Source organism: Oryza glaberrima, chromosome 7 (assembly GCF_000147395.1).
Source record: "Oryza glaberrima chromosome 7, OglaRS2, whole genome shotgun sequence".
Classification (NCBI taxonomy): Eukaryota; Viridiplantae; Streptophyta; class Magnoliopsida; order Poales; family Poaceae; genus Oryza; species Oryza glaberrima.
The window spans coordinates 18,518,502-18,638,598 of record NC_068332.1 but is presented as its reverse complement, the minus strand read 5'-3'; the positions used below and the strand labels follow the sequence as shown (position 1 = coordinate 18,638,598).

The 120,097-nt window shown below is 44.8% G+C and overlaps 7 protein-coding genes and 2 pseudogenes across 7 annotated transcripts; 2 read left to right on the top strand and 7 right to left on the bottom strand.

Annotated features, from left to right (window-relative positions):
• Positions 1–17,047: 17,047 nt before the first annotated feature.
• On the bottom strand, positions 17,048–24,676 carry LOC127780275 (WUSCHEL-related homeobox 7-like; annotated as a pseudogene).
• Positions 24,677–28,697: 4,021 nt separating this feature from the next.
• Positions 28,698–30,390, top strand: LOC127780069 (aspartic proteinase nepenthesin-1-like). The gene has a single exon (XM_052307024.1). It carries the CDS (start codon positions 28,762–28,764, stop codon positions 30,121–30,123), a length of 1,362 nt encoding a protein of 453 aa, XP_052162984.1. The 5' UTR covers positions 28,698–28,761; the 3' UTR covers positions 30,124–30,390.
• Positions 30,391–34,966: 4,576 nt separating this feature from the next.
• On the top strand, positions 34,967–37,632 carry LOC127780042 (uncharacterized). The gene is made up of 3 exons (XM_052307003.1): positions 34,967–35,709; positions 35,888–36,435; positions 36,598–37,632. Exons 1-3 carry the CDS (start codon positions 35,007–35,009, stop codon positions 37,345–37,347), a joined length of 2,001 nt encoding a protein of 666 aa, XP_052162963.1. The 5' UTR covers positions 34,967–35,006; the 3' UTR covers positions 37,348–37,632.
• Positions 37,633–58,368: 20,736 nt separating this feature from the next.
• Positions 58,369–59,875, bottom strand: LOC127780093 (aspartic proteinase nepenthesin-1-like). Its single transcript, XM_052307043.1, has one exon. The coding sequence runs from the start codon at positions 59,849–59,851 to the stop codon at positions 58,544–58,546; it is 1,308 nt and encodes a 435-aa protein (XP_052163003.1). The 5' UTR covers positions 59,852–59,875; the 3' UTR covers positions 58,369–58,543.
• A 2,129-nt stretch (positions 59,876–62,004) lies between these two features.
• LOC127780274 (protein spotted leaf 11-like) lies at positions 62,005–63,209 on the bottom strand. The gene is made up of 2 exons (XM_052307195.1): positions 63,190–63,209; positions 62,005–62,755 (listed from the first exon to the last, which is right to left on the bottom strand). The coding sequence occupies exons 1-2, from the start codon at positions 63,207–63,209 to the stop codon at positions 62,005–62,007; spliced, it is 771 nt and encodes a 256-aa protein (XP_052163155.1).
• Positions 63,210–67,719: 4,510 nt separating this feature from the next.
• Positions 67,720–70,069, bottom strand: LOC127780476 (ankyrin repeat-containing protein At5g02620-like; annotated as a pseudogene).
• Positions 70,070–73,754: 3,685 nt separating this feature from the next.
• LOC127780273 (protein ACCELERATED CELL DEATH 6-like) lies at positions 73,755–78,447 on the bottom strand. Its single transcript, XM_052307194.1, has 3 exons — positions 77,709–78,447; positions 76,497–77,044; positions 73,755–74,545 (listed from the first exon to the last, which is right to left on the bottom strand). Exons 1-3 carry the CDS (start codon positions 78,445–78,447, stop codon positions 73,787–73,789), a joined length of 2,046 nt encoding a protein of 681 aa, XP_052163154.1. The 3' UTR covers positions 73,755–73,786.
• A 3,253-nt stretch (positions 78,448–81,700) lies between these two features.
• On the bottom strand, positions 81,701–93,757 carry LOC127780272 (uncharacterized). Its single transcript, XM_052307193.1, has 2 exons — positions 93,061–93,757; positions 81,701–82,269 (listed from the first exon to the last, which is right to left on the bottom strand). Exons 1-2 carry the CDS (start codon positions 93,755–93,757, stop codon positions 81,701–81,703), a joined length of 1,266 nt encoding a protein of 421 aa, XP_052163153.1.
• A 7,929-nt stretch (positions 93,758–101,686) lies between these two features.
• Positions 101,687–111,636, bottom strand: LOC127780271 (protein ACCELERATED CELL DEATH 6-like). Its single transcript, XM_052307192.1, has 3 exons — positions 110,910–111,636; positions 106,547–107,094; positions 101,687–102,442 (listed from the first exon to the last, which is right to left on the bottom strand). The coding sequence occupies exons 1-3, from the start codon at positions 111,634–111,636 to the stop codon at positions 101,687–101,689; spliced, it is 2,031 nt and encodes a 676-aa protein (XP_052163152.1).
• Between the last annotated feature and the right edge of the window lie 8,461 nt (positions 111,637–120,097).

Here is a 120,097-nt window from a genome sequence, read left to right as displayed (position 1 = left end):
GGTCCAAGTCTTGGCTTCCGCTTTCCCTTTTGTAATGCAGTTGTGAGCTCGGGATCTGTCTGTAGCCCAACATGACTGTACTCCTACTCTATAATAAAGAGACCACTGTTGCTGTGATATTCTGTCTCCCTGTGATACCAGCACTGTTTCCTGGGACTGGTATCGATTAACAGGTTAATTTGGAGCGTCACAGGCTAGTTCCGTTCGGGGCTAGTTCGGGGCGTGACAGGCGGCTGCCCCCTCAGCTTAGGGTACCGAATTTGGAGCGAGGAGGCTGCCCCCTAACCCACGTGGCACTCCCCTAAGGGGGTGGCGCCCGGGGTGGAGTGGCGGCTGCCCCTCCTTGCTTGGGGGTCGGGCCTGTCCCGATCAAGACTAGAGGGAAGAGGCTGCCCCAGGCGCCACGTGGCCCTCCCCGAGGGGGGATCGGGCCCGAGGTAGGGCGGCGGCTGCCCCCTCTTGTGACTAGGGGTCGGGCTCCCCCGACCCCCTCTCTAGGTCGCCACATGCGATGGGTTAGGTGGCCGTCTCTAGGCGGGCCCGTCCCGATCAAGACTAGAGGGAGGAGGCTGCCCCAGGCGCCACGTGGCCCTCCCCGAGGGGGGATCGGGCCCGAGGTAGGGCAGCGGCCGCCCCCTCCTGTGACTAGGGGTTGGGCTCCCCCGAGCCCCTCTCTAGGTCGCCACGTGCGATGGGTTAGATGGCCGTCTCCAGGCGCCCACCTACCCGCTTTTATGGCGACCTGAGCGGTTGCGCCACGCCGCATTTAATATGGCGTGCAGTGCACTCAACCGATCTGTGACCGATCTGTGACAGGTCCGTGACCGGTCGAATGACTGATGGGACGGCGGCTGTGTACCCCCATCCTGTCAGTATGCCAGGCGGCGTGCGGCATGCTCCGTCCCATCCCATCATAATAATGAGGGGCTTCACAGCCTCTTACCTCGGTCAGAGCTGATCCAACCACTCTGAACTGACCCGAGTTCCCGTTTCCTGGTGCGAACGGGAACTCGGAAATCCTCATCCATTGAATGGCGAATGACAAGGGCGCCCTGCATGATTTGATGGGCCCCGCGCAGCAGCTGACGTGCAGATAGCTTCTGAGCTAAGGCACAAGACATGTAATTAATATAGAGAATATTTTCCCTTCTCCATAGGTAGCACTCGCAGCACATGTGGTAACCCCTTGAGGTATAAAAGGAGGTCCAGACCTAGTGGTGGAGGGGAGGGGGAACTTCCGATCGAACTCTGGATCCCCGAGCCAAAGCTTCTCTAACCCTTGCTTGTATATTGGAGATTCAGAGGCTTTGCAAGCACAGAAGAATCATCATACACACAAGAGTAGGGTATTACACTTCATAGCGGCCCGAACCTATATAATTTGATTACGTGCAAGCTAGCTAGGAGCCCCAGGGACAGATTCGTGATTTCTAGAGGCGAACTTCTTCCCCCGGCCGAACTCACGAAAGGGGGGTCTCACGACCTCCCGCTATTGAGGGAGATCCAGAGGCTTTGCAAGCACAGAAGAATCATCATACACACAGGAGTAGGGTATTACGCTTCATAGTGGCCCGAACCTGTATAAATCCCTTGTGTCTCCTTTGTCTCGAAAACCTCGGATCTCATCCGCTGCCTCCGGCCGAACTTAAAAAAGGGGGTCTCACGATCTCCCGCTAGAGAGGATTACTCCTCGACAGTCTTTTATGCATTATAAAAACATTACTATCCCCCCCCCCCCCCCCCCCAAAGCACAATTTCTCTTTGCCAAGTCATCTTTTGTTAGGATTTCTTTTTTCAAGGAATCGTATAAGACCTTTATTTTTTAGTGGTAGTACCTTTTAACTCAAAAAAAAAACCTCTTACAAATTCTTACATTGAAGTTCATGCTCGCATTGTATATGGATTTAATCAAAAATTAAATATTTTTATGTAGAAACTAGATAAATGGTCTTTTTATCTGTCAGGGTATATTAACTAGTCGGTAAATCAAATTATTTCACTCAACTAGCTTATGTCCTACATTTGATCGTCCAAAAGTTATATTCATCGGTGTTGTACTCATGCATAATCTCTTCCACGTAAGAATGTTTCTTTTGAGTCCCATCATAAAGAGAAGGTATCGATATTGTGTTTCAACGGTAAAGAAGAATGTTCCAACGGTGTTGTACTCATCCTCTCTATAATCCAGTTTGATATTCTGTCCTGATCGATGACGTTCTAATTGCCGTGTCCCTTGATTGAGGTTGACTATTCTCTCGATTGACTTTCAGCTCTAAGTTCTAATTGAACAAGTTGTATGAAAAGAATTAATGGAAGGAGTAAGGATCGGTCTTTTTCATTGGCCTGGCTAGGAAAGAATGAGTGCACGTTACCATCTCAGGGACATGTATAGCACAGAAAATGCATGTCAGTTTACAACAATCCTCTTATGACTTCTCCACTACATGGCTACCCGTGCTGGCAAATGCGTTACGACATACGGTGATGTGGCCTACATTTTTATATGAAAATATTCCCTAACCTTCTCTTTAAAAAAAGACATTTAATATAAGTTTTGATATATCAAACTTTCAGAACCACAACCATCGATAATTTCTCATTTTTGTTAGGCCAAAATTTTAGTGTGGGTGGCCCAGGTCTTGAACTCTTGATCCATTTCTAGGTCCGCTCCTACGTCTGCCTAATTGTGCTACCGATTTTATCTACTACTACCTCTGTCCCATAAAAATTGAATTTCTAGGGAATCAAGAACATATTAGGATGATAGATAAATGACTACAATAACCCTATTTAATGAACACAGTACATGCACACATTCCATATATAAACTTGATTAAAATGAATATTGAGATAATGGGTTAGAGATGGGATGGAAGGAAAGAAGATTACAAGGAAATGTAATCAGTTTAATGGGTTCCACATAAGTAGAAATACAATTTTTATCGGACAAAGGTTTAAAGGTAAAAATTCATTTCTTATGGGATAGAGGTAGTACCACTTGGCAAGATTAAGAACATACCTAGTGTTACCAAGAAACTTGGTAACATTGGGCCCAATGGTTTCTACCGTGATTTTTGTTGGCGCGGGCGGATGGCATATGCTCTGCAGTCCCTACTCTCATCGCCTCACTTTTCCCCTCTCCAGGCGGCCACTGAGCGCGACCGTGTCTCTCTCTGGCTTCATCCCAACACACATCCCAGGTGACGTCCGACGAGCGCGGCTGCAATGTCCTCGGTTTTCTCAGGACTGGTCTCTGATTGCGTTAAAGCGTTAAAGATTAAAACTGTACCTCGAAAGAATTCATAAAAATCACACCTATGTAGAATCTACAATTTTTTAATCAAAACAATATCATTTCTGTTTAACCATACAAGGACGACGACTAAAGCAAAGAAGGGGCATCGATTACAATTTGTTTTGGTATATCCATGTCGATTCCCCATCAATTGATACCTAATGTGTCGTTTGCTTGTGTAGTGGTGCACATTTGTGTCCTCTATATAACTAACTAAAAAAATGCTAGTGCAAATTATACTTAAAGAAGAAGCTACATAAATAGAAGTCAAGAAAGAAGAGCAGAGGTCATTCCAAAGAAAAGATACACGAGACAGATACAAACAACTTGAACACCAGATAGAGTTTGCAAATTGCAATTAAAAAATTAAAAAAAAAGATATTGAAATTGTACGTGCAAAAATAAGACGTCACTATTTTAGCAAAACTGATAGAATATATAAACATCTACATCTATCTCAGTTGAATGGATTATTACCCATCAATCAAATCTAATGTGGTTTGCTTCTGTACGGTGCATGCACATATTTGTTTCTCCATATAATCGAAAATATACTACTTCAAATCAATAGTTTAAGAAAAATAGTATAGAAATACTCCCTTTGTTTCATATTATAAATTATTTTGACTGTTTTTCTATTCAAGCATTTCTACGTTTAACTAAGTTTATAGAAAAATATAGTAGCATTTTTAATATAAAACAAACATATTATCAAAATATATTCAATGCTAGATTTAATGAAACTAATTTGGTGTTTAAAATATTGCTAATTTTTTAATAAACTTAGTCAAACTTAACAAAGTAAAAAAGTTGAAGTGACTTATAATATGAAACAGGGGGAGTAAAAGTCAAGAAAAGAGAACAGAGTTACAGACAAACCCGAATTTTTATCTATAATAATTAAGAGTGTATTGCACTTTGGACCTATATTTATTACCTAAGTTGCATATTGGACTAGGTGATATTAAATCTTTTCATTTTAGACCATATCTTGTTACCAAGCTTTGCACCTTGGACTAGTGGGCCCACACCCCAGTGACATAGTCCTTGTGTCTTCTTCTTCCTCTAGTCCTTGTAGCTGATTCAAGGTTGCTCCTGTCAGCCCCTTCACAGGTCAATGAGCTTATGTTCTCTTGGCGTTGGTGAGATCTTCCAAAATCCCCTGGTGAATGAGCAAAAGCCCCCGGGTTAATGAGCAAAGCACAAATATATCTCCTTTTCCAGTTTTTGCTTCCAGCCTACAGTGAACAAGCAAGGACAGAGACATCTCCTTTTCCATTTTTGTTTCCAGGCTTCCAGCTAGTAATGAGCTCGATTTGCTCTGTGTCACGGTCACCCTGCTTAGATCATCTGCTGGCTCTTGGAGAAAAAGATACGAGAGCTGGTCCGAAACCAAAACGTTTTGCAAAGATAACTAGTCTAAAGTGAAAATTAAAGTTTAATCCTAATCCAATATGCAACATTGGTAATAAAAACTAGCCCAACATGCAATTCACTCAGGGAGTACCTATGCATCTTTCGAAAGATTTTTATGATCGTATCACACAGATTTTAATAGACACAGTAAAAGGCAAAAAGCAACTAAGAAGCACTATAATGGACACTAAATTACCATATCTTCAAGAAAAAGACCAAATCTAATGCAAATTTCAAAACTTACATACGAAGATTCAAAAATTACACTTAACTTACAAAAGTTACAATGTAAGTTTCATAAATTACACTGTAAGTTACAAGAAAATGCAATGTAAATTTAAGTGAGAAAATCGAGTGAGAGATAAGAAAAAATCTTTCGAGTGAGATATAGCAAAATCGATAATTAATTATCCCAAAATTAAATATTTAGTAAATCAGGTCCGGATGCTAGAGCGAACATCGTCCAGATGTGGACGCTGCAATGAACGGCGTCCAGTGCAAGTCTGGCCCAACGTGATCAGGCTGGAGCATCCAGCCCTAGTCTGGACTCCATGAGTTTAGGTTAACCCCTCCACAGATCGAAGCACTGAAACTAGAGTTCACAAGCTCGGGATCGAGGAGGAGGTCCCCCTTCCCCCACAGTGAGCAGCGCCGGCAGCGAGCCGGCGAGCCTCGCCGCAACGATCGAGGCAGCATATGATAGAGATTGAGAGAAATGAGGGTGGCGGCTGCTAGTGCATTAGTCTGATCGAGTAAACCTAGACAGTTAGACTTGGGTTGGAGCTTGGCCGCACCACTGCGATGGACACCGTTGGGTGCAGCTAGGGGTGAAAACGGATCGGATTCGAACGGATAGTAGTCATACCATATTCTATACCATATTTTTTAATTGGATTCGGAGGCGGCGCGGATAATGTGCGGATGCGGATGCGGAGCGGATTATTTCAGATATCAGAAATGGTGCGGAGTCGGTGCGGACTCGGCTCGACAAAGAGTGTCCCACAGCTAAAACCACGAAATCGTAGTGTCTTGTAGCAAAATTTGCCCTAATGTTAATAGCATTGTTGCCAGAGAAAGTATCGATGGTTTACAGTTCTAATGTATGGTTAAATTATTAAATTACAGTAAAAAAATATAAATGCTACAAGTCGATTATATGGGTATGGGTACCCGTTACTCGCACAGGTGTGGATACGGTGATGATTTTGTACCCGCAACGGGTGTGGGTATTTAAGTAAGAATATTTAGCCATCGGATGTGACATGTATATACATCGATACAACATCTGATCATCTGTACAATGAGCAACAATGAGGTACGAATATCACAATTTACATGACTCATGAAAGCACCGATCACATCATAATATAATATCAAGATGTTAACGATTGACTTGTCTTCTGTCCAAAAGCATGTAATCGACACATATAGTATTGACATCACGATATATCGCATTCACATAACACGTAAGACATAGAAGTTCCACAAATGTTAGAAAAAAACAGTATCACATGACATAGGTGATAGAACATTGGAGGTCCACAAATGATGTCCAATTCTCATACAAATGATGTCCGGGCTGGAGATGGTAGGGCACGGCGCTGGGTGGAGAAGTCAGGCGGCGGCGTGGGAGGACTGGAAGAAGAGAAGTCTCGATGAAAAAATTGGTTGACGCGACGCCGATGGAGTTACGGACTGAACTCCTGGATAGATTGATGGATAAGGTGGACCTGGATGGGCCTGAACCTTTACACGATGAAAATACTCATGTCAAATGGGCCAAATTGAGTGGTTATATGGGCTGTGAAATTCGGATTATCCAGCAAAACGTTTATCGGATAATCTGCTAAAAATAGCGGATAATCTGTATCCGCCGGATATTACCGATACCATATCCGCATCCGCATCCGCATGTAACTATCCACATCCGCATCCGCATACGGCCGGATATCTAAAAACCCTTACCATATCCTCACTTCAGACAGATTCGGAGCGGATCGGATCGGATAATATCCACTCCGTTTTCACCCCTAGCTGCAGCGTCCAGAGCCAGACGCGTTTCATCCGAGCGTCCACACCTGACGCTCTTGCTAGCAGCGTCCTTCCTATTTTTATATGTACCGCTACTGATTTACTGGTTATTTAATTTTAGAATAATTAATTATCTATTATATACTAAAAGTCCATTAAACTTCCTATAAACACTCCCTAACCGTCATGCGGCAGTCTACAAACGCTCCTACGCCGCCACGTGGTGATATAATAAATAGAGAAAATCATATAAATTCTAAGAAAAAAAGCAAAACATCTAACCATCGATTTTCATTTAAAATGGTGGACCCGTTAATAAAGGTTTTATAATTGAAAGAAGGTTTTATATCAAAACCAAATCACGAAACTCCCTAAGATAGATTGTAAATGAAAATCACAAAAGAAATTAAACAGAAGAGAGTTTTATGCGAGTTAGTTTTTAGGGGGTCCCTCTAATTATAATTTCCTAGGTTTACGAGGGTTAATAAGAATATAAGAGCTGGCATGATGCAAGATTAGAAAATGGTTAATTTTCAGGATGTTACAGAGTATCTAAATTATTTAATAAGGGGAAGAGAGCATAGTTAATAAGGGGAAGAGAGCATAGTAAGGTAAATGTTGGACAGATAATCCATTTATATCGTGGTTGGTAGCAGTGTACAGTCTTCAATCTTGTTCAGTTCGGACTTGATCAAAATTCCTGCTAAGTCCTGTCGAAATGTTTTCATATCCTTATAAATAAAGTAAAGGGAGTGCATTTTAAATGGTTTTCATAATGGGAAGCATTGGTGCAAAATATGAATAGAGGTCGTTGTAGTTGCCTGTATTTGAATTTCTGAGAGATAAGATCCGCTCCAATGCTCCATGAACTTAAGGGTGTATAGTCCACACGAGACGCTACAAGAATTGAGTCGTTAGGCTAACAAGTTACCATAATTGAAAAATGTGAATATCATGTGGAAGAGTTTATGAGTCACCCACCCGTCTCCTTGCTTTGGCAATTTTTGGACTTTATTGTATTCCCATTTGGTAATATTGAAATCAGGCCAATCATGTTTTAGCGGTGTCTGGCTAATCATTTTTTCTTTTCTTTTGACCTCATAAGGCGTTCTTTGGTGGGCTTTTGTGTATGTTTTTTGGGTAAGATCTTCCTTCTCGATGTACACTAGAAAATGGTAAGTGAAATTAGTAACACACAAACATAGAATAGAAGTAATAAAATTAAGGATGATGTAGAGAGTTCATACATTCAGATATTTCATTCGGTGTTTGAGTAATAAAATTAAGGATGATGTAGAGAGTTCATACATTCAGATATTTCATTCAGTGTTTGGTTGTATATCGGTGTTTGGTTGTTTTGTTTCCTCTTCTTTTCACCCAGTAATTCGTCTGTGTCTGGCATGATAACTTCTTTATTCGTTTGTGCTTGAAAAGGAGGAAAGTTAGTACCATTCACATGAGCATATGTCACAATGAAATAGCATAGTACCTATTGTTTTTTTTGTTGGTGTTTGGGTTCTCCTTTTTACCCTTTATTTCGTAGATGAAGTCAGTCCGATTTGTTGGTTTATATGTTCTTCCTGTAGGACCTGTAAGCCTCTTGCTGCTTTGATTGCACTGCTCACTGTTGTCCTGTTAGGTAATAATGTTCACGTTAGTATTATGATAAGCTGTAGTAACGTTAGCAAGAGAATTAAAATTCACTTTACCTTCGTTTCACAAGTCATATTTACATTTGGGTTTATATAGACCTCATCGTGATGATTTGATACAGGCTCATGGGATCAATTTGTTCTTGTTCAACATCTTGCAATAGCGTCAACCTTTTTTTAGCGGTGTTACATAAGATACTAAAAGTCCATTAAACTTTCTATAAACACTCCCAAACCGTCATGCGGTACTCTACAAACGCTCCTACGCCGCCACGTGGCGATCTAATAAATATAGAAAATCATATAAATTCTTTCAAAAAAAAGCAAAACATCCAATTATAGATTTTCATTTAAAATGATGGACCCGTTAATAAAGGTTTTATATTTGAAAGAAGGTTTTAAATCAAAACCAAATCAAGAAACTCCTAAAGATAGATTGCAAATGAAAATCACAAAAGAAATCAAACATAAGAGAGCTTTCTGCGAGTTAGTTTTTAGGGGGTCCCTCTAATTATAATCTCCTAGGTTTACGAGGGTTAATAAGAATATAAGAACCGGCATGATGCAAGATTAGAAAAAGGTTAATTTTCAGGATGTTACAGAGTATCTAAATGTTGGACAGATAATCCATTTATATCGTGGTTGGTAGCAGTGTACAGTCTTTAATCTTGTTCAGTCCGGACTTGATCAAAATTCCTGCTAAGGCCTATCAAAATGTTTTCATATCCCTCCGCATAATTTAAAGGGAGTGCATTTTAAATGGTTTTCATAATGGGAAGCATTGGTGCAAAATATGAATAGAGGTTGTTGCAGTTGCCTGTATTTGAATTTCTGGAGATAAGATCCGCTCCAATGCTCCATGAACTTAAGGGTGTATAGGCCACACGAGACGCTACAAGAATTGAGTCGTTAGGCTAACAAGTTACCGTAACAAGTTTTTGACGTAATTTTTGGACTTTGTTGTATTCCCATTTGGTAATATTGAAATCAGGCCAATCATGTTTTAACGGTGTCTGGCTAATCATTTTTCTTTTCTTTCGACCTCGTAAGGCGTTCTTTGGTGGGCTTTTATGTACGTTTTTTTTGGGTAAGATCTTCCTTCTTGATGTACACTAGAAAAGGGTAAGTCAAATCAGTAACAAACAAACATAGAATATAAGTAATAAAATTAAGGATGATGTAGAGAGTTCATACATTCAGATATTTCATTCGGTGTTTGGTTGTTTTATTTCCTGTTCTTTTGACCCCGTAATTCGTCTATGTCTGGCATGATAACTTCTTTATTCGTTTGTGCTTGAAAAGGAGGAAAGTTGGTACCATTCACATGAGCATATGTCACGATGAAATAGCATAGTACCTATTGTTTTTTTTTTGGTGTTTGGGTTCTGATTATGTCCTTTTTACCCCTTATTTCGTAGATGATGTCAGTCCGATTTGTTGGTTTATATGATCTTCCTGTAGGACCTGTAAGCCTCTTGCTGCTTTGATTGAACTGGTTACTGCTATCCTGTTAGGTAATGATGTTCACGTTAGTATTATGATAAGTTGTAGTAACGTTAGCGAGAGAATTAAAATTCACTTTACGTTCGTTTCACAAGTCATGTTTACATTTGGGTTTATATAGGCCTCTTCGTGATGATTTGATATAGGGTCCTGGGATCAATTTGTTCTTGTTCAACATCTTGCAATAGCGTCAACCTTTTTTTAGCGGTGTTACATAAGTAATATTGATTTACAGTCTACTTTATGATCTTTACCTCAAACACATGCGTAGTATCTTTTCAATTTGGGCATTTTGAATCATTTTCCATGCAATCTAGTATCAATGATCGCATACGTGGCCAAAAATCCATTGTGAAACCGTTGAAATTATTCTCTAAAGTTTGGATCCTTTCTTGTAGCCTTTCTTGTAAAGTGATATCGGCTGATTGTTCAGTGGATGTTATAGAGTGTACCTGAATAGCACAAGTGAGAAAAGGATGTCAAACATATTTTGTTAAATAGAGGTCATAATAAAACCCCATAATATATACCTCTTCAAAAGTGCACTGAAAATCTTGATTGCTATGTGTATCCGAGTCTATGTCCTGCTCTTTTTCATTGAGGATTTCATTGCAATCTATAGTTCCCCTAATGTCGTCGACAACCTATGTTTTAGTCAAAATGTGTATTAGAGATTTTACAAACAATTGATAACATAGTATTAAAAATGAGATAATTACCTTCCCTTCACCAAAAAGGTAAGAAATTCGGTCTTTTTCATTTTTTTTGTCCCAGTACTGAATTAGTGGCTTTTGACGGCCAGAATAATATATTGTCACAGCCAATTTATCTAATCGCACTTTTTCCCAATACCAAATCTACAAGCATTTGTACATGAGATAATCAATATCATAATAAAAAAATAACAGAGTTATATGTGCATGCCATTTTTTTTTAAACAAACACAATTTGTTCTGTGTTTTGTAACAAACCTGTAAGAGGCATACGTTCCCCTTAATGTTTGTTGTCTTCTCTCTAAATTTTAATATGCCTTTCGTTAACTGATTGAGGGTTAGACTTGACCCGTTTAGTTCACTCATTTTGTCCACGTCGTCAACGAGATTGAGATATTCTGAGCGCACATATCTTTGAGTTGTAGGACATATGAAGCATCCAATTGAGAAAAGAATAAATCTTCATATGAAGTGGTCATCATAGCTAGAAGAGTTGATTATTGCTTCCTGTAATGCTTGTAAAGTAATTGTTATTTGTCCTTCCTTTTTGTACAGGTTGAACAATTTAGGTTTGTTGATTTTTGGTGCCTCAAATATCTTCTCTCCTTTTGATGTCAGTCCAAGCAAACAATAGACATCATCGAGTGTCATTGTTATGAAGGTACCATTTATATTGAAGGCTTTCTTCTCCTTGTCGTAGCTTCTTGCAATCTTATTGCACAAGTTTCGGTCAATATGAATTTTGTTAATCTTTAGCAAGTTGCCTAAATCCTCGATAGCTTGCTTTTGACGTGGACTTAGTTGGAGTCTTAGCTCATACATGGCGTATGGGGAGCATACTAGAGTTCCCTGATTAACAGAAAAGAAAACTAAGAGTTTAGGCCAATCTTCGTACATAACCTTCACAAGAATACCCAATCAAATCATATCAGTGCATATCAATGCATCATGGAGTTCCTTTAGATTCAGGCTAGTATTATGCTCAACATGTTCTTATGAAACAGTAGTTGTATAATTGTTTTTGTGTTCTAGTTGTGAAAAATTAGTAATATGAACTGATGTATGGTTCCAAACTTTCAGATCCAGAACTATGATTATTGGATTGCTAGATAGATGCAGCAGCGGCACAGCTTTGGAAACCAACAGTGTGGCAGACTGGCAGTGAAATGCTTGAAGGTTTTAGTATGGCATGCAGTCTTGAACATTTTCATTTGAAAAGATGGGTATGATTTTGTGTTTCTGCTTCGACACTTAGCTAACCAGACATTCCCACAGAGCAGAACAGATTTGAACAGCAGCACAGCAGAGCAGAACAGAACATAGATCAAGTTTTGCATGTTTTGAGGCTATATAATAAGTCATGTTATATTCGCTCTAGATTTAAGTCATCTTATATTCACTGTTATATGTCCTCGCTTTATTGACCTATAAATCAGCATCTTATATTATCTCTGGTGCAGGAGAAACCCATCTTGCTAACAAGATTATGGCAACGCAAAATATTGGAAAAGAGAAGTTTGTGGTTCTGAAAGTGTCGATTTCTGTATATCATAGCTTTCGTGGTTGAATGTATATTACTTGTAATTGCAATTATAAAGTCATCGTTGGATTAGAGTGTTTTGATTGAAATTTGGCATTGCAGTTGTAAAAGGATCTGTAAAAGACGTACCCGTTTTTTCTTCCGTTGGCTTGTGCCTGTCATCGCTGTAAGCTGGATTACAGTGATTTCGTTTGCTCGTCTTTAAGGGCTCGTAATTTGGTCTCATGTTGTATTTTCGTATTTTGATGCCCACAATCTGAAGAAAACGAAAATAATGATTGTGCCTGGAATAATGAATGCGATTTTCTCGGCCTAGCTCGGTACGGAAAAATAGGGGATCGATACGGGAAAAATAGAAAATAGATTAAAAACTCTACCAAGATCGGTAGTATTAAAAAAAAAATAAACCTTGTCTCCAAGTACGTGATAACAGGGGATCAGAACGGAATAATATGGGATATATTGTCTCTAAGTACGGGATAAAAAATGGGATATATTCCAACAAGAATTTACACCCGACATCGGACAGCCATGAGTGTCTTTTTAAAAAATGACCCGTCCAGACTTAATTTTGTATTTTTCCAAAATAAACAGTTCCGCTATATTCTAGGAACGATCGACCGGAAAACCACAGTTTTTTAAAATCGACCCGGTCCAGACGGTCGCGGACTTAATTTTTTATTTGTCCAAAATAAACCGTTCCGCTATATTGTATGAGTGATCGACCGGAAAACAATGGTTTTTTAAAATCGACCCGGTTCGGACGGTCACGGACTTAATTTTTTATTTGTCCAGAATAAACCACTCCGCTATATTCTACGAGCGATCGACCATAAAACCATGGTTTTTAAAATTCACCGGTCCAGACGGTCCTGGACTTAATTTTTTATTTGTCCAAAATAAACCGTTCCGCTATATTAGCGATCGACCGGAAGACAATGGATTTTTAAAATCTACCCGGTCCGGACGGTCCCGGACTTAATTTTTTATTTGTCCAAAATAAACGTTCCGCTATATTCTAGGAGCAATCGACCGAAAACCATGGTTTTTAAAAATCGACCGGTCCGGACTGTCCCGAACTTAATTTCTTATTTGTCCAAAATAAACCGTTCCTCTATATTCTATGAGCGATCGACCGGAACAAAGGTTTTTTTTAAAATTGACCCGGTCCGGTCGTGGACTTAATATTTTATTTGTCCAAAATAAACCGTTCGCTGTATTCTATGAGCGATCGACCGGAAAACCATGGTTTTTTAAAATCGACCCGGTCCGGACTATCCTGGATTCCATATGGATTTTTTTTCCTGAAATTAACATAAAAAAGATAAAAATGCATCGCTCCTGGTCGGGTTTGCGGCTGATAGGAGCGGAAGCCGCGGCGGTCGCGTAGCACCCTAGGTTTGCGGCGGATAGGGGCGGATGCAGCCGAGGTCTCGTACCTCCCGTGGATCTCGGCGAATAGGAGCGGATGCGGCTGCAGTCCCATACCTCCCGCGGTCTCGGTGAATAGGAGCGGATGCACTACCACCAGCGGCTTGCAGGGAGTTCGTTAGCTACGCCCGAATCATGCGGAGGTTTGACAGATAAAAAGGATGGACCAGGTAACCGATATGATTTTCATTTATCAATAATCTCACTTCTTTCTCCACGAATCTCAACTTCCTATTTCTTGCAGGTCCGAACCTCCGTTGTGTGCAAGATGTCTGATTCCGCTGTTTAGGTCCATAGCTATCCTGAAGTCCATGACGATCCAGCAGAGGTGAGTGCAAGTTTTCTTTAATACTTATTGTATTGTGCCGCTACTGTAGACATGCCTTGTTATTTTGTTTGGTATGGCTTCCATGTTTGTGCTGAGCCATGTAGAATACTACCCTCCGTTGGATCTACCTATATACTTCCTCCGTTTTATATTATAAAACTTTCTAGCATTGCCCATATTTATATATATGTTAATGAATCTAGACATATATGTGCGCCTAGATTCATTAACATCTATATGAATGTGGGCAATGCTAGAAAGTCTTATAACCTGAAACGGAGGTAGTAATTATTACTCAATATATACTAGTTTATAAGCAATAGTATAAGTGACTACAGTGGTAAGAATACTTAGCAAATGAAAATGTGAATAACAGGATTGTCAAAGGCACAATAGATAATTGGTATTGTCAAAATATATCACCAAGCTGTCGATCTCAGGATCTCATTAGCCTAAAACAGATGTTTTCCTATAATATATTTTTCTGATTCACTAAAAAGAACATATGTTTTCCTTAAGATCATATATTAATTTTTCTCTGCGCTATAATATTCATACATTGTCAATCACTTATCTAGGCTCCCAGGTTCTTGTGAACCCCCTATATCAACTAGGCTCCACCACTGTTAAGTACAATTGCCTTTCTTCAAACCAAGAGAAGTTCAGAAAGCAGTTTCTACTTTCCAATGCATGTATTGCCTATTGATTTCAGTGACTGATAATTGGCACAAGCAGACAATTCACCATGTGGTTTATATGATGATCAAGTCACATAGCGAGGGCAACAAAGCCGTTTTTACACACAATATTTTGTGTACTGCCTATTGATTTCAGTTTGCATCTTGCTTCAACTAAGCCGTGTTTTTTTTCTTGTTGAAGTGCAGCTTGATTTATCATTTGCCAATGAAAACATGTCAGTCATGTTTAATGTGCTGAAAAAGAAAAAAATCTGCAAGGCTTGAAAACCTTGTGTTGGATAGAAATTCATTTCCCCAGATGGTACATAACATATACACTATGTCATTCCTAGTTTATGCTGGAAGGGTAGAAATAACTGTGAATGAACGGGGCCGTCATATTGTATGTAAGTGTCTCATTACTTGTTCTATATTTCTGTTGCTACGAATCTGTGTCCTCTATAGCTTAACTTGATGCAATTATATTTGTTGGTATAGACCTAAGGAATCAACCTGAGGAAGATATAGCCTATGGAAATGTAAAATATAGCCAGTTTGTATTCAGGTTGGATTTCAAGGATTGGCAGGTATGTAGTCATTCATACCATTTCTGACCTTCATCTATCAGATTTTGGTTGCTATAGTTTTTTAATATTGTTAATGTTCTCATGTTCGATTTGTATCAAGAGCAACTGGTTATCCATATTACAATGCAATATGTTTTAATCTTGTTTCACATTTGTAGGTAGATGATGAAAGACGTGGTGGTGGACGGCGAAGAGCTGATGCATAGTCCTTGACTACACATGGCAACAATGCCAGCAATACACCACCAAATCCAAGTCGTGCAGGATGTGGAGGCGGCAGCCACCACCACGTGTGAGGAAATGGAGGAGAAGAGGATGGACATAGATCCACGGGAGGCTCGGTTCAAGTTGAACCGCAGTCTCTTCCAAGACGTTTGTAAGAGAGGTCTTGGAAGAGACTACGGTCTTGGAAGAGACAATGGTTCAACTTGAGCCGAGCCTCCCGCGAATCCATGTCCATTCTCTTCTCCTCCATTTCCTCATACACGGTGGTGGCCGCCGCCTCCACATCCTGCATGACTTGGATTGGTGGCGTATTGCTGGCATTGGTGCCATGTGTGGTCAGCTGAGGACTATCCATCAGCTCTTCGCCGTCCACAACCACGTCTTTCATCATCTACCCACAAATGTGACATAAGATTAAAACATATTGCATTGTAATATGGACAACCAGTTGCTCTTGATACAAATCGAATAGGAGAACATTAACAATATTAAAAAACTATAGCAACCAAAATCTGATAGATGAAGGTCAGAAATGTTATGAATGACTATATACCTGCAATCATTGAAATCCAACCTGAATACACACTGGATGTATTTTACATTTCCACATGATGTGTCTTCTGCCGCAGGTACATTCCTTGGGTCTATACCAGCAAATATAATACCATCAAGTTAAGCTAGAGTATCTCTATTTCTGTTGCTGCAAATCTGTGTACAAGTAATGAGGCACTTACATACAATATAACGACCCCCATCATTCACAGTTATTTCTACCCTTCCAGCATAAACAAGGAATGACAAAGTATATATGTTCTGTACCGTTTGGGGAAATGAATTTCTATCCAACACTAGGTTTTCAAGCCTTACAGATTTTTTCTTGTTCAGCACATTAAACATGGCTGACATGTTTTCATCGGCACATGATAAATCAACAAGCTGCACTTCAAGAAGAAAAAAAATCAAGGGCTTCAAGGGCTTAGTTGAAGCAAGATGCAAATTGAAATCAGTAGGCAGTACACAAAATAGTGTGTAAAAACAACTTTGTTGCCCTCGCCAGTGGCGAATCTAGGACAAAAATTGAGGATAGGCTGGACTGAAAGTCTAAGTCTAAATTGATAATGCTAAAATAAGGCACATACCATTATCAAGTCAAATGTATCACTTACATAATTAAATACAAAAACATACTTATAAAAGACGTACCTTGACTTTTGACTAACCAGTAAAATGCTAATTTTCTTAGACCTTAGCAAAGAATAATGTGAGAAGCCACCTGAATATATAAATGAGCAAAATTAGTAATGCATAAATGGTAGAAGTAAACAAATGTTAACTAAAAGAAGTAACATACCAGCATCCTTTTCCACACTATGTTCCAAGCAATCAAATTTATCGAACCAATTCTGTTGAAAGGATCTCCAAATCTTACCATCTAATGTCCTAGGAAAAACATGTCCGAGTGCTCTATTTGGACCATTCAACAAATATGCCCTTCTCACTTCATCTCTAACTAGTAATTTTCCCGTGCTAACGCTACGGCTATATTTAACAATACAGATCAAATATATGATTCAGACAATCAAAAGAATGGAATCATATATTGCTAATTATATAACCATGTACAAATACATGTTTCCCACAATATATATTGCTTCAAGCTAACATTTTGCATATTCTATACACAAGGCAAATCATTTGCATGTACAGAAGAATAAATAATCAAGCTTCATTGAAATTGTAATTCAAACCAGAATAGAAACAAAAGTAAACACTTCAGCATCGCTCATCTTGCTGGTGTTGATGCTTCCAACAGCTGCATCACATCACTGAACTCTGAACAAAGCTAAATCTAAAGCAGCAAAGATGGCAATTACCCAAGGCCCCCTTTTGTCCAGGTTCTTCCTGAGATCATCCAGCATGCTCGTCCAGTTGATGGTTCCGATATCTACATCACATTAAGACAATGTCAGGTGCAAACTAATGTGCAAAGTTACAGATGGATCGGTCATCTTCAGCTAGCTTTATGTCAGATGGTCAGATGCAGTGTTTTTCAGAATTCAAACACAGAGGTAAGAACCTACTTCTTGACTTCAGCTCAATAACTTTTTATCATGACAATTATCACAGGCATTTTGCAATGCCATCTACCTTAAAACCTTGGTTCAGCAAACATTTAAAGACTATAAATTAGTTGAAATTTGATTTTAATTTTAATTCAGTTGTACATATCAAAGACAAATTAGGAGATAGATAGTATTACCTCCTAAAACTGTCTCAACTCTTATTGAAGCTATGGAGATATTTTCACCCTGCGGCTATCAATATCAAATATCTATGGTACAACAAGCAATGCCAACATCGAATTGTTGCCCTCAGAAACGATTATATGCTACTGAAGCAGAACATGGAAGCAACTCATTTACCTAGTGACCCTAGAAATAAGGGGATCAGGTGACCTGGTCGAAGAGCTTGCGGCCATGGACGAAGAGGAAGAACATGGCGACAAATCCTACATGGTGCCCCATCATCAGTCATTTAGAATAAAAAGAATATACAAGGCCTGTTGCTTTTGACAGATTACATTCTCACCAGGAAACAAAATCAGTCCACTGACAAAAAAATTGGAGGCATAAAAGCAGAAAAAAATGAAGCCCAGAGGCATTATAGCATCTTGCATCTGGAAAAATGAGTAGGCTAACATTATAGGGTAGATTACAATCTTGTTGGTTCCTGTTGTTAATCATCTGGCCTATTATACAACAAAAACCCTTCAATCCTCACCAATCTAGTTGGCTGAGATGCAGTAGTACTCGTGGCCACCCTGATGGAGATACCCTCTATGAATCAAGGTTATTCATCTGAACATGGCAAAAATATATTAACAATCTCATTTGTAAAAGGGAGTAATCTGGATTGCATGTAGCTAATCCAATTTTCATCGGTATGAAATTAAAATTGAATAAATACCCCAGATACATTAGACAAGATAATGAGTACTGATAAGTCACTCTATCCATTTAAAAAATATTGATTATATAATAAGTGTATCACTTTATCACCGGTTGTAATACAATGAGAAATACTTGACATGCATTAATATCAGACACTCCCTCCGTCCTAAAAAGAATCAACCTAGGAGAGGATGCGACCCCTCTTTGAACAATGTATCTGGACATACTCATGAAATTATGAAATTAGTTTTTTCATTCGTGTCCGAAAACCCCTTCCGATATCCGGTCAAATGTCTGATGTGACACCCCAACATTTTGTTTTCGCAAACTAAACACACCCTAAGCAAGAAAGATTGCAACGCTGTCATCCTTGTGTCATTAGTAGAAAAATGTTAATGGCACCAATCAACAGTACTGGTCACCGAGGAAAATGGTTAAGTAATCAAAGTGATGAAAAAACTTGATAGTAGCCATTACTTCCCTTTTGTGTAGTTTTAGTGCTATTGAGCATGTTAGACAGGTACTATGACATGGTTGAGTTAGATGCTCATAAGAATTTACTGTTTGATACGCATTTTAATCAAAACACTGAAGGGCTCAAAAAAAAATGAACCGGTGAGTATAACACCATATCGTGCTATCACCATTTTCAGATAAGGTGCTGTATTATTCACCAATTGTTCCACCAAACATCAAAAACATATGGAAAACACAATAGAAAAATGCCTCATATCAAACATAAAACTGAGACGATACACTGAAAAAGTGAGTAGCTAGCACCCTGAAACCTGGCCTGCGTGGAGTTGATGCGAGCTGGCGCCGAGAAATCGGGGGAGCGACGACTTGACAGCGTGGCGACAGTACGGTCATTTTGTCATTTTGTAGTTAAATCCAAACGAAACTGAAATGGAGGGCAACACTACAAGAGAAGTTATTGACTCCCCCCAATTGACACTTCTAATTAATCCATTTAAACATGAGCGTATGAATATGATGCATGCATGTGATACTGAACAAAGGGGGAAAAAATGCCAACAAATAATCTACCTAAATGGTGGTGATTCACGATTTGATCAGTTAATTAAATTGTTCATATCAAAGAACAAAAAGAGTACCTTGCAACTGATTGTTAGCGACGGCGCCAGTGCCCAGTAGATATAGCACTTGCAGGAAAATCAGGCAGGCTAGCGGTGATAGCCACGCTCGCAACGGTGACGGCGGCGTCCGGTAGCGACGGTGAGGACGGAATAGGAGGCAGAACGCCAGCAGCGGAGGAGGTAACGTCCACGTGCACGGCCAGCGTGGTGATGCCAAAGCCATGCTGTAGCAGACCGAGCTTCGTGGCATCGACGTCGTGCGCCTCCTCCGGCCTAGACATGGCGCTGCTCTTGTCGAGGCCGAGCTGATCGGCGGAGCGGCGAGAGCAGGTCCATGGCCGCCGTCACGGACATTGCCTGCGTCGACGTAGCCCTCGCGGGCTTGCTGGACCCGGACGAGCGGTCGGAGGACGAAGACGACAACGAGGTGGGCGCCGCCACCGGCGAGACAAGCTGCTGCTGCGGCTGCACCGGCTGGGGCGGGAGGATCGGTGGCAGCGTGAACGACGGCGCCACGGCCTCCCGGTGCGCCGTCGCCGCCGCTGCCGGAGCGGAGGCCCGATTACCACCGAGCCCGAGCCCCGCGTGGCCTGTCCCGCCGGACCGCAGCTTGTTCTTGGAGCGGGACTTGCGGTTCTGGAACCAGTAGAAGACGTTGGCGTCGCCGACCTGGCCGTAATCCTGCAGCTGCATGCGGATGCGCGGGATCTCGTCGCGCGGCGGGTTGACCATGCCGGAGTTGAAGATAGCCTCCAGGATCCGGATCTGCTCCGGCCGCGGGTTCCGCCGCGGCTTCGGGTCCGGAACCCTCACCTCGCCCACTGCAAAAACCACAAAATCCCAAATCAATTCCCTCCTACCGATCGATCTCGATCCCCTCTAACCTCGCAAAACGAAACCCTAGGGAGTAGCCGCCGCCGCCGCCGGTCCGGTGGCCGTGACGACGAGGCAGCGTTGGGTAGGGAGGATCGCGGGGGCGATGGTGAGGGATCGTCGGCGACTTGTCGATGGAAACCGTCCGGCGGCGCCGACGGCGCCGGCGACTTGAGGGCGAGGTGGAGGGGATCCGGTGGGTGGCAGCGTTTAGGGCTGGGAGACGCGTTTTTTTTGGCAGAATATATAGCGAGTGCATGATTTCTTTTTTCTTTTCTGAAATCGCCGCGAGTGCGTGATTTTAGGAGAGATCCGCGGCATGCGTGCAGGTGGGAGAGGCATGCACGCGCAGGTGGGAGGAATCAGTTGGCGGAGATATGCGTGGGGAGGTGGGATAAATCTGAGACGTTGGATCTTAGCTAGACGATTTGGACCGTTCCATGAGGAATGAAAGAATGAGGGATGAGTAGGGAGTGGGTGTTAGGTCAGACCGAAAAATATGGTCTTTGAAAACTCAGGACTGAATTTCATCCAAAAAATCTCAGGACCGGCAAATTCGGTCTCGGTCTGACCGAAATTTTTCAGGAGCGCTAGCGCGGTGGAGGACGGCGGCATCGCCGGCGTGGTGGAGGGAGGAGGCAGCGGCCATGGCACGGTGGAGGGTGCAGGCGTCGCCGGCGCGGTGGAGGACGGGGGTGTTGGCCGCGGCGCGGTGGAGGGCGGAGGCGCGGTGAAGGGCGGGGGAGTCGGCCGCGGCGCGTGGAGGGCGGAGGCGCGGTGAAGGGCGGGGGCGTCGGCCGCGGCGCGGTGGAGGGCGGAGGCGGCAGCCGTGCGGTGGAGGGCGAAGGCGCAGCGGAGGCTGGAGGCGGCGTGGTGGAGCCGAAGGCGGCGCGGTGGAGGCGGTCATACGGAGGCCGCGCGGTGGGAGACGAGTGCGGCAGTGGTAGGGTAGTTCTAGGGTTTGTTTGTTTTAGTGGGCTTATTGGGCTTCCTAGGCCTATTGGGCCAAAATTTCGGTTAATTCAGTTAACTGAGCCCAATAACTAAAATGACCGAAATAAATTCGGTCTTTTGAGGGCTGGGACCGAACAGATAATCGAATTTCTCAGTTTCGGTCTTTTCGGTTCAGTTCTTCGGTTCGGTCTAAATATACCCACCCCTAGTGATGAGTGAAACCATTTGTTGAACTATAAAGTGATAATTTTAGAATCATAATCATCTATTGGTATTCGTTTTACTGGATCGGCAAAAATTTCAATAGGATCAAATTCCACTCGATGCCTACTTGGTCTGTTTGTGCTCTCATCAGTTGCAGGTGTATCACTTAAATGGCTTGTATAGTAATTAAGCAATGTTGTTTTCTTCTCCATTACGAATCTACCAACAAATCAAAATACTAGGAAATGTAAATGATAACAAGTAACAAATAACAATGAAGAAGTAAAAAAACAGTATAGCTCACTGCCTCACTCACACTGTCACGTAGAGACTCCGGCGGCCAGGGCCCTACGGCCTGCACGGCTGCGCCCACGGCGCTGCGTGCAGCCCCCTTCGCCTTGCCAGCTTGCCGCCTCGCTCCGGTGCATGGTGGTCGCCTGTGTTGCGCCGCTCGGCAACCGCTCGTCGCTGCAATCGCACGCCGTCGCAACACCATGAAAAATCCCCACAGGGCAAGGCCAGCAGCCACAGGTCTCCAAACCCTAAGCCAATGGATAAAACAGACACAATGGGCCAAGTGGGCTTTGCTAAAGTTATAAGTGGACCATTTTATGCGTACCGGTTCAGCTACATAACCTCCATTGCTCCTGTTCTTCTTCGCGCCGCCAGAGACAGAGTTCCTAGCCTCTTCTCTTCTCCCTGCCTTCTCCAGCTGCTGCCATGGGAGAGATGCTATATACATAATTTTTTTTTTTGCAAAAATCAGAGGGTAGGCTAGAGCCTGATGAAGCCTACCCCTTGGATCTGCCCCTGACTCTCTTAATTATTGACCGAATCTGATTCGTATCCCTTAACCAAAATACCGGATATTTAAACCCCCAACTACTAAACCGTGTAATTTAACTCCCTCGACAGTTTTTGAGGGCGGTTTCGCTGACGTGGCGCCTACGTGGCGGTGTTGACTCGGTCTTTGTTCCACGTCAACTCGGTCTTCGGTGTAAATTCTAATGCACATCAGCACCACGTCAACTCCACGTGGAATGAAGACCGAGTCAACACCGCCATGTAGGCACCATGTCAGCGAAACCGCTCTCCAAAACCGCTGAAGGAGTCAAATTGTAACGGTTTTAATAGTTAGGGGTCAAAATATCTGGTATGGTTGTTCAGGGATACGAATTAGATTCGGTCACTAACTAAGGGAATCAAAGTGAACTTAGAGCATCTCCAACAGTCTTGCTATCTCACTCTCCAAGCCAAAATTTGGCAAGTTTGGTTCAAAATTGCACTCCAACAGACTTGCTATCGGGATGGCCAAGCCATCCGGCTGGCCAAATCGGCTCCCTGGCTAGCCAAATTTGGCCAACCAAAGCCAGCTTGCCATCCGTGTGACCCACGCCTGATTCCCCACTCTCTCTCCGCACGATCTCCATCCGAGGCACGTAGCAGCATCCCGGCGTCGTCGCCGTCCTGTCGCCCAGTGCCGACGTCGTTGTTGTCTTAGCACCCAATGCCGACGCCGCCGCCGTCGTCGTCGTCCTCATGGCGCCAAGGATGGCCACCTTCCGCTCAGCGGCCGCGGTGGCGGAGGAGTAGTCGTGGCGGGGGCAGCGGTTGCGGCGGAGCGCCTGCGATCTGCAGCGACGGCCTCATCTCGGCGTTGGATTCGGACTCACCTCCCCCCTCTCTCTCTGTGTGCTCAAGTGTGCGTGCGTGTGTCATGGCGGTGAGTAGGAGTGCTTGACCTCGGCGGGGTCGGGGTTGGGTTGGAGGTGGAGCACGGCGATAGGATCGGGGTGGCCGGAGGGGAGCCTCCGCCCGCCCCGCCACCGCAGTTGCCGGCCTCCGCTCACTGAGCCGCCACCCGTCACCCCGCCGCCTTGCCTCCGCCCGTCGCCCCGCCTCCGCCCGTCGCCCCGCCTCCGCCCGTCCCGCCGCCACAGCTGCCGGCCTCCACTCGCTGCAGCCCACCGCATCCGCTCGTCGCAGCCACGGCCTCCGCTCGTTGCAGCCGCGGCCTCTGCTCGCCGCAGCCGTCGCCCCGCCGCCCGTCGCCCCGCCACCTCGCCTCCGCCCGCGAGATGGGAGATGAGGCGGCAGTGGGGCCGGCTTCTCCCCTTTCGCCGGTAAGAAGATCGGTGATACTAGCTCGGGAGAAAGAGGAAGGAGGGGAGAGGAGGAAGAAGCAGCAGCTACTGATACTTGGGGACCCAGTGTCATAGACTTAAAATAGAGTGGGTAGATGGAGAGACTGTTGAAGCAAGTAACTAGTTTGACTAGCCAAATCGGATGGAGAGTTAGTTATATGGGTGTTTGGAGAGTCCGATTTAGAGAGGCTGTTGGAGATGCTCTTATCCCTAGCTGCTCCTCCAGCCGCATGCTGGCCCAACTTCCAAAGGCCTTGCTACTGCTTGCTTCCCGCACAAGCTAGCTTGAGGCCTTGCGGGGCTTGGTTGGCCCAAGGACCAAAGAAAACCAGTCCAACCTCAACATGGCCCAATTCCCTCTCATTCTTCCTTTGATATTCTTCCAAGGAGAAAGTACGCCGAATGTCCCCTCAACTTGTCATCGAGTTACAAAATCATCCCCCAACTATAAAACCAGATATCCAGCGTCCCTTAACTAACCATAACCAGTCACAAAGGTCCTTTGGTGGTTTTGACCCTGGTTTTGTCTTACGTAGAGGCTGAGTCAGCGTGGGACCCACGTGGGCCCCACATGTCAGGCTGCCACATCAGCCTCCTCTCCCTCTTCAATGTTCTCTCCCTTCCTCATCTCTCTCTCCCTTCTCTAAGTCAGCCGGCGGGAGGAGGAGTGCGTTGGTGGCCAGCGGCCGGCGACGGGCGACGCGGCGGCGGTGATGGCAGCGACGGGGAGGGGTGGCGTCTGCATCACGCCTGGCGCGGGTAACAAACCTTTCATCCGATCAAAACCACAGCACACACACAGTTCATGGCTCCAAATCCTCAAGTACGTTTTGCATGGACGCAGGGCTAGTGCACACATGGTTAGCGATGCTGATGGGCACGTTCGCCGGCAGCGTCCTGTGGTTCACGATGATGATCCTGCACAAGAAATCCACCTTCCTCATGAAGGTCGACGACACCCTCGCCGTCTTCCACACCCACGCCGTCGCCGGCATCCTCACGGGCCTCCTCGCCACGCCGGAGCTCTGCGCTCCCGACTGCCCGATCCCGAACATGCGCGGCGTCTTCTACGGCAGCGGCATCGCCAGCTTGGCAAGCAGCTCGGCGGCGCGCTGTTCATCACCGTCTGGAACCTCATCGTCACCAGCGCCATTCTCCTCTGCATCAGACTCTTCATCCCGCTCCGCATGTCCGATGACCAGCTCAAGATCGGCGATGACGCGGCGCACGGGGACGAGGCCTACGCTCTGTGGGTGTGGGGGGACGGTGAGAAGTTCGACGTGACGCGGCCGGAGACAACGAGGACGGGAGGTGCAGGCAGCGCGGGCCCTGAGGACACCATGGAGCAGAGGCTGACCAACATGGGAGCAAGGGGTGTCACCATTCAGTTGTAGAAGACGGGAAGGGTGTGCTTGCTCGTCGGCGGGGATGGAGGGGCCACCCAACTCCACTTCGCCGGCTGCCGCTCCTCTCCCCCGGCCACCACTCCGCTGCCTTGAGAAACTGCGCCGCGCCCTGCTCGTCGAACACCAGGTGGCTGAAGCAGATACGGACCGTGAATCCGCCGCAGGTGAACTTGGTCACCTGCGAAGCAAAAAGATCTCAAATTAATCAGCACCAAAAATTCTCTCGCTGGATTCAACCATCAATCGATCGAGCAGTTGAATCATTCGGATTTGGGAATTGGGGGGAGATGGTGTGAACCTGAGCCATGAGGATGAGGTCCTCGAGCTTCTCCTTGGGCGGAGGGCGAGGGAGGAGGTGCTCCTTGGCGATGAGTAGCAGGCGCTCGAGGTTGTTCACGTCGGTGAGCGCGCAGCTCGCTGTGGCCTCCACGAACCACACACCCTCGCCGGTGCAGTCCACCACCTCTTCCCCGCCCTCGTGGGCGGCGGCCGGCGGGGGAGCCTGCGCGCCGCTCCCCACCCGCCCGCCCGCTGCTCCTCGCCGCCCGCGCGCCGCCCCTTCCCCCGCCGCCCACCCGCGCGTTTCTCCTCGCCGCCGGCAGCTCCTACCCCCACCGCTGCCACGTCGCCCATCGCCGACCGCCGACGCCCTCGTCCTCCCGCCAGCTGAGTCAGAGAAGGGAGAGAGAGACGAGGAAAGGAGAGAAGATGGGAAATGAGAGAGAGAAGGTTGATGTGGCAGCCTGACATGTGGGGCCGATGTGGGTCCCATGCTGACTCAGCTGCCACGTAGGATAAAACCAGGGTCAAAACCACCCAAGGATCTATTGTGATCGGTTTTCGTTAGTTAAGGGACGTTGGATACCTGGTTTTGCGGTTAGGGAACAATTTTGCAACTCGATGACAAGTTGAGGGACCTTCGGTGTACTTTTTCCTTCTTCCAATTATTTCCAGTCCAACCTCAACATGGCCCAATTCCCTCTCATTCTTCCTTTTATATTGTTCTAATTATTTCCAGCCGTCACAATTTTAAACCGAATAAGTTTCATAAAAAAGAAAAACAGCTACTCCCTCCGTTTCAGATTATATGACGTTTTGACTTTGGGTCAAAGTCAAACTGTTTCAAGTTTAACTAAATTTATGGACAAATATAGTAATATTTATAATACTAAATTAGTAACATTAAATCAATAATTGAATATAATTTCATAATAAATTTGTCTTGGGTTAAAAATGTTACTATTTTTTTTCTATAAACTAGGTCAATCTTAAAGCTATTTGACTTTGACAAAAGTCAAAACGTCTTATAACCTAAAACGGATGGAGTATTAACTTTCTACTTAGAGAAAACCATGCATGAGATTTTGACATATGGTAGCTCACAGTTTCCTATAAGAGTTGTAACCATGAAAGTTATATTCTTTTCCCTTTTGGAAAAAGTACGAATGTCCAAAGTACGAATGTCCCCCCCCCCCCCCCCCCCCCGAAATTATCATGGTCAACCGAATTACTCTCTTGAATCCGAAAACCAGACATTGCTCACCCTGAGCTTTTAATACCGAATGAAGTACCCTCCTCGACCCAATCCAAAGCGGTTTTGTCCTACGTGGCAATCCAATCATCATTTTTTTCTAAAAAAAAAAATTGGTGGGACCCAACTGTCTTCCTCTCCTCTTCACCTCTTCCTAATCTCTCTCTCTCTCTCGCAGGTGCGCACGGCGACGCGGGGGCGGCCGCTGCAGCAGCAGTAGCGGGAAGAGGATGTAGCTAGGGAGAAGGGGCTGCAGCCAGCGCATGGGCCATCTCTGAGCGGAGCTCGTTGCGAAAGGCCGAGCACTCGTCGTACCGTCGCAACCCCATGGCGGATCACTCCCCAGTCTTCTCTCCTCCGACCCCTCCACGCCTGCCACCCCCGTGGACAATGACGGCAGGGCACTGCTCCTTGAGCCACCGCCGCCGCCGCCGAACACGGTCACCGCCAAAAGTGTCATCGTCGCGTAGCGGGCCGGACACGTAGGCGCGCGAGGGAGGCGGTGGTACGCCCAAGGCCGCCATCGTGGTCGCCTCTGCCGCCGCCGTCGCGGTCCTCGTGCTGCTTGCTCTGCCACGACAGCTCCAGTGGGCTGACCGCACCGCTGCTAAGCTGCTCCACCTGGTCGCTGTTGTTGGACTGCGACGTCGTCCATGTATGGTCGGTGGAATCGACGGAATTGGGCTCCCACGAGGGCGTCCACGCGTTGCCGGCAAAGCTGTTGCTCCCGCCGGATTACTGCGGCTCCGCCTCGCCGTGGATGTCACGCACGAAGACGTAGTTGTGCAGGCTCGGCTCCATCAGGTCATCCTTCACAACAACCTCTGTCAACCTCCGACTCAACGATGAGTGTGCCACCGCCGGCGACCTTGCCGTCACCGTACCTCCCGTTTGCCAAGCACTTGTCGTTGGCCGACCGGTCCAGCTTGAAGCTCTTGTTTTCCGACGACGACGAGTTGAGGTCCGCGACCATTGTTGTCGTCGAGCTCCGCCATGGGGTTGCGATGGTATGGCTAGTGCTTAGCCTTCCGCGGCGAGCTCCGGCTCAGAGACGGCCCCGTGCGCCGGCTGCAGCCCCTTCTCCCTGGCTGCAGCCACTTCCTGGACGCAGTCGGCACGGGCGACGGCGCACGCCCCTTTTCCCTGGTCAGGACCGACACCATCTTCCCCAGCTGCTGCTGCGGCCGCCCCCGCGTCGTGCGCACCTGCGCGCGAGAGAGAGATTAGGAAGAGGCGAAGAGGAGAGAAAGATAGGTGGGTCCCATCATTTTTTTTTAAAAAAAATGCTGACTAGATTGCAATGCGTACACCACGTAAAATGAAACCGCTCTGGATTCGGTCGAGAGGGATAATTTGTCTAGCATTGAAAGTTCAAGGTGAGCAATTCTGGTTTTTGGGTTAAGGGGGTAATTCGGTCGACCGCGATAGTTCGGGGCGGTGTGTGTGTGGGGGGATGGTAATTCGTACTTTTTCTTATTCTTTTATGCCAATAGCTAGCAAGTCGGATTATTAACACTTCGGTTGTGTGGAATTATATAATCATATACTCCATCGATTTCATAATATAAGGGATTTGGGTGGATATGACACATCCTATCACAATGAATCCGTACAGATGTCATATCCACCCAAAATCCTTTATATATATTATGGGACGGATAGAGTATGTATATATAATAATACCTACGATATGCTTCATATGTCATATGATTTTTTGTAAGTTAAACCACAATACCCAAATTCATATGAAATTATACTGAATTTGAATTATACCGGTACTTTATTCGTGGAGAATATACATATAAATTAAACAATCTGAAATTTAAATGGGAAACAGTTGTACGGCTCACTGTCACTGGTGCGGGTGCCTGAGAAAGACCGGAGGCATCGGCATGGGAGATCACTATTGGCATAGATCATCACTGGTTGGAAAATCAACCATTAGGATACAAATAGTCACTATATAAGTACAATTGATCATGATTGACAATGATTTTAATCGTATATAGTCCGTGGTGCTTGGAAGTTGATTGGACCGAATAGACGGCTGCTCATCAAAGAAATTCTTTTCATCGCTTTGCCAAGTTTAAATGCAACTAGGGCCATCTACGAGCTGTTGAAATGGTGGTGCTTATAAGATGAACTACCATCATCATCATATATACTTAACCAACACAACGAAAAAAACAGAAAAGAAAGAAATATGGAAGCCACCGCTGCAGCTATGCTAGCCCTCGTCCTCCTCTCGCCGACCACTCTCGCCACCGACGTTCATGGCTTCCGCGCCACTCTCACTCGCATCCACCAGCTCTCCCCCGGCAAATACTCCGCGGCCGTACGCTGCGACAGCCACCGCCTCGCGTTCCTCTCCCACGCCGCCGCTGCAGCCGGCAGCAAGGCCACCACCACCACCACCACCAACTCGTCGGTGAGCTTCCAGACGCTGCTCGACAACAGCGCGGGAGCGTACAACATGGACCTGTCCATCGGCACGCCGCCGGTCACCTTCTCCGTCCTGGCCGACACCGGCAGCAGCCTCATCTGGACGCAGTGCGCGCCGTGCACCGAGTGCGCCGCGCGGCCGGCGCCGCCGTTCCAGCCGGCGAGCTCCTCCACCTTCTCCAAGCTCCCGTGCGCCAGCTCGTTCTGCCAGTTCCTCACGAGCCCCTACCACACGTGCAACGCCACCGGTTGTGTCTACTACTACCCCTACGGAATGGGCTTCACCGCCGGCTACCTCGCCACCGAGACGCTCCACGTCGGCGGCGCCTCGTTCCCCGGCGTCGCGTTCGGGTGCAGCACGGAGAACGGCGTCGGCAACTCGTCGTCGGGCATCGTGGGGCTCGGCCGCAGCCCGCTGTCCCTCGTCTCGCAGGTCGGCGTCGGCCGGTTCTCGTACTGCCTCCGCTCCGACGCCGACGCCGACGCCGACGCCGGCGACAGCCCGATACTGTTCGGCTCCCTCGCCAAGGTCACCGGCGGGAACGTCCAGTCCACGCCGCTCCTCGAGAACCCCGAGATGCCAAGCTCCTCGTACTACTACGTCAACCTCACCGGCATCACCGTCGGCGCGACGGACCTCCCGGTGACGAGCACCACGTTCGGCTTCACGCGCGGCACCGGCGCCGGCCTCGGCGGCGGCACGATCGTGGACTCCGGCACGACGCTCACGTACCTCGTCAAGGAAGGCTACGCGATGGTGAAGCGGGCGTTCCTGTCGCAGATGGCGATGGCCAACCTGACGACGGTGAACGGCACGCGCTTCGGCTTCGACCTGTGCTTCGACGCCACCGCCGCCGGCGGCGGCAGCGGTGTGCCCGTGCCGACGCTGGTGCTGCGGTTCGCGGGTGGAGCTGAGTACGCCGTGCGGCGGCGGAGCTACGTCGGCGTGGTGGCGGTGGACTCGCAGGGCCGCGCGGCGGTGGAGTGCTTGCTCGTGCTCCCGGCGAGCGAGAAACTGTCGATCTCCATCATAGGCAACGTCATGCAGATGGACTTGCACGTGCTCTACGACCTCGACGGCGGGATGTTCTCTTTCGCGCCAGCGGATTGCGCCAATGTGTGATGGAGTAATTACCGTTCGTTAAGTACAGTATAAACCCAATAACTACGGAGTAGAAGTACTATATTGTACGCATGTGGGGATCATATACAGTTTTGGTCTAGCTTGCTGTTCATCATAGGACAAATAAGGCTTAATATCTCTTGTGCCGTCATTCTCTGTTTGAGATTGTGTCCTAACTGACGACGTTCTATTTTGCCGTGTCTGGTACGTATTCTGGTGTCACCTGATTGACTATGCTCTGATGATTTTCAGCACTAATTAAACAAGTTTGAATATAATGGAAGGAGTAGGTTTTGGTTTTCGACTCTTTCGTTTGGCCTACGGAAGAATCAATTAATGAATACTCTCTCACACACATTATGCTTCAGTAGGATTATTAAAAAAAAACAACTGTTGTACGTTTTCAAGTGAAAAACTTTCGAAGCTAATAGTAACTACACTATAACTAAAATATACTATTTGTATATAATTTCACCATAACTATACTATAGCTAATATAATTTTGAGGCTAATATAAATTCACCGTAACTATACTATAACTAAAATATACTTGTATATAAATATTAAAAAAATAGGAAGGAAACCCGCACAATTTATTTATTATTTATAAAAAGAATAATATTCACTATAAGATCCATAAATTACCTTATAATCGTAAAGAAAAAAATATTTATACCATGAAATAGACGATAGACTTTGATATACAAAATGATAATATCTATCATATTCAAATAAAAATTACTTTTGTCTTGGTTATATATAAACTAGGCTATCACCATCCTCCACAAGCATAATATGGGTTTTTATTTTTTTTTATTTTTATTATACATCTAATTTACCTATGCATGTTGATGGGTAATATACAAACGAATAATCTATGTTATTAAAATTATTTATGCTAATTGACAATGCTATCTATTAACTTATTAAAGGAATAGAAAAAGGAGCATCCACGTTCGCTCTCATGGTCTAGAAATTCTCATATTAATCGGAGAAAAAGAAAAACAGAGCCCATATAGAAATAAATTTAGAAATAATTGAAATTCCGAATTAAAAAATAAGGAATATAGGAAGATGAGACTAGAGTCCATATAGAAATATATTTATAAATAACTGAAATTTGAAATTAAAAATAAGAAATATTAGAAGTAGAGTATAGAGTCTATATAGAAATACAATTAAAAAATAATAGAAATTCGGAATTGAAAATAAGGAATATTAGAAGTAGAGTATAGAGTCAATATAGAAATACAATTAAGAAATAATAGAAATTCGGAATTGAAAAGAAGGAATATTAGAAGAAGAGTATAGAGTCCATATAGGAATTTAAAACTAACTAAAATTCAGAATAAAATTAAAAGTAGAGTTTAGAGTTCGTATAAAAATACAATTTACAAATAACTAAAATTCAATTTTTTTTAAAAAAAACATGGGAAGAAGAGTCTAAAGTCAATATAGGAATATAATTTAGAGGTAAGTGAAATTCGAAATTAAAAATTAAAGAATATTGAAAGATTAGTTTAGAGTCCACATAGAAATACAATTAGAAATAATAAAAATTCAGAATTAAAAATAAATAATATTGAAAGAAGAGCCTAGAGTCTATATAGAAATACAATTTACGGATAACAAAAATTTTGAATTAAAAAAAGAAATATTGAAAAAATAGTCTAGAGTCCATATAGGAATATAATTTACAAATAAAAATTTGATATTAAAAATAATTAATAACTAACACGTATATAAATTAGTTAGTTTCGTAAAGTTAGTATAAAATTTAAAATTATGTTGTCATTTTAATATATTTGAATAATACATTGAGAAAGCATATATGCTATTATATGAGAGAAAATATAATGATATTAGCCGCGCAATCTGCGCGGACCACCATGCTAATTTACATGAGAACCACGTAATAAAGAGGGATATAAGAGACATAATAAAAAGGGATATAAGAGACAGTGGATTACATTATAATGGTAACTAAAAACAGAACAAAAAATATCTTTACCGTGAAATAATCCCTTGTTCCGCACCGCCGTCTTGAAGCTCCTTGACCCGTCGCCCCAATTTGTGTCGTTGAGGTTGAGCGGAAGCCAACAGGGAAGGGGAGGAGTAGGCGATGGAGTCGAAGAAGATGCTGGATTGGGGCCCGTCTCCGTCTCATCGCTACCCTTCTCGGTTTCTCCATCGGACAAGGTCGACGGCGGGGCTAATGGATCTGAAGCTTGTTGGGCCGCTGGTGTGCCCTTGTCACCCGTCCCGATTTGCACCGAAGAAACTCGCCGGCTCGAGTATGGAGGCCGTAGGAGGTAGAGGAGTGGGGGCGCCGATGCCACCAGATCCATCCTGAGCTTGTCGCCCTCCACGCACCACGCAGTGTCAAGCTCACCGCCCCATCTGACGGTGGTGGAGGAAGGGGAGGAAGGCGGTGGCCATGGGGACGTCACAACGGTGAGGAAGGAGTGAGCGGCCATGGGCAGCTCCCCTGACGGGATCGATGGAGCTAGCGCTGGACGCTGGTAGGCCGCTCAACCCGCTGTGAGCCGTTCGACGGGAGTGGGCGTCGCTGGATCGAATGATAGGGAGGGCCGGAGGGGAGATTTTTAAGGGAAGAGTGGGGAAAAGTTAGGGGAGGGGGAGATTATATATTTGTTTATGATTTTTAGGATGTTGAGTGTAAAATGTTGGATTACTCTATAAATTAAAAAAATGTGAGGATTGAAGCAAAAAATTTTAAGAGTTGACATGAAAAATGGAATTCACCCCTTGAGTCACTTCGCATTGTGGGATAAATAGATTAGAGAAATATGATCTTGTCCTATGTGTCACTCTAATACCCTCTTCGAGTGCCCTTAGGCCATTCCTAGTGGAGTTTTATTTTGTGGTTTTCAAGAGTGCCATATAATCTAAATTTTCGTGGTTTTATATTCTCCTAATATCATTTAATTATTGAATGGTGTTATATATGAAACTATTTAGTCACAATGGGGTTTTATTTCAGTTTCCAAGGCATAGGATGAAATGATTCAGTCCCAGTGGGGTTTCATTCTATTTTCAAAACATAGGTAAGTGTGTAAACCAAGTTTCATCTAGATGAAACTTAGTTCTTCTATATAAATAGCGGGTTGTCTCTATAGGGTCTCGTGGGTTACCTCAAACCGATATGGCCGCAGAGGTGGCGCTGGAGCCCGGCACTCTTGACTCCTTTTGGACGGCCACGGCAAACAACGAGTTCTCGGTTCCCCGCAAAAAAAAAAAAAAACAACGAATTCTCGGTTAAGTCGGACTATCTGATGCTTTGCTCTGGGTGATCAACTGGGCAATGCAGGGAGCTTGCCTCACCTCTGACAACCTGCAACGTCACTGTTGGCACTGGGTGAGCTGCTGCTTTCTCTGCGGTAGTATTTAACGCAGGTTTGGGTGCGGGAGCGAAGTCGTCTTGGCTTCCCCTGCCCGTTTGGTGGACCAAGATTCGGAAGGATCAATGCTAGTTCCAACCATTTCATAGTCTTTAAAATTGAAATAGTGTACACCTAGCTAGTTTCATCAAGATAAAACTCTTTTCCTCTCTCTTCATAATTATGTTATCATGTCACCGTATTTGCTTACATAACATCTTATTTACTGAGAATTAAACTCCAATAAGATTAGAACTCTTATTAGATTGATCTTAATTTATGTGACATCTTGATGAGTTTAAAACTCCTACCAAACCTGCACAGGAAACCGGCGTAGACTGATTAGATTTAGCGATTCTTTTTATTTATGCCACTGAAGTGTGGTAGTATTTCAATAGGGGCATTTAACTTTATACCACTTTTAAGATGTAGCAATTAAGAATTTGCACTTGTAGTCTATGATATGTGGGCTCTTATGTATTTATGAAATATGGGCAATCCTTAATTGCCACTTGCAAAAGTAGCAAATAGTTAAATATCTCTATTTCGATATCATTGAAATTTCTCAGAGTCACTTTTCTAGGAACTGTTTTATGGATAAGGATCCTTTGCAGTCGAAGTCACGTGACTTTATTAATGGTATATGGGCCCAATGATCCTTGGGGCCTATACCTCAGTGACAAAAGCACAATGCATTTGACTGTAGACAATCTCAATCCCTGTTTTACCATCTATTCATAGTAGTACTCTATACTCCCAAGTCCCAAGACGCGCTCCCCGTGAGAGCATCGTTTATGCCTAGCGTGGCAGCGCCTCTCTCCACTCCCTGTGCCGTCGATGGCGCCCATTTCCGCAGTCCACAGCCCGCACCTCCAGGCTTTGGCCCACCGCGGTCCTAATCGACGGTGCTTCTGCGGAGGCGCCCATCTCCACCCCGGGTCCACGGCAGGCTCAGCCCTCTCCCATATGGTGCCCCCATCGGCGCCGCTCCTCCCAGCCGTAGGCGCGTGCAGCGTGACTCACCTAGGCTGGGTTTACCTTTTCGGTTTAGCCAATTTGATCGGAAGTCACCAATATACTGAAGTTTCAGAAATTTTGAACAAAATTTACTTAAATTTGAATAAATATTACTAAAATTCACGAAAAATTTTAAAATTAAAAAAATTCGGCCGAAATAATATCGTACTGGAGGGGCCGAAATTTCCAACCTTGCAACCAGGCACTCTCAGTTGCCTGCCTTGCGGTGCGGCCGGCCACCTCACCTATATGTTGCTTTGGCGATGTATGTCTAGTCGCTGGATGGGGATTTTGCTGAGTGCTGACTAGTCGTAGTCTTCCTGTCGGCGGCTAAATTAAGTGATGATGGGATAGCGCGAAATGGATTTATCAGTCTCCTGTTTTGACCAAGCAAAAGTGAAATTAATGTTGCAATCATAGACTCAGGTTGCAACCGCACAGCAGCTTCCCGCGATCAGACCAGCCATGGCCGAAGCTCAGGGTCACGGTGCGGCCATGGAATTCGGGCCTTGCAAGGAGACGCTCGACACTGAACTGCTACACGTGCTGGCCTCCGGCGACGAGGCACGGATGGCGGACCTGTTGAGCAGAGACGAAGGCCGTGGCCACGGCCACTCCCAGGTGGCAATAAGCGTCGACGGCACGACGGGAGCGAGCAGCCTTCTCGGCGTGACGACCAACGGCAACACGGCGCTGCATGTGGCCGCTACCCGCGGGCACGCCGCGCTGGCGGCGCTGATCTGCGCGAGGGCGCCCGCGCTGGCGGCCACGCGCAACAGGTTCCTCGACACGCCTCTGCACTGCGCGGCCAAGTCCGGGCACCGCGAGGTGGCGGCCTGCCTCCTGTCCAAGATGCGAGCCGGCGGATCGGCGGCGGCGGCGGCGCTGCGGGCGACGAACTGCCTGGGCGCCACCGCCTTGTACGAAGCCGTCCGGAGTGGCCACGCTGGGATGGTGGGTCTCCTCATGGCAGAGGCTCCCGAGCTGGCCTGCGTGTGCGTGGCCAACGACGGTGGTGTCTCGCCGCTGTACTTGGCGGCGACGATTGGTTCCGTGGACATTGTCCGGGCGCTGCTGCGCCCGTTGCCAGATGGAACGCCCTCGCCGGCGTCGGCCGCTGGGCCGGACGGACGGACTGCTTTGCATTCTGCGGCCACAACAAGCAAAGGTATGACAAATACGCGAGCATCGTGCCTCCAAACTTCAATGTTGTTTTATTTCCCCAAAAGGTTTTTCCGATTTGTAACCTGTCAATATTTTCACTATGTTTTGAATGATGTACATCCAAATATCCGATTCAATTTGTGTGTTGTAAATTGGCTTATCCTCTGGCAATTTTTAATCAGAAATCGCTCAAGAAATACTGGGGTGGAAGCCAGAGGGTCCAACTCTGCTAACCAAAGTGGATTCGTCCGGGAGAACACCTCTTCACTTCGCTGTATTACACAGTGAGCGCTTTGACGTGGTTCAGCTATTCTTAAATGCAGAACCCTCCCTAGCTCTGGTTTGTGATAACCAAGGATCATTTCCTTTGCATGTTGCTGCTGTGATGGGGAGCGTTAGGATCGTCGCTGAGCTCATACAGAAATGCCCCAACAACTACTGCGATTTGGTCGATGATCGAGGAAGAAACTTTCTGCATTGTGCTATTGAACATAACCAGGAAAGCATAGTTCGCTACATTTGCCGAGATGACAGATTTGGCATCCTGCTGAATGCAATGGACAGCGAAGGAAATACTCCCCTCCATTTGGCCGCGGAGTATGGGCACCCAAGGATGGTCAGTTTACTCTTGGAGACAATGAGCGTCGACGTAGCCATTACAAACAGGGATGGTCTAACTGCAGCTGACCTTGCTTACCGCCATCTACAACCTGGTTTGCACTATTTTCTGGTAATAAACACCGTTCTGTTCATCACTATTGTCTATTGGTTGTCAGACCTCATACTGACACGGTGACACCCACGCAGCAGCAGAGAATCGTTTCATGTGCTGTACCACTGTTCACATGACCAGTTAATTTGTTTGTTTTCTTTTTCTAATTTTTATGCACAGAATCCTCGAGCTGTGGTAAAGAATTGTTTCTACTGGACCAGATCACCTGTTACCTTGGAAGGGGATCATACTAGGACTGGCATCCCATCGACCATGGAGGATGATCTCAAGGACATAGGTGGTGGCATGACATCCACTGGAACAATCGCATCCGTGTTGATCGCCACGGTGACGTTCGCGGCCGCGTTCACCGTTCCGGGAGGTTACGTCGCCGACGACCGCCCGAACGCCGGGACAGCGGTGATGGCCATGCGGTTTGCTTTCAGGGCGTTCGTGGTGTCGGACACCATGGCGTTCCTCTGCTCCATTGTGGGCACCTGCCTCCTCGTCGTCGGCGGGGCGAGGGAGGTCCAGCCGAGCCACCGCCGGTTCTACCAGTGGTCGGCGTGGGCGCTCGTGCCGGCCGGGGCGCAGTTCATGGTCGCCGCGTTTGCCTTTGGTCTCCACGTCGTGCTCGGCGCGGCCAACCGGTGGCTGGTGGTGTTCGTCTACGCGCTGTGCTTGGCTTCGGTGCTGCTCTGCTTCCCGGGCATCTGGGCTCCGTTCTATGTCGGGAAGGCGATCTGGAGGCGCGCCGGATGGCGAGGTCTCACGAATCTTCACCGGCGTCCCTCCAGTTTGGAAGAGCTCTTCTGGTGTTTCGTCACAAGCTTCTTAGCCAAAAATCTCTTGCGGACATTCCTCCCGGTGCTTGCCTCGGTCACCTTCGTCGTTGCCATCGTGCTAAATTTTGCAATGCCCAACTACTGAGTCGCCAGGAATTTGAGGAAGTCCTTAGTAAGAGTGTATAGCCTCTTGGCGTATATGTCCCTACCCTTTTGGTGCCGGTTGCCAACCCCAGATAGGTGTCGGATTTGGCAACCGGCACCTTGCAGGCGGCACTTTTGAGTTCTTTCAAAGGTGTCGGCTTCAAGAACCGGCACCATTGAGGTGTATGGATCCGAAGAAAAAAAATATGGCTCAGAGCCGATGCCTCCAAGCCAAGAAAGAAATTCGAAAAATCTAAAAAAACCTTAGTTCTTGTTCATCACAAATAAAAATCATCAACAAACAAAAATCCACCGCAATCACAACCACAAACAAAAATCACAAAAATCATGAACAATCAAAATACGTCGCCGTCAACGGGAGACCACCACTGATGCCGTCCCGCTAGCCGCCGACGCTGGATCCACCATGGGAGCCCTGCCGATGCCGGATTCATCGCAGGAACGGGCGCCGATGCCGGATCCAGCCGCCCCGCCCGCCACCGACGCCGGATCCAGCGCGCCGCCTACCGCCGACCCTGCCGACACCTTTCCTCCCACCGGATCTGGCGGAGGGGAGCGCGTGGCCGCCGCTGCTGCCTTCGCTGGGTGTCACGCCCCGAACTAGCCCCAAGCGGAACTAGCCCGTGACGCTCCAAATTAACCTATTAATCGATACCAGTCCTAGGAAACAGTGCTGGATCACAGGAAGATAGTATATCACAGCAACAGAGGTCTCTTTATTATAGAGTAGGAGTACAGTCATGCTGAGCTGCGAACAGATCCCGAGCTCACAACTGCATTACAAAAGGGAAAGCGGAAGCCAAGACTTGGACCAAACATCACAGGCGCGACTTGGGAACTAGGCCGAGACCCTAAAACTCATCGTAGCCGACTTGCTCCTGGAAGAACTCCTCGTCAGCGGGATCCACATCATCTTCTTCAGCGCATGGGGGGGGGGAATTATTTATATAGAGCAAGCGTGAGTACGGGAGTACTCAGCAAGCCATGGGAATTAAGTGTTTAATGCAGGCTTCAAGGAAAGGCTGTTATTTTTACAATTGATTTTATTTAAACTCCTTTTTGAATAACTAAGTGTGTGCGCTTCTCAAACGACACGGATGGGACAGTGCGTCTCGTCCGGGGTCGGAGTATGTGCAATGTATCCGTCTTTGAATTGATTCAAGGTTGGCACTCGGCCAACAACCTTAAAACGGCCACCCGGGCCTGGCTGATCCCATCAGCCGCGGATTTACCAAACATCGAACCCATTCCACAACAGCAATTTCACAAAGCAGTAGTCAAACAAAACTACGCTAGGAATCACCTCACATCCGCCTATGACCGTGGGCACGGCTGTTCGAACAGTTTGTTAACATCTGCAGAGGGGGTACACTTTACCCACACGACATTATTAACCCGGATCATCCAGCCCGTGCAGAACGGCCACGTCTAGAGACCTTAAGGCTTTCATGACAAGGCATTTCGAAAGCCGACACAGGTTCACCATATGCCAACCAGAGGGGTCCCAGACCAACACCAGATTAGGTCCCAGACCATACTGTGCCAGGAAGCCCGGGGGTTCTCCCCGACACCACCCCGTTGAATCCACATGTCTCTTGGCATCAAGGCTCCCCCGATTAGCAATTTACTCAGCCAGCGGTGTCCCATTTCACCCATGTGGTCGCACTTGTCTAATGTTCGGATGAAAATCCAAGGAAACGGTCCTTAAGTGCAAGAGCAGGAAACCGTACACCCGGTACGTTCCCCGGTCCGCGATTTTGGAAATTCATTTAGTTCGCAAGCACCGACCCAGGTGTCGGGTTTTCCAAGTCTTTTGTAAAACCCAAGTTTTACCCATCGTTGGATATTTTATATTTTGAGGGGGGGGGGGGTGTTCCGATGCGCGTACCCGAAGGCCCGTGCATCGAAGCACAACAGTTGACAAAGGAGGTTTAAGTGTTCAATAATTCAAGGAGGGTAATTGCAACAATTAGGATTGGGGGCCGGCAGGCTATCTCGCAAGCCGCGGCCGAATTAATTGTGTAAATCCTATCCATGCAATATTTGTGAAAAAGAAATACTTAGATTTAAATTATAGGTGCAAGATGATCAAAGGTGACTTGCCTTGCTCGAGACCTTGAGCTTGATCCTCGAAATGCTCGCACTGCGGGTCTTCGGGCTCCGAAACTACACGCGAAATGGGACAACTCAACAAACGGCGAAGATAAAGCCCTATTATTGACCACTAAGCGTACCATTAGATAGATCTCGAGATTTGAGGAATTTTGGAAGTTGAATGGAGTCAAACGGACATACAGCTGATAAGATATTGAATTTCTAAGATTATTGGATTTTTGATCTAAACGAAAAGGATTTATTTAAATCCTTTTTGAGAAAAGAAAAGAAAATAAAGAGGGAGGGGAATTAGACTTCCCTCGGGCGGCTAGGGCACGGCCCGGGAGAAAGGGGCGGCTCGGCCGAACTTAACGGGCCGGCCAGCCCGAGAAGGCGGCCCAAGGTGCGCGTGCGGGCGGGAACGAGAGAGGGAGCCGGTGGGCCGGGTCCATCTCGCGTGGTCCCGAGTGGGACACGCTTGTTGGTGGCTCGGCTCACCGTGCGGAGGGAGCACGTGGCGTGCGCTAGGGTTCGGGGACAGAGACGCGGTGCACGCGCGCGGTTCGCGGAGGACGCGGATGCGGCGGGCCCACGCGCAGCCTCACGGCTCGCGGTGGATCGCGCGTGCGAGCGGGTCGGAGGGAGCGGCTGACCGGGGTCGGCTCGACCCGGTCGCGGCCGAGGTGGCACCGTCATGGTGCCTTCGTGGCAGCCACGCGGGCCGGCGAGAGGAAGACGAAGGCGCCGGCCGCGAATGGACGGCGGGCGGCGGCGGTTTCTTCGGGACGCCGTGCGACGACGAGGGGCGACGGGGTGTACACCGGAATGACGAGGGAGAACGAGAGGGAGCGAGCCAACGGCTTGGATTCGCCGGAGGGAGTTCGTCGGCGGCGGATTGCGGTGGCGGCAACCGGCGGCGAGAAAAGGGGGAAACGGCGACGAGGTCACGAGGGGCTGATTCCCGGCGGTGAGAGCATCTACACGGCTAAGGTAATGCATTCCTAGCACCGGATTAGGAGGAAACACGCCGTGGGAGGCCGGTGACGAGAGGTGGCTACCGGACTCGAGCGGCGTCGGTGCCGAGCCCACTGCGAGCGACGGCAGCAATCGGGGCGGTGCCAGTTTGCTACGGGGAGGCTACTCATGCTACTAACCGAGTCTAAGGGGAGGAGATGGATCGAGGAGGGAGAACGGGGAGTTAAACTACCGTGCGGGACGGGGCGCAGTGACGATGGGCCGACGGCACGGGAGTGATCTCTCCGGCCTCGGGCCGGGGAAGCGGAGGAAGACGATGCGCCCGAAGTCCCCTTCACGCGTCCTTTGCACGCACCGGCTCTCCCGGTGCTTGGCGATGAACGGCGGAGGCGAGACAGAGGGGCGGCAATGGCGCGGTGGTGGCGAGCGAAACGGGAGGAGGAATCGATAGGAGGGCGCCTTGGTTAAATAGGAGGCGATGTCGGTTTGGGAACCGACCTAGGGCGGTCAAGGGAGCGAGCTAGCGCTCGGCGGTCGCGACCAAAACAGCGACAAGGGGGGGGGAGGGTGACGCCGGCGGAAGAGAAAAGGGAAAAGGAGGAGAGAAAAGGGGGGCTTGCCCCTTGCCACTTTGGGAAAAGGAGGAGGGAGAAAGGGCGATGTGGCAGAGGGAGGAGGAGCTCTACCTCCATCCCTTGGAAGCTAGCGCGCGGAGTGGCGGGGCCGGGTCGTGACGACGGCGATGACGGTGGGGGCGGTGTGGAGCCGAGCGGTGACACGGGCGGCAGGCGCTGGCAGGCGCGGCAGATGCTGACGGCGGCGGCGACCAGGCGGTCGGCCACCACGGCCCGCGCACGCGGGAAGCAACGGCGCGCGGCGATTTGAGCAGCGCGGCTCGGGCACGCGTGCTAGCTCGCGGGGCCGAGCGGCTGCGCGGCTACAGGCGCGGCAGGGCAGCGGGGCCGGGCGGCGCAGACGGCGCAGGTGCAGCACGGGCAGCGACCACACGGGCGTGCGCGCGAGGCAACGGTGCGTGGGGGCTGATTTCGCGGGCGGGGAGCTCGCCGGGGATGGAGGCAGGGAGAGGGAGAGCGAGGGGGAGGCGCTCGGTGCGGCTCTCGCGCACGCGCACGCGCGGGCAGAGCGAGGGAGAGAGGGGGAGAGAGAGAGAGAGAGAGAAAGAGAAAGATGGGCCGAGAGGGAATCGGCCCACCGAACCCGAGGGAAGCAAAATAGACTTTTGCGGAGGAATTCGATTTGGGAAGGAATTGGATTCGGGATTTGAATTCGACGATGGATCGGGGATTCGAGATCCGGAATGGCACCGAGACTAACTGCAAGCGAAGAAATAATTTTCGCAATTAGGGTTTTTAGAATTTAAATTTTCCCGCTAGGCGCCATGACAGAACGGGCGCTACAGACCAACCGCCCTGACAAGATTCTCGACCCCGAGATTTAGCACCTAAGGGAGCAGCTCCGGAAACTCGGCGCGGAGATGATCTTCTCATTCCCAGGTTGCCTCATCTTCAGAATGGTTGCTCCATTGGACCATATAGAACTTGATGGTCTTTCTTCGCGTTTGTCGTTCTGCCTCTTCAAGAACCTTGATCGGTCTTTTCTTGTAGGTCAGATTCTTTTCCAGCTCGATATTACCCAGGGGAACTTGTTCTTCTGGAACACGGAGACACTTCTTCAACTGAGACACGTGAAACACGTTGTGCACATCTGCGAGACCTTCAGGTAAATCAAGCTAATAAGCCACCTCGCCACGTCTAGTAGTTATGAGGTAGGGGCCGATGTAGCGGGGTACTAACTTGCCGGACATCCCAAACCTCCTCATACCACGGAGGGGTGATACCCGCAGGTACACATGATCTCCTTTTTCGAACTCAAGGTCACGCCTCCGATTGTCAGCGTAATTCTTCTAACGGTTCTGAGCTATCTTTAAACGTTCTCGGATCAGCTTAACTTGTTCTTCTGTTGCCTTGAGTATGTCAGGACCGAACACCAGTGCTTCGCCAACCTCATTCCAGCACAAGGGAGTGTGGCACTTTCTTCCGAACATTGCCTCATTCGGCGACATCTGAATGCTGGCCTGATAACTGTTGTTGTATGAGAACTCAGCATACGGCAAACAACAATCCCAAGTGCCTTCGAAATCTAGAGCACACGCACGGAGCATGTCTTCTAGGATCTGATTTACTCTTTCTGTCTGACCATCGGTCTGCGGATGGTAAGCTGTACTAAAATTTAGATCGGTTCCGAGAGCTTCATGCAACTGCTTCCAAAACCTTGAGGTGAACTGAGTGCCTCGATCTGACACAATCTTGTTGGGGCAGCCAAATCTACATACGACATGGGTCATGTAGAGTTCTGCTAGTTTCTTTCCATCAAAGAGGGTTTTCACTGGCACGAAATGAGCTGATTTTGTGAGTCGATCCACGATTACCCAGATGGAGTCGTACTCGCTAGCGGTTCTTGGCAAACCGGTGATGAAATCTATTCCGATTTCTTCCCATTTCCACTCGGGAATCGGTAGGGGTTGCAGCAAACCAGCTGGCCTCTGATGCTCTGCCTTGACTCTCTGGCAAATGTCACAAAGGGCTACGTATTCTGCGACATCTCGCTTCATTCCAGCCCACCAGAAGTATGCCTTGATATCCTGATACATCTTCGTACTTCCTGGATGAATGGACTAGGCGGACTCATGAGCTTCTTTTAGAATGAGGTCTCTTAACTCCTTCTTGGCTGGTACATAGATGCGTGGACCGCACCAAACTGTGCCTTGATCGTTTATGGAGAAATCGGTGTCCTTCTTCTCCTGTATTCTTTTTATTAATTCTTTTATCCCTTCATCATCTTTCTGAGCTTCCCGGATTTGCGATTCTAGGGTAGGCTGCACTGTTAAGCTGGCAGGGACACCTGACTATACCACGGTCAGCCTTAACTTCTCCAATTCTCTGCACAGGCGATCTTGGTCTGGCCATATTTGAGCTGCATTGCAATAGGTCTTGCGACTTAGCGCATCAGCGACCACATTAGCTTTACCGGGATGGTAATGAATTCCAAGATCGTAATCCTTGATTAGTTCCAACCATCTTCTCTGCCTCATATTTAACTCGGTCTGAGTGAAGATATACTTAATACTTTTGTGATCGGTGTATACTTCACATCTGTTCCCGATTAAATAGTGCCTCCAGATCTTAAGAGCATGAACCACGGCTGCCAACTCGAGATCATGGGTGGGATAGTTGACTTCATGAGGCCTAAGCTGCCTAGATGCATAGGCCACAACCTTTTGTTCTTGCATTAGAACACATCCTAAGCCTTGTCTTGATGCATCACAGAAGATTTCGAAATCCCTTCGGATATCTGGCAGGGTGAGGACTGGGGCAGTGGTCAACCTTTTCTTCATTTCTTGAAAGCTGTCTTCACAGGCTGCTGACCATTCAAACTTCTTTTCCTTCTTTAACAGCTCGGTCATAGGTCTGGCTAGCTTAGAGAATCCTTCGATGAATCTTCGATAGTAACCAGCTAGGCCAAGAAAACTGCGGATCTCCGACACATTCTTGGGCGGATTCCAAGCAAGTACAGCTTCAACCTTGCTGGGATCTACTTCGACACCGTTGGAGGAGATCACGTGTCCAAGAAATGCTACTCGGTCCAACCAGAATTCGCATTTTGAGAACTTAGTGAATAGTTGATGATCCCTGAGCTTTTCCATTATCAGCCTCAGGTGTTCAGCATGTTCTTCCTCATTCTTGGAGTATATCAGGATGTCATCGATGAATACCACGACAAACCGGTCCAGGTATTCCATGAAGATTTTGTTCATCAGGTTCACGAAGAATGCTGGAGCATTGGTGAGTCCGAAGGACATCACTATGAACTCATACAGACCATAACGCGTTGAGAAAGCGGTCTTTGGGATATCTTCAGATCTGATTTTCAACTGGTGGTAACCTGATCTTAAGTCAATTTTAGAGAAAACTTTTGCTCCTTTAAGTTGATCGAACAGATCGTCAATCCGTGGCAACGGGTACTTGTTCTTTATGGTTACTTCATTCAGGGCTCTATAGTCAATTACCATTCTCTCAGAGCCATCCTTTTTCTTAACCAGAAGCACTGGGGCTCCCCAAGGGGACGAGTTAGGTCGCACATAACCTTTACTCTCCAATTCTTCGATCTGCCTTTTGACTTCTGCTAATTCATTAGCTGCCATTCGATATGGTCTTTTTGCAATTGGCGCGGTGCCTGGTGCCAGTTCTATGGTGAACTCAATCTCTCGGTCTGGTGGCATACCCGTTAATTCTTCTGGAAATACGTCGGGATATTCACAAACTATGGGCACTGATTCGAAGGGAATGGCTTGCAAACTGGTTAGGATAGATCGACTTGCAGTAAGGGTGTTAGGGGTGAAGCGAACTTGCTTTCCCCCAGGTTCTTGCAAAGTGATGGACCTTTCGGCACAATCTATCTGCCCTTTGTGCTTAGCCAACCAATCCATCCCTAGGATGACGTCCAAGCTCTGCGAGTCTAGGACTATCGGTTTGGCTAGGAAGTCAACTTCCTCAATTCTAAGGTTAACTTCCGGGCATATTTTAGTTGCCCTTATATCCCTTCTAGGGGAATGTACTATCATTGGTACTCGCAGTTTTTGGGTTTTCCAACCATTTCTTTTCACAAAAGCTTGCGATATGAAAGAATGGGATGCTCCTGAATCAAACAGAACTATTGCGGGTACGGAGTTGACAGAGAACATACCCATCACGACGTCTGGAGCATCCTGAGCGGTCTCAGCTTGAATGTGGTTCACCCGGCCTCGACCAAAGTTGTTGGAAGCACGAGAACCTTGTCCACTTGCCTGAGAGCTAGGACGAGACGGAGCTGCCGCTGGAGTAGGAATTCTGGCAGTGCTGCCATTAGCATGCCCTGACTTGGTGTTGGTAGGATTCTGAGGGCACTGTCTGGCATAGTAACCCATCTGGTTGCACCGGAAACACTGAACTGCGGATAGTCCTGGTGGTGACTTGAAAGATGTTACACTGTTTGGCGCAGTATTGCCACTTGGGGCATGCTGCTGTGGCTGAGGTGCCGGACGGTTCATCTGAAGACGAGGGGCATAGCCTGGCTAGCGGTTAACCTGAGTGACTGACTGGTGATATTGCATGGGTTGACCAAAGCGAGGGCGAGGTGCGCCTCGGGAAGAATTCCCCTGATGGTTAGACTTGCGTTTCTTATATTCTTCGGTGGCCTCTTTTCTGGCATCCTCAAGTAGAAGTGCCTTGTTGATCATATGCTAAAAAGTGGGGAAATCATGAGCAAGCAACTGGAGTCTCATTCCAACTACGACTCCTTTCAAGAACTTCCTGATCTTCTTCTTGTCTGTGTCCACTTCCTCGGGGGCATACCGAGCCAACTTGTTGAACTGACTTAGGTACTCATTGATACTACTATTGCCTTGCTTAAGCCTGTTAAATTCCTCTTTCTTCATATCAATGGTGCTTTCAGGCACATGAGCTGCACGGAAAGCCGTAGCAAACTCATCCCAAGCAATGTTAGTGGGTTCAGGGTGTGCATTGCAGTAATTCTCCCACCAATCTGCAGCAGGTCCTCTTAGCTGGTGAGAGGCATAGAGCGTCTTCTCAACAGGAGTACACTGCACTAAGTTGAGTTTTCTATCAACATCTTTCAGCCAATCGTCAGCCTCAACGGGCTCGACGGTCTGAGAGAACTCTGGCGGACGAGACCTCAGAAAGTCTGTCAGCTTGGATCTATTGTTGCCCATGTGAGGGTGGCCATTTCCATGCGCATTATGCTGAAAGCCAGCTATGGCTGCGGCTAATCCTTGCAGGATTTGTGTCTGAACTGCCATCAAGTACTGCATGTTGTTTTCCACATGAGGTGGGGAAGGGATGCGTTCTTCTCCAGAATTGTGACTGGCAGCGCGGTGAGAGCGGTGAGACTGTTCCACTTCTGCAGTACGGGAAACTGTGCGATGCGAGCGGTTGCTACGGTGGGTTGCTCTACTTCTGCATTGCGGGACGCAGTACGGTGCGAGCGGTTGCTGCGGTGAGACTGCTCATTAGCTGGCTCGTGGTTTGGTTCTGGCTCGACTCTACCTTCCTCGAAACCGAAACGGGCTGGTGCACGAGCAGCACGGCGGGGACGGCTAGCCATCTAAACTCCCAGAAGAGGGCGAGGTAAGGATCAAATAAGCACTTAGGAAGGCAAGAAGCAAAGTAAATAACAACTCAGATAGCACACACTAGTCATAAAACTGGATTTCTCAAATCATAAAAACACCTGATACAACGGGTGTGGACAAGTCACAGAGCTACGCCGAGCTTGACTGTACGCACACCACCTAGAAGAACCAGACTACCAAACAACACCCACATCAAACACACGCACGCACTACCTCGCCACGACTCCAAAAGAGTTGGCGGCGGAACAAAAAGGGCCTAACACACGGACGGCTGCTGAAGACTACCTCCTCTACTCCTCGTCTGCCTGGCTGCCTCCTGTAGTCGGCTCCTCAGTCGAAGAAACATCGATCGGCTGACGTGAAGAGACCGGCAGAACCTGTCGAGGGCCGGCAGCAGCACGAACCGCTGGCGATGGGGGAGCTGGGTAGTCGAAGTGGAACACAGTGGAAGAACCAACAACACGCTTCCGCGCAGTGCGGATAAAGCGTGGCCCACGGCGGGAGGAAGCAACTGGAGTGTGTCCGGGGGTGTAGGAGGGGCTAACTGGGTGTGGGTAGGGGGAGTACACTGGAGAGTACGGCGCACGCGAGCTGGGGGAGCGCGGGCCACTGGGAGTGCGAGCAGAGCCGCGAGAGCTGTGGGAAGACAGGTGGCTGGCGTGGCAGAGGCGGCCTGAGTCCCAAGAGGCAGTGTCAACTGAGGTGACACCCTCCTCGGCCAGACGGGCCTCCAGAACGGCGTAGCGGCAAGCAAGGGAGCGGTAAGCCTCAAGGAGAAGGTCGTGCTGGGTGGCCTTAGCCTCAGAAAGCTCAACCATGCGAGTCAGCACAGGCTGAGACTCGCTGTACGGACAAGGGTACCTGGTGTCTGTGTGGCCAAAAGGAAGGCGAGGGAGCTGCCGGAAGGCAGAGCCCCCGAGACGGTGATTGTAGTCGTGGGCCAAGCGACGAAGCGCAGTCCAGGAGAGGTCCTGGTACGCGATCTGGAGAGTGGGCCTGGCCACAGTGAAGTGGTGTGGGCGAAGGCCAGCTCCGTGTATACCTCCACGAGGGTAAAGGTACACCGAAAGCTCACAGTGAGGGGGAACACGGTCCACGGAGTACCCTGTGTACTCGGGACACGAGAAGCCAAGGTAGCGAGCGAGGTCACGAAGCTGAGCGATGTGGTGACCCTCACCAAAACCGTGGGAACTGAAGCTGGCGTTCACTGCCATCTACAATTTTGAAAGAGGGAGAAAAGATCAGTAACCATTTTAGCAACAAACTATTGAAAATAAAGAAACAAAAAGAAGCCTTAGCTTTTCGCAAGTAGTTTTGAACTTAGTATCCTTAGGGTCGTCCTAAACGTCGGGTTTCGCCCTAGGCCAAGCCTGTGCTCTGATACCATCTCTTGTCACGCCCCGAACTAGCCCCGAGCGGAACTAGCCCGTGACGCTCCAAATTAACTTGTTAATCGATACCAGTCCCAGGAAACAGTGCTGGTATCACAGGAAGACAGTATATCACAGCAACAGAGGTCTCTTTATTATAGAGTAGGAGTACAGTCATGTTGGGCTGCGGACATATCTCGAGCTCACAACTGCATTACAAAAGGGAAAGCGGAAGCCAAGACTTGGACCAAACATCACAGGCGCGACATAGGAACTAGGCCGAGACCCTAAAACTCATCGTAGCCGACTTGCTCCTGGAAGAACTCCTCGTCAGCGGGATCCACATCATCTTCTTCAGCGACTGGGGGAGGGAATTATTTATATAGAGCAAGGGTGAGTACGGGAGTACTCAGCAAGCCATGGGAATTAAGTGTTTAATGCAGGCTTCAAGGAAAGGTTGTTGTTTTTACAATTGATTTTATTTAAACTCCTTTTTGAATAACTAAGTGTGTGCGCTTCTCAAACGACACGGATGGGATAGTGCGTCTCGTCCGGTCGGAGTATGTGCAATGTATCCGTCTTTGAATTTATTCAAGGTTGGCACTCGGCCAACAACCTTAAAACGGCCACCCGGGCCTGGCTGATCCCCTCACAAAACTACGCTAGGAATCACCTCATATCCGCCCATGACCGTGGGCACGGCTGTTCGAACAGTTTGTTAACCTCTGCAGAGGGGGTACACTTTACCCACACGACATTACTAACCCGGATCATCCAGCCCGTGCAGAACGGCCACGTCTAGAGACCTTAAGGCTTTCATGACAAGGCATTTCGAAAGCCGACACAGGTTCACCATATGCCAACGAGAGGGGTCCCAGACCAACACCAGATTAGGTCCCAGACCATACTGTGCCAGGAAGCCCGGGGGTTCTCCCCGACACCACCCCGTTGAATCCACATGTCTCTTGGCATCAAGGCTCCCCCGATTAGCAATTTACTCAGCCAGCGGTGTCCCATTTCATCCATGTGGTCGCACTTGTCTTATGTTCGGATGAAATTCCGAGGAAACGGTCCTTAAGTGCAAGAGCGGGAAACCGTACACCCGGTACGTTCCCCGGTCCGCGATTTTGGAAATTCATTTAGTTCGCAAGCACCGACCTAGGTGTCGGGTTTTCCAAGTCTTTTGTAAAACCCAAGTTTTACCCATCGTTGGATATTTTATATTTTGAGGGGGGGTGTTCCGATGCGCGTACCCGAAGGCCCGTGCATCGAAGCACAACAGTTGACAAAGGAGGTTTAAGTGTTCAATAATTCAAGGAGGGTAATTGCAGAATTAGGATTGGGGGCCGGCAGGCTATCTCGCAAGCCGCGGCCGAATTACTTGTGTAAATCCTATCCATGCAATATTTGCGAAAAAGAAATACTTAGATTTAAATTATAGGTGCAAGATGATCAAAGGTGACTTGCCTTGCTCGAGACCTTGAGCTTGATCCTCGAAATCCTCGCACTGCGGGTCTTCGGGCTCCGAAACTACACGCGAAATGGGACAACTCAACAAACGGCGAAGATAAAGCCCTATTATTGACCACTAAGCGTACCATTAGATAGATCTCGAGATTTGAGGAATTTTGGAAGTTGAATGGAGTCAAACGGACATACAGCTGATAAGATATTGAATTCCTAAGATTATTGGATTTTTGATCTAAACGAAAAGGATTTATTTAAATCCTTTTTGAGAAAAGAAAAGAAAATAAAGAGGGAGGGGAATTAGACTTCCCTCGGGCGGCTAGGGCGCGGCCCGGGAGAAAGGGGTGGCTCGGCCGAACTTAACGGGCCGGCCGGCCCGAGAAGGCGGCCCAAGGTGCGCGTGCGGGCGGGGAGGAGAGAGGGAGCCGGTGGGCCGGGTCCATCTCGCGTGGTCCCGAGTGGGACACGCTTGTCGGTGGCTCGGCTCACCGTGCGGAGGGAGCACGCGGCGTGCGCTAGTGTTCTGGGAGAGAGACGTGGTGCACGTGCACGGTTTGTGGAGGACGCGGATGCGGCGGGCCCACGCGCAGCCTCACGGCTCGCGGTGGACCGCGCGCGCGAGCGGGTCGGAGAGAGCGGCTGACCGGGGTCGGCTCGACCCGGTCGCGGCCGAGGTGGCACCGACGTGGTGCCTTCGTGGCAGCCACGCGGGCCGGCGAGAGGAAGACGAAGGCGCCGGCCGCGAATGGACGGCGGGCGGCGGCGGTTTCTCCGGGACGCCGTGCGACGACAAGGGGCGACGGGGTGTACACCGGAATGACGAGGGAGAACGAGAGAGAGCGAGCCAACGGCTTGGATTCGCCGGAGGGAGTTCGTCGGCGGCGGATTGCGGTGGCGGCAACCGGCGGCGAGAAAAGGGGGAAACGGTGACGAGGTCACGAGGGACTGATTCCCGGCGGTGAGAGCATCTACACGGCTACGGTAATGCATTCCTAGCACCGGATTAGGAGGAAACACGCCGTGGGAGGCCGGCGACGAGAGGTGGCTACCGGACTCGTGCCGCGACGGCGGCGAGCCCACTGCGAGCGACGGCAGCAGTCGGGGCGGTGCCAGTTTGCTACGGGGAGGCTACACATGCTACTAACCGAGTCTAAGGGGAGGAGATGGATCGAGGAGGGAGAACAGGGAGATGCACTACCGTGCGGGACGGGGCGCAGTGACGATGGGCCGACGCAACGGGAGTGATCTCTCCGGCCTCGGGCCGGGGAAGCGGAGGAAGACGATGCGCCCGAAGTCCCCTTCACGCGTCCTTTGCACGCACCGGCTCTCCCGGTGCTTGGCGATGAACGGCGGAGGCGAGACAGAGGGGCGGCAATGGCGCAGTGGTGGCGAGCGAAACGGGAGGAGGAATCGATGGGAGGGCCCCTTGGTTAAATAGGAGGCGATGTCGGTTTGGGAACTGACCTAGGGCGGTCAAGGGAGCGAGCTAGCGCTCGGCGGTCGCGACCAAAACGGCAAAAGGGGGGTGACGCCGGCGGAAGAGAAAAGGGAAAAGGAGGAGAGAAAAGGGGGGCTTGCCCCTTGCCACTTTGGGAAAAGGAGGAGGGAGAGAGGGCGACGCGGCAGAGGGAGGAGGAGCTCTGCCTCCATCCCTTGGAAGCTAGCGCGCAGAGTGGCGGGGCCGGGTCGTGACGACGGCGATGACGGCGGGGGCGGTGTGGAGCGGAGCGGTGACACGGGCGGCAGGCGCGGGCAGGCGCGGCAGATGCTGACGGCGGCGGCGACCAGGCGGTCGGCCACCACGGCGCGCACGTGCAGGAAGCAACGGCGCGCGGCGATTTGAGCGGCGCGGCTCGGGCACGCATGCTGGCTCGCGGGGCCGAGCGGCTGCGCGGCTACAGGCGCGGCAGGGCAGCGGGGCCGGGCAGCGCAGACGGCGCTGGCGCGGCACGGGCGGCGACCACGCGGGCGCGCGCTCGAAGCAACGGCGCGCGGGGGCCGATTTCGCGGGCGGGGAGCTCGCCGGGGATGGAGGCGGGGAGAGGGAGAGCGAGGGGAAGGCGCTCAGCGCGGCTCTTGCGCACGCGCACGCGCGGGCAGAGCGAGGGAGAGAGGGAGAGAGAGAGAGATAGAAAGAGAAAGATGGGCCGAGAGGGAATCGGCCCACCGAACCCGAGGGAGGCAAAATAGACTTTTGCGGAGGAATTCGATTTGGGAAGGAATTGGATTCGTGATTTGAATTCGACGATGGATCGGGGATTCGAGATCCGGAATGGCACGGAGACTGACTGCAAGCGAAGAAACAATTTTCTCAATTAGGGTTTTTAGAATTTAAATTTTCCCGCTATGCGCCACGACGGAACGGGCGCTACCCTGGGCAGCTGCCGTTTGCGGGAGAGAAGGGAGGGAGAGAGATAGAGAAGGAAGGGAGAGAGACAGAGAAGGAAGGGAGCGAGAGAGAAGGGATGGAGCGAGAGAGAAGAGAGCGAGAGGGAGACTTATCTCCTCGTCGCCTCGTCGTGGTGGGGCCCACCGGTCGGCTCATCCCGACTCGGCTTAATTTCTATAGGTGTTGAATTTTCATAAAAAAACCGACACCTATAATATATTAAAGGTATCCGTTTTTTTTAAAAAAACGGCACCTATAAAATAGGTGTGGGTTTTTATTTAGAACTGGCATCTATATATTTTCACAAGTATGCCTTGACTAGACACCTCGCATATATTTTTGTAGGCATGTTTCTGTTTAGCCCGCTTGGAAAAATAAAGGGGGGTGTGCATGAAAAATCGTTTGTGGTAATGATATAACAGGCTCACGAGCCTGACAATGATGTGGCGGCCAAACTATAAAGGGTTGTGTCTTTTGTGAAAACCGGTAGATATCGCCTAGAGCGAGGTGGGGGTTAAATAGGCATTTCCAAAATTTACTTAGAATTGCAATGATTAAATACTAGTCCGAGAACTTCCTAGCATGGGCCTGGAACTTCCTAGCAACTTAAATGTCGAGCAGTGAAAGTTGTCCAGAACTTCCAATGTTCTTCCCAAGAACTTTCAGTGTTCTAGCACCTCGAGGCTAGAGTGTTGATTCTTAGGAAACCCCAAGGCTTACAGAGGTGCAGGAGATAACTAGAATCAATAGGAACTAGTAAAACGTATAGGATGAAACAAATAGCATACAAAGGGATATAAGAGATTTTTTTCCCCCTGAAGTTCGGATGACTAGAATTATATTCTTCAACGAGCTAGGTCTTGATTAACCCCTTGTCTCACCGAGCAAAAGCCTAGGAAGAAGTCTTCGGTCTTTAAGTTAACACTCGTAGGTATTTTTCTTGATTTCAAGTGACCACTAAGATCCCAACTTAAACATCAAGAGAGTAACACAAGTGTGACTTGCTCTGCCTAGACGACCTCCTAAAACCTCAACTCTGAATTTCACTTAATTTACCTCTTTTCCTTTCAGAGGCGAGGATCACCTTCACAAACCTTCCCTGGCTAATCCACAATCACTTGAATTCTCGTAGGTGACGCCTAAACGTCTAGGAGGTTGTCCTCCAAAAGTAACAAGCCCCAAGCGTCCGCCCAAGATGATCTCCAAGTGCTCAAGAACTCATAGCTGATCTCTCACCGATTCAATCCCTCACCACCATCCCTCAATTCATGAAGAGAAGTTCAAGAACAAGGTGGAGAAGGTCTAGAACCATAGGAGCTAGAAGACATATAAAGAAAAGTGGGATTTCTAGCCAAGAAAGGTAGGGGGTGGCTGGAATATATAGGGACCCCATGATATCAGCTAGCCGTTACTCACAAGCTTCAACAGAATCAGGGCCTAGAGGTTGGGCTAGGTGCTGGAAACTTCCAGCCGACACTTAGGCATAGCAAAGGAAAAAAAATAGCCACTCGGAACTTCCGGGCAAGGTGACAAGAACTCCTGGGCAGACTTCTCTGTTAGAACCTAAACCCGTACACATGTTTGTGAAAAATAGGTCTCTCTCTTACAGGATGACTTTGAACACTTGTAGACACTGGACAACATCAAGGAACCCCTTTTGATACTACGATGGCCCTAGAACTCAAGAGACAAAATAGAAAAAAAAATTAAAACAACTCTTCGAGTTTTTTCTCCACTTTTCATTCAGTTTACGGGGTCTACATGTGTTGCTTAAACTCCTGGGGACTAAAAAAAACCTACACACACTTCTTAACAAGTTAATTAGTTCCTTAATTAACCGGTTTGTTATTAAATTACCAAAACCCACTTAGAGGGCTAGATGCATCTTCAAACTCTCCCTTTTTGGTGATTGATGATAACCGGTTAAAGCTTACAAAAGGATGGATAATAATTGATTTTGAATAAAAAGAGATAAGACAAAACCCCCTTAATATATGCGTATAGGAAATACGAGTGAATCTCACATGCATATATTGAAGGGACAAGTGGAGAGTGCTTTGCCCAACACTTCTCGTTTGCTGGGTGCAAATGTGTGAGATAAAAGTGTGAACTGAATATAGAATGCATATGTCATGGTAAGCGCACACAAAAAAAAAGAGTGAAAAATAACATTACACAAGTGCCATGAATATCACATATTGCATATAGAAAAGGTAGCATAAAATAAACTTCAAAGCTAACAGTCATTATATCCCAATACATAGATAGCGGTTTACATGTCCGGATGGATTTAAGGAGAAACCGTGGAATTTCTAATAGAGGAGGCTGCCTGGAACTTCATAGCACCAGGGTTCACTCTATCGGTCCAGGTGTTTCTATCGGGGGTCACCGAAATCCTGAAATTTCGGAAATTTCGGAAATTTCGGTCCGAAATTTTGAACAAAATTTAGTTGAATTTGAACAAATATTATCCAAATTTATGAAAAAATTGAAAAATTCAAAAATTTCGGCCGAATTGATATCGTATCGGGGGTCACCGAATTTCGGAAATTTCGGTCCGAAATTTCCAACCCTGCATAGCACTAGGCCCGGAACTGCCTGGAACCGTGAAAAATGCAATGTTTAGTATGCATCCTGTAGGAGCATATCCTCAATTAGCATCCTCAAAAGACCTGCTGAGAATACCTTGAAACTGTTCAAATGAGCAATACTCCAGCAATGATGCAACTGCAATCCAAGGTATCAAGTAAACACAAGGTTCCAAAGCAAGCCAAATCCAAAAGAGCCTTCATTATCTGTGATGTTTGGTTAAAAAAGTTGATTTTCTTGGCCTTCTTTGATGACAAGGATATGCAGAATAGGATTCATTCCTAGAATTATGGATTCCTTGCGAAGTCTATGTTCCAAGTGAGGATTGTCTATGCTCCATGGCATTTTCCTCACGTTTTGGGATAACCACAGAATGGCCCTTCTGGGTGTTTGATCATGTGCGGTATTTGTGCATTATAGGTCAAAATAGGATAGACAGACCATGAGCTTATGGTGGTCACTGGTCACATCCTTTAATTCTCTCTTGTTCTTAGCTTTTTTTAGAACAACTTGTTCTTAGCTATTGCAGTTGCCATTTAGTTCGTTCTTTCACGGGAAAAAAGGAAGTGAAATCAGAGTGCATCGACAAGTTAATTATGAATTCTGCTTGGTCTTGCTTGCTATGCAGGCCTTCTGTTTTCTGCGCTGATAACCACCATTCTGACTGATGCGAAGAAGGATGGTGTTGGCCGGCCTTGCCCAAATTTCTACTGGCACTGCTTTCCTGTGAGTCCGAAGCTACCTTTGGTTTCAGGTGTGATCAGTTCTTTGGCAAGATTGTTCTCTCCGAAGACATGCATACATATGGGCATGCATTGCAACAGATTGCTGGTTTCTCTTTCAAAAGACAGCGATACATATTTTCAAACATACCTGGACAGTGGACGGTCTAACAAGTAATTAGAAATGGTATTTTGTTTTATCAAGCTTGTAAATAGATTTTGGGATTTTACATCACTTGAGTTGTTTCTGCAGGTTGCAATTCCACATGGGAGACATTTTTTTAGGAAAATACTGTATGAAGATCCTACGTGTACATTAATATACTATATAACATACATATTTATATTGGAGTCATATTCTTCTACAAGATAGCAGATTTATTTCGTATCAGATTTTAGATTTTCTTCTTGCAATCTATAAATTCAGATTGCTTTTGAATGGTCTGAAGTCTGAACATTAGGTCAGACGACCTTTAAAAGGTTATGCTACATGCAGTTTAATTCACATGAGTCTGTTGTTGTTTTTGTGTGACTGTCTTTTAGTATTTATTTTTTATTAAGATTTAAGTTTTTTGCACTGGCACTGTATCTCGGTTTATAGTGAATTATTGTTGGTTGGTCAATCATGGATTCAATCGCATTCTTGAGGACCCGTCATTGTCTATGACTTATAATAAACCATCACAACTTGTTAGTAATTAAAAAATAATTAGTGAATAAAAATTTTACTTATAAAGAACTTACAAGCTAACGTTGAAAAAAATTACATTACAAAAGCATCAAATTCAAGTTTAGAATTTAGATTTTGGCAGTGAACAATGGGGACTTTGAAAATACATTTGTTTTTTTCCGTTGAATAACTATATGTCCATATCATTTCTGAATACGTTCGTTTTAAAAAAAAGAAACTTATACATTAAAATATATAATTATATTTCAGTATGAAATGAACTATTTTTAAAACAACTGGATTTTACACGCAAACTAAATATTACCGTAGCGTTAGCACGGGCAAATTACTAGTATAATATAGTGTAATTATATATATTGTAACTTTCATGTAACTATAATGTACTACCTTTGTTTTATAATATCATATTATAAATTGTTTTGACTTTTTTTCTAGCCAAACATATTTAGGTTTGACCAAGTTTATCAAAATATATTAAATGTTATTCTAATGAAACTAATTTGATGTTGTAGATATTATTAATTTTTTCGATAAACTTGATCAAATTTAAAGAAGTTTGACTAAAAAAGTTAAAGCGACTTATAATATGAACGGAGGGAGTAACTTGTATACAACTTTCACATAATTTTTGTTGTTGCAAGAACTCAACAAGCGTATCAATATCCCTTCTGCATTCGATCTGCCCAAATGGGGGCGATATTTACATATTTATTAAGGGGGTATACAAGAGGAAATGGTTTTTGTGCCCCTAGCCCTATGGGGGATCTGAGTAGCTAGCCAGTGGACCAGCCTCGGACCTATTGGTAATATTACAATAGATGAGAAGGAAGCGCTCATCAGGAGGGGAGCAGTGCTGTTCCCGAGGGAACCCGCTATTACCCGGATAAAGGCACGCCCCGGGTAATAGCGTGCTCCGCCTGGTCGTCTTTAATGGTGTCAGATGCAGTTGGAGCGCGTAGTGCGCATTTATTCTAGTCCACTAGCGCCTGGTTCCTGACTCTGGCCAGCGGAAACTCATCGAGGCTTGAATTGCTCTGGGCGGCATCTTGAACTCTGGGAGCCTCCCGAGCTCCGGAGCCTTCTGGCAGTTACCGGAGCCCATGAGTGCTATGGCCTCCCGGAGCACTCCCGGAGCTCTTCCGCCGATCTCCGGAGCACTCCCAGGCTCCACCACTCTTGCCCTCTGCAGGATCCGATTCTCTAGGATCCCCGGAGGCCTCCGAAGCGGCCACCTCGGTCGGGGACTAGCATGGCCTCGACCCACGGTCATCTCCCTAGGAGGATGGTTCTCCGGAGCATCGCAGCCCTTCAGAGGCTAGCTTCCCTCGATCCGGAGATACTCCCCCAACAATTTTGAACCGTTAGACTGCCTTCAAAATTCTCGTAAGTGAGGTAGAGAAAAAAAAACACAGCACGCGCAGGTGAGGGGATTCGACCGGCAACCTCAGTTTTGCGAAAATATATAGCATGTTAACTCCAGATTTTGAAATTTCATAAATTTACAATGTAGTTACACTTAGACTATACTATATTTACATCTGATAAATACTTTAGAGAAAACTCGTTGACAAATGCCATAGGCAGTGCCTTTGGTAGTAGACCAAATTGGAATAGATATGATTATGCAAATGAACAATTTACCTTAATTCTACCCCTAGTAGCTAGAGATCACTGCAACAGTTGTCAAAATCAATGTATCCATTGGCCAATGCAAGTTGAGCTTGCAACTTATGCAGCGCCCCATGCCTATGAATTGATCGTAAAAATTAACCTAGTACATCCATCTGACGACATCTACTCTTTATGTTCCAAAATATAAGAATCTAGAACTAGGTGGGACGTTTTATAGTATAACGTATCTGGACAGCCCTCCGTTCCAAAATATAAGAACCTAGAACCGGATGAAATGTTTCTTAGTACAACGCATCTGGACAGACGGACATATACATTGTACTGTGAAACATCCCATCCGATCCTAAGTTCTTATATTTTAGAGGGAGTACATCCGTTTTTAAATATCAAAATTATCAATAATTTTCATCAAAAAAAACCATAAATCATTAGTAGACGAAAGAAATTATGATTTAATACATAAAAATAGTGTTAGTATATTTTTTGTGAAAACACTTTTATATTGCTATACTTTTATATTTTTTTTATAAATATATATAAGTTAAAAATGTAATGATCAGATATTTACATTCCACGTTATGTCAATGTCTAAAACGACATGTAAAAATAAAAACTAATGTAGTATACTATTTTTACATGTCATTGTCATGCTTTGAGATGCATGCTTACTAAGCTGAAGTCCTTAGTCTCTATATATTAGGGGTTTCAACGTCATTTACTCCGTCAAGGATAAGATGGAAAAGTAGCCATATTCTATCGATCTTAACTAAAAAGGCCAATACCTACTCCCATTCTTTTCAAGAATTTGTTGAATCTGGACTAATCGCTGAAAGTCACCCGAAAGCACAGTTAATTCAAAGGCACGGCACATAGAATTCATTCATATACCACATAATATTAAACCAGCAGACGGACTGACTCAGGACGATCTGTGCAAAACAAGAAGAAAGACTTGACCAACAGCAATGGCTCATATGGTAGGCACTCGTAGACTTATTACTCTCGCCGGTTAATACAGTAACCAAACGGACGGTACAAATCACACTTTGGCGCAATCCGCCGGAGCGAAGGAGAAAATCCCGCCGTCGAGATCGTAGAGCAGGTGCATGTCCATCTGCATCACGTTGCCTATGACAGACATCGGCTGGTCACCCTTCGCCGGCAGCATCATCAAGCACGCTACGGTCACACTGCCCTGCGAGTCCGTCTCCACTCCGGCGAAGTAAGTTGGCACGGCGTACTCAGCTCCGCCATCGAAGCGCAGCACCAGACTCGGCACGGCTATGCCGCCGCCGCCGCCTGTACTCTTGAAGCACAGGTCCAAGCCGCGCGTGCCGTTCACCGTGGTCACGTTAGCCGTCTGGGACAGGAAGGCCTGCTTCACCATCTCGTAGCCGTCTTTGGCGAGGTACGTGAGCGTGGTGCCGGAGTCCACGATCGTGCCGCCGCCGAGGCCGTTCTGCGTGAAGCCGAACGTGCTGGTCGTCACCGGGAGGTCCGTCTCACCGACGGTGATGCCGGTGAGGTTGACGTAGTAGTACGAGGGGTGTACCGCGGGGTTGTTGACGAACGGCGTCGACTGGACATTTCCGTCCGTAAGATTGGCCAGGGAGCCGAACAGTATCGGGCTGGCGCCGGCGGCAGAGCCGGAGCGGAGGCAGTACGAGAACCGGCCGACGCCGAGCTGCGGTATGAGGGACAGCGCGCCGCGGCCAAGACCCGCGATGCCCGACGTCGAGTTGCCCACGCCGTTCTCCGTGCTGCACCCGAACGCGACGCTGGGGAAAGAGGCGTCCCCGACTTTGAGCGTCTCGGTGGCGAGGTAGCCCGCGGTGTAGCCGCTGCCGTACTTGTAGTTGTAGACGCAGCCGGTGGCGTTGCACGTGCGGATGGAGTTGGGCAGGAACTGGCAGAAGGAGCTGGTGCACGGGAGCTTGGAGAAGGTGGAGGAGCTCGCCGGCTGGAATGGCGGCGCGGGCTGCTGGAAGCATTTGGTGCACGGCGCGCACTGCGTCCAGATGAGGTCACTGCCGGTGTCGGCCACGACCGGGAAGGTGAGTAGCGGCGTGCCGACGGAGATGTTCATGTTGTACCCTCCCACGCCGTTCTCAAGCAGTGCCTGGAAGCTGACCGACGAGTTGGTGGTGGTGGCCTTGCCGGCTGCGGTGGCGTCGGAGAGAAAAGCGATGCGGTGGCTGTCGCGGCGTACCGCTTCCGAGTATTTGCCGGGGGAGAGCTCGTGGATGCGAGTAAGAGTGGCGCGGAAGCCATGAAGATCGCCGGCGAGAGTTATCGGCGGGAGGAGGATGATGACGAGGGCTAGTATGGCAGCAGTGCTGGATGACATGTTTCCTGTGTCCCTCCTTGTCGTCTTTTTCGTGGTGTTGGTTTGATGAAGGTTACTCGATCTTATATACACTATTCAACAACTCATAGTTGATCCAAGTTGCATTTGAAATTTCCCTTAAACTGCTATTAGAAACCGCGTGCTAATAATTCAACCAACCGTTAGTTTGTGTCAAATCTAATAACTTATTAAAGGAATAAAAAAAGAGCATCCACGTTCGCTCTCACGGCCTAGAAATTCTCATATTAATCGGAGAAAAAGAAAAATAAAGTCCATATAGAAATACAATTTAAAAATAGTTGAAATTCAGAATTAAAAAATAAGTAATATTAGAAGAGGAGACTAGAGTCCATATATTAATACAATTTAGAAATAACTAACATTCGAAATTAAAAATTAAATAACATCAGAAGCAAAGTATAGAGTCCTTATCGAAATACAATTAAGAAATTAAGAAATTATAGAAATTCGGAATTAAAAATAAGGAATATTAGAAGTAGAGTATAGAGTATATATAGGAATTTAAAACTAACAAAAATTCAGAATAAACATAATAAAATTAAAAGTAGAGTTTAGAGTCCGTATAAAAATATAATTTACAAATAACTAAAATTAGAAATTAAAAAAAACAAGGGAAGAAGAGTCTAAAGACAATATAGGAATTCAATTTAGAAGTAACTAAAATTCGAAATTAAAAATTAAAGAATATTGAAAGATGAGTTTAAAGTCCATTAGAAATAATAAAAATTCAGAATTAAAAATAAATAATATTAGAAGAAGAGCATTAAAAAATAAGAAACATTCAAAGACGAGTCCAGAGTCCATATTTAAATATAATTTAGAAATAACTAAAATTTGATATTAAAAATAATTAATAACAAACACATGTATAAAATACAATATGAATATTACACACTTGTAGTTTGTAAAGTTAGTACAAAATTTAAAATTATGCTGTCATTTTAATATATTTTAATAATAAATTGAGAAAACATATATGCTATTATATGAGAGAAAATATAATGATGCTAGCCGCGAAATCTACGCGGGCCACTAAGCTAGTATATGTAAAAATAAAAGTAAAACTTAAAGTTATACTAATACGTATTAAAACTGAAAATAAAAGAAAAGTTGGTGAAGTGTGCTAGAGATGTGTCATGACTACGTCTCCATCCACTATTTTTTCTTTCGAAACCACTTATGTTAAAATAAATCTTGATGGATATGGTTTTCATCTCTTGAGGAGATGCCCCATTGTCATTTGCATTGTCATCTAAATAGTTATAACAAAACTGAAAAAAATTGACAATATAGATTAATATAAAATATATCACTCCACAAACATGCAAGCCAAATTCAACTTCTATAAGTTGCAAAAAAAAACAAAATAAACTGAAAATAGTTATTGTACATTCGTAGCTATATTTATTATTTTTTGTTACAACTTGTAAAAGTTAAATTTTAACTTGCATGCTTGTGGAGTGATATATTTCATATTATTTTTGCGACAACTTGTAAAATTTGAATTTTAACTTGCATGTTTGTGGAGTGATATATTTCATATTAATCTATCTTACCAATTTTTTTCAAAGTTTTCAGTGACTATTTAAGTGGCAAGCACAAAACGAGGGGATATTTCATCGAGGGATGAAATCACTTTCCCAATCTTTGATACTTAAATTAGAGTAAAGTACATAGCCGGTCCTTAAAGTTGGAGCGTGCTGTCACTTAAGTCCATGATCTTGGAAAATCGATATTAGGGTCCGTGATCTTGTTTAAGTGAATCATTGTGGTCCAAAATACGTCTAACTGGGTTAACTACCTTACGTGGCGGTCCAGCGTGGCAACATATTTGCAGTTTGGCCCCTGCATTATTTTGCTTCCCCCTGGTCTGATCCAGCCTCTACTTAGCATGGCGCACAACGATGTGGCCGATGGCACCGACGAACGCGCGGCGCAGAGCGTGCGGTCAATCTTGGATTAATTCAAGGACCGCGTTGCGCCGGATGCCAACGACATGAGGTGAGTGCTCTACCGGGTAAGGGTCGGTGGCTGGTTGGATTGCTCCGAGGAGATTGCGTTCTTGGAGAGCGAACTGTGTGCACAGCTGGACGGCGTGACGAGAACAGCAATGACGTTCTCGTCATGAACAGCTAAATAGTGTTTTTGTGTACTGCCGCGTCGCGTTGTTCGATGACATTCACCGACCGAGATGACGACGACGCGGCCAAGTGGGCGAAGAGGCCCGGCTGCGAGAGGATGGCCACGGCGCTCGATGGCTGCTCGGCTATCCTTGCCAGCAGCGCGATGCTGTCCCCGGCCAGGTCGTCGCGGTCGGTGGAGAGCAAGGTGGCGAGGGCTGGCACAGTGCCCGCGGCGATGGCCCTGCCCTGGTTGGCTGCTCTCTGGAGCAGCTCATACAGGCTGACCATGGTGTTCTTCTGGTCGCGGTACGCGCCGTCTAGGATGAGCTGGACCAGTGTTGGGATCACCTCCGGGATGCATCTGGGTTGTTCGACGAGAGGTAGAAGAGGATGGCCCGCTACGTTATGCTGCGCCACGGCCTTGGCAACGACGTTGATCACGTAGACAACGAGGCCGACGCCTCCGACCTCCATGATGGTCATCCGCCCGGCGGGGTGCTTCGAGAGGTTGAGCAGCGACGCCACGGCATTATCCTGTATGGCGGCGGTGGTGGAGGAGAGGAAGCATAGCAGCCAAGGCACGGCCTTGTCGTCCACGAGGCACGCCCAACAGAACACGTTGTGCTTTGACAACTTCCGTGCCTCCGATGTCACCTTCCTCCACTCCTTCGTCGACCCCCTGGAGAGCTGCGCGACGTTGTACTCGACGGCGAGCGTGCGGCGGCCGTGCCGAACGACACGGTCGTAATCGCAACGGCGCCTTGGCAGTAGCCACCGTGGGTAGAGAAGAAGATTTGGGGAAGAAGGGGGTAGGATACGCGAGGAAAGTAAAATGCGGGGGGCCAAAATGCAAATATGTTGCCAAGTTGGACCGCCACGCAAAGCAATCAACCCGGTCAGATGTGTTTTGGACCGTAATGATCACTACAACAAAACATATGTTTAGAGACATCTTATTTATAGTCTAGAGACGTTTTGAACCGTCTTTAGGCATACATAGAGTCGCTTCTGCAAAGCGTCCCAGAAGCGTCTTCGTTAGGACCATCTCAAAATTATAAAGACGCTCCATATAGCATCTCTACAAGATCTGAGACATGAAATAGCGTCCCTACGTTAGTTGAGATGCTTTTGTAAATGAGATCCAATAACGTGTCTCATGGTGCGTCCTTATGAGTAACTGAGACGTGTACGTACGATTCATTGTAGGATGCCATGCTTGGCATATTTACAGCATTCACATCTGAGCAGTATATATCGCCATCAACATATATACCAAAATGACAGTAAACAGTAAAACACTCCAATAGATGAAAGGTAATTATATTAAGGACAACTGTGATTCACAAGTCAGCTAAACAGCCATACAGAAAAAAGAGATTTGCGTCATCTCTTAGAAAAATAAATTTATAACTCTTCCTAAGATAATTCTTGTTTTATCTCCTCCCTTCTTCACAGCATGATAAAATATATCTATAACTGTTCTTAAGATAATTCTTGCTTTATCTCCTCCTCCTTCACAGCATGATGTAGCAATCCTTTACAATCTTCAGTATCTTCTAAAATGAATTGTGTAAACCAAATCAGTGTACATGATAAGATTTCTAAAAAATGTAAGAAAGCTAGCTAAGTTTACTAGGCCATAAACAGAGAATTAGACAATCCATACATGTATTGATTCATAGAAGATACACCCATCACATATTTCATAATTGTCAGGAGCTTATTCCTAGCATTGTTTACTAGCTTCAGTAAAGATTTATTGAAATCGACCCTTAATAAAGTAAAACAAAATAAAGCACTTCAATTTGTATATTTCTGAACAAAGAGACTATAGCCATACTACAGTATTAACATGAGAATATTCTCCTACAGATATCCAACAATTTACCTTAATAGCTACTTGTTCTATACTTTTTATGTGGCTAGAATTTCTCATCATCACTATAAGTAACAGGTAAAAACTTATGATGGCCATACCTTTGACACTTTAGCAGTTGCTCTCCCTCCTGCATGTAAATACTTTGGAAACTTCAGCATATAGAAAGCAAATCTCCCATTTTGGACCAGCATCTCTATTCCTTTACTCATATGCCACCGAAGGACAGTATGAAGAACCATCGCATCATTCAGAACTAGTGTCCGAGATCCAAGTTAAACAAGCATTAATACCAATATTTATTTCAAAGTGAATCGATTAGAAGATTGAGTTGAGTCAAAGCAATGCCTCTCTGTGTTTTAATGTGATTTTGTTGCTAAAACTACTTAATTAATGCTGAACTAAAGCAGGGGAAAGAACACAGCGTTATGCAATCCAATACTCCAAATAAATATTTTGCAAGCGATACCAAATTACCAAGTGATTATCCTTTTGAACAAAGTATACAACAATCCCAAAGTATCATCATCAGAATTTTTTCCTAAAAATCTGCAAAAAAAAAAAAAAGTTACCTTCAACAATACTCATCTGTATTTTTGTGCCTTCTTGAAGCTAAAATTCCAAATGTAGTCATCAGATGGAATGGAATCAGTAGCAAAAAAGAATTTATAATGAGCCCTTAATGATCGACATATTGGTATTGATTGATCCACAGAGGTTCACAAATCATCAAATTGATTATCAGATCTGCATCATGCAAGTATTGGTATTAGCATTTCGTCAAACAACTAGTACGATGGTTCATCCCTGAAGCAGAAAGAACGAAAGGTACAGATCAATATTTACTCTTTTATACTTCTGCAGGATTACGAAATAATCCGATGGGGTAGAACTCAACATAAAGTCTGGACAAATTGAATCACACAAACAAATCAAAGCACCTTTGTAGTTCCTTAAGCCTTACAGATTAGGGGATGAGAGAGCATACCTACCAAGCTACCACCGTGGAGTTGTCGCTGGGCTGGTGAAGGCAACTGAGGGAGGGACGCGTTGGCGACGGGGAGTCGCTGATTAGGCGGCAAACTGCCAGCGGTGGCTCCCATGGCGAGGATCAGAGCAGGCAGTGGTGGCGGCGGCCTGAGGAGGAGGAGGCAGATGTGGCATTGACTCGCCGAGGATGAGGCGCCGCTGGCCCCCGGTCGAGGACGAGCCGGCGGCAGGCATCGAGATGGCGACCGGTGGAAGATAGGCGGCGGCACCAAGCAGGCAGTTCAATCTAGATGGGAGTTTGTTGCAGCACGCAGAGAGGATGAGGACGTGGGTGGTTTCCAGGAGAAAAAAAAATTCAATGTATATCTTAATTTTTGAGAAATCAATGTAAAACTAGGGCGTTATTTAAAACGTCTCATAAACCGTCTTTATTGGCGGGGTAGCCCAGAAAATAGAGACGATTTAAGTCTCGTCTCCAGCCAAATGTCTTTATTTGTTGTTTTGTTGTAGTGGATTCACTTAAACAAGATCACGGACCCTAATATCGATTTTTCAACATCATAAACCTAAGTGACACCACGCTCTAACTTTAAGGACCGGCCGTGTACTTTACTCCTTATAAATACTATAGTTTAAGACAATGGCGATGGGACGCCTGCTAGGATTGTCAGCAATACTACTGATGCAGTAGAAGACACTGACGTGTGGACCTGCACCCACTTGTTAGCTGTTGCTACTACATCAGCAATATTAGAGAGGATGTGCATCCATTGGACGCTAGTGACGAGAGGGCTCCAATGGTCCACAGTGACGGAGGAGAAGAGAAGGGAGGCGGGAACCGACGAGCTCATAGTCCTACGGCTGTGGCTTGTCGTCACAGGTGGATTGCTCTTTTTTATTAGAGAAGGAAATTTTTTTTACTCAGTCTCTATGTCCAATCGGATGTATACAGCCTTCTTAAACTAGTAACTTAGCCCTTAAATAACCCAATCTTAAATTAACTTAGCCCTTAACCTTTAGGCTACATGCAGTTTGACAGGCGGCTTGCTCTTGTAAGACTCGGAGCTGTCGAGGAGCTCCGACGCCGCGGCAGGGGAGAAAGCTCGGACCGTGTCCCGATAGGCCCAGAGCCAGCCACGTGGAGGCCGAGCGGAAGCGCTGGAAGAAGCTGAACCGCCAGTTATACGACCTCCGCATTCCCGCATGGCAAGCCTCCTTTCTCGCTGATGCCGCCGCGCGCTTCGGCAACCTCCACGCCCGCGTGGCCGACTCGAGGTCGACGCAAGCCTGAATTGAAAAAAGGCTTATTTGGCTGCTCAGCCTAAGAGCAAGTTTAATAGCATAGCCCACTACTAACTGTAAATCATTTATAGCCAATGTAATAGCCAATTCATACAATAGTTGATTACTATACTATTAATACCTAGTCCCACCTGTCATATACACATTATGTCTTGGAGTCTGTGCTGCAGCTGGCTGCTCTTCTCTCTCTTCCTTTTATCTCTTTAAAATATATTTATAGCTGGCTTATAGTCTGCTATTGTATCTGCTCTAAGAATACTAGATGAATACCCCACCGCGTTGCTGCGGAAAATTAAGTTACATAATATGTACAAATAAAATGTAATTTGATTATCAAAACTAAAACAATTTGATACAATTTTAAGCCTAAAAAAATTGAGATTGAATGTTTTATGAGAGAAGAAAGAAAAGACCATTTAGACTATAGATCTATCATTCAAAGCTAAAAATAATTGAGGTGATGTGGCTTAATGAGAGAAAAGAGAAATAGCATTAAACTAAACTTAGTGGGGATGAACTATATAAGTACTACACCATCCGTCCCAAAAAAAAGTACAGTTTTGCACTGTTAACGTTCAACGTTTGACCATTCATTTTATTTAAAAAATTTTTATGTTTAGTATTTTTATTACTATTAGATGATAAAACATGAACAGTAGTTTATGTGTGACTAAATACTTTTAAAAAACTACTTTTAATTTTTTTACAAATTTTTTAAATAAAACAGACGGTCAAATATTGGGTACGGATATCCACAGCTGCACTTATTTTGGGACGGAGGTAGTATATAGGATACTTACCGATGAGGACCCCCAGCTCCAACAGCAGTGCGTATACTATCACCCGCAATGTACTCCCTCCGTACTCGTAAAGAAAGTCGTTTGGGACAATGTTTAAGTCAAACTTTGGGAATATAAATCATAAATAACTCTCAAGTTGTTGAGTTTGAAAATGTAAAAATTATATGAATAGATTTGCCTTGAAAAATATTTTCATAAAAGTCATATATCACTTTTCAATAAATATTTTTATAGAAACAAGAAGTTAAAGTTGTGTTTTGGAGACCGTGTCGCTGTGTAAAACGACTTTCTTTACGATTACGGAGGGACTACTTGGCAAGGGGAGAGAAGGGGGGTTGCTAATGCGTGCGCGCACGCCCCTCCCCCTGCGACGCCCCCTAGTCCACTGTTCACTATTGTTCCGTTATACAAGGACATGGCCCATCATTATAGTTGGGCCGTCCAGCCAGGTGCGGCCTGTTATATGGTTGGGCCCAAACGAATTTGCGAGTGACGTGTGGCCTGTAACAGGCCACCTGTTACACTTGACAGGATCGATGGTCTTCTCTTCCGCTGCCAATCACATGTCGGCGTACGGGGAGCCCTGGCTAACTGAGAATTTGGGGATCACTTCGGCACGTCATGCAGTCATGCTATAGCTCTGGCAACGGATCTGGTATGGTGTGTTGTACTGTTGTTTCGATCGATTTCAGTAGCAAACAATAGCAACACAAAATGCATCGAAAGCTTGATAGAATGGCAGGCAAATACGTCAAAACTCATTCAACACATACGCTATAATAATATACTCCAACTAGTACTAACGACTTCCGATCCTCAAATTCTTGCCGACTCAGCAGTTGGGCTTTGCAATATTTAGCACGATGGCAACGACCAAGGTGACCGTGATAAGCACCGGGAGGAATGTCCGCAAGAGAGTTTTGGCCAAGAAGCTTGTCACAAAACACCACAAGAACTCTTCCAAACTGGACGGACACCGGTGAAGATTCGTGAGCCCTCGCCATCCGGCGCGCCTCCAGATCACCTTCCCGAGGCAGAACGGCGCCCAGATGCCCGGGAAGCAGAGCAGCACCGATGCCGAGCACAGCGCGTGGACGAACACCACCAGCCACCGGCTGTCCGCGCCGCCGCCGAGCGCGACCTGGAGCCCGAACGCGAACGCGGCGACCATGAACTGCGCCCCGGCCGTCACGAGCGCCCACGCCGACCCCTGGTAGGCGCGGAGACGGCCCCTGCTCGGCCGGACCTCCCTCGCCTCGCCGACGACGAGGAGGCAGGTGCCCACGATGGAGCAGAGGAACGCCATGGTGTCCGACACCGCGAACGCCCTGAAGGCGAACCGCCCGGCCGACGCCGCCGTCCCGGCGTTCGGGTGGTCGTCGGCGACGTAGCCCCCCGGAACGGTGAGAGCCGCCGCGAACGTCACCGTGGCGATCAGCACGGACGCGACTGTTCCGGTGGATGTCACGCTACCACTGTCCTTGGGAGCATCGGCATCCTCCATGGCCGATGGGATGCCAGTCCTAGCATGATCCCCTTCTAGGGTAACCGGTGCTCTGGTGCAGTAGAAGAGATTCTTTACCACGGCTCGAGGATTCTGTACACAAAAATTATCACAAGAAAGAAGACAGATTAACTGGCCAAGTAAACAGGACAGCACATGAAACGATTCTCTGCAGCTGCGTGATAACCAATTGTGATGAACTAATGAACTGAACCGTGTTCCATTACCAGAAAATAGTGCAAACCAGGTTGCAGATGGCGATAAGCAAGGTCAGCAGCAGTTAGACCATCCCTGTTGGTAATGGCTACATCGACGCTCATCGTCTCCAAGAGTAAACTGACCATCCTTGGGTGCCCATACTCGGCGGCCAAATGGAGGGGAGTATTTCCTTCACTGTCCATTGCATTCATCAGGATACCAAACCTGTCATCTCGGCAAATGTAGCGAACTATGCTTTCCTTGTTATGTTCAACAGCACAATGCAGAAAATTTCTTCCTCGATCATCGACCAAATCGTTGTAGTTGTTGGGGCATTTCTGTATGAGCTCAACGACGATCCTAACACTGCCCATCACAGCAGCAACATGCAAAGGAAATGATCCTTGGATATCACAAACCAGAGCTAGGGAGGGCTCTGCATCTAGGAACAGCTGAAACACGTCAAACCGCTCAATTTGTGATGATATAGCAAAGTGGAGAGGTGTTCTGCCCGACGAATCAGCTTTGGTTAGCAGTGTTCGACCCTCTGGCTTCCAGTCCAGTATTTCTCGCGTGATTTCTGATTAAAGACATAAATTGACTTTGAATTTTCATGTGTCATTCACAAATTGCTCGCGTGTTTGTGATCATACCTTTGCTAGTAGTTGCCGCAGAATGCAAAGCTGTCCGTCCGTCCGGACCAGCGGCCGACGCCGGCGAGGGCGTTCTATCAGGCAACGGGCGGAGCAGCGCCCTGACAATGTCCACGGAGCCAACCGTCGCCGCCAGGTACAGCGGCGAGACGCCACCGTCGTTGGCCACGGAGGCCAGCTCGGGAGCCTCCGCCATGAGGAGAGCCACCACCCCGGCGTGGCCGTTCCGGACGGCCTCGTACAAGGCGGTGGCGCCCTGGCAGTTCGTCGCCCGCAGCAGCGGCAGCGCCACCGCCGCCGACGCTCGGCCGCCGGCTCGCAGCATCTCGGACAGGAGGCAGGCCGCCACCCGGACTTGGCCGCGCAGTGCAGAGGCGTGTCGAGGGACCTGTTGCGCGTGGCGGCCAGCGCGGGCGCCCTCGCGCAGACCAGCGCCGCGAGCGCGGCGTGCCCGCGGGTGGCGGCCACGTGCAGCGCCGTGTTGCCGTTGCCCGTCGTCACGCCAAGGAGGTGGCTCGCTCCCGCCGGCGCGCGGCCGTCGTCGTCGACGCTTATCGCCACCTGGGACTGGGAGTGGCCATGGCCACGGCGTTCTCTGCCCAGCAGGTCCGCCATGCCGACCTCGTCGCCGGAGGTCAGCGCGTGTAGCAGTTCGGTGTCGAGCGTCTCGTTGCAAGGTCCGAAATCCATGGCTTTGGCTGGTCAAGACGAGAGGGTGAAAGGTAGTAATTGATCTACACCCGGTTGAAAACATTCCATTTCATCACTTGATTTCGCTGAAACGGAGACTAGTAGTCAACAAAAAATCCCCATATAGCGACCGGCAAAAGCAACACAGGTGAGGTGGCATGCGAGGATTGGGGTCTCACGAGTGGCAGTGGCGGCAAAAAGCCGTATTCTCTCTCCTCCACTCGCGCTGCAAGTCCCCAACTGCTCAGCTTTTAAAATTGAAACAGATAAACGGAAAATATGTAGTGCAAACCTAAAAGTTACCATTAGATAAAAAAAGATGCATGGAATTTGTTAAAGTTATCGAGGCTAAAAGTTTTACTTGTAAATTTAATTATGAGTAAAAGTTTTATTGTAAGTAAATTTTTTTACTCTTAAGTCTTAATGACGTGGATAAATTTTTAAAAATTTATTTTTGGATTCAACGATAGTTTTCACTATATATTTTTCTTAAATATAAACGGTTCCTCTTTTTTCCTTCGTTTCTTGGACAACGTTGATGATGGTCTCCCAGTAAGATCAGAAGGCATGCAATGGTTCAGAAACCATCTCAGAGACACCATACAGCACCAAAAAGTAAACTGATAAAAACATCCACTAAATTATAATTTAATCAAAAGGAAATGCCCTCCAGGGGCAAAATGTTATGCAAATTAAGCATCATGAGAAGCTAAATCAGTTCTCTACAATACACACCAAACCTCAGCTAGAAACAGAGTGCAACTGACATGCCAGATCACCTGAAAAATCACAAGACCATCACACTCACGGGTGTTTAGATCCAGGGGTGTAAAATTTTAGCGTGTCATATAGGGTATTACATAGGTGTCGCATGGGGTGTTCGGACACTAATAAAAAAATTAATTACAGAATCCGTCAGTAAACCGTGAGACGAATTTATTAAGCCTAATTAATCCGTCATTAGCAAATGTTTACTGTAGCAACACATTATCGAATCATAGAGCAATCAGGCTTAAAAGATTCGTCTTGCAAATTAGTTGCAATCTGTACAATTAGTTATTTTTTAGCCTATCTTTAATACTTAATGCAGGTGCTCAAACGTTCAATGTGATATGATGAAAAATTTTAGGGTGGGATCTTAACAGAGCCTCAATTCAATTCTACAAAACCATCACACTCCAGTCAATTCTAGAGACAACGAGACAAATATCCACAAACAACAAGAAACTTCCCCTCTTTCTACCCTAGACCAAGTTGTAAAGAGAAGTTCAGGAGAGCTACTTCACGATTTTCTGTGAGCACCATTCTCGGACTACTTCCCCCGTTCCAAAATATAGCCTTTTAAAAGGGGGGCTCCTCTTATGTGCATACGCGCCAGGAACGGAGCGCGGCGCGCTTTTTGACGGCCCTGATAGCGCTTAGCGCTAACTTTTTTTATTTTTTTCCAGATAAAAAATCATCACGCGTCTTTCTTCCTTTTTTTAAGTTGACTGAAACAAACTTTTAATTCCAGATTTGAACTCAGATTTAAAAATTTCAAGTCAAGATTTGAATAGTTTCAACTTAGATTTAAAAAATTTTCAACTCAAATTTTTAAAATTTGAGTTAAAAGTTTTCAAACCTGAGTTAAGTTTTTAAATATTGACTTATTTTTTTTAAATTTGAGTTGAAAGTTTTAAATCTTCATGAAAGTTTTCGAATCCGAGTTAAAAGTTTTCAAGTCTAAATTGAAAGTTTTCAAATCGGAGTTGAAAGTTTTCAAATCGGAGTTGAAAGTTTTTAAATCCGAATTGAAAGTTTTCAAATCTGAGTTGAAAGTTTTCAAGTATGAATTGAGAGTTTTTAAATCCGAGTTGAAAGTTTTTAAATCCGAATTGAAAGTTTTCAAGTTTGAATTGAAAGTTTTCAAATATAAGTTGAAAGTTTTTAAATCTCGACTTGAAAGTTTTCAAATCTGAGCTGAAATTTTTTTAAAAAAATCTTGATTCGAAAGTTTTAAATCTTGACATCTACTTGCGAAAAAAGGGAAAGCGAAAAAATTGCGAAAAAACGAAAGAAAAAAAATCGGGCAGGGCGGACGATTAGCGCTTCTCGAATTACTGTAGTGCATGATTAACTCTAATCGCTGTAATTAACGCTAATCACCGTGATTAGTAATGGGATCAACGTGACGGATTCGCTCGGCAATCGACACGTGGCAGTGCGCGCGAGTTACTGTATTGGTGCATACGCGCGAACTAGCATTCGCGTTTTTTAAGGATGACACACGGGTATTAAGAAAGTATGTGAGAATGATTGTAGGAAGTGTGTGATTGATTGAAAAGAGAAAGTAGGTGAAGAAGAATGGTTGTGATTGGTTAAGAGGAGGAGGTAGGCGAAGAAATAGCTTTATTTTATGATAAGACACTGTACTAAAAATAGCTACATTTTAGGACGGAGGTAATACTTAAACATTACATTTTTTTCTAGGAGTTTTTTTAAATTAAATAAATCTATTTTTAAGTTTTCAATAGCTTTTACTTAATTAGTCATATTGTAATGACTTATTTTGTTTTCTGTGCTAGAAAAAGCTCACCCCAATCTAAATTTCAAACCAAGCCTTATCCATTTCCCATGCATTTTTGCGAATGCCTATCGCATAGACGCATAGTATGTCATAGCACTTGTAATCTTGTATACTCCATCTGTCCCAAAAAAAGACCAATCCTAGCATCCCAATGTAAACTTAATGGGGGAGTAAAAATGCCCCAAAATAGCCCTCATTATTAGAAAAAGTAGTAATGGTGATAGGTCGGTAAAGGATATTTAAGGGATAAAATTTCTCATTTTATATGTCTAGGGTAAGTATGATGGTAGAAGTTGGTTTTTTGTGGGATAAAATTTAAACTCCAGAAGTTAAGTTTTTTTGGGATGGAGGGAGTACGTCCTAAAAATTATTCAGCTCAGTAGTTGCGCAACGATGAAGGTAGCAGGGACGAGCACAGCAAAGACCGTCATTGTCATATTTGCAAACAAAAAGCTGTAGTTGAATCGACGGAAGAGACGCCATATTGTTCTTCCAATCCCAAGATGAAATGGCAGCCAAATACCCGGAAAGCAAAAGAGGATCAAACCTAAAGCAGTCCAGATACATAGTAATATGTCACATTCCTCTAAAATTACTTATATTATGAGACGGAGGAGTAGTTAATTAAAATAGTTTCCCGAAGGGATTGATGCGATGCGTTGGGCAGCTGGGGGAGGGATCGTTGTGATGCCTCACCGCTTGGCCTAGGGGAAGGGATCGGAGGGCATGCATGGTTCAGAAGCCATCCCAGAGATATCGTCCATACAGGAAAAAAACAGTTGTAAAAATCTCTCTTTAATTGGCCAACTGTATCTGCAAACCCATTTTATGATGGGCCAAGGGAGGAGAAATCACCCCCGTTTTATTAAAAAGTACTGATAAAAACATCCTCTGCAATAATAATTCAATCAGAAGGAAACGCCCTTCAGGGGCAGAACATTCTGCAAATTAAGTATCTGGCAGGCTGAAGCTAAATCAATTCTCTACAATACACACAAAAGCCTCAGCTAGAAACAAAATGCAAGATCACCAGAGAAATCAAAAGACCATAGCACTCGAGTCAATTACACAGACAAAGATACAAATATCCACAAATGGCAAGAAACTTCTCCTCTTTCTACCCCTTATTCATTGCCTGTGCATGTTTGCAAATGCCTATGGCATAGTAAGTCATAGCACTCGTTGCCTTGTACGTTCTAAAAATTATTCAGTTCAGTAGTTGGGCAAAGCAACATCAAGTACAATGGCAACAATGAAGGTAGCAGGGATGAGCACAGCAAAAAATGGCCTTCTTAAATTTGTGAACAAAAAGCTGTAGGTGAAACGACGGAAGATACTTCTAAGACTAGACGGCTGCTGTCTCATGTTGGTTAGTCCTCTCCATCCGGCTCGCCGCCATATTGCTTTTCCAATCCCAAGATGCAATGGCATCCAAATACCTGGGAAGCAGAAGAGGACTGAAGCCGAAGACACCAAGTACACAAATATTACAAGCCCACGATTGGTTGGGCCGAGCATGAGATGAAACCCGAAGGCGAATGCGGCGATCATGAACTGTGCTCCCAATGGCACCAGCCCGGATGCAATCAGGCCGTACCAGCGGCGATGGCCGGTTGGAATCTCTATCGCACCGGCATATATGAGAAAGCAAGTGGCGATGATGGAGGTGACAAAAGCCATGGTGTCTGACAGAACAAATGCCCGGAATGCAAATCGCCTCGCCAGCGTTGCTGTCCCTGGGTGTGGGTGGTCATCGGCGACAAGACCCCCCGGTAGGGTGAATGCTGCTGCAAATGCCACTGTGGCGATCAAAACCGATGCGATCGTTCCATTCTTCTTCATGTCATTCTGCTCATTGGGTGTTTCTTTGGTCTCGGATTTGTCCTCTGTATGGATAAGAGGAGGAACTCCTTCTTGTGTGATGGGTGCTCTCACCCAGCACAGACAATTCCACACTATAGCATGCGGATCCTGTACAAATAAAGCAACAAAATCTATGTATTACTACATTATTGTTTTTTTTGAAAATTTTTACTACATTGTTGTTGACATATTAAAAGAGGTCAAAATGAAGATATCACGTTTACTCTGAAGACCTACAAATTGCATATTAACTGGAGATAAAGAAAAAGATTCTCTACCGTTAGGTCATGAAGGGTTTATATAATGGTGTAGATTAATCAATATAGTTTTATATACACAATGTACCATTATATCTATCAAAAATTTGGAAATACAAACTGAAAATTATATTCCAAATCCATTTGAAATTTTAAAATCTATTTTATACAAAATATGATTCTACTTAGAAACATGAGACAAGAGTTATATATTAAATTCAATTTAACACTTTAAATCTAGCTCATCGGAAAATTACCCAGGATGATCAACTAGTTGAAACTATTTTTAAATGAATGCATACAACCATGCATATTTGTGGATACCAGGATTTGAACCTTGGTGAGTGGAGTCATCCACTCACGGCATCCCAATATGTGGTGCTTCCCCTAACTAGTTGAAACTAATACTACGTAGTACTAAAGTTAGGTAACTAAATAATTCCATCCAAGTAAAATGCCATCATTTTAAACTACAGATCGACCTGCGGTGCTGGAACTTGGTCACAACTTCAGATTGCAAATCCATGCCCAGCTGATTTGGAGTTTGTAATAAGTCAAACTAGAGTGGTTTAACAACTTATCTTTCATTCAAAATAGAAATAAAACAATCCATATGTTCACAGCTCTTGGTTATAATGGATTTATGGAGTTAGGAATACACAACTGTAAATTTTGAATCTTGAGGTGTGTCAAACATGAACTAATACACTGGGGTGGATTTATTCAATTCATTATCTTCATTCCAAATACAGTCAACAACTCCAAGATCCCACCACTAGTAAGCGAAATGAATAGCCCTCAGATCAGAAAAGGAAAAATAAATTCACTAATGAAGTAGCATATATTTGAAATATACCGTACTCCACAAGATCGAAGTTGTTCTAGGGCAATTATAACGGTTGAGTTTGGACTCTTAGTATACGTCATTTAGAGACCATTCCTCTGTAATAATTGAAGGCTCTAACCATTTTGATGTACCAAAATAATTCTTTATTAATTATACTTTTCCTCAACGTACTCCACCAAAAATTACCCTAGTATCTTGAGCCAAATGTCAATCCAAGAGTCATATTTACAGGGTTTCAAATTTCGGAAAGAACCGAAATTTTGGAAATTTTCAGAAATTTCAGATTTTTTTCGTATGAATTTTTTAAAAAATTTTGACTGATTTTAAATGGATTTGAATAAAATTTAACCAAACTCACAAAAATTTGCAAAAAACCGAAAGTTTTGGGCGAGATATGAGCATTTCGGTGGGGGGCGAAATTTCTGAAATTTCGATCTGAAATTTCAAACCCTGCATATTTATCTCTCCTTACTCCTCTCCTCCTTTAGTTAATAGTTTTATATTTCATCGATCTATTACCTATTATTGTACATACCATCATTAGGATACATGTAGTTAACCTCAAAATCGTAAATAACTAATGTATTCAAATGGTAAAAAAATGATATGTAAAACTAATCTGAGTAGATTCATCGCAAAACATATTTTTATTATTTCATGTTTCAATAATTTTCATAATATACTATGTAACAAGGCAATGATAAAACATAACTTGATGTCCTAAACAATAAACGACAAGAGAAAAAGGGATTAACTATAATCTTTTAGAGTACAACATATATAATATCAATTATAACTAATCAAAGGTTTAAATTGTCCTAAAAGTTTGGAGAAAAGGTGTCAGTTAATTAAGCATAAGGAATAAGAGGGCATTACAGTATCAAGTATCCTCGCAAAAGGAAAAGAAAAGGAGGACATTAGAGTGCACATCGAACAAATTAAATGATAACTTTACCAGGAAATAGCGTGACTTATTGCAAGGAGCCAATGCACGGTGAGCAAGATCTGCAGCAGTTAGACCATCCTTATTGACAATGTCTAATACCACACTCGTCGTCTGCAGCAGCAAACTGACAGCCAGTGGAAATGCATATTTGACAGCTAAATGGAGTGGTGTATTTCCTTCAGAGTCCATCGCATTCAACAGAATTGCAAACCTTCCGTCCTGGCAAATGTAGCGAACTACCGTGTCCTGAATATGCTCAATAGCATAGTGAAGAAAATTTCTTCCATTGCTGTCAACTAGTTCATAATAGTCTGGGCATCTGTGTATGAGCTCATCAATGATCCTTGTACTGCCCACGATTGCAGCAGCATGTATAGGAAATAAACCGTCATTATCAGCAATGCGAGCTATGGAAGGTTCAACATTTAGAAGTAGCTGGATGACATCTAGTTTTTGATCTAGCACTGCAAAATGAAGGGGGCTCCTCCCAGCCGAATCAACCATGGTCAGCAAGGTTGGTCCCTCTGGTTCCCATGCCAAAATTTCTTGAGCCAGCTCTACAGGATCATTGCCAGTTTGTCATCAGGCTCGGTATGGACTATGGATAACTATTTGTCAGTATTTAGGACAAAAAAATTATAAATATAAAATCCAAGTTACACATCAGCAATTCATATTTCTGCGATTTAAATTAAACTAGAGAAAGTGCTCATGTGTTGCAAGTTGCAACGGGAAACTAAAACTATGATAAATATTAGACGATTGGAGTTTAACTTTCATCATGCATGTCAGCCCCTTAAGAAAACATATTTTTTGACATGGGCTTACGAGGTAAGTTGTTAACAATAGCTTGTTTCATTTTCACAAGCTCTGATATCAACTAAGATTTTTGTAGAACGAAATTTCTCGAAAAATGAAATTGGTCTAGTATAGTGGCATAATATGTATTACCTACATATTTCCAGTCGCTCATCATTCTAACGCGAATTGTTCACCGTGACCTTTGAAACGTCGAATGCGATTGAGAAGGGAAGAAAATACGAGGGAGTACCGAGTGAGTAATTTTATAATACTTGAGGAGGTACCATTTTTTCTATCTAGATATCAAATTTTACATTAAAAATTTTAGTACCTCCTTAAGGACCGTAAATTTACTCTATTCTTATTAAAAAAGTATATGATCAAGATTGTACTCATAGACAGTTAAAAAAGGCCACATACCTTTGCTTATAGCTGCCGCAACATGCAAAGCCGTACGGCCCTCCCGACCGGCAAATGACGCCGGTGATGGCGTCCCGTCACGTGACGGACGTAGCAGCGCCGCGACCATTCGCACCGAACCAGTCGTCGCCGCCAGGTACAACGGCGAGACGCCATCGCCGGATGTTACTGCGGCCAGCTCGGGAGCTTCCGCCATGAATAGGTCCACCACCTCAGCACGGCCGTGCCGGACGGCTTCGTGCAGCGCGGTGGCGCCCAGCTGGTTCATCGCCCGCAGAGGCGCCGTCCCCTCGGCGGCGCGCATCATCGGCAAGAGACAGGCTGCTACATCCCGGTGCCCAGCCTTTGCCGCGCAGTGCAACGGCGTGTCGAGGCACTTGTTCCTCGTGGCGACCAGCGACGGCGCCATCTCGCTGATGAGCTTCGCGAGCTCGACGTGGCCGCGGCTGGCGACGAGATGCAATGCCGTGTTCCCGTTGCTCGTCACCCCAAGGAGGGAGCTCGTACCTGTCCGCGGCGCCGCTGCACGCAGGGCCGCGGCGCCGACGTTGATTGAGACCTGCAGGGCGACGTCTGTTCGACGGTAGCCACCGTCGTCGCCGCCGCAGCCTTCTCTCCCCATCAACAGCTCCTCCAGGCGGACCGCGTCGCCGGCGGTGAGCACCTGTACCAAATCCGCATCGAGCGTCATCTTTTGGTGTGGCCCGAATCCCGCGGCTGCGGCGACAGCATCCGCCATGGTTGACTGAATTTGAAGCTTTATCTGCGGCGCTTGCTTTGCTTAAATTGCTTTGTGTGGCACACACCTCACTTCGGCGATCCCTCTTATTTTTTTTAGATGCTGACACACTGCTTTGGTAGAGGTAATTAATTAGAGCAGGTACAATAGCAGACTATAAACTAACTATAAACATATTTTAAATAGATAAAAAAAGAAAGAGAAGAGCAGGGCTACAGATCTGTAGCCAACTGCAACACAGACTCCAAGACGTAACGTGTGTATGACAGGTGGGACCAGATATCAATAGTATAGTAAGCAACTATTGTATAAATTAGTTATTAGATTGGCTATATATAATTAGAAGCTTGTAGTAGACTACACTATTAAACTTGCTCTTAGGTAAAAAATATTTGTGAGGACTGCTCGAGGTCAATATAATACTCCTTTTTTTCCCCTCATGTGGGATGTGGCGGCTTGGCCTCCTTTGGATCTTGAAGCAAGCCCATCGCATCTTTTTGCCCTGATTCCTTGATTCCTTCTGCCTCCAGACCGTGAGTCGGAGCAGCTCCCTGTAAATGGCGGCGGCAGTGAACAACCCTCATTTTCTTCCGTAGCGATCGAGCACCATGGCTTCTGCTTGGCCGTTTGCGTTTCGTTGTGTTCGCGGACGCGCGCGGCAATGCCGGCGGGCGGTGACTCCAGCTGCCGTACTACTGCTGCGAGGTTCTCTCTCGGTGAACCGTGAACACGAGACTGTTTTAGTGGCCTGAAAAGTTATGTGAGGTCCGTGCGGCCCATTCCAGTTGGGTCAGAAAGGGATTCAAAGGGACATGCTAATTATGGCTTAGTAGGCCGAATTTTTTTATTTATATATTTTTTTTATTAACTAGAAAAAATGCCCGTGCGTTGCAACGGGTAAAAACATTTTTAGAATACTATACATTTTACTTTTTGGTTTTGGACCAAAAGCTCATTTCATTCCTTCTTCAAGTGGAGCTATAGGTCCCCGATCCTCCCCATCAAATCCGGTCAAATCCTCCACATCTAATCAAGTCAAATCTTTCTCAATCTTTAAGATTGGTTGAGAGTTTTTGATACACTTGTTCCCCTTTTCATTTTTATCAAAATCAGAGCGACAAAACTCGGGATAAAAACGATAATTTTTAAAAGGAGATTAAATTCAATGAATTAAAGCGGAGTTAAAAGGGAAAATCATGAGGAAAATGGTGAGGGAGTAGTGGGAAATTGATTTTTGGCAATCAATTGGAGGAGGGAACGCATGGGGAGGTAGATCAATGTGGCGGCGACATTAGTATTCGGCCGCGTGACGAAAAAAACATGGCACAAATCCTTACCGCGCGACGAAAAAAATGCAACTAAAAAAACAGCAACGAAGAAAAAACATATGAAAAAGCCTTGAAAAAAAAGGCCCAGAAAAAAAGTGAAAAAGCAGATGAAAATAAACAGAAAAAAAGACGGACAAAAAATAGAAAAAAAAAGGAAAAAAGAAAAAGGGTGAAAAAGGACGGAAAGAAAAGAAAAGCCCAATACGTGTTTTTTTCCCCGGTTTTTTCCACGCGGTTTGGATTGGTTTTCTTGCACGCGGTTTTTTCCCGGTTTTTTTCCACGCGGTTTTTTCCATCCGATCATTTTTTTTCGTCCGAGTGGTCTTTTTCGCAGCCGATTTTTTTGGCGACAGAGAAAAAAAATGAAAACTGACCGGAAAAAAAAGAAAAAATGGCGAAAAAGAAAAAAAAAGACGGACGAAATTTTTTTTACGGAAACCTTACGTATTTTTTAATTAGTTATAGACTATAGATAAAGAAATATTTAAAAAACAATTTTTTTGTTTCAAAAATTTGTAAATCTAGTCGCTTCTCGCTCTCTAGGGCGATTTTTAAAAAATCGCCCTGCCAGAGAGCGATAAGGGACCTAAATACAAATTTTTCAGCATAGCTTGTAGCTCTATGATTTTACAATTTAAAATTATATTATATAAAGTCAGATCTAATAAAACTTTATATCAAAATTGTTGAACTCGAGGAGATCTACAGCTTTGTAGTTAACAACCTTTTCATTTAAGATATTTTAGATATCCACAAAATATAAAACCTATTTTAAAAAATCTCAGATCTACATTTGAAACGACATCGGATGGAGATAAACTTTATACAAAAGTTGTAGATCTCATCGAGATCTACAACTTTGTAGTTTATCACTTTTCCATTTAAAATTATTTAGAGTGTCGAATAAGCATTATTCGTTTTTAAGCAATTAAAACGGTGAGAAGGGTTTGAACACAAATAAAAAAATTATATTTAGGTCCCTTATCGCTCTCTGTAAGGGCGATTTTTAAAAATCTCCCTTCCAAAGGATGAGAGGCGACTAGATTTGTAATATTAAAAACAAAAATTATTTTTATAAATATTTTAATAAAAAATGTAAAATAAAAAAAATCGGCCTTAAAGCACATACTCCATCCGTCCCATAAAAAATAAATCTATAATCGGATATGATATATTTTAATACTATAAATCTAAATATATGTATGTCTAGATTCGTAATATTAGACAGGAGGATTATTTCGCTAAAAAAGAAAAAAAGCGGATGGAGAACTGGTGACCTTTGCTGACGACGTCGTGGCGACAAGCAATGGCACACGCACGGGCCGGACGGACGCGTTTGTTACAGCAAACGGCCAATAGACGGTTCTTCAATCTGCTACCTTCTGTCCGGTAGAAGCAGAGGAATGAAGTAGAATGCTATCTCGGCTGTGGTGATTCGCGTGTACCGTGTATCACAGCAGCCCTGCAGCGACATTGATAATGACGGGTGTATACCGTGTATAGAAGTGATCCCTATGTAGTTTGTACAGAAGTTATCCATGGAATGGCTTTTATTTCAAAAGAGAATTGTTCTGAATATCGATACAACGCATCACACTTTCCATTAAAAAAAGATACAACGCATCACTCTTAAATTCTTAATTATATTCAAAAGCAAAACACGGAGGGTTTGTGGTAGAGATATACTCCCTCCGTTTCAAAATGTTTGACACCGTTGACTTTTTAGTACGTGTTTGACCATTCGTCTTATTCAAAACTGATTATTTATTCTTTTCATATCATTTGATTCATTGTTAAATATATTTTCATTTACACATATAGTTTTACATATTTCACAAATTTTTTTTGAATAAAACGAACGGTCAAATATGTGCTAAAAAGTCAACGGTGTCAAACATTTTAAAACGGAGGGAGTATATCTTAGCTCACTGTCTTGGCATAACAATGTCGAGTGCGATTGCGACGACGAAGGTGACGGAGATGAGTACAGGGAACAATGTCCTCCTAATATCCATCAAAGGTCCCGTGAATAGAGACTCCAAGAATTCTAGCAAGCTCGACGGTCGATCGTGTATGTTGATGAGTCCTCTCCACCCTGCTCGTCGCCATATCGTTTTCCAAAGCCCAAGACAGAATGGACCCCAGATGCCCGGGAAACAGAAGAGGACTGCAGCTGAAGACACCATATAGACGAAGATGACAAGTCCACGGTTGGCCGAGCCGAGCACAAGGTGAAACCCGAGCGCGAACGTGCCGATCAGGAACTGAGCTCCCCACGGCACCAACCCAGATGCCAGTAAGCTGTACCACCAACGATGGCCGCGTGGAATCTCCTTTGCGCTACCGTATATAAGGAAGCTGGTTGCCACGATGGAGCAGAGGAAGGCCATGGTGTCTGTCACGACAAATGCTCGGAATGCAAACCGGCTCGCCAGTATTGCTGTCCCGGCATGCGGGCGGTCGTCGGCGATGAAGCCCCCAGGGACAGTGAAAGCTGCCGCGAATGCCACTGTGGCGATCAGAACCGACCCAATCGTTCCGTTTCTTGTCATGTAATCTTCTTCGTCGTCTAAAGCGGGTGCAGGTTCGTCGACAATAATGTGAGCAGCGCGATGATTTAGAGAAAGTGGTGCTCTCACCCAGCACAGACAGTTATGCACTAATACGCGCGGATCCTATGAAAAAAAAAAGGGTAATATAGGAGCATTGTCAAATAAATTGGTACTCCCTCCGTTTTAAGTTATAAGACGTTTTAACTTTGGTCAAAGTCAAACTGCTTTAAATTTGACCAAGTTTGTAGAAAAAACTAACATTTTTAACCCAAGACAAATTTATTATGAATATATATTCAATTATTGATTTGATGAAACTAATTTAGTATTATAAATATTACTATATTTGTCTATATTTGTCTATAAACTTAGTCAAAGTCAAAACGTATTATAACCTAAAACAGAGGACTAATATATAAAAAGCACCAAATATAAGCCCAAAGGAAACAAATGACGGAGGTCGGGTAACCTATGACCAGCACCAGAAATTGGAAACCAATTAACCAGCTAGCCGCCTTCAATACTTGATACCCCACGCTTTGCTGTGGAATATATGAAAGAATGCATATTATATATTATAGAAATGATATATGTCCATGTTTAAATAATATAAAAATGATATATGAAGATAATGATTTGACATTAACTGCATATTGAGTTCTAAAAATACAATAAAATTGTAAATAATATGTCATATTTGTATTAGGGATGAAAGCAGAACGGATAGTTTCCGTCCACTCTGGAGAAAAACGAATACGGATACCTTTCGGATCGGATAATTCTCGGATAGTTCGGATACGGATACGAATACAGATATTTTCTCCCGGATACGAATACGAATATGGTATAGGGGTTTCCGTCGGATACGGATAATAATTCGGATATCCACATAAGCCTTTGACATATCCCATTTCTTTATAATTCTATAACCTTCAATATACCTTTTTAGATTTTAATAGTAGTTTATCTCTTAACACTAGTCCATACTATTAATATTATTTAAATTTTTAAAAATATTTATAAACTATACTACATTTTATATAAAATGAGCTAATTATATATGTTGATATTTGTTTCTATTAGGAGTTGAGTTGGTTTTCGTATTCGAGATACTCCGTATCTGTTTCTATATCCAGCGAAAAATCTGAAAATGAATATGGTATGTGCATCCGTCCGTATCCGCACCTTTTTCATCCCTAATTTGTATGATATTTAAGATACTCTAGATAATAATTGCTAGTGTGTGATGATTGTCGAGGAGTAATACTCGTAGACCGGATAAATTGGGTATTGGGGTATGTTGGTACGAGGATCTACGTGATACGATATCAAGCAAACGGAAGACAAGAATTATACTGGTTCAGACCCCTTGTCAGGTAATAGCCCTAGTCCAGTTTATATGGGATTAATATAGAAAAGCCACATAATACAATGGGAGTAGATGAATCTGATGATACCAACGAGATCCTAGTCGATGGACTCGATAAAATCTCCCGACGACTTGGCTCCGTATGCTCCGGCTTCATAGACTGTGGTGGATGTGTTGGCGATGAGATTCGATGCCCTTTACCCCTCCCAGGGAGTCCCTTTTATACCGTGGATCACCTTGGTCTCCAAGCAAGACCCGGAGATATCGGACCCTATACGGTACAACAGAAACTCTATCCTCTCCGAGTAGGACCGTGTTAATCACTCGACCCGTAGAGATCTTTTCTATAATTCGTGACGGATTCCTACAACGCATACGGAAACAACCCGTGTACGTGAAGGTATACCATACTCGTATATTCCATACTCACTTCTTCCCAAATTGATCATCATATAAGTTTATGTTCCAATGTTAATTTAAATCATATCAATCAAGACACCATACACACATTCTCCCACAGTGCATGCATCGATTAAAACCTAATGCCAATTACACCCTATCATGCACACATTCACCCATACTGCATTAATTGTATTCCGATGAAATCCGTGTCCATACAGTTATATAATTGTCAATTTGAGAAATTTGAGAAATTTTGGATTCTATTACATGATGATCAATTTGGGAGGATAGGAGGTATGCCTTATCCGTAACCATGAGAATGATGTACACACTTTGTATTTGATTTAAAATACCCTAGATAGTAATTGCTAGTGGATGATGATATGACACCCTTGCATGTTGAATTTTAGAAGTTAGTGAGCATCAACTTTATATTAAGATAGAGTACGTGTAGACCAAATTAAGCAATTACCTAGAGATCATTTTTTTTAAAGAAATGATCAATAACCATTAACCAATACGATCCTTGAAGTTTCGCTCTAGAGACGCGGTTTAGTTCCTAAGGCTTCAAATAATCCAAACAAATTCTCGAAATTAATTATTTAACTTAATATTGTCTTTGGTCCAAAAAAATGCCACATAAGGCATGCCCCACGTCATCCTCGAATGTAAGGGCAGTAAGGTTTTGAAATAATCATTGTTATATATATCATATAAAAATATACTATTATTATCCTATCAGTTTGATTTATCCATCTAAACGTCGATACGCGAACGGCGGCCGCATCATCGCAGCGTTGCACATACGATGATTGCTCCAGTTCACATGTGACGCCGTGGCACGGAGAAATACCAACGTACCATTTCAATGAACTTCGCTAATTTCTCTCGTGGTTGTTTTCTTTTCTCTTTTTTTATGGCATGTGAGGGTAGAATGGTTATTTCATCCCTATCATTATATGCGAGGATGATGTGGCACACCTATGAGATATTTTTGTGGGTCTAATGACTATGTTAAGCCAAACGATTAATTTTGGGAACCTTTTTCAACGATTTGAAACCCGGGGACTGAATTGATCCAGGAATAAAACTTTGTGGACTGTATTGGCTATTCACCCTTAAAGAAATACTTCCTCCGTTTCATAATGTAAGTCATTCTAGCATTTTCCATATTCATATTATTGTTAATGAATTTAGATAGATATATATGTATAGATTCACTAACATCAATATGAATATGAGAAATACTAGAATGACTTGCATTGTGAAACGGAGGTAGTAGCAAAAATACCCTTCTGTTGCTAGGAATAGTAAAATGTCCGGTCGTTACTATAGACTCAAACAACATGATTATTTTAAGTAAGGGTCAAATACCCAATACCCGGACTCAATTTAGTTCCTAACATTTCCTATTATCCAAAATAGTCCTACAAATTTAGCATACGAGTAGTTGGACCCACCGGTGCATGCCATGTCATCTCAACATGTAAGGTCAATATTTAAATGTCCAAAGCAACCCTACATTTATCATTAGAAAGAAACAATCAAAAAGGAAAAAAGAAAAAAAAGGAAAAAAAAAAAGGCCCGGCCCGGCCAGCGTTGTTTCGTCCTTATTAGTTTCATTAATTTGTTTTGTTTTTCTCTTTATTTTTCCTTAGATCTATTTTTTTTTTAGTTTTTGGGACTATCAAAAAAATTGTTGCAAGTTTTTCGAGGGAAAACTTTCAAATCTAAATATAACTTCACTATAGCTATAATATAACTTATATATAAGTATTAAAATAATATATACAACTTTATATCTAACTTATATAGAGATTACAATGTAGCTACGTACAGTGCAGTTATATTGTAGATTATAGTGTAACTATAGTGTAATTATATTGTAATTACACAACAACTATATTAGCTATAGTTACATTTGAAAGTTTTTTTTTGCCAAAAACTTGTGACATTTTTTTTAGCAATTCTTATTTTTATCTTAAATGTAATATATAAGGATAGGATAGACATTTAGCGCTTACCTTGCATGCGGGATGAGGATTACATGGCATACGAAGTGGTGCTCCCGATGAGTCCAAGGAATATATTGTGCCGCATAAAAAAATCTAGCATTACTTTGCACAATATGAAACAACAAGAATATTTATGGGACGCGCTAAGTACCATGAAAAATGACTATATATGAAATATATAGATAGTAGATTTAATTAGATCCATGCCTTTGCAAAGTCTATGGTTAATCTGAAAATCTACTGACACTATTGATTCATTTGTAACTATATATGCCATTACAATATATAAAACTAGATCCATGCCACTTTGTACATCTCGACTATGATTTGAATTGTTTTTTTGTCACCGTATTTTCATGTGGATCGAAGTGCCCATTGCCCCCAATACTGTGGGACTCACATATATGCGCGTGGCATGGTGCAGCAGCGTGCGGCAGCGAGGGTGAGGCTCCCGTCATGTGCGAGCATGACCGACGTGACAACCCCACCTGCGGTTGATGGAAGATATGGTGCAGGAAGGACGATCGGGGAGTATTCACAGTGTTAGCCCGGTTGTCGATCTCAAGGGGCATGTACAACCAAAGCCATCCTTAGAGTGCCATCACTAATTGAGGGTACTCTTTGAAAAACGTACTCATCCCTTAATGGAGGATACCCTAGGTGGGTTCTTCAAAATCTAAGGCCATTTGATGGAGATAAGTCAGCACAATGGGTGTCTTGGCCCATGGTAGCCTCAGAGTAAAAATACCATCGATACCCCTCCGCCAACCCATCCCCTTCTCTCTCTGCCCGTTCCTCCCCAGTCCTCTTCTTTTTCCGCCCGCTCGTCTCTCCATCTCGTCACCTCCGCCCGCTCCTCTCTCTGTCTCCGACCGTGGCGAAGAAGGCGATTATGGTCGCGTCGAGTGCAAGGGGTACCGCCGGCGGTTCCCGCCGCCGCCGCTCCCTCCTTGCCCTCTCCGAGTAGCCGCCGCCTCCTCACCCTCCCAGCCACCGCCGCCTCCCTCCTCGCATCTCCGGTGACGCCGTCCTCGTCGGCGCACGGATCTGGCATGCTAGCAGCCGGATCCGGTGGGCCGGCACCATCTCTATGTCACCACCGCCTGTCTCTCTTGCCACATCCTCTCTCTCTCTCTCCGGTGCCTCTCTCTCTCCTTGCCACCCGTCATCGCTGGCTCTCTCTCCTGTCGTCGCCGATGGAGAGGGGCACGCGGGGCACGGTGGCCAGGGTTGGGGCCGCCGTCAGCGACTCAACCTCCTCGCCGCCTCAGGCTCCTCACTACCGCCGTCAGCCTCCTCCCAGTGACGAGGTCGAGGGTAGAAGGGGAAATCGCAGGTGCGGTATCCGTGTCCACGGGCGCCCCAAGCTCCCAACGCGTCGCCTGGCTGCGACTCTCCACGAAAAGCTAGCGAGGCGTGGAGAGAGCCACGTCCCCCAGCAGAGGGACGCGTTCCATCGTGACGGGACGTCATGGACGAAAAAGCAAATGGCCATCAATGGAGGGCGCTAGGGATACTCTCCAGGGGCATGCATTGAACATGCCCTCAGAACCTGCCTCCTGGCCGCAGATCTAGGCCAATGAGTCTAGGATGCACGCTCCCATCTTTTTAGCGGATCCTGCCCACTATGACTCCTCCTGGCCCTCCCCAACCATAAATGGAGGCGATGATCTACTCGCTCACTATATATGGATCTACACCGTCTTTATTCCACGATAGTTGTCACACCCTGAAGTTTCCCCCCTTTTCTTGCTTTAAAAATTGGTTAAATAAATTGCCCGAAGAAATTATCTTAATTAACCTAGAGCTAAATCCCTAATTAATAAATGCAATTAATAATCAGAAATAGCGTGGTGGAATTTTTCTTGAGTTCCCCATGCTCCAATGCATTAACAAGATTTTTAGTGGAATTTTCAGAGCCTTGTAAATAATTTTAACCAATTAAAAATCACCAAAGTGCAATGTTAAATCCCAGGAAAAAAAATCCTTTCTTCTTTTTCTTTCTCTTTTCCTTCTTTTTTCTCTATTGGGCCGTCGGCCCACTCCCTCCCGCGCTTGGCCTCCTTCCTTTGGCCCGGCCCGTTCCCCTTTCCCCTCTCTCCGGGACACTGACAGGTGGGGCCCACCTGTCAGGTCGTCCCCTACCTCCGGTCGTTGGAGCCGGAGCTCCAACCGCCCGCGCCGCCGCCTTCTCCGCTCCACGTCGCGCCTCCACTCCGCGCCCACACCTCGCGCCCACGTCGCCGCCCTCTCTCCCCCCCATCTCCCGCGCGCGCGCGCCCGCAAGTGGTGGGGGATTTGAAATCCCCCAACACCCTCTCTCTCTCCTCCACCTCTCCACGTCGCCGGCCAAATAGGGGCCATCCCCGGCCGTTTCCGCCCCTCCCTCGCCCATAAAAACCCTCACTCGTGCTCTCTCTCTCGTTTCCCCCATTTGCGCACTCTCCCGTGCCGTCTACCGCCCTCGCGCCGTGCACCCGAGCTCCGCCGCCGCCGCCCATCTCCGGCCGCGTGCCGTCGCCACTAGGGCCGCCGCCGCGCCAAGCCGCCGCCGCCGCTAGCTCCGCCGTCGTGTGGGCCATCTCGGCCACCGCCTCGCGTCGCCGGAACCCCACCGAACCCCATCTCCCTCGCGAGCCGGTGAGCTATCCATTCCCCTCCGTCTCCGGCCGGCCACTTTGGTCGTCGCGGTCACCCTCTCTATCCCTAACTCCTCTCCTCCCCTCCTCTAGGTGTCGCCGCCGCTCGTCCGCCCCTCCTCTCGTCGGGTCGTCGTCGCCACCTTCGTCTTCCGCTCCGGCCGCCGTGTCGCCGGTGAGTCCTCCCTCCCCCTCCTTTCCTCACCTTCCCGCGAGCGCCGGCCACACCGCTGCTCCGGCCATGCGCCGCCGCCTTTCGGCCGTCGCCACCGCTTCCCGCACCGCCGGTCACCACCGTCGGTGGCCGTGCCTCGCCGCCGCCTCGCCTTGGTCGGCCGGTTGGCCTTGAGGCCGAGCCGAGCCCGGCCGGCGCCTCCCTCGCCTCCCCTTTGAGCCACCGCCTGGTGGGGCCCACCTGCCAGGCGCCACCTCCCTCTCTTTGGAGCCGCTGACCCGTGGGGCCCACGTGCCGGCGCCCCTCCCTTTTCGCTGACGTCAGCCCTGGGCTTTATTGCGCAATAAAATGATTAAGGCTTTTTCTTTATTAGTAAAAACACAGTTTATCTTCTAAAATTCATAAGTAATTCATCCGAGCTCCGTTTAAGTCCATTCAAGTCTTAGTAAATCAAGAAAAATGCAAAGAATCCAATAAAAATGGTTTTGTTTCCTGTTTCAGTAGTCTTATAGCATGTTTTGCTTGTGTGCTTTGTTTGTCGCGTAGAATTCGGCCGTTTCGTCGATCCGCGGTTTCTCGAAGACGTTGCTGAGGTCTCATCAGTTCGAGAGCAAGGCAAGTCATGCAATACGTTTGAACATATTGTACCCAATTTACCAGTATCCCGCATTTCTATTAAATGTTGCATTCTTTTACAATATCATGTGGGATGGGTCCTACTACTCAGCCATATATTGATTTCCTTATGCCATTGACAACTTGGGTATTAAAATGACTAGATGTTGGTTTAGGAAATGCTTAGCCACGCTTAGTTCTACTAGTACACAAAAAGGGGATCACATTAAAGCATAGACTTTGATTATTGGCAATAGCTTTGGATTGGTGCCACCGCAATGGTGTTAGTTAATTAAAATACACTTAATGGTGGGCTGTGGGTGCATGGTTTTGCTGGTCGCACCCATAGCAATTAAGGACCGGTTCACGGGAAACCCTGGGAGACTTACCGTGCTTACCACAAGCGGGAGTGGGTAACTGCTTGATCTGAAGTATAGCTCGACCCTTTCCTAGGCACCGGTGGCGAGGGTGGGCGTGATGGAGTTGGGTCGGCCGGGGTGTCCGGTTGTCCAGCTGCCGGATTCACCGCGGCGCAAGAGGGGACCGCCCACTGCCTTTTTAGGGGTGGGGGTGAAACCTTAGCGTGGTGTGGATGGTTAGGGGAGGGTTATGTGGAGGGTCTTGTCACGATTTCCCCCTTTGCAGTATCATGGTGATACTTCGGGGCATGGCGACATGTGTGGAATCGTGTCTTGTGGGTACAGTTGTACACCTCTGGCCAGAGTAAAACTATTCGAATAGCCGTGCCCGCGGTTATTGGCGATCAACCAGATTCACCGTGATTAGTCTCACCCTAGTTTAGCTTAATGAACTGGTGTAGTTCAGGTGGTTGGTTGGGCCTGTTGCAGCGTGGTGTAGCGTTGGACAGTGATTGGTTAATATTGATTAATTACTACATCTGTTTTACTGCTTCCAACTACTGCTTTGAAATGCCTGCTTTGTGCAAAAGAACCCCTAGCTTCCTTTGATTATATCCTGCATCATACCTTCTCTTCCGGTATGACTTGCTGTGTACAGTGGGTAGTACTCAGTCTTGCTCTCTTTTCCCCCACACCAGAGTTGAAGTTCTTCTCAGTTGGAGCCGTCTCAGAGAGGTTGGTTTCGTCGCTGCCGTCAAGGTTTGCCTGTGGAGTGGAGTCGCCCGCTGCTGAAGTCAAGCTTCCCGGTTTAGCTCGCTTCTATCTTTCCGCTGCATTTGTAATCTTTTATATTTTTGTAAGACGTGGGTCTGTATGTCAATAATTGTCGTTTGTGTACCCTGGCTGGTCCTGGACAGTGATTTAATGCACATTCAGCTTAGAAATTCTGGTTCGAGAATTTCTGGGTGTGACAATAGTGGACAGTGGGAGGAGTGTGTTAATATGCTTAATTTGTATAAGGTATGTGACGCATGTTTATCTCTTGTCGTTCTCCCGATATTTCTCCCGATTATGCTTCTATAAGTGTGTATGTGTATAGGATGTGTGTGCATATTTATATTGGTAAGTATGTGCATGTGTTACGTGCGTTATATTGTGTTTTGGAACAAGAAAATTCAAGCCAACTCAGTTAATATGCTAAATTTAAACTTATATACGTATGATATATAGAATTGATAAAAATAAACTTACTTTTTGGAGATTATGTTAATGATCTCTAAATGGAGGGATTAATGATCTTATATACGTATGAGAGAGAGAATAGAACAAGGGGCAGTACAAGATAATTAGATAAACTTACCAGAAAATAGCGCAATCGGCCGCGCTCTAACGTTGAGGCACAGCAAGAAATATCTCTTGCAGTATGGCCATCCTTGTTCATAATGCACATATCAACACCTCTTGTCCCCAGTAGCAGACCGAAAATCCGTGGATATCCTTGTTTCACAGCAAGGTGGAGAGGGGTATTTCCATCATAATCTGTCGCATTCAGCAGCATCGCGAACATATCATTTCCGCAAATGTGGCGAACCACCATTTCCTGCTCGCTCTCAACTGCAATATGCAGAAGATTTCTCCCTTTATCGTCAACCAGTTCATAGTAGTTGGGACATTTCTTCACGAGCTCATCAATAATCTTGGTTCTTCCGAACATAGCAGCAGCATGCACGGGATATGAACCATCGCTGTCAGAAATGCTAGTCAGCCTTGGAGAAGCAGCATCACCACCTAGGAATAGCTTAACTGTGTCAAGCCTTCCATAGATTACGGCAAAATGAAGAGGTGTCCTCCCTGACGAATCGGCTCTGGTTAGCAAAGATGGACCTTCTGGCCAGTTCAGTATCTCCTGAGCTATTTCTGGTTTACAGTTGAAATTTACTGAGTTCAATGATCGGAACTTCAATGAAAAAGATTAAAATACAGCTTGAATTTAGTTTCTACCCCGCCTGAACATTATAAACTTGGAGCACAATATACGTGAATGAATGCTGTTTTACGTCAAAAAAAATATATACGTGAATGAATTACGGATCTAGAGGAGATATCAGGAGAGTTTCTAGTGTTGATTTATGTAAATTACTTTTATCATATATATAAATTACATTTATTTTTTAAAAATTACTTCTAAGACACTCAAAATGTTGTGTTTATTGTTGTTTTCAAGTTAGTTCTATAATTTATTGATTAAATTTAATTTCTAAATAAAATCATGTTTTTACCGCACAACGTTTACTTTTAATGTCGTGATAACTTGTGTTAAGTTACTTTTTTATTATGTAAATTATTTTTGGTCTTCATTCAATTTACTTTCATAAAAGTGTCTAAAAATTAATTTGATCAAATCTGAAAAGTAATTTACATGTATGATAAAAGTAATATACATCATATATTTTTTTCATCGGAATATAATTATATGAGATCTTACTATAACTATTTTGTTTCAGTAAATACAATGGTGTAATTGGATTGTAAAGCATATAATTATTTTAGGAGAAAATGTTATAAGAAGAAAAAAATTGGCATGCATTTCTCTCCGACATGACTACCAATCAAGCGGACCATGTTGTCTCGTCTAATAAGACATATCCTCTCGTTTCATGCATGTTATCTAAATAGTTATTAACAATATTTTTTAAAAAAATGCAAGATAGATTAATATGAAATATATCACTCCACTAGTATGCAAGTTAAAATTTAAATTTTACAAATTGTAACAAAAATAATAAATATAGTTGCGAATGTATGATAACTATTTTCAGTTTAATTTGTTCTTTTTTTTTTGCAACCTGTAGAAGTTTAGTTTGGTTTCACATGTTTATGGAGTGATATATTTCATATTAATCTATGTTGTTAATTTTTTTAATAACTATTTAGATAACATGTAAATAACGAGGGGATATTCTCTCAAGGATGAAAATCCATATCCTAAACAATGGGCATGCACTACGTGACTGATACATACTGCTACTCTCTATAACTCTCGTGAACGTGCACACATAATAATTATGAAGGCAAATCCTTAATTAAAAATTCTATAAATACCCAATTAAAAATGCGCAGAAGATGGATTCTTGAGAGTTATTTATGATTCTATCATACCATTCGTCCTTTTAATAGCCGCCACATGCAAAGCTGTACATCCCTCCGGACCGGCGGCTGACGCCGGCGACGGCCCTCCGTCTTGCGACGGACGTAGCAGTGCCTGGACCATCTGTACCGAGTGGCTCACCGCCATGTACAGTGGCGAAACACCGCCGTTGGTTGTCACCGAGGCCAGCCAGGGATCCGTCGTCATCAGCAGATCAACCACCTCAACATGGCCGTGCCGAACAGCCTCGTGCAGCGCGGTGGCGCCCGTCAGGTTCCTCGACCGCGGTGTCGCCTGATCCATCACCCGCAGGAGGCAGGCCGCCACGTCGCGGTGCCCGGCCTTCGACGCGCAGTGCAGCGGCGTGTCGAGGGACCTGTTGCGCGTGGCGGCAAGCGAGGGCGCCCTCTCGCAGATGAGCGCCGCAAGCTCGGCGTGGCCGTGGCTGGCGACGACATGCAGCGCCGTGCTCCCGTTGCTCGTCACGCCGAGAAGGCGGCTTGTTCCGCGCCGCGCCGCCGGCTCACTCGTGCCATGGAAGCTTATCGCGACCTGGCCGTTTGTGCGAGCCGGGTGTGTACCGCCCTCTCCTCTCAGAAGCTCCTCCAAGAGGACCTTGTTGCCGGCGGCAAGCACTTGCAACAGCTCCTTGTCGAGCCACAGTATTTGAGGCCCGAATTCCACGGTTGCTGCTGAAGCTGCCGCCATGATTGATTATAAAGTCCACTCTGCACTCTGAACTTTGCAGTGCTATTTATACTGGTCTGGGTGAATCTTTGGGCCGCTCGCTAGTTGTCGATATACGTACCTACTACGTACTATATGCATTCGGCAGAGTCGTTCGAAATCACGTAGAACTAAATATAGAATAATAGAGTGCATGTTCCGTTTTGCCTGATTCACTCTTACTACTTTCTTTTATTCATCTTCAAACTTCAACTTTTTCGTTTTCCATTAACACGCTTTTCAAATTATTAAATGATATGTTTTCTACAAAATTTTCTATATAGAAGTCATTAAAAAATTCAAATAAATCTATTTTTAATTTTATAATTATTAATACTTAATTAATTATATGCTAATGAGTTTTTTCGTTTGCGTGTGCTAAAAACCTCTTTCAAAAAGGAGATTCAACACAGGCTAATTACTCCTTTCGGGTTGATAATAAGCATGAGGTTTAACTTCAAAATCTTTAATTATAAATAATTTCTTAAATTATTTGTCTAGAAAAAAGAAGATTATATGTATAAATTAGTCATAAAAAAATTTAAATAAAATCATATATTTATTGACATTTCTATTTATACTATAATAGAAAATAATTGTCAATTGTATAGAAATTGGAGTAGTCTTTTGAATAGAAATTTTTTGAAAAAAAAATACACCGTCTAGAAATTTAAAACGGTATGATTTTTTTAAAAAAATTCTATACAAAAGTTGTTTTAAAAAAATTATATTAATTTATTTTCAAAAAATTTAGTTAACACGTAATAATACGTATTTTGTTTTCTGTGCCGGGGAGGAGAACGCAGCCCAGGACAGCTCTTGTCACATGCTTTGGAGTTTTTCTTTAAACATGCGTTGGAGATAGCAATTATGCTTTCACGCTTATGTATAATACTTCTTCCGTTTCACAATGTAAGATATTTTGGCTTGTCTAAATCAGTTTTTTTCAAATTTAATTAAATTTATAAAACAATGATAATATTTTTAATACCATACAAATATATTCGATGATGGATATGATAAAATTAATTTGATGTTGTAGATATTACTATATTTTTCAATAAATTTTAATCAAACTTATTTAATTTTGATTTAGTAAAAAAATCAAAACATTTATATTCTGAAATGGATTGAGTACACCGGTATCGTGACAGACAGCACACCAGCTTCTTCTCCCCTGTCGCGCCTTTTCCACGCCCACAGGGCTTTGTCTCTTCAAACCATGGAACATGTTCCCTTCCTACGACCTGCCGTCTCTCAGTTATTTATGTCCGTCACAAACTTAAGACATGTGCAGGGCCGGTCCTGGGTTTTTGAGGCCCCAGGGTGAAAACTTACATGGAGGCCCCCATATATATATATATACATAAACTAATATATATATTTATAGTCTTATAAACACATAACACTTAATATTCGATGTGATAAAATTATCTATATATAACATTTTAAAACTTCAAAGAGAAATAACATAATCATAAACACTTACTTGGCACTTTCAATAATTTCTTCTAACATTTCGAGATACAAAGTTATTGATTATAATATTGATGTCGATCTCATCCAATAACCTTTTCTCGATGCATAAAGTCGCCAAACCATTTAACCTTTCTTGAGTCATTGTTGTTCTCAAATAATTCTTCAATAATTTTAACTTTGAAAAGCTTCTTTCAGCGGATGCAACGGTCATAGGCACAGTAAATAAGATTCGATAAGCAATGGAGAGATTAGGATAACAATCCACATCTCTAACATGCTTGAACATCTCCATAGCAGACAATTCACCATCTGGCAATGTAAATTTCATAATCTTTACTTCAGAAATAAGTTCATGTACCTCAACATCAGATGAACCATCATGAGAGAAAGTTTCCGCAAATTTAGTACAACACTCTTCAAGGTCAATATCATTCATTGATTTCAAGGTGCTTGAGCTCAATAAAAATCCAAATATATTTTTGAACACCATAAGATCTTCGAATCTGGTCTTCAATGAAGTGTTTGCCATATCAACCACAACATAAAAATATTTAACTTGAAAAGCCCTCTCAGCTTCTAGGATTTCTTCCTCGTTTGACGCTTCATCAAATTGCATCTTTCTGGTAGAACGGCATTTTACTGGAAATGATGCTGGTACACCCATCCCAGCTGCAATACCTTTAGCTATGATCAAGCTAGAAGGAAACCCCTCATCTCTGTACTTCTCAAAGTATTGCATTATACCATTTATTTGCTGCAAAGTAGAGTCAATACACATGGCCGGTGATTGCAGTTTCTTGCTCACTTTATTTACAGCAAATAGAATATCATGCCAGATAATCATACCAAGAATAAACTCAAAGCTGCCAAGTGCCTCAAATAAACCTTTTGCATCACTTTTATCCTTAGGGTCAACGTCAGAAGCATGTCGTAACTCTAACAAAGCTGACCTTAACTCGACAGCTTGATATCTTATTGCTGTCACACTTTTGATTCGGCTCTCCCATCAAGTATTGGACAGAGATTTCACAGTTAAGCTTGGAACATGTTTAAGTAAAACATCCCACCTTTTTGTAGAACTAGCAAATAACACATATATGCGTTGAACAATTCCAAAAAATGAAACAGCCTTTCCACAAGATTTTGCCATATCACAAAGAGTAAGATTGCGACTGTGGCAAGCACATGGCATGTACAAAGCCCTTGGATTTACATCAATTAACCATTTTTGTACCCCTTGATGTTTCCCCTTCATATTAGAACCGTTGTCATAGCCTTGACCCCTTATATCTTTAATATCTAGACCGAAGAACTCCATAGATTCAAGCAATACATTAAAAAGACCCAAACCAGATATGTCATCAACCTTCAAGAACCCCAAGAAGTACTCTTCAATATTTATCTTACCATCAGACAAATTAACACATCGGACTAATAAAGTCATCTGTTCTTGATGACTCAAATCAGGGGTACAATCTAGGATAACAGAGAAATACTTGGCCTCAAGTAATAGAAAATAATTTTAAGCTAAGAGTCATAATGCAAGTACATATACGCGACTGCGTGCACAGTAAACAACAGTCGGGAAAAAAACATTAGTTATAAAATTTAAAATGCTCAAACAAGTCGACCCTAACCGTGGGCACATCGATCACTTCAAATCTAACCGGGTAGTCCTATGGCATGCGTTCGCCTTGTGTGCTTCCCTATTGGGGATTTTTGTCTTTTCTGTATGTCTAGGTCCACAGTAAGGTGAAAGAGCGGATAAAATTATTCACAACAGGCAATGAGCACTATTCTAGCTTCCCCTTCCTGCTATTTTAGCCAGTTTCATATGTTGTTTATTACTTCAGTCTTAGCGTTCAACTCGATCAGACCCCTCGCCAGTGTAGAATTATAGATAGTTGGGTTGGCTTGAGAATCTGCTGTGCACACAGCTTCATGTCTTAGTACATGTCTTCATACGATCGATGCAAAACGCCAAAACCGTGTGCTGCAATACTTGTCTTTGTCTACCTGTCCCAGCTTCATTAAGAAAACTTCCCCATAGCTTCCCCATAGCCAAACCGTCAGCGACTTTGCCACTATACTTCTCTAAGGCTCACCTGCTGCCTCCCCTGTCATTAAGATTTTAAAATCGAACATGATTATCATTGGGGTTTATTTTATTTACATTTTAGAAATCCCGAACCTTTAAAAGTTGAACATTGTAGTTTACAGAGTTTATTGTCTCGTTGGGTTTTATTTTTATAATGTTTAGAAGTCCCGTCAAACGCTGCCACTATACGTCTTTACTATCCGTCCACTATCTCCCCTCTTTTTTACATTGATTTTAAAAATCAAACAAAATTATCATTTGGATTTCTTTTTTACTTTCTAAAAGTCCCACCAAACCACTGTACTCCACTACAGCTCGCCCGCTGTCTCCCCTCTTTACTGTCATTGAAATTCTGAAATCAAACATGATTATATTCTAGAAGTCCCGCCAACCATCGTGACAGTGTTGTTTAATGCCCTGTCTATCGTGCTCCTTTTAGTCGCCATTGGGATTATATTTGGGGTTTTCTTAATAGTTTTAAAATGTCCCATAAACCGTCACCACTCTACTTCCTTATAGGCCTGTTGCTTCTCCCATCTTTATTGTCATATGTTATCTATGTTCCAAATGATTTTTTTTGAAAATTCCATATTTTTCATTCCGATATGTTTTATTTATAAATTATATTCCTACATGAACCCTTACAATTATTTTTCTATTTCAGAATTTATTTTATTTGTCATTCAGAATTTTAATTAATCTCGTCATGTGTTCTACATGGTCTCTTCGATCTTTCAATAGTTTTTTATTTTATTACGAATTTTAGTTATTTATAAATTATATTCCTAGTTAAACACTTATTTTCTTTTTCTAATTCAGAATTTATTTTATTTTTTATTTCAAATTTAAATTAATCTCATATTGTATTCTATATGGACTATTCTGTCCAATAATATTTATTTTAATGTATTCTAGCAAGTTAGGCGACGAAGCGGAGAGGCACATGGCGCGGCGGGCGCCGCTATGGGCATTCTCGTCATTTCGAAAATTTTCTCCCCTCTTTCAACCTGAAAATTATAAAATAATGCTTCTGGCGTCCTACAGCTAATTACACAACTTTTGTTGTGTCCATCGGCAGTGTCACGTTTTTACGATGCCCTTCGGTCAATTACACGATTTTTGATTGTCCTGTAGCAAATTCTGCATTTACTTTATTTTAAATTTTAATTAGTCTCGTATTGGATTCTTATATGAACTCTTCTTTCAATATTGTTTATTTTTTAATTCCTAATTATTTTAGTTATTTCTAAATTTTATTACTACATGGACTCTCTTTTTCTTTTTCTTCAATTAATGTGGAAACCTCTAGTCTTCACAACGAACGTGGTGTCTCCTTTCAAAACTGTTTTTAATAATATAATAGATGTTATGTATCGGTAATAATAAAAATCGGGCTATACACCGGACCTAGAGCTAGAATGTTGCAAATGACAATGAGATATATAAAAGTTCAGGTAATATCCTAGTAATGTTTTGGTGGATTGCTTTTTGCCTGTGAATTGTGGGGAGTTGTATGTTGCCTAATCTAGGAACCCATATTCATCTTATATAGGCTGAGGGGTAAGGTAACCTAGCCACGTACGGCTTGCGCTGCTGCATTGAAAGGGATTCTTCTTGCAAGTTAAGGATGAGGACACATCACTCATTTTCAAAATATCAAGCATTGGAAAGTTCTCTAAATTGTAAGATTTTTAGTCATTTTATCATTTCCTTCTTAACATGTTCATCACCGTTGCCATTTTGATATGTGGCACAATTAGTACATCTATATGTTAAACAATTTAGACTTGCGATCAATTCTATCAATATATAAAGTTGTACTCAATTTTGTGTTATGTATGCTATATATTATACAATCATAAGTATGTAACTAGCTGGGTGGCCCGCGCAATTGCGCGGCTAGCACCCAAACAAAATTATATATTCTTTTAGTATGATTTTACTTAAAATTTATTAAATAGCTATCTCATTATCTTAAGACTTTGAAAGACCAAACTATATTAAAAAGTCATACCAGTTGCTACCCCTTATGTCATCTCATTCTTTATTTGCTTGCTCGATCTATCACTATTTCTATTCATTCTTCTTGGAACCTTTAAAAATTGGATTTTATAGTTTTTAGAGTTTATTGTCACGTTGGGTTTTGTTTTTATAATTTCTAGATGTCCCATCAAAAGTTGCCATTATACTTCTCTATGGCCCGTCCACTGTCTCTTCTCTTTATTGTCATTGAGATTTTAAAAATCGAACATAATTATCGTTTGGGTTCATTTTTACTTTCTAGAAGTCCCGTCAAACCGTCAACGGCTTTGCCATTGTACTCTATACGGCACGCCTGTTGCCTCCCTTCTTTATTGTCATTGAGATTTTAAAACCGAACATGATTATCATTGTCTTTTTTTACTTTTTAGAAGTTCCGAACATTTAAAAATTGGACTTGTAGTTTTATTTTTTATAATTTTTATAAGTCCCATCAAACGATGCCACTATGCTCCTCTACAGCCCATCCGCTGCCTACTCTTTATTGTCATTGTGATTCTAAAAATCGAACATAACTATTGTTGGAATTCATTTTTAATTTTCTAGAAGTCCCGTCAATCGTCGGCGGCTCTGCAACTATACTCTTTTACACCCTGCCCGCTGCTTCTCCTTTTTATTATCATTGAGATATTAAAAATCGAATATGACTATCAATAGGGTTTATTTTTTTTACTTTCTAGAAGTCCCGGCAACCGCCTTAGTTGTTTGCTTCGCGGTCTGCCTGACGTCCCTCTTTTTAATCGTAATTAAGATTCTATTTGGTGTTTTATTAACAATTTTTATATGTCGTATCAACCGCCACCACTCTACTCCTTTATAGGCCTGTTACTTAATTTATCTCGTCATGTGTTTTAGATGGTCCTTTTTTCAATAGTCTTTATTTTTATCACAAATTTTAGTTATTTATAAATTGTATTCCTAATTGAAATATTTTTTTTCTTTTTCTAATTTAAGAATTTACTTTTTTAAAAAAATTAGTTAATACCGTATTGTGTTCTTTTAATGTTTTTATTTTTTATTTTCATTTTCAGTTGTTTCAAAATTATATTCCTACTTGAACTCTCTTTTTATTTTTTATTCGAAATTTTAATTAATTTCGTATCGGGTTCTTATATGGATTCTCCTTTCAATATTGCTTATTTTAAATTCCGAATTTCACTAATTTTAAATTGTATTCCTACTTGAACTCATATTTTGTTTTCTTTTGCTAATTTCGGATTTATTTTTATTTTTATTCCAAATTTTAATTAATCTCGTATTGAGTTCTTATATGGACTCTTCTTTTAATATTCCTTATTTTTAGTTCCGAATTTCAGCTATTTTTAAATTATATTCCTACTTGAACTTTCCTTTCCTTTTCTAATTTATTTCGAATTTTGATTAATCTCATATTGGGTTATTAGATGGAAACTTCTTTCAATATTGCTTATTTTTAATTCCAAATTTTAGCTAATTTTAAATTGTATTGACTCTCCTTTCCTTTTCTAATTTTAGATTTTAGTTTATTTTTATTTTGAATTTTGATTAATCTCGTATTGGGTTCTTATATAGAAACTTCTTTCAATATTGCTTATTTTTAATTCCAAATTGCAGCTATTTTTAAATTGTATTCCTACTCGGACTCTCCTTTCCTTTTCTAATTTTGGATTTTATTTTATTTTTATTTCGAATTTTGATTAATCTCGTATTGGGTTCTTATATGGAAACTTCTTTCAATATTACTTCTTTTTAATTCCGAATTTTAGCTATATTTATATTGTACTTCTACTTGGACTCTCCTTTTCTCTTTTTTTTTCTTTTCTCCGATTAATGTGAGAATTTCTAGCCCCCACAGCGAACGTGGTGCCTCCTTTCAAAGCTGTTTTAATAATATAATAGATAGATAGATTTTTATTTTGAATTTTGATTAATCTCGTATTGGGTTTTTATATGGAAACTTCTTTCAATATTACTTATTTTTAATTCCGAATTTCAGCTATATTTAAATTGTACTTCTACTTGGACTCTCCTTTTCCCTTTTTTTTTCTTTTCTCCGATTAATGTGGGAATTTTTAGCCCCCACAGCGAACGTGGTGCCTCCTTTTAAAGCTGTTTTAATAATATAATAGATAGATAGATAGATAGATAGATAGATAGATATTATACAAGTTAATTATTAGGATTTTAGATATAAATTTTTTTAACCCCTGCTTATTTGGAATACCCAACCTCTAAATCTGGACCCACCCTTTCATACAGATATATTGGGGGCAAACATCACTATTCTTCACTCTCCAGTGGAGATGCTAGCTCGCTCAGTAGTTTGGCATAACAATGTCACGGGAGATGGCGACGACGAAGGCGGCAGTGATAAGTACAGCGAACAATATCCTTCTAATTTCGATCAGAGGACCAGTGAAGAGAAGAACGAAAAATTCTAGCAGGCTTGACGGGCGCTTGTGTATGTTGATCAAACCTTTCCATCCGGATCGCCGCCATATCGCTCTTCCAAGCTCAAGACGGAACGGAGCCCAAATGCCGGGAAAGCAGAAGAGGACCGCAACTGAAGACATCATGTAGACGAAGATCACGAGCCCACGGTTGGTCGCTCCAAGCACAAGGTGAAACCCAAGAGCAAACGAGCCGACCAGAAATTGAGCTCCCCACGGCACCAACCCAGGTGCCAGTAAGCTGTAGTAGCACCGACGATGGCTGCGTGGAATTTCTCCTGCTTTGCCGTATATGAGGAAGCCGGTGGCGACGATGGAGCAGAGGAAGGCCATGGTGTCTGTCACGACGAATGCTCTTAACACAAACCGGCTCGCCAGAACTGCTGTACCTGCACGCGGGCGATCGTCAGCGACCAAGCCCCCCGGAATGGTGAAGGCTGCCGCGAATGCTACTGTAGCAATCAGAACGGATGCAATAGTTCCGTTTCTCGTCATGTTATCCTGTTTCTTGGAGGCCTCCTCATCTGAAGCAGGTCTATGGTCAATGTGAAGAGCACGATGATCCCCAGAAAACGGTGCTCTCACCCACGACAGGCAAGCGAATACTATGATGTGCGGATCCTGTGGACCGAAAGAAAGTAATTACACGTGGATAATAAAATATAAAAGGCACTAAATAAGGGGCAAGGAAAGAGATTGGAAATAATGGAGAGTGGATTTTGATTTCTCGAGAGGATGTCCCATGAAAAAATTTGAAAACAATTAAGAAGATGTACTAATATATGATGTATCGCTCCACAAATATGCAAGTTCAAATTCAACTTTTACATCTCGCAACGAAAAAAATAAATTAAACTACAACTAGTTAGTGTATATTCACAGTCAAATTTGTTTTTTTTCATTGCAAGATGTATAAGTTAAATTTGAATTTACATGTTCGTGGAGTGATATATCACATGTTAATATATCCTCTCAAATTTTTTCATGAACATTTGAGTGGCATGCAAACAATGAGAGGACGTCCCCTCGGATCAAAATAATTTCCCGGGTAATTGTCTCTTATTAATGCTCATCCATTTGCATCGGCTTTGATGGTTTTGGCGGTGGAAGATTTGAGCTCACGGCTAATTTATATCTAAGCATCGGAGTTGTGGCTCGATGTGATTCACCAGTAGTGATATGAGCAAAATTCGATCGACGAAGGATTGGTCGCTGATTTCGAAGATTTTGTTCTATGGTGCAAGAGGACGTACACCTAGGCTTTGCTGGCTGACCAAGGGCATACTTGTGATGCGATCATAGATCATTTGATGGAACCTACTTATACCAGGAGTTCCAGTGCATCCGTCGGAAGTCCAGCTACCCTTTAGCAACACGCCTTTCATGGATTGCTGGATTGCACACATAGTGTTCCATGTATTTTACCGCGGGGCACTTTTTCTGTCAAGACCCATATGATATAGTATGTTTTATGTTTGAAGTGCTATATATAAGACATAGTCAACATAGGTCTTGAATTAATTTTTAGGTTTACTAGTAACGATAGGCTCTAACTTGGCTGTGTACTAAACAGGTTATAATCCAAAGTTATTTTGAATTTCAAAGGTTGCATGTCTTCTTATCAATCATGAAAAGAGGACAGCACAATGAAAGTGACAAAAAGAACCCCTAAACTCAATTACAACAGTCAATTCTAGAATTCAAAATTAGGTTTTGATTATAATCCAAAGCTGAGCCACGTAGGGCTTAGTTCAGTTAATTAGATCAATTAAATTAGATGTTTGTGTTAGAAGTACGAATATGTTAGTTAGAGATAAGAGTCAAATATAAATATAGAGATAAGATATATCCTAAAGATAGAATTCTAGAGATAAAATAGAGTCCTAAAAATAGAATCCTAAAGATAAATCTACTCTTACTTATACTGTATTCCAAGTCTTTATCCTCTATGTACTCCTATATATAGCCATGAGAGGGTTGATATCAGAAAACAATCAGAATACAACAATTAGATTTTTCTATAGTTGGATTTTTTTTTACTTTGGAAATTTCTAGCATGTTTCGCTTAGACTTAATTCTTTTTATTAAATAGTGAAATGTTTAAATTTGACTTCATTTGGGTTCACAAATGAGATGGCCAAATGACAGCTCCAACACACTATACTGATTCGAGGAACTATAATATCCTAAATAAATACTGGAAATTATGTTGCGAAAGTTGTCATCTCGAGTATATCGTGCTGGAGCCTTTTTTTTAAGAGTAAATTTCGTCATAAAAAAGAGTAAATTACGTCATGAGTACAAGAATTGGGTAGATGGATGCAAGTGAGTATAGCTTAAGATTAAAGATTGAAGTGTATTGGTATGGTTCTCAAAAAAAGAAGTGTATTGGTATGTCCGCTTGGCATTTTCCATGCGTTCTTAGTCAATGAGTGCCACATGTGACTTTTTTTACATGTCAGCCAGCCACGTCGGCAAGCACGCTATGTGGAACAGCCCCTTCAGGCTTCAAGCCTTCCGTAGTTTTATTTGGATTGCCCTAGACTGGCAATTCGCAAAAGAAGAAAGGGCGAGAGGTAAGTAAAATAAAAAAGAAAAAAAGGAATTAAGGTCCTTTTGCCATAACCAGCCATGTCGGCAAGTACGCTATGTGAACAGCCCTTTGAGTCCTCACTATTTTTAGGTTTGGCCTAGAATTTTGAAATTGGCAAAAGAAGAAAGGGCAAGATGTAGGTGAGTACACATAAAGGGCATTCACAATGCATCTAGGTGGCATTCAGCCCCAACCTTCCACATTAAAGATTCCATACTACATATGCTTCTCCTGTGACCAAATGAAGAATGGGGAGCCAAAATTGGTCAACCCTTCCTCGTCAGAAGTTGTCAGGGAGGGGAGAGAAAATACTTGTCCGGCGGTCGTCCCGAGCTCGCTTCCAACTCAAGAGTCGTACCTGGAGGTCGTCATCACTGCCCAATCTGCGTCGTCGACCTCTACTACGTTGCTCAGACCCTAGCCGACCATCGCCCTTGCTACTGGCAGATCCGTTGGGGAAAGGGAGGGGAGCAGCACCCGCTGCCGTTGAGCCGACGCCGCCACCGCGTCTTCTCCCAAGCGGCGCCTGCCGGCGATGGGGAAGGAGAGCGACGCCAGCGTCGATTTCCCCTTGTAGCCGCCGGCTAGCCACCAGATCCGTGCCGCCATAGAGGAGCTCGAGGTCATCCACCTCCAGATCCACGTCGACGAGTTCTGCGCTATCCCGTTCCACACCAGCCGAAGGATGAGGGGGGAAGATGTGGCGGCCAGAGGAGGAGGGGGAGGTGCGGTGGCCGGAGGAGGATGGGGAGGCGAGACAGCCGGAGGAGGAGGAGGGGGAGCGATGGAGTGCTCATGCGATTCTGAAAAAAAAAAGAAATCGATAGGAAGAAAAAACTTCTGGTGGGTCTCATTAAATAGGGAAAGTGTTTTTGGTGGATCCCATTAAATGGCAGCCTACATTGTGGAGATAGGGTCCTTGTTGTGATTCTATCCTAGTTGGCACCCTCTCTCACTTTGAGTCCACACATATGAGAGGTTTGTACTGTGAATTGCCTAAAGGAATTAAAGGTCCTTTCCCAAAATAGAGAAACAACCGAAGGGTTGTTTGATGTAGCAAGCTTGCTGATGTGGCCAAAACATCACACATGGCACTCGTTCTACCAAGAACACTCAAATATCAAGTTGTTGACAACTTGTACTCGCACCTAGGTATCGACTTGTTGACTTGTTAAGTTCTTGTATTGAAAACACAATTTACTTTTTCTCCCCTATTTCTCCATTTTCCTCTCTGAACATCGTCGCCAATCCAAGTTCCTTCGAATTTTGTTTCCAAATATCTGAAATACTACCATTTGTTGTTGGCCAAAGCCCATTCCATCGGCTCATTACCCTTTTCTCTTTTGCCCCCTCCTTTTTTTCTTCCCATCGAGTTGTCTATCTGAACGTTTTCGTTTTCCCACCCTCAATCATCTAAAATGGAAAGTACATTTTGATTCCCTCAACTATTGGCTGAATCTAACTCTCGTCTCTATCGTAAAACCGAGGGTTTATAGTCTGCTCCAAGTATTAAGATCAATGTAAAACAGCTCTTTCAGTTGTTTTGAGGGTGGTTTTGACTGACATGGTATCCACATGGCAGCCTAATCGTCAAAGAAATTAAGAAAAAATAAGGGTCACAAGTAAGTGACTACATCTCATCTTCTTCCTCCACCATATGCATATGGAATTTGAAATAAAATTAAGTTTTGGCAATCGAGAGGTTGTCACTAATATATAAAAAATTATACATTATATTATTACTAATGCATTGTATTCCATTGATTTGGTTATATTGTTTCAACTTAATTGTAATAAAAAACTGACTCCCCCGTATGAAAGGTATAACAATCTATTAGTATTGTATTACACACTACAACGAATATGAATAAAGCTTAGATTCATTCTACTATATTGTGTCTAATTCAATAGTAAATTACTATATTTTAAAATGGATGAAGTAATTGTTGCCTCAATGTAAATGGTACTCCCTCCGTCCTAAAAATGACCAATTAGGATATGATGTGACTTATCGCTAATAGAATGAACCTAAGTAAACCTGGTTCATTGTTCTAGGATAGTTGATTTTTTTTTTTACTGACGGAGGGAGTATCTACTGGTATGAGCAAATAGCGCACTCAAGATAAAATTACCAGGAAATAGCGCAGTCGTCCCGGTGGTAATGCCGAGCAAGCAAGATCGATAGCAGTATAACCATCCTTGTTGGTAATGCATAAATCCACACTTGTCCCCAGTAGCAGACCGACAATCCGTGGGTATCCTTGTTTGGCAGCTAGGTGGAGCGGGGTATTTCCATCGAAATCTGTCGCATTCAATAGAATCGCAAACATATCATTTTGACAAATGTGGCGAACGACCATTTCCCTCTCATGCTCAACAGCAACATGCAGAAGATTTCGCCCTTTATTGTCAACCAGTTCATAGTAATTGGGGCATTTCCTTATGAGCTCATCAATTATCCTGATTCTCCCAAACATAGCAGCAGCATGCAAGGGATATGAACCGTGGTTGTCAGAAATGCCAGTCAGCCTTAGAGAAGCATGACCACCAAGGAATAGCTGAACAGTACCAAGCCTTCCATAGATTGCTGCAAAATGAAGAGGTGTCCTCCCTGATGAGTCGGACCTGGTAAGCAAAGTTGGACCTTCTGGCTCCCAGTTCAGTATGGCTTCAGCTATTTCTGGTTCAAAGCAAACAGCAGGTTCAGTTCAGTTGTGTGTACAAGGTCTCAAAGACTGGTTTTTGCAAAAATATCGATCACGTAGGCCGGATCGGTAACGAGCTGGTTGCTGATCAGGTGGATGAGGTGGTCAATGACTATCTTCCGGCCGGGCTCCTTTATCTTTGTTTTACGGTTTTGTTTCCATACCCAAGTCGTCGATATTCCTGTTGATGTACGTCTATGGGATCATAACGTCTGTCACGCTCTCTGTTCCATAAGTGTTGGGTTAACACACACTCGGTTTTCAGATACGTTTCCAAGCTCCGTGGTTTAGGAACACTCGGCCGGTAAAGATGCGTGGGAATATATAACGTTGTAATTAACACTCTCCCGGGCGATTATTGTTGAGCGGGCCACTCTGTAAAGTAGCTTCCCTAGTGTTTTCTGGGTGTTCTCAGGCATTTTTGTGCACTAGGGACTGGATCCCTCTCCAGTATTGATGAGTACTCCGGCCAATCCCATTTTAAGTGGAGTTGTGGGTTTTCTTGTTCAACGTTTTACCATCTATTTTATTTGAAAATTTTTCTATGATTAGTATTTTTGTTGTTATTAGATGATAAAACATGTTACAATCCTATAATTTTCTTGGTACTTGCTTTTGTTCAATATTGTGGTTGCCCGATATCATATCCGGTACCTCCTATACCTGATCAAGTAAGTACTCCTAGTACTAGACGCAATAGTCACTCCTGAAAAACTGATCTTTGCTCGGTCGCTCCAAAACCACAATAGTCCCGGTTACAAAAAAAAAAACCAGGGACTAAAGATCGGGACTAAAGATCACCACTTTAGTCCCACTAAAGATCTCCTAAATCTTTACTCCCGGTTGGTAATACCAACCGGGACTAAAATTAAGCGTAGTATATAATCCATATTCCCTATCCTCTCCCCCACAACTAGCCTCAATCTCCTCAACAACCGGCCTCTCCTCTCCTCATATCCATCTCCATCTCCTCCTCCCCTCCTTCCCTTCCTCCTCCCATCCTGGCCCTCTCCTCCCTTACCGTCCGATGCCTAGCGAGGGCCGCCTCCTCCCCCTCCTCCCTTCCCGTGCCCAGCGGGGCCGCACGCAGCAGGCGGCCGGTGGGGCCGCACGCAGCAGGCGGTCGCGCACGGGCCGAGTAGCGAGCAGCGGCAGGTGGCGCTACCAACATCCATTCTTTTTTCTTTTTTTTTTACAATTTGTGATTCACTGAGATGTATAATTTTGTGATTTGTTGTATGGATCTGAGATGTATAATATGTGATGTATTTGGTTTGTGTGTATTTTTTTAAGATTTGTGATGTATTTGATTTGTGTGTACAAGTAACTTAATATTTGTAATGTGAATGTTTTGGGATGTTACTTTGATTTGGGGTTTGATTTGGAAATATGCACCCCACTCGATTTGGGAGAAAATACAGGGATTAAACTCTGGCTAAAAAACAATGAAAAAAAAAAGAAAATGAGACCTAATGGAACTGCCGCTGACCTCTCTTTAGTCCTGGTTGGTGTTACCGGCGGTTGGTGTTACCAACCGGCACTAAAGATGGGCATTTTAGTCCCGGATTACTAGTCCCGGTTGGAAAACCGGGACTAAAGGGGTTACCAACCGGAAGTATAAATGGTTTCTCCACCAGTGAGTGCTTAATTAAGGAATCATGTTGATATCAGTATAGTACGTAGGTATATTGTTCTCTAGTAAAAAAATTGTCAAAGCTTACAGAAAAGCAAGCAGGACTCCCCCTCCCACACACACAACTATCTCACACAAAATTTTCGGGTTGTTTTCATTTTTTTGTGAATTTGATCAATTATTCAAATTCATTCAAAATTTAAATAATTTCTCAAGTTTGAAATAGCCAAAATTTTGGTAACCCCTAAAATCTTTCAGTCTTTTACAAAATTGTAAACCCTGCAAAAGAAGAAAGTAAAAATATGGAGAAATATATATTATCCTTAGCTTGTTTCTCTTGAGAAATATAATCAAACTTGCAGGGACAATGGTGCGGGGAGGCAGGGCCTTAACTAGGGGTGCCTTCCATTACCTGACCACTCCGCGTTCGCTGGTCGCAGCCACCATACATGCTAACATCGATGCCACGGTGCCACCACGCCTCCATGCATGCCTCCGGGTGGTGCTGCCCATTGTGGCTCGGAACTACGGACCGGCCTAGTGTTAGATGAGGTGGATGGTATGTTTGATTGGGGGGTGGGGGGGGGGGGGGGGGGGATTGTTAGGACGGATGGGGATTGTTAAGTATGTTGTTTGATTGGGTGACGTGGAAGTTTCAAGACGGACTGGGAAGGGGTGTTTACTAAGAGCAGTCCTAACCCATAGTGCCCATAAGTAGTGTTTATGATGCTATGTCAATAGGACATCACAATAGAAACTACACTCCGCAACCCATGGTTTCTTAAAGTAGGCCATTAATAAATACATCATCTCTCTTCTCTACCAATCATATTTATTATTCATCTATTATGAAGACACTATTCTCTCCCACTGCAAAACTTGATAGTGTCTAGTGCATAGACTCTCGTGTTGAAGCTGTGTCTTGCATGAGACCCAGTTTCTTCCTCTCTTCACTCTCTCTTAATTAATATAGTGCCACATAAGTTAAAAGTCCTACATGGTAATGTAGTTAATGCCATAGACACCATCCTAGATGGAGGGTTGGAACTGCCCTAACTAACTCCCACATTTTCAATACCTAGTTAGGAGTGGTAATTAAAAGGGTATTCCCCTCTTAATTATGATGAGAAAATCTAAGCCATATATCATCATTTAAATTTGGAAAAGGCTGGAATTACTGACCTAAAATATTGCAACAATACGAATTACCCCGCTGAACCACAAAACCAGACATTTTACAACTTCAAAGGTGTTGGTTCCTGAAGCGGCACCGAATCGACACCTATCTTCCGGTGTCGATTGGAAAATGCGGCACCTTTGTGGGATTCCCATCCAGCACCAATTAAGATTTCTATAGTAGTGTCTCTACCCAATAAGAGGGGAATGGATAGGTGAAATTGAACAGGGGACACGCGTGAAGCCATCAACTAGTTTGACCCTGACTTATTTCTTAGCTCAGCTACCCTAAATAGGAGCCCCCACATCAAAGTTGCGCAAGAAAAAAGATGATATAATTTGTTATCGGACACTTAAAGTTTATATATGGTCTTTGCTGTAGGACACCTAAATAATGTGTATTTGTTGCAGGACATCGTAAAAATATGAAAATTAACTGCTGGACATTAGATGTATTATTTTATTATATCTGGTGTAAATGGAGAGAGAAACTTAAAAAAAGACAAGTTTACCCATGAGGTATGTTTGTTTTTTAGCCCAACCAAGTCCAGTTCAAACTGGACCCATACTAGGGGAGTGACACTGGACCAGATTAGGGAAGTGAGAATGATCTAGGTCAGGTTTGTACCGGCCAATCACCTTGCAACCTAAGGAGGCAAGGGCTCAAATTGGTATATCCATGTTGTTTCTCTCTTAGTTTGCACTGGGTATAATAAAATAATGCGTCTAGTGTCTAATAGCTAATTATTACTCTCTCCGTCAAAAAAAAAAAAGACAAACCCTATAGGTTTGAACCTGGACATGGCACATGCATCATATTCAAACCCAGGGTTTTTTTGGGATAGAGGGAGTATGTTCTTATGGTGTCTATAGTAAATATGTGTTATCTGGATGTGTCCTGAACCAAAGACCATAAATTTTAAGTGACCCGTAGCAAATTTTAAACAAAAAAAAGAGGATTTCTTTGTGATTATCTCGTACCTTTTGTACTACTAATCGCAGCGATATGCAAAGCAGTCCGTCCCTCAGGACCGGCAGCTGACGCCGGCGACGGCCCTCCGTTTTGCGACGGACGCAGAAGCACCTGGACCATCTGCACCGAGTGGTTCGCCGCTGCCATGTACAGTGCAGAGACACCGCTGTCGCTTGTTACGGAAGCCAGCCAGGGAGCCCTCGTCATCATCAGATCGATCACATCAACATGGCCATGCCGAATGGCTTCGTGCAGGGCGGTGGAGCCCCTCTGGTTCCTCGACTGCTGCAATGCCCTCCCCGCATCCGTGCCCACGGCCTGCATCGTCCGCAGGAGGCAGGCCGCCAACTCGCGGTGCCCGGCCTTCGCCGCGCAGTGCAGAGGCGTGTCGAGACACCGGTTGCGCGTGGCGGCGAGCAAGGGCGCCCTCTCGCAGATGAGCGCCGCGAGCTCGGCGTGGCCGTGGCTGGCGACAATATGCAGCGCCGTGCTCCCGTTGCTCGTCACGCCGAGGAGGCGATCCGTTCCGCTGCGCGCTGGCGCAGCCGCGGCAGGTGCTGCGCCATGGAGGTTTATCGCGACCTGGCCATCTCCCCCGCTACGGCCATCTCCTCTCAAAAGCTTCTCAAAGCGTACCTTGTTGCCGGCGATGAGCACTTGCAGCATATCTTCGTCGAGCATCAACTTGTGCGGCCCGAATTCCATGGTTGGTGGGAGTGAGAGAGCTTCCTGCATGATTGATTAGTTAGTCCAGTCTGCAATGCTGTCGTACTTGACTATGTACAGGAGTACTGCTCTATAAGTTTTTCGAAGGAAAGGCAAAAACTTTGCCCGGTATATATTAATTAATAGAGTAGGAGAAAATTATAATGAGCTATATACAGGGTTAGACAAAAAAAAATAGCCTGTAAAAGAAAAGGCAAAAAAATAATGATTAGGCGATATCTCATAAGATTCTAAACTCTTGCTTACTGCTCTATAAGTGATTCTCTGATTAGATTAGTACTAGGCCCCATATGTGTTTGGTAAGTTGTTGGCAACGTACAATGCATGTTCCGTTTTGTCTAATTCACTTCTAATCATTAAACTAGTACTCCTCTGTCCCATAATATAAGATTTTAAGTTTTTATTTATATTGTTTGACCACTTATCTTATTCAAAAAAATTTATAAAAATATAAAAAACGAAAAGTTGGGCTTAAAGTACTTGGAATAATAAAGTAAATAAAAAAATAATAATTTCAAAAATTTTTGAATAAGACGAGTGGTAAATCCCTTATATTATGAGACGGAGGGAGTACGTTATTCCCTCCATTCCATACAAAATCGGATAAGACATTTCATTGTACAGATTTGTTTTACTATAAAATATTATATTTAGTCTTAAATTACTATATTACGAGACGAGAGACGAAAGGAATAAGAGATTTGTAGATACATGAGTAGGTCCTCTTCTTTACTTTTTTTTTTCCGTGAAAGCTGCTGAGAGAGCAACTAAGGGGCTGCTGAGAGAGCAACTAAGGTGCTGAGACTACAGCTTGCTTTTCTTGTGTCCTCTCGAATTCGCCGTGCGGGTAGGGGTGGGGGTGGGGGCGCTGTTATGCGATCAACCGCGCGTCCCCGCGCGCGTGCAGGGTTAGTCGCCCCCTCTAGTCTCTACATGTATACGTATGTTATCCTACATATACACACATATATATATATTTAATGCATAAAAATATATACACATAAATAAAGTTTATATATACATATACAAAGTCTATATGTGACGTATACACAATTTATATACGTAAGTATTAAAAAAATAATAAAACTAAAAAATACACCAAGTATACCAAGTTTGTATACTCGTATATAAACTTTACATAGATGGATTTTCATAGATACCTGGGTGCAGACAGGCGAAACCTCCGTACGGAAAAATACATTTTGACCGCACAGAAAAATCTTTTTTTACTAGTGAGAGGAAGTGAGAGGGAAGAGACGGGGGCACTGGTGGAGAAATGCTCTTTACTCCCGGTTTAGAACCCTTTGTAGTCCCGGTTTTTCAACTGGGACTACGAATCCGGAACTAAAGATCGCTATCTTTAGTCCCGGTTCAAATAACCAGGACTAAAGATCGATCTTTAGTCCCGGTTAGTAACACCAGCCGGGAGTAAAGTCGGTAAAGAGGGGAATCTTTAGTACTCGGCAAAGAGGGGAATCTTTAGACCAGGACTAAAGAGGGGTAGCGGCAGTCTCTCGAGGTCCCTTTTCTTTTTTTTTCATTGTTGATTTGCTAATGGCTAGAGTTAATCCCTCTATTTTCTCCCAAATCGAGTAGGATGCACATCCCCAAATCAATATCCTAAATATTAAGTTACTTATACAAGCAGATCAAATACATCACAAATCCTAAAAAAACTATACACAAATTAAATACATCACAGAGTATACAAGATTATACATCTCAGATCCATACGATGCAATGAATCACAAATTCTAAAAAAGTATACATCCAGTGAAACACAAATTATAAAAAAAAAAGAAAAAGCAAACGAGTCGCCGCCGCTCGCCGCTGACGCCCGTGCACGGCCGCGCCACCGCCCACCGCCCGCCTCTCCGCGCGCGGCCGCGCCGCTGCTGCTCGCCGCTGCCCGCCGACTGATGGGAGGGAGCAGAGGGGAGGAGGAAGGGGAGGAGGGGGAGGAGGAGGAAGGGGAGGAGGAGAGGGGAGGGGAGGAGGAAGGGATTGGATCTGAGAAGAGGAAGAGAGGGATTGGATCTGGGACTTAACCGATCAGATGTCGGAGGGATTGGATCGATCTGAGACTTAACCGATCAGATGTGGGAGAGAAATATTTACTTCCGGTTGATAACTCCAACCGGGACTAAAGATAGATTTTTAGTCGGGACTAAAGATTTAAATGATCTTTACTCCCGGTTGGTATTACTAACCGGGACTAAAGTGGTAATCTTTAGTCCCGGTTGGTAGTATCAACCGGGACTAAAGATCCTCGGCCCCCTGACATACCTCTGACAGGGGATGAACCGGAACTAAAAATCATCTTTAGTCTCAACACCAACCGGGACTAAAGATAAATTTTTTTTAACCGGGACTAAAAATCGTTTTTAGTCCCAGTTTTTAATGGAACCGGGACTATTGTGGAATTTGGTCGACCGACCAAAGATGGTTTCTCCACCAGTGGGGAGGAGTGGGAGAGAGAGGAGGGAAGAAAATGAGTGGGGAAAGGAGAAGGGGAGATGGGCCGGAGGAGAGACTTAAGTGGGAGAGAGAGAGGAGGGGAGAAAAAAAGTGGGAAGAGAGATTGTATTTTCATATGCAGGCATTTAAGAGGCCCGCATATAAAAAATATGTATGTTTTCTCATACAAACCGGTTAAGAGACCTGTCTGAAAAATAATTTTGGGATGCGACGCTTGAACTGTTCCTAGGAGAGCAATTTTTGTAAGCGAGGATCGTTTTGGTCCACCGACAATCTAATTAAAAAGGGTATCGTCTCGGAAAATTAATTTTGTAGTAGTGCCAAACTCCTCCAATTAGATATGTTTGTATCAGACACCAGCTCGTTCTTTGTAATCAGCTCAAACTCTTCCAGCCAGGGTGAGCCTGAATATAATCCGCTCGGAATATATGACGGAATACACGCATGCAAGGGCCGAGGATGCAAAGCCGTGTGCTGTAAACGTGTCTATCGTTTGTTGCTGAAACCTGAAAATGGTTTCGAATATTCCACTAATTTTAGTTAAATGCCAATCAACTTGTAATTTTAAATGAAGTACTATTTCTCTCAACACATTGTAGCGGGAAAGTGCCTTTTTGCCTCTTAAAGATGTCACTAATACGACAGAATGGGCTATCAGTATCGGTTGGTTCAAACCTGACACTGATAAGGCACTACTAGAAAAGTTTTCTCCTGGTGCCACACGCTTGTAAAAATCCAACCGGCGCTTTTGTGAAAAATCCATTTTTACATGTTATCTTAATTAAAAGAACCGCATATAAAAATCTTCAAGAGAAACGCTAGTGATATATTCTCACAAGCATTAATCTTACCTAACCACCTAGAAAAAGATAGGCTAGAGAAACGCTAGTGATATATTTTCACAAGCATTAATCTTACCTAGCCACCTAGAAAAAGATATACAAAAGGCATCTTATCCCTTCATCTCTTCTCGCTGTCCCGGCTCTCTCCTCTCTCTTTGTTATGGGTGGATCTAGAGTGATACCACCTAATTCTAATTTATAGTAATTTTTGATAAAAGTTATGCTTAAACTACTTATCCATATATTATAACACTATATTCATATATAATTAGCATGCTACGTACATCTGCCCTTGAATAATGCTGGACCCGCCCCTGTCCATGACGGCGGTTGAGCTCATCCACGCCGGCGGTGAGCTTGTCCACTACTGCTGTTAATGCGCATTTGGTATGGACTGTTGCTGCTGTGTTGAATGATTCAACTTGAATCCGTGTTGTTATTGTATTTCTTGTTGATGCAATGACGACGACGATTATTCCCTGTTCACGTTGTTATCGTTTTCGTTTGCATGCTATGACTTAGCGATTTGTTTGCATGTTGTTGTGGATCTCATATGAATTTGAAATGTTTTTTTTCTTCCAGAAAAAACCTTTTCTAAGCAGGTGGCTTATGAGTGCTGTCAAAAAAAATCGATTTTCACAAGCAGATCTCTTAGTGTCTCCGCATATGAAAATCGATTTTCACAGACGAGTTTCTTACTGTGTTCGTCGGGTTCGGTCGTCGGCAGAAACTAGTTCTGTAGCAGTGATGGTTTCCTACTCCACCGAGCGTGCATCCTTTCAAGGAAAGAACCAGCAATGATACCAATAGATCGGTGCATAGTTGTAATACCCAACTAGGACTGGTTACAGGGAACTCAGCATCAATCTTTATAACTAGACAGCACAGAGCATCTCCAACAGCCTCTTTAAATCGGACTCTCCAACACCCATATAGCCAACTCTCCATCTGATTTGGCTAGTCAAATTAGTTATTCGCTCCAACAGCCTCTCCATCTATCCACTCTATTTTAAGTCTATGACACGGGGTCTTCACATGTCAATCACTGCTTCTTCTTCCTCATTCTCCCGCTCGAGTCGACGGCGACGGTGAGGGAAGGCGACGACGGCGGCGCTAGGCCGGGCGACACTGGGAGGACAACGACAGCGACGTTGTGAGGACAACCGTGGAGAAGAAGAGATGAAGCCACCACCGTGAGGATGGCGGCGGAAGCTTCGAGAACATCGGAGGTGCGCCGTGACGCCGTGTTCGGCCGCTGGGTCGTCTTCTCGCCGGCGAGCTCGCGGCGCCCCACCGACCTCAAGTCGGACGCGCCCGCCCACCCTAGCCTCGGCGCCATCGGCGCTGCCAAGCCGTCCTGCCCCTTCTACCAGGGCCGCGAGTCAGAGTGCGCGCCGGAGAGATCTTCCGCGTGCCGGCATCGCTCGACTGTCACACCCCAATCCGGTACCGCCGTACAACGGCACCTAATAGGAGCGTGTCGTAGGAAAACGGTGCGAACCGCTTCCTACGAAACCGCGATCTCAGTACTAGTCCCAGGACATAGCGCTGGTACTCACAGTGACAAATATGAATCATTGCAATCCTTAAAATAAATAGAGGACTTATTTACCTTAACTTAGGTTGCAGCTTAGAACAGCCCAAGAATGCAACCGACGACATGGACGAGGAAACACCAACAACAGCAGCAGCAGCGGAACTAATAAACTAACACCCAACACCACAGGCGACGGCTGGGAACCAGGACGAAACCCTAATCTTCACTTCACTTCACCTTCACTTCACGACGGAGAAACTATATATATTTATATAGAGCAAGGGTGAGTACTTTCGTACTCAGCAAGTCACGGGAATTTAGGTGTTTAATGCAAGCTTGGAAGAGAGGCAAGGTTGTTTTGCAAATCTTTTGTTTGAAAGCATTTTGGAATCACTAAGTGATTTACCTCTTTTTTTTTGTTTGGGTCGAAAAGAGACTTGCATCTCGATTCGACTTTAAGAGATGCTTTTCAACAACTCAAATGGTAATATACCGACCTCCCGGGTCAGATCATTACTTCTCGGCTGCCAGAGCCATTTCACTTGATTAGGCGGCTCCCAGAGCCTTTTTCATTTTCTCAGACTCCCAGAGTCCAGCTGCCCAGCAGCAAAGCATTCCGCTTCCACTCGGGAAGCCTAGTCTATGATGCCCGCAGACATCCCGAATCACACAGATTCGTTTCTGACCACTCAGATCATCCATCTGCCACATAGGCTGATTTTGGTTACGATTCCCATTCCACAACAACTTTTCACAAAGCACAGGCAAACAAATCTACGCAACGGGAACCACCTCACATCCGCCCATGACCGTGGGCACGGTTGTTCAAACAGTTAGTTAACCTCTGCAGAGGGGTACACTTTACCCACAAGACACGAACTTACTCCAGACACTGGCCGGTGACAGAGGTTCGCGACAAAGCCTTTCCCAAGCCGACTCAGGGTTACCTCATGCCACATAGAAGGATCAAATCCTCACATAAATATAGGCCATTTTAGTTTTCACAAATCAAACTCCAACCACCTCGATCGGTAATTCAGCAAGCTTCTCTTCCTTGCTTACCAGGAACCCGGTTTGGCTCCAACCGACCCCGCCCCGGCGTTCCCAACTATTGGCATGCGAGGTTTCCCTGAACCGACTAGTTACTTAGCCAGGGTGTCCCATTCCACCTTGTGGTTGCACTTTGATTATGCTTGATGAGTTTTCCACAGGAATCGGTCCTTATATGCGAATACGGGACAACGCCACGTAGGCACGGCTCACGCATCGCGAGTTTTCACAATTCATTTTATTTTCGAACACACCGACACCACATGTCGGGTTTTTAGGGCTTCACAAACCCATTTCCCAAGTTTTCAACAATCAACGGTGTATGTGGGATATTTGGTATACGCGCTCAGAGAGCACGGATACCAAGATACCACAAGGGTGGAGCGACAAGGAATCAGGGTAGTACAACCTACAGGAATTAGTGCGACTACTGGGTAGGTCCGTCGGTTTGGCACGCAAACCGAGGCCAAGCAAGTTAAGTGTGTGATTCTAATAATGCAAGTTGCAAACAAAATAATAATGATTTTCCAATTATAGGAGCAATTGATCAAAGGGTGACTTGCCTTGCTCAAGGTCTTCACGGAGCTTCACGATTCTTCGAGAAAACCATGATCGACGAAAAATCCGGTAACCGCAACTATACGCAAACAATCGAAAACCTAAACAAAAGACCAAAATAAAGTTCCTATTTAGACTAAATAATAGTGCCATTAAATAGATCTCAATTTTACGGAATTATTGAAAGTGGAACGGGATCATTTGGAGTTACGGATCAAGAGATATAGATTTTCTAAGGTTTAAGGATTTTCTAATCAAAGGAAAAAGGATTTAATAATTTATTAAACCCTTTCTGGAAAGAAAAATTGAAGGAGGGATGTGATTTAGACTTTCTCGGGCGGCTTGGGCGTGGCCCAAGAGGAGAGGCACGGCTCGGCCGAACTAATGGGCCAGCCGGCCCGGAGAGGCTGCCCAAGGGGGCATGCGGAACAGAGAGGGTGAGGGGTCCAGTGGACCGGATCCATCGTGCCGGGTCTCGGGACGGGCCCACGAGTCAGCGACTCGGCGCACGGGGGAAGGGTTCATGCGGAGCGGGGCGCTAGGGTTTTGCGGACGCGGCTCACGGCGCGGCACGCGGGTGGACCAAGAGGTGGCGGGCCCATGCGCAGCCTAAGGGCTCTCCGTGGACCGCACGCACGGAAGAAAGGGCGGTGGGGGCGGCTGACTGGGTGCTTGACCCGGTCGCGGCCGAGCTGGCACCGACGTGGCGCCTTCGTGGCAGCCACGCAGGCCGGCGGGAGGAGGAAGAAGGGGGAGGCTGAGATGGACGGCGGACGGCGACGCGCATCGGCAAAACGGCGGCGAGGCACGGCGGGAGGAAGGGGGACCACCGGAGCGACGAGCGGAGCGAGGAGGAGCGAGCCAATGGGACAGATTAGAGGAGGAGGGGTCGAAGACGACGAATCGCGGCGGAGGTCACCGCCGGTGAGAGGCAGAGGGAAACTCGCCGGGAGGGGAGAGGGATCGATTCACAGTGGGGGGGGAGCACCTTCGGGGTTCAAGGAATGCGTTTCCTGCGCCGGATGGGACGGAGGAGCACCGAGGAGGGCCGGCGACGAGCGGCGGCCTCCGGGAGCGGACGGCAATGGCGGCGAGGCCATGCCGGGCGGCAGCGGGGCTCGGGGCGGCGTCCACGCGTGTTCGGTAGTGCTACGGGTGCTAGCTCAAAAGCTAAGGGCACGAGAAAGAGCGAGGAGGGAGAACGGAGGAGGCACTACCGAGCCGGGCGCAGTGATGGGCGGCCGACGGCGCGGGGCGAGCTCTCCGGCCTCGGGCCGGGAAAGGGGAAGGAGAAGGGTGCCCGGAGTCCTCTTCTCGCGTCCTTCACACGCACCGGTCTCCCTGGTGCTTCGGCGACGGACGGCGAGGGCGACTGCAGGGCAGGGGCAACAGTGGCGCGGCAGCGTGGAGAGTGAAGTGGGAGGGGTTGAGTCTTGGGAGAGGGGCTCGTCTGTGGTTTTATAGGCACGGGAAGTCGGTTTTGGGGGAGGAAACCGACTTAGGTGGTAAAGAGCTCGGCTGGTGCGGCGCTTGCGGTCAAGGAGCAGCAGGAGGTGGTCATGGGCGGCCGGGCTGAGAGGGAAAAAGCAAAAAGGGGAGGGGAAAGGAGCTTGGCTCCTTGCCAATTTGGGCGAGCAGAGGGAGGAGGGAGAGCGTGTGAGAGAGGGGAGCCGAGGCTCTGCCTCCACGTCTTGGACACACGCGCGCACAGGTGGAGCGAATGGCAGGGCGGCATGGGCTGCTGCGCGGCGCAGGCGGCCAAGGCTGACGCGGCGGCGACCGGGCGGTCGGCCACGCGCGGGCGAGCGCACGCGCGACGCGAGGGTGCGGCGAAATTCGAAAAGGCGGCGGCGGGATTCGGCGCCGGTGGGGGAGCTTTGACGGGAGAGAGAAACGGAGAGAGAAAGAGAGCGGCGCTCCTTCTCGGCTCGGCTGCGTGCAATGCACGTGCGAGGGGAGCGGGTTGAGAGGGGGAGATGGGCCGGGGGAGAGGATTCGGCCCACC

What these genes read in the sequence shown, in the direction of transcription:
- LOC127780069 (XM_052307024.1), top strand. Translation starts at nt 28,762, where the DNA reads ATGGAAGCCACCGCTGCAGCTATGCTAGCCCTCGTCCTCCTCTCGCCG.
- LOC127780273 (XM_052307194.1), bottom strand. Translation starts at nt 78,447, where the DNA reads ATGGCGGATGCTGTCGCCGCAGCCGCGGGATTCGGGCCACACCAAAAG. An exon ending in TGCGGCAGCTATAAGCAAAG is followed by an intron (nt 77,045 to 77,708) that starts GTATGTGGCCTT and finishes ATGATCCTGTAG; the next exon opens with AGCTGGCTCAAGAAATTTTG. An exon ending in ATAAGTCACGCTATTTCCTG is followed by an intron (nt 74,546 to 76,496) that starts GTAAAGTTATCA and finishes TTATTTGTACAG; the next exon opens with GATCCGCATGCTATAGTGTG.
- LOC127780274 (XM_052307195.1), bottom strand. Translation starts at nt 63,209, where the DNA reads ATGGCATCCTACAATGAATC. An exon ending in ATGGCATCCTACAATGAATC is followed by an intron (nt 62,756 to 63,189) that starts GTACGTACACGT and finishes GCTACTGCCAAG; the next exon opens with GCGCCGTTGCGATTACGACC.
- LOC127780093 (XM_052307043.1), bottom strand. Translation starts at nt 59,851, where the DNA reads ATGTCATCCAGCACTGCTGCCATACTAGCCCTCGTCATCATCCTCCTC.
- LOC127780042 (XM_052307003.1), top strand. Translation starts at nt 35,007, where the DNA reads ATGGCCGAAGCTCAGGGTCACGGTGCGGCCATGGAATTCGGGCCTTGC. An exon ending in TGCGGCCACAACAAGCAAAG is followed by an intron (nt 35,710 to 35,887) that starts GTATGACAAATA and finishes ATTTTTAATCAG; the next exon opens with AAATCGCTCAAGAAATACTG. An exon ending in CTGGTTTGCACTATTTTCTG is followed by an intron (nt 36,436 to 36,597) that starts GTAATAAACACC and finishes TTTTATGCACAG; the next exon opens with AATCCTCGAGCTGTGGTAAA.
- LOC127780271 (XM_052307192.1), bottom strand. Translation starts at nt 111,636, where the DNA reads ATGCAGGAAGCTCTCTCACTCCCACCAACCATGGAATTCGGGCCGCAC. An exon ending in TGCGATTAGTAGTACAAAAG is followed by an intron (nt 107,095 to 110,909) that starts GTACGAGATAAT and finishes GCTTTGAACCAG; the next exon opens with AAATAGCTGAAGCCATACTG. An exon ending in GACGACTGCGCTATTTCCTG is followed by an intron (nt 102,443 to 106,546) that starts GTAATTTTATCT and finishes TTCGGTCCACAG; the next exon opens with GATCCGCACATCATAGTATT.
- LOC127780272 (XM_052307193.1), bottom strand. Translation starts at nt 93,757, where the DNA reads ATGGCGGCAGCTTCAGCAGCAACCGTGGAATTCGGGCCTCAAATACTG. An exon ending in GGCTATTAAAAGGACGAATG is followed by an intron (nt 82,270 to 93,060) that starts GTATGATAGAAT and finishes CATTCGCGGCAG; the next exon opens with CTTTCACTGTCCCTGGGGGC.